This window comes from Panthera leo, chromosome A1, assembly GCF_018350215.1.
Source record: "Panthera leo isolate Ple1 chromosome A1, P.leo_Ple1_pat1.1, whole genome shotgun sequence".
NCBI lineage: Eukaryota > Metazoa > Chordata > Mammalia > Carnivora > Felidae > Panthera > Panthera leo.
This window is the reverse complement of record NC_056679.1, coordinates 20,579,847-20,724,025: the sequence shown is the minus strand read 5'-3', so window position 1 is coordinate 20,724,025 and position 144,179 is coordinate 20,579,847.

Sequence of the window (144,179 nt, the reverse complement as noted above, 5' to 3'; positions counted from 1 at the left end):
GGCAGATATGAAATTGACCAGCAAGGGCACAATCGACAATAAAGAGCCTAAAGAGAGAGTTCCTGGACCTGAGCTGGAAGTGGTGGTGCCCAGAAAGTACACGTGCCGATTGGACAATTAGACCAAGAGTAAGTAAGTAGCTCATCTCTACCTAGTACTCTCAGTCTTCACTGAGAAATCACTGTATCTCACATGCGACCTCTGATTTTGTAAATATTTTTTTGAAGTTAAATTCATGTAACATAAAATTAATCCTTTTCAAGGATACAGTTCAGGGGTGGGAGGATGGGCAATATGGGTGAAGGTGAGTGGGAGATACAGGCTTTCAGTTACAGAAGGAATAAGTCACAGGGATGAACGACACGGCACAGGGAACACAGTCAATGACAGAGCAATAGTGATGTATGGTGACAGACAGTAGTTGTACTTGTGGTGAGCACAACATCACATATAGAGTTGTTGGATCACTAGTTGTGCACCTGAAACTAATGTAATGTTGTGTGTCAACTATATTCAAATAAAAAATTAAGAGAATAAACTGCACAATTCAGCGGCACTTAGTACTTTCACAATGTTGTACAACCACCACCTCTATGTACTTACAAGATACTTTTATCACACTGAAAGGAAGCCCTGTATCCGCTAAGAAATGACTCCCGTTTCCTTTATTTTCCAGTTTCTAGCAACCATTAATCTTTCTCTATACGGATTCCCTATTCTTGATACTTTGTATAAATGGAATCATACAATATATGGTCTTTTGTGTTTGGCTTCTTTCGTTTAGCATGTTTTTGAGGTTCCACCATGTTGTATCATGGATCGGTGCTTCATTCCTTCATGTGGCTGAATAATACTTTGTGGTATTTGGTAATTGGTATTTGGTATTTGGTAAACCAATACATTTGGTTTACCCATTCATCAGTTGACATTTGGGTCGTTTGCACCTTTTGGCTGCTGTGAATAGTGCTGCTACAAACACTTGTGTATAGGTTTTCTTTTCAGCTCTTTTGGGTATATACCTAGGAGTGGAATTGCTGGCTCGTATAGTAACTGGATGTAGACTCACTTGAGGGGAGTTTTCCAAAGCAGCTGCATCATTTTATATTCATACCAGCAGAGTATGAGGGTTCGAACTTCTTTTATACCCTCACCAACGCTTGTTATTTTACATTAATTCTGATTATAGTCACCCTAATGGGTGTGAAGTGGTATCTCACTGTGGTTTCTGTTTGGTGTAATATATTTTTAATCAAATTATTTTTTTAGATATAGGCACAGTAAAAAATATTTGTCCCGGGTGCCACCTACCCTAATAACAGCTCCAATCATCTTCTCAGAGAACCAATTCAGGAATAGGCCTCCCTTTCTTCATGCCTTAAAATTCTTATCTTGAGAGTAATTCTTATGTTACATAACATAGATAGGACTACAACACATATATGTAATTCCACATATATATGGTAATCGCACACCTGTCACACATACATGTAATTACACATATATTACACATATATGGTTGTATTCTGGGAGCATATTTTGGGACACTTCAGAGCTTATTGGGAATGCAGAATCTTAGGCACCCACACCAGACCCCTGAATCAAAATTCACATTTGGACAAGATACCCAAGTGATTTAAAGTTCAGAGATCTTGAGAGCTTTCTGTCTTTCTGAAGAGGGAGAGGAGTCCATGCCGGGAAACCATTTGCAGGTGCAACAGATAGAATCCAAGCTTAATAAAACACAGGTGTAGTGTGAGACCTCAGGGTAGTGGTTCTCAAGCCTGGATGAATACTGGGAACCTCTGAAAGTTTTAAAATATTTGTGTCTCGGTTCCAACCCCTGAAAGATTATGGTGTAGTAGGTCCTGGGTGGATCCTGCTAAGAAGATTTTTGAAAATCCTCAGGTGATTCTATGCATGATCAGTTTTGAGAACTATCTGTGTGAATAGCATTAGCTGAGCTATTCTCAAAGCAGTGATTTGCAAGTGGGAAGGAGTGAGACTTTTCCATGAGGACAGAGACGCAGAGGAGTGGCCAATGTTGCTGGCGTAGGGCAGAGAGTAGAAGCCGGGGCTTATAGTGAGAAGAATTCATCCGTGGAAGGCATCAAAGCCCTTAACTAGAGTTTTAATATTGTGCAGAAGGCAATTGAGAGCTCTTGTAGAGCATTAGAAGAGGGGCAGGTGATTTTCATTACTGTTGGACGATGTGAATTCTGGAGACCAGCACGTTTCTATAATATAAGGTACGGACTTAGGGCTTTGCCCTTAAGATTGAAAACAAAGAGGCAGAAGACAAGAATATATAAGGTTCCCTCAGAGTTTAGTCATGTAACTATAACTCATTAGTAGTTCTCTAAGTAACTTAAAACTTCTCCAAATTCAAGAAATAGTTGAGTAGTTTAAGAATCCATAAAAAGACAGACAAACAAATATCATATGTGCATGGTTGCCTCAAGGAAACTTTCTATGCCTATAAAAAGAATTTGTTTACTGATAATTAAGTACTCTGCAGAGTTTTTCTATTCAACAGTTCCACACTTTCCTTCATTCATATTTTTATTCATTCAACAAGTATATTGAGTGTGTGCTTAGGATGTTATAGGGGAGGTTTAAGAACCAGAAGTGTGTGTTTGGACTAGACCATTGGTTCCCAAATGGGGCAGTACCCTCTGTGGTGGGTTTTGGAAATTTAGGGGATGTTTTTGGTTGTTGCAGCAGTTGGGGTGAACTAGTGGCTTGCGGTGGAGGCCAGCAATGTTAAGTGACCTGCTATTCCCTGAGATGTCCCGCACGATGAAGAATGATCTCATACCCACACAACTTGCTAATAGCTTGGACATTCATGTAGGTGGAAAACCCTGTTTATAGTTATCCAAGCTTAGAATCAAACTCAAATATGTTAAATTATCTAAACGTAGAACCTAAACTTGACTGTATGTACACAAACACACACAAATACTTCCTTGAGTTTTAGTAAATGTAAGACTTTACCAAAACTGGTCCTACTGTGCATACTGAGAGAAGATAGTGCCTTGTTTCATTCAGCCCTTTACCAAGAATTGTTCATTGTTTTGGAAAATGGCATCACCAATGGTAATAATGAACCTGGTGTTTAAGTCTTCATTAGTTTGATTTTGCAGTAATTCTGCATATAACATATTGAAAGCTAATTTTTGAAAGTGCTTGCAATTATGGCTTTCATTCAGCTGTAACGTGAGCCTGTGTGACGGTTAGTTTTATGTGTTAACTTGACTGGGCTAAAGGATGCCCGGATATCTGGTGAAACATTATTCCTGGATGCATTTGTAAGACATGTTTCTGGGAGAGATTAGCATTTGAGTTGAGTAACCTGAGTAAAGTTTACTGAGTAAACTGAGTAAAGAAAACCACTCTCACCAATGCTACTGAGCATCATCTTACCTTGAGGGCCTGAATAGACGGTGGAAGGAGGGCAAGTTCACTTTCTCTGCTGGAACTGAGACATCCATTTTCTCCTGCCCTGGGATGTTGGTGCAACTGGTTCTTAGGCTTTTGGACACAGGCTGTGACTTACACCCCGGTCCTGGATTCACAGGCCTTTGAATCGGGACTGAATTAACCCCAGCTTTTCTGATTCTCCACCTTGTGGTTGGCAGATTGTGGGATTTCTTGGCCTCCATGTGCATGTGACCAATTCCTACGTATGACTGTATATATGTATATATGACTCGGCCACCCAGGCACCCCATACATGTCTTTTTTAAATTATAAACTATTTTCTTTTAGTTTTACTCTATATTATAATTACAGAAGGGTGTTAATTATGTAACAATTATTTGTGCAGGTAAACTATATTGTCTATGGAGTTCATTTTAGAATACTAGATGAGATGTTAGAAAATATTTGTCATCAAAAAGAACACTGAGTTTGCTAGAGTTGAAAACCACTGGACTAAATCATCTTTAAGGCCCTTTCTCCCCTTGCAGTCCTGAGATCCTCCCTAATCTAGAGTGGGGTTTAAGAATTCAGGCTCTTAGAACCAAAGGTCATTGGTTTGAATCGAGGCTGTCCTACTTCCTAGCATTACAGTCTTAGGGAGGTTTTTATAACTTGTTCATGCCTCATTCCTCATCTGTAAAATGGTGTAATAATATCAGACACTTCATACAGTGGTTGTGAGGGTTTAATGATTTCTCTATACGTAGCTTTTAGAAGGTGCTCACAGTGAAGGCTCAAGAGAAGGGCTTATTCGCTTCCTTATCTCTTAGACAGCTATAAGCGGTAAACATGCCCCAGGCTCTCTGCCTATAGCTCAGCAAGCCCATGGATCAGACACAATCATCCTAGGTAGGGGTTGGTCCAGCTTCTCCTTGGTCCAGACTCACTCATCTGTGGACATTGGAGCCCTGGCCAAGCAGTCCTCTAACTGGTCAGGATTGGAAACATGGCTACCCATGTGGCTGGGGAGGGGAGTAGGTGTCCCACAAGAAGAGGTGTCCCACATGAGTAGGTGTCCCACAAGAAGTAGGGATTCTGTTTCTAGAAGGGGCAAGGGATGCTTAACTGTTCTTACCTCCCTGCATGAGCCTGAGGGGTTGAAGAATACCCAGTTCTCCGTGTAAAGGTCATGGCTGCTACACTTGCCGCTACCCCTGACCAGCTACCAGTCTCTTCACTGAGAAGCTCGAAGGATGCCTTCTAAAATGTAGGTCAGATTTGCTTCCTCTGCCTTAAGCACTCCCGAGACTTCCCATCTGCTAGGGTCTGAATACGTGTGTCCAACCCCCAAATCCTTATGTTGAAATCCTAACCCCCAAAGTGATAGTGTTAAGAGGGTGGGGTCTTTGGGAAATGATGAGGTCATGAGAGTGAAGCCCTCATGTATGGGATTAATTCCCTTATAAAAGAAGCTATCGAGGGGCGCATGGGTGTCTCATTCAGTTAAGTGTCTGACTTTGGCTCAGGTCATGAGCTCAGAGCCTGAAGCCTGCTTCAGATTCTGTGTCTCTGTCTCTCTCTGCTTCTCCTCCACTCATGCTCTGTCTCTCTCTCAGAAATTAGTAAACATTAAAAAAAAAAAAAGAAGCTATAGAGAGCTCCTCTCCCCTTCCATAATGTGAGGACACAATGAGCAGTTCTGTGACCCAGAAGAGGACCCTCACCTAGCCACAGTGACGCCCTGATCTCGGACATTACCCTTCCAGAACTGTGACAAATAAATTTCTGTTGTTTATAAGCCACCTACTCAGTGGCATTTCATGATGCCACCTTGAATGGACTCCGACACCGTAGAACTCAGTGTAGTAGCCAGGGGAAACTTACCATGGCTCTTTATCAGACCCTGTGTGCCATGCCCTCAGCCCCCATCCTATCCTGACCCCATTTCCTCTGGCCACTCTCCCCACTACCTTCTCTTCTGCCACACTAGCCTCCAGGCTATGTCCTGAGAAGCCAGGCATTGTTTCCTCAGGGCATTGAACCTCTTGTCCTTCTGCCTGGAGCTTTCTTCCTGATGTGTCCCCATAACTCATCCCTCACTTTTCAGGTTCTTGTTGGAGGTCAGCTTACCAGAGTGGTCTTTCCTGATCACAAATATAAAACAGCAACACCACACTCTCCATGATGCTCAGTCCCTCAGCATTGTTGATTCTTCTTCATGGCACCATTCATTACCTGACACTTTTTATATTTCTTATTTCCTCCAAGCAGAGTATAAACTCCATGAGAGCAGAAACACTTTTTTTTCCCCCATGGTTATGTTTGCAGTCCCTAGATGTCCTGGAATATACTAGATGCATGTTCTGGCTTAAATTGTGTCCCCCTATGGATGCTGGACTATTCACCCTCAGTACCTATGAACATGGCCTAATCTGGAGATAGGATCTTTTCAGATGATCACGTTAAGATGAGGTCACTAGGGTGGGCCCTAATCCAAGATGTGCCTGTACACGAAGGGGAAATTTAGACACAAAGAGACATGCACAGAGGGAAGATGTGAAGAGACACAGGAAAAAGACAGCTATCTGCAAGCCAAGGAGTGCTTGCAACTGACAGGAGCAGAGAGAAGGGCCTGGAACACATCCTTCCCTAGCATCTTCAACAGGGAGCATGGCCTTGTCTACATCTTGATTTCAGACTTTGGCTTCTTGACCGGTGGAACAATAAATTTATGTCATTCTAAACCACCTAGTTTGAGGTCCTTTGTTACAGCAGCCCTAGAAAATTAATATGGTGCATAATAAATGCCTGTTGAATAGTGGATATTGAACGAGCATGATCATTCTGCCAGTAGTGTGCACTTCTTCCAGTTCCTAGAAGTTTCTGGCTAACCATCTAGAAAGCAGAAAGTTGTCTCAAGATTAGTGGACAAATTCTCCGTAGAGGATAAACTTTTATTTTTGTTTAGACCCTTCAATAGTTAAACAGTAGGAGTATGGTCAGGAAGGTACCAGGTGAAATAAACGAAATGACAGCAACACTTATAGAAAATTAACCATATGCCAGACACTATTCTAGTACTTTACATGTATTTACCTGCTTAATCCTCACCACAGCCCTCTGAAATAGGTACTATTTTTATTCCCAATTTCCAAATGAGAAACGGAGGCATGAAGAGGTTAAGTGACGTGCCCAAGGTCAGACAGCTATTAAACAACAGTGCTGGAATTTCAGCCTAGGCAACCTGGTGTCTAATTTTAAATTGTTCTCTGTGCTGTTCTGCATATGTAATTGCTCACCTGACTTCACAAACCCCAGCCTTCGGTAGAAGTCTGCTGCTTTAAGGATAGATGGAATGGGGAGGATGCCCGGCATAGGGTCATGTATGCAGAAAAGGGGCAGCCACTCCAGAGGTGAGAAACAGCTGAGAAAGAGAGGGAGTTCAGGAGCAGAATTTAGAGCCAGAAGGGGTACTGAGCACCCAAGCTCCCCATGAAACTCCAGACAAATCACAGAGTACGCCGGGTCACCTGGAGGCCGGTATACTTACCAAAGAACAACGTACCCCTCGGGTGTTAGAGGACTTAGAACCCCAGAAGGATGGCAAGCACATCTGCCCAGTTGGAAGGAACAGAGCAGAACTTACTCTCTGATGGAGGGCACCCATTGGGCCTGCTAAACAGGTTGGGGAGGAATTACAGGAGACACGGACTCAAGAAAGAAGCAGTGAGTAAGGAACGCAGGTGAAGGAGGGTGGGGAGGCCAGCTGCGCCCTTTACGTGCTCCAGAGAACAAACCTTGTGTCAGCTTGTGGCTTTTGTAGGTGAATATTTTATGCTCTAAAAACTGGAATTCATTCTTTGGGTTTTATTATTTGTTAGGTGCTTCCTGAGTGTAGGGAGATAGGCTAGGTTCTTGGGGAGGAGTCACCAGCAGAGCCTCATGTGGTTTGCTTTCACGTGGTGGGACTCCTTCTCACTTGAAGGATTTGGTTCTCCTTTTAGCCACAGAGCATTTCATCCCGGCCAACGTTTTGAGTCTGCATCAGCTGTGTCGGCAGGGATCCCAAAGACCGGATTGCTCCCCTGGGACTCCGAGAAGGGCTTTTTCTTCTCGAAACCCCCCTTTTATTTAAGTGCTGGCAACAGGGTTATAACAAGGAACATATTTCAAGGCCATTTTCTCCATCCTTATCTATTTCTGCAATCTTTATTTTAGTAAATAAAAGCGAGGGGCCAAGTCCTGTTTTTCCCAGGACAGTTTTGCCTCTCACAGAGTGTATTTCTGAAATACTAACTCAGGGGCCGTTGGGGCGCCCTCACAGCATAAAGCGGCAGCCGTTGAAGCACACATTTTCTTTACCAGCCTTTCATCCATGTCCTTCCATAGACACACCAGATAAAAAGTCCAGAATGCTGCATTTCTCTTCACACAGACCTCAAGCTTTCTGACATCTGGAAAAAAGTGGTTTGCTGTTTGGACCTTCCAGCAAAATTCTCTTTCAATTGGATTCACATAAGACTATACTGCTCACTTATAGTTTGGACGATAGCGACACCTTTCCTTTGACTTGGCAACACTGGAGGCTATTTGGATAAAAATGAAAGCCCTTGAAAAAGCATTAGGGACATTGCCACACTCCTGCTGTAAAGGTGTGAGAGACTGTTGCTCAGTCTTCTGACCAGAGCTGAAAAAGTCTCTTAGCTCACCCAGACCATGTCAGCCGTTTGAACTGGGATCTGAACTCCTGATTTAAAAGTCGACATCTTTAAGGTCTATTCCTGGGGTACCAAACAGCAGAGGTGCAGACAACTCAGGTCTGCAGAAGAGGGTAACCTGAGATGAAAACCCCTTTGTTAGCTTTGAAGGGTCTGGGTTATGCAGACCATCTGCTGACCCTGCTCATAATCCCAAGCCATTGGTTAGCACACCCCCCGCCCCCGCTTCCCTTAGCCTAGAAAGTTTTCCATAGAAGAGGATTTCGCAGATCTGAGGGGGGCTTGGCAAGAGAATGGAAAAGAGAATGAGAGGAAACAGAAGAGAAAAATCGTCAAGATGAAAAATGAACAAGATTTATGAGGGCAACTCATCCCTCGCCTACTGCTCAGTACTGCTCCCTGAGATAGATTTTCCAGTTCCTCATACAGACTGGTTTCAAATGAGGCAAATTAGCAGGCTGCCATCACTTTCTTTGAGAAACTGTCAACAGATTAATAGATCTTCCCAATATAGTAATTCTACCCCCCCCCTCCCATAGTGAGCCTATATTTTCCATCACATCACTGAATTTATGTCTCCCATGGAGTAGTCTAAGCCTTTGTTTATGCCCTTTGGATGCTTGTTTCTTTATCCACCACTATCGTATTTCCTTATAGCGATGTGATCGCTTGGCCAGGTTATATACATTTAAGCCTTTGGAGTAAATCCTTCCAACCCATAATTATTTTCATGCTGCTCTTCAAATTTCCTCTGTGTATTATCATCTTCTTATGCTTTGGGGCTCTACCCTGTGCAGGGATAATGGTAACGGGGCTGTGCTTGGACCCCGATGCCTGGAGCAGGGATCAGTACCTGGGAGTCTGCAGTCTCCTTCTGGCTTCCACTCTTGCTTTAGGACAAGTTATTAAATCTTTTGAAATCTAAAATTTCTCACTGGTGGCAAAAGTAATTTTCGCCTCTTCTTTCAATTCTTGGCCATTGAGTTTCTTTTCATAGTCTGTAATCCCTACGCCCAAGTCTGGAGGTACCTCATTCTTATAGTAATCTGTCCCCACCATGTGGCCCTTTGGGCTGTGGGGACAAGATTAAGGGTACAGAGAAGAGAAGATAGGGTTTTGTGATTCTCACAGAAAGGGAAGGGGTGTGAAGAAATACAAGTTGCCTTATAGAATATGGATAGGGTTTAATGTAGGTAGAGGAAGACTGAATCTCTTGGAACAAAGTGTTGACTAAATACAGTGCTTGCATCATACATACAGTCTCAAGAGGCTATGCATGAGATCACCTCTCTGCCTTATGTTCATTCGGTGCCTCATTTGCTCTCATCAACACACAGACTTCTGTTCTGCTACTCTGTTCTTGATTTCCTTCTTTCACCAAACCTCAGGCTTTGGATCCTATTTTTCTCCCATATGTGCTTAAAAAAATTGTTTTTTAAATTCATCTGTGTCTTTTGGTTTTATAGAAAGGTCTTGAGAAAACCTGAAAACCATTAGGACTTCGAAAGGCGACTTGATTAAGACCCGCCCCCCTCCCCTCCATTTAAGAAGAAAAGCTCTTCAAAGTTCTACAGCTATGAAGAACATATTTTTAGGTTCCTTGTGGTTACTTTAATGTCTGACCTTTCTTTGACATCGCGTTTGTGAGAGACAGGGCATATCTCCAGAGATAAAAATTTGATCCACCATTTTCAGCCCATGCCAAGTCCCAAATAGTCGACCCTGATTCATCCTGTTAAAGTCAAATGTTTGTCTTCTTTCATTCACACCCCTTGAGCAAAGCATCACTCAGACCTTTTGGTGTCCTTTCCTCTCCTCTCTCTACCTCCCTCCAGCTCAGGGAAACACAAGTTGCCCCTGAATCTGAGAGCTCAGCAGTCCTGACCAGGCATCGCCCTCTTGTGCCCTTTGCTGGTGTTTTCTGTCTGTCTTCTCTTCAGTGCTGATTACCTGGGTTTGAGGCCAGATGTGGGTCCTGCTTTTTAGAGACTTCCTTTCAGCTCCCCTCTGCCTGCCCCTGCCCCTGTGACCACTCAGAACTTACACTGCCTCTTCTAGGTTGCTCTAGATAGTTGCGACCCAGGACCCTGGATGACTACTCAATAGCCCAAGCCCCCTTCCAGGGTCTGTGTGCAAACGTGTCTGGCATTGAGCAGTGGCCAATGGGGGGCTGTGTGGGCAGTGAGGACAGAGCTTAGAGGTGAGGGCTGGGATGTCAGCCCTCTGTGTTGTTGGACAGAACCAGGGGAGGAAAGGGCAGGAGGATGTGTCCACAGGCCAGGAGCTGGGTGATAGGGTCCAGCTTTCCCTAAGCCTCCAAGTTCCAGTGCTGAGCTCTGAGGAGTAAATTCTAAATGTGTGGGAAGCCTTCCAGGTTTATCTATTAAGATAGAGGAGTAGACCCGTTTAATCGTTTGTTAGCATGCTATATAACTGAAGTGTCTAGACCTATTACACTAGGCAGGCCTTCCTTTGCATTCTTTGTCCTCAGCTTACTAGGGCACATGCTAGGAGTAATTCTGCTTGGGATAGCAGCTTGGGGCAGTCTGATTTTATTGCTCAGGGTGAGAATGATCAGAGAGGAGTGCTTTCTGCTGAATGAAAGGGGAGGCTAGATGCTGAATCCCCCAGCCCAGCCTTCTAGAGATCCCTGGAGCTTCTCCATTGAAGCGTTTGCCCCCTCGATGGAATGTGGCTCTCTGGGGAAACAGCTGTTACAGTTCCAGAATCTTCCAGCCTTGGGATACTGGCCTTGGCACGTACTCTCCTAGTGGCACACGAGTGACCTTGCAAAGCTGACTGGGTAGGGGGCCTGCTCTATTTTATTACAATCATCACTCAAACCAAACCCAAGCAGTCACCTTACACCAGTACCGGTCTGTAGGGAACAAATCTTCCTTCTCTGTTTTGGCACAGACATTTGTGCTGTTTGATTCCCAAAGTACTGTTCATCTAAAGTCGGAGTCACTTGCATCGTTTAAGGAAAGGATTAAATATCCCTGTGTTCTTTTCCCTGAGTGAATAAAAAAGAAACATCTTCAAAATGATGATTTATTTTTTTAACCCCCCCCCAAATAATATTATTAAACATTTTCATGCTGATGAAATAAACTTTTCAAAGTAATATGGAAAAAATGATTTCATTTAAACACCTTTTAGCCAAAAAAACATATGCTGCTGGTTAAGCAGTGCAGGAGTGGAGACGTCTGCAAAGCTTGCCTGCACATCTTGAGGTCTGTGGTTCTGCCACCGGCCCCACCATTGACTCAGGACTCAGCTGGGGTGGAACCCAGCAGGCAGGCAGACCCACGTGTCCTGGCGGGTCTCCAGAATACAGACGGTTTTGCCCAGGCGGGCATGGAAGTGACTGAGTGTGTGCATGTGGACGACTGTGCAAACTTCTCTGCAGAAGCAGCCTGCCAAGCCGCGCCACAGGCTCTCAAGGCTTCAGGTGTCCGGAGCGCTGACCGATTTATGACTGATGCGTGCATTTCTGTGTTCAGGCTACCCACAGATCAGAACCGTAAATAACTGCCAAAGAAGAGGACCCTTCTCTCTTCTCTGCAGTTACTTCATTTTACAGTATCAGGAAATCTCATCATAGGTAAGCTGTATGCCCGAAACCTTAGCATTAGCTATACTCCTTTGCAAATAAGCAGGAGAAAGCAAAGATACAAACTCCTTGGAGCCACCCTGGATAGGCCTGTGTAAGAAACATTTACACCTTCATTTAGTATTTATCGTGAGCTGATTGTGTGGCCATCAGTTAGGGCAAGAGTTTTGAGCCAGCAAGGATCAGAAGGGTGGGCTGAGGTGGGACAAAAGAAATGCTGGTATCTCTCTCTCTCTCTCTCTCTCTCTCTCTCTCTATATATATATATATATATATATATATATCTCATTATATTGTACCCCTGAAACTAATGCAACACTGTTTGATATTTAACAGTGTTGCATTAGTTTCAGGGGTACAATATAATGATTCAACAATTCTATCTATTACTCAGAGCTCATCGTATAATCCCCTTCACCGGTCCCCTCCCCCATCTTTCCTCTAGCAACCACGAGTTTTTTCTCTGTATTTAGGAGTCTTACTTTTTTGCTTGTCTCTTTTTCTTCATTTGCTTGTTTGTTTCTTAAATTCTGCCTGTGACAGAAAACATGAATAGACACTTCTCTAAAGAAGACATCCGGATGGCCAACAGGCACATGAAAAGATGTTCAACGTCGCTCCTTATCAGGGAAATACAAATCAAAACCACACTCAGATACCACCTCACGCCAGTCAGAGTGGCCAAAATGAAGAAATCAGGAGACTATAGATGCTGGAGAGGATGTGGAGAAACAGGAACCCTCTTGCACTGTTGGTGGGAATGCAAATTGGTGCAGCCGCTCTGGAAAGCAGTGTGGAGGTTCCTCAGAAAATTAAAAATAGACCTACCCTATGACCCAGCAATAGCACTGCTAGGAATTTATCCAAGGGATACAGGAGTACTGATGCATAGGGGCACCTGTACCCCAATGTTTATAGCGGCACTCTCAACAATAGCCAAATTATGGAAAGAGCCTAAATGTCCATCAACTGATGAATGGATAAAGAAATTGTGGTTTATATACACAATGGAATACTACGTGGCAATGAGAAAAAATGAAATATGGCCTTTTGTAGCAACATGGATGGAACTGGAGAGTGTGATGCTAAGTGAAATAAGCCATACAGAGAAAGACAGATACCATATGGTTTCACTCTTATGTGGATCCTGAGAAACATAACAGAAACCCATGGGGGAGGGGAAGGAAAAAAAAAAAAAAAAAAGAGGTTAGAGTGGGAGAGAGCCAAAGCATAAGAGACTGTTAAAAACTGAGAACAAACTGAGGGTTGATGGGGGGTGGGAGGGAGGGCAGGATGGGAGGGAGGGCAGGGTGGGTGATGGGTATTGAGGAGGGCACCTTTTGGGATGAGCACTGGGTGTTGTATGGAAACCAATTTGACAGTAAATTTCATATATTAAAAAAATAAAATAAAATTAAAAAAAAAAAAAAAAAAAAAAAAAATTCTGCCTGTGAGTGAAATCACATGGTGTTTGTCTTTCTCTGTCTGGCTTATTTCACGTAGCATTATATCCTGTAGATACATCCATGTTGTTGCAAATGGCAAGATGTCATTCTCTCTTTTATGGCCAAGTAGTATTCCATTGTGTATATATATATTTATATATATATATATATATATATATATATATATATATATGTGTGTGTGTGTGTGTGTGTATACATATATATACACACACACACATATATACACACACACACACACACACACATATATATATATATATATATATATATATATATATATGCTACATCTTTACCTATTCATCTATTGATGGACACTTGGGTTGCTTTCATATCTGGGCTATTATAAATAATGCTGAAGTAAACATAGGGGTGCATATATCTTTTCGAATTAGCGTTTTTTATTTTCTTTGGGTAAATACCCAGCAGTGGGATTACTAGATCATAGGGTAATCCTATTTTTGAATTTTTGAGGAATCTCCATACTGTCTCTCACAGTCGTGGCACCAGCTTTGCCTCAACGACGTATGGGACACCACTTTACAGCTGTCAGAATGGCTAACATAAAAGACGGAGAAATGACAAGGGCGGGAGAGGATGTGGAGATAAAGGAAATGCTGGTCTCTTGCTTTGGTTTTGTAGCCTGTTGACTCACTGAATAGCTATCCCGGTGAAAGATACTTGTAGCCTCACCTTCCGTCTCCACCAGTGCAGTCATGCAGCTTAAGAGCACTCAATGCCCTGCTGCGCACGTTGGTTGCAAACAGCCACAATAAGACTCCACGAAGCTTAACGTAATTTCTTTTGTTTGACAAATACTCATACAGCTCTTACCAAGTACTGTTCCCAGCACTTATAAATACTCATCTAGCCTGTGGATCGGGTGCTATTATTCTCCCCGTCTTACACATGGAGAAACTCACAGAGTCGTTCAGATATTTGCTCAAGGTCTCACAGCTAAAAAGCGGTGGAACTGGGTTTGAAACCTAGGCAGGGTGACAAATCATCCTGATTCGTCCAGTCCTGATGGGTTGTGGAACTTTCAGTGCAAAAACAAGACAGTCCCAGGGCAAAAACACTGGCGGTTGGTCACTCTACAAGTTCAGCTTCAAAGTCCATGTCAGTTGTTAGAACCCACCACTTCTTTCTGAATTCTTCTGGAGTCTTTGGCTAAAGGTCAGCTTAATTCAGAGATTCCCCTCTAGCTCCTGTCCCTGGTAGGTGGGCACATAAGACTGGGACATGTGTAGCCTGTGGGGGTTCTGGGAAGGGAGAGACTCTGTATGTTTTGGAGCCAACCCCAAATCCATCAGTCTGTCCCACATCAGCGGGTTTGGTGTATTTGCTCCTGAGAACAGTCTGCACTGTCCTACTTTGTTTTTCTCAACAATGGAACAAAGGGACTAATGACTGAAAAGATAAATCTAATTAGTATTTGTCACTTTTGATGAATTTCAAACTGTACTTTCAAATATACAGTACTTGAGACCAAAAGGTGAGTCTTTCCAGAGCTAGAGATAGCTGAAGCTATCATAACAAATTACTGTAGACTGAGTGGCTTAACGAACACGTATTTATTTCTCCCAGTTCTGGAAGCTGGGACGTCCAAAACCAAGGTGCCCGGAGGACTGGTGTCTGGTGAGATCTGCTTCCTGGTTTTCAGAAGGCCATCTACTTACATCCTCACATGATGGAAAGCGGGGAGAGGAACCAGGCTTTCTCATGTCTTTTTTTTTTTTTAACGTTTATTTATTTTTGAGACAGAGAGAGAGAGAGCATGAACAGGGGAGGGTCAGAGAAAGAGGGAGACACAGAATCTGAAACAGGCTCCAGGCTCTGAGCTGTCAGCACAGAGCCCGACGCGGGGCTTGAACTCACGGACCACGAGATCATGACCTGAGCCAAAGTCGGACGCTCAACCGACTGAGCCACCCAGGCTCCCCTCTCATGTCTTTTCTTAAGAAGGCACTAATCACGTCATGAGGGGTTCACCCTCATGACCTAATCTAAACCTAATTACCTTTCAAAGACTCCCTCTCCATATATCATCACATTGGGGATTTGGATTCCAACATGTGAGTTTTGAGGAGACAAAAATACTCAGTCTATAACACTTTCCTGCCTCTCCCTCTCCAGCCAGTGCTCATGAGCAATCTAGGGAAGAAGACAAAGCATTCTTGGGCCAGACTGCTTGTCTGCTGTGGGCAGACATGTCCATAATGGGCCCCACAGGGCTTCAGCTCTTTATGATGGAAGAATTCACCTCCCCAGCCCTTAATCAGGGCACAGACTCCTTGTCTACAGGCTTTGTTGTTTTTATATCATGAGCAATGCTCAGAGGAATCAGAACAGAGAAGAATCTTAAATGTTCCAGGAATTGTGTTCAAGAAAAGAATCATCATCTGGTCATAACTTCCACACGTGTTCTCAGTAGGTAATCACCTAATTCTCATTTTCCAATGTTCTTTTGTGCTATAGAACTCAGGGTCATGCACCTTGGGTATGAATATAGATCTACCACTTACTACTGTGTGGTTTGACTTGAACCTTGGTTTCCTCATCTCTAAAATGGAGTTACTGGGGAGCCTGGGTGGCTCAGTCAGTTGAGCGTCCGACTTCGGCTCAGGTCATGATCTCGCAGTTTGTGGGTTCGAGACCTGCGTGGGGCTCTGTGCTGACAACTCAGAGCCTGGAGCCTGCTTCGGATTCTGTATCTCCCTCTCTCTCTGCATCCCCCGCCCCCACTCACACTCTGTCTCTCTCTCCTTCAAAAATAAATAAATATTAAAAAGAAATTTTAATGGGGATACTAATGCCTACCTCACATGACTAGCTATAATCTGAGCAGTGCACCCAGCTTAGCGCCTGGCCCGTAGATGGTATTCATTGCAAGGTGCTCTGAGTTTCTCAGAACTTACGTGTGAGGATAAAGCCTGATCAACGGCTGGTAATCCATACACACATTTTGTTTAGCAATTAAACCTGTAATTGTGCATTATTTTTTCTGAATAGGTAATATATTTACATAGGACAGCTATGCAAGCATATACAGTGGAAAGTCTGGCTCCTACCATAGTTCCTAGACTCCTCCTACTCCTCTCTCCAGAAGCAGATGTACTCTTTTCAGACCCATCTTTGGCCTACATGAGCATATGCATATATTCCTTAATATTTCCCCCCTTTTGTACCCAAAGGGTTATGTCTTTTTTTTAATTTAGTATATATTGGAGATTATTTAGCGCAGAAACTATATTTTAATTTATTTCTAGCTCTATGGTATTCTGTTGTATGGATAGACATGCCTACAACCTCTTATCTGTAAGTCCTAGCTTAAAAAAATCTCTGAAAACCAAAAATTTTCCTAAGTTTGCAGCAAACTCATTTGGTGGCGAAATATGACTTGGACTGAGGGGAGTTGTATTTCTCCCACTTGGTATGACTATTCATATTTTTTCCTGCAGAAATATTAATCTATTTGATTGCCGAGTATTGCTCCAGAACACTCTAGAGTGTTACATAATATATGGTACATCCACTGCATTAGCTTTCTAAATTTCACAAAGTTCTGACGTGCAAACCGCCTCAAACCCCAGGGTTTCAGATAAAGAACTGTGTAGCTGTACCATAATTTGTTTAACTAGTCCCCTGTTGACCACCATTTGGATTTTTAAAATACTTTTTGCTATTAGAGTGTTGTAGTAAATAACTTTGTACATATGTCATTTTGCATGTGTAAAATAACATATATAAGATATATTCCAGGAATTGTGATTGCTGGGTCAAAAGGCAAACGCATTTGCAGTTTTGATGTATTGAGGTTAAATTGTTCTCCATAAAGGTTGTTTCTCTTTTCATCCCCCTCAACCTATTTCCACATCTTCCCCCAATACAGAATTCTTTTTAATTTATTTTTATTTGAATGACAGTAAGCATCTTTTCATACTTTGAAGGACCATATTTAGTTCCCTCTCTGTGAATTGTTCATCTGTTTTGTTCCTTTTTAACATTGGCTTGTTGGAGGTTTTCTTAGTGATTTGTTGGAGCTCTTTATATATTAAAAAAAAAACCCAAGCCTTTTCTGATGTAATTTGCATTTTTTCCTCTAGATTGGTTTTGTCTTTTGACTTTACTTGTAGTGGCTTTGCTATGAGGTTTATTTACTTGTATATTCATTCATTTATTTATTCTCTCCCTCCACAAACAATTTTCCTTCAGCCTATGTGTTTTTATTCTGTGTCTTGCATAATGTATTCCAATTTTTTATAAAAAGGAAAAAGAGAAAAAGACATAGCTGAACAGCTATCCCTATGACTCACATCTTAGGAGAATCAGGAAATTGATAGAAAACCCTGAACATTTTCAATTCAGCACTTAAAGGATTTTGTTTTGAATTTTTGTGTCTATTATAACGGTGGCTACTTCCAACAGTACATAACGAACGGAATGATTTTAGTTTTGAACACCAATATTTGTTTGTCTCAGTCAAAACGCACAAGTGTGTGAGGACACAAAGCACATGTTGCTTGTGTTGTGTGCACGCGTGCCTGTGCTTTGTTTTATGAAAATGCTCTTGTCCTCATTTGCCTTCTGTGAAAGTCATTAAAGGGCAAACTATATTGGTTGTCCGTGCGTGTTACGTATATATCAGTCACTGAGGACCATTTATCGTATTTCAAAAAAAGGAAAAAAAAAAAGACAGGTATTTGAAATAAATGCTTCATGACCAGTGAGACTTGTACTGAAATAACTTCCAGCTATTGAAATGAACATAAAAAACAAAAGTGCGGTTAAGCACCCGACATTTTAGCAATATTGTTACATGCACTGCAGCAAGGACATAACGTTGATATTTAAGAGGGAGTAGATGTTAAAAGTAGCATACAGAGCTGCCTATTTTATTAGGACTCTGTCTCTCGTCTGTTCATCAGGTATTTCCACTTGCCTGTTTTGGGCTCCCATAGCCATCTTCTCTTTCTCTTTAAGCCTGTGGTTAATTTTCAAGTATGAGGGCCCACGGGGCAAGGCCTGAGGGGAAGGGCTGGGGGAGGTCAGGAAGGGGCCCCTGCAGAAGGCAGGCCTCTGTTTATTCACAGCGCAGGTGCAGGGAGCGCGGTGGGCAGGCGGGCCCCTGGGGCTTCCCGCAGTCAATCACCCCACCTGGGCCGCTGGACATCCCCTTGGGGCAGCTGCACAATGTGCAGCCTTTCTCTGTGACATCCCAAACAGGCAGAGGGGCCAGAGTTCACAGAGAGCAGGGCTTTTACTACTCGGCTGTTTTTAAAATTTAGTCCAGAAGTTAAATTGGGGAGAGGGTCCCAAGTGGTAAAAATCTAAATAGTCTCTCTTTCCTCTGCAGTCACCCCCTCTTTCTCCCTCGAGCTGTTCTGACAGTACCTTCGATTTCCTGCCTCGAGCCTCCCCACTCCATTTGACGAGGTCACTGTTGTTTTTTCCCTCCTGTGAAAGTCCTGCTTAGCCTCCAGCCTTTGCAGGAAGTGCTTAATATTCTCAGCAGCAGAAACCTGTCTTTGCAAGCTTTAGAAACACAACTTTCTTTAGGAAGGAGAGTGAGACCAGAACCTATTCAGAAGCTGACAGCTTCTACCCGGATAGATGTTAGGAGAGGAGGAGCTGAGGAACTATGTAATATACTTCGGGGAACCAATTAATCTCTGAAAAATAATTAATTATATTCTTCTTGAGGGCTAAACACTGTATTAAGAATAGAGCAAGGAGGGAAAGAATTAAAGACATAGTTCTTGCACTTTAGCTTACCAATCTAGTTAGAAAGATGAAATAATGTCTCATTAAAACAGGAAACAATTAAGTAGCTCATATTTAAATCCTAGCAGTGCCAGTTAACAGCGGTGTGACCTTGGCAAATTGCTTAACCTCTCTGAGCTTCCATTTCCTCATCAGTAAAATGAAGATAATAATAGCATCTCCCTCACAGGACTGCTCCGAGGATTAGATGGGAAAATGTATTTAAAATGCGTATGACTGGACTCGATCTTTAGGAAGACTCCAAGAATATTTGCTGGTACACACTCTGTGCCATAAGAGTAGGGTAGCCAATAGGGTTTCCAGAAAAGGGAGAGGACCCCATGGATGGGGTGATCAGAGAGTAGTTAGTCTTCATGAGGAAAGAAAGATTTGGCCTAGACCTTGATTGAGCAAAGTGAAGAACTTAAAATGTGGAGGGAAGTCGAATGAGTATTTTAGCTTGGGGGCATTTGGGGTGGGGGGGGGCGGGCAAGCAGGTGGCATTAAGGCTTTCTGAGGGCTCTCCATTTTATGTGAACAAGAAGATCTCCACTGTTATCATTTTATATCTTGGGGGGCTGGGGTCTTCCAAATAAGAATTTGTTTGAAGTAAGGATTATGTTCATTAAAAACAAATTGAAAACCAAGGACTCAACCAAAAGCAATTGGTTGGTGGGACAAAAACCATATCTGACAAGACAATTTATAGCCTCTAATATTTATTTGTTTGAGGAGTCATTCAATGAACATTTACCAAGCACGTGCTATGTGCTAGATCGGGGGCGGGGGGGGGGCACAAAGATAACCGATAACACTTACGGTTCCTGCTCCCAGTTTCTGCTCACAAGGCAGGCAGTGGGGCAGTCAGCCAGTGCACATGACTTAAGTGATAGCACCGTGAGCAAAGGGCTGCTGGGGCCATCAACGTTGCTGGAGTATAATGGGAAGGTGCAGATCGGTCTCTGAAAGTTTTCATAGTTAGGAGAAGTGAGAGGTGAGCTATGTGGCTGATCCACACAGGCTGCCTTTCTATGTTTGGGGTATCATGGGGTTCCTTGCACCCTAAAATAATATACTTGGGGGTGCTTCCCTCTATAGAAGCAATACAGCATGCAGCATGTAGGAAAGAGAAAGGCAAGGCTAAACTCAGACACTGGATGCGACATATGAGCAGGGCACCAATAGCTCTGCCCTTGTCAGAGCCTTGCTGAGAGAAGGCTCAAAGAGAAAATGTGTTTGGACCCCGGCTGAGCCTGGGGTAGGAAGGGGCAGAGTCCTTTGAGAAGACTTGAGCTAGTGACTGTTTTTCAGAGTTGTTCTGACTTAGCCCCTTCTGCTTCTGCCCTCCCCTCTCTGCTTTAACAATCGTTTCTTGAATACCTGTGATAGAAAGAGTCCTCTGCGGCCACAGAAACATGAGTGCAGGACCAGAGGGTCTGTGATCAGGTGAGGGAACTCAACAATGGGAATGAAATCAAACCCACTTAGTTCCTTTTAGGACCCCCCCCCCCAGCTTTTCGTTTTTATATAGCTACAGAAGGACATATCTAGTATATCTTTGGAGCCCAGGGTGCCTGTAGAGAATGGATGCATAACGGACATTTCTGCCATGGAATGAAATGAAGCCAAATGGGGCATAGCTTTGTGATTAAGTTTACAGATGAAACCTGATAGAGATAGGATCTGGGAACGCCAGTGACAATTGAGAAACTGCCCCAAAGGGATGGAGGGGAAAGGGACTAGCTGTATGGGCAGGAAATAACAACTTGAGGTTTGACCTTGAACAATGGAAGGGTAATTCACCTAGGGTGACATAATTGAAAACACAGATATTCAGCCTAGAAAAGGCACACTGAAATCTAAAATGTTGATAAGGGCTTGGGGAGACTAAGTAGCAAATTGGATTACAGATTAGATCAGGACAAAGCTGCAAAAACTGAACTCCAGTGAGGGGTCTGCCAGACTTGTAAACCCTGTTTAGATCGACCGTGAACTGGTGTGGCCATTAGAAGGGCTGGGTTGTCATAAGATAAGGGAAAGGGGACTCCAATGCTCAGAGTCACGGTTCACAAACACGCAGAGGAAGGTGGGCAAGAGCTAATACCTGGGAAGCCATTGGATGGTGAGGGTCTGAGTGTGGCAGGGCTGATGTCTCTCTTGGCTTGAATAGATTGGATAGCACGTCGTATTCTCACATCCTGGCTTGCTATTCAAGGTTTCCATCACACTTTCTCCAAGGATGTCTTTTCTCACACTTCCTTCTCCCTGGTAGATCTTCCCCATCCTGCACTTTCCCTCCCTTTCTCATCTATTCTGGTCTAACACCTATTAATGCATAGCTTCGAGGCACAAGCCTTTCCTAGATCTTCCAGCTTGAGTCTGTGCCCTCCTTCCTCTGAGCTCCGTGATGCTTACAATTCATCTGACCATCTCACGGGGGATAGATGGACCGGTCACAGTGTTGGTGTGTTAAGAGCACATGGTCTGGCATTTGAAACCTGGCTCTGTCACTTACTAAGTGTGTAACCTCTCTGAGCTTAGCTTCCCTGTGTATGAAATGTGTGTGGCCTGCTCCACAAAGTAACTGCAAAGGCCAGACACTTGAACTGTATTGCACGGCACAGGGTAAGGGATCAATCAATGATGACCACTATTATCACGTACTAACCGAAAAATACAATATCTTAGGTTATTATATCGATACACATTCATATCTTACCTTGAGCCTTATTTGGGGAGTTCTTTCCAGGCAGAGCTCTTGACTAAGTCATCTTTGTACTTTCTGTAGCACTCAGCTAGTCACTTCCTATCAACTAGGTCCTCAAAGAGTGCAGTCGATGGCACCAGATAAACAGAAGTGGAGTCAATGGCACCATGTGGAATGCCTTCTTGAGGTAATCAACAAGCCATTGGACTCAGCCTGACCTTCACAGCAAAACCAAAGTGATGGCAAATTCAGGCATTTCCAGGCATGCTGCTGGGAACACCAAGCCCATGGATGAGCAGGTCGTAACCTCAGCGGCTTGTCTGGTTGGTTTACAGTGAACTAATTCACTTCTATGCTTTATTTCCTGCCTTTATTTGACCAATCTGCATCCACCCAGCAGCCAATGCACGTAACAGAGCCCTGGAAATGCAGGCAGGTTTCCTTCTTTGGGTCTCCTGGGAGCTTCACTACCACAGCCATTATTAACTGGCTGGAAACAATTTAGCATCTGGCTCCCAAGAGGTAGAAATGTATAGAATAGGGAAAGGGGTGAGAGTACATCCCATCCTGTCGTTTAAACAATATTCTGGCTCTGAAAGGATAGAATCTAAACAAATTTTTCTGAGAAAATGTGAATGTAGTCATTTTTCTTGAAAGAGCCCAATGTTTCTAGCCTTTTGATAACAGAGATCATTTCAGAGAATAAGGTCTGTCCAGAAAAGTTTTGAGGGAGGCTTTCTTTCTGAAGTTGTTTTTTTCCCCCTTCTCATGCACCCTCATGCTCTGCTGGTCCCACCCTAGGAATTTAGTTCCTGTTTTCTCCCCTGGGCCATGAATTACCCTGGGTGACTGCTCTGGACCCATTCCTGAGGCTGGGTCCTGTAGTCTGACCGTGTCCCCTTCTCCTCTCTCCTCACTTTTACCTCCATCTGCTCCCAAACCAGTCTCAGGTGCCTGCCTGTCACTGGTTCATAAAGCATGCGTGCTTCAAAAAAAATTTTTTTTTAAACGTTTATTTATTTTTGAGACAGAGAGAGACAGAGCATGAACGGGGGAGGGGCAGAGAGAGAGGGAGACACAGAATCGGAAGCAGGCTCCAGGCTCGGAGCCATCAACCCAGAGCCCGACACGGGGCTCGAACTCACGGACCGCGAGATCATGACCTGAGCTGAAGTCGGATGCTTAACCGACTGAGCCACCCAGGCACCCCAAGCATGTGTGCTTTTAAATGGGGCCTTCTAGTGAGACACTTTTGTAATCCCAAAGAATGCTTCTTTTGGTATAAAGATTCAGGCCCCATCTGATCTACCTACTTTCATTGCCAGCTGTGGAAAACTAGAGATATTTTTTTGTGTCTATCATTTTCTTTCAAGTAATCTTTCCTTTACCTGCCAGGAGAGACTTACCACAAAAGCTAGACTGAAATACCCCCAAATTTATATTGGAGCATTTTCATCAACGTGATAGCACATTTTAATGGTATTTTAATGGTGGTGAAATGGAGAAATGTTCTGCTTTCAGGTAAAATATTTTCCTACTGGTTTGCAGGTACAATTGGAGGGTTTTAAATTTTGGAGAAAAGAATTAAGGCCCAAGGTCACTTCCCCCATCAGAGCATTTCTGGGCTCAAGCATGTCCCAAAGCTCGGCACAAAAGGCCTATCGTGGTACTGATGGGACCGGGAAAAGATAGTTGCCAGAAGTGCTTTTCCAGCTTTGCACAGAACAAAAGGCCTAGTGAGGGGCAAATGTTTTCATTGGTAGTATTCTGAAACTGTTTCAAAATAAGAAGAAAAGACAAAACATGGTTGGAGTGGGAGATAGTTTAAATAAAGAGAGCATAATGCTAACTAAACAAAGCAAAAAGTCATGAACCAAATTGAAGCAAGAATAGTCAAAACAATGAGACGGACTTACTGCAGTGGGGAAATCAAAGAACAGAAGAACAGTTGAACAGTATGGAAGCAAACCTTCCAGAGGAAAACTATTTGAAAGGAAACCCAGGCTATGCCACATTCTATCTACTTTCCTTACGTAAAAAATGAAACTCGTGTGCCAGAAAGATGCGCTCAATGACATCTGAAATGGCAGGAATTAGTCTCCCTGATAGTAAGAGTTCATTCTTTGCTCACTGGGAGCAAAATTGTGCCTGTCTTAGTTTCTTAGTCACCTGGGTCCATATCTACAATTGACCCCAAATCTTTGTTCTTAGAATTATTTTGGCAAGACCTTAGTGCCTATGGGTAAGGTCCTTGTGGCAGAGTCCAAGGAGGGAAGATGTATCTCCAAATTCATATTCAGATTCATTTTTAAAGAAATCATTTTGGGACCCTTCCCCCATTTTTCCCAACCCCCACCTTCCATCTCTGGGAACGTTCAGTATTGTTTACTTTTCTCTCATTGATGAAGAACCTGAGAGCGAGGGAGGTTATACTGTTTCCAAAGTCTTACTTGCACACCCTTCTGCGTACATCAATAAAATTGCTGCAGTAGATTTAAATATTGGTTTGCAACAATCAAGAGTGTTGTATTAATCAATGTTCCCAAGTGTCTGTGTGGTAACATAAGTGGAGGGAAAAAAAAAGCCGAATATAAAAGTGTATCCCAACTGAGTTAAACGTATGTTATATGCAGAGAAAAAAAGGCTGAAAGGAAATATACTTCTGTGGGAGGTGGGATTGTGGGAAACTAGTATTTTTCTTTATTCTCTTGTCTGTTTTCCAAATTTTCTACGGGAAATGTGTATTACTTTTTTTTTTAAAGCAGAAAAATAAGCATTAGCAACTTAGAAAATGAATTTTATAAAGGAACAAATTTGTACACAAATATTAACAATTCAAATTGTTGAAAGACAACCAAAGGAGACTGTGGAGGTTGCTTAAGAATAAGTAAAGCCGGGGCACCTGGGTGGCTCAGTCGGTTAAGTCTCCGCCTTCAGCTCAGTTCATGATCTCGCTGTTCCAGAGTTTGAGCCCCGCATGGAGCTCTGTGCTGACAGCTCAGAGCCTGGACCCTGTTTCAGATTCTGTGTCTCCCTCTCTCTCTCTGCTCCTCCCCTGCTCACATTCTTTCTGTCTCTCAAAAATAAGTAAACATTAAAAAAAAAAAAAAGAGTAAGTAAAGCCAACATCTCCCAGAGGAACAGATACAGACCATTTTAGGGGACCTGTCTGGAGGCGTCCAGGACCAGTAGTAGAAGGTTTCAACCAGGAGTTTGAACCATTCGAATATATTGCAAAGGCAGAGGCTTCAAGACCAAAGTAGGAAAGGCCAGGGAGGACAGAGCCTCTGAGGATAAGAATGTCATTGTAAGGTGACTTCATGTGAAAATGAAGGTGCCAAGACTCCCCTCCATCTACTCAGGTGCAGGGCTGGAACTACCAGACGTCAACGGTTGTTCACATCTGACTGAGCGTACGTAATGTGGTGTAACTGGATAAAGTCCACGTTCTGTGCTAGTCGCAGTTTCCATCATCTCTCCTTCCATCCCGGAGCCATTCTACCTGGGTTTCTTGCCCAGGGTCACACAGGTGGGAGACAATAGAGCGAGGGCCTGAAGAAGTCCCCCAACTTGTAGTCCCACCCCTTTCCATCACTGTGTGCTCAATCTCTTTTACATCATCCTATTTACTGTACATGGGTTGTGTGCCTAAAAGTAAATTCTGAATTCTTACGTGGCGAGTTTAGCCTTAAACATAGGTAGGGTAGGATTAGGTGGTTTTGCTAAAAGCCCAGAAAATTCGCTGGTGAAAAAATTTCTTTTTCACATGTGAACCCAAATGCCTGAAAATTTACCTTTGGAAACAGCCCATTCCTTTGGGCTAAAACTGTGGGTGTCATGGAGATCTTTGTATTAAGCCCATATCGCAGCATTACTGGGCTAGTAAGTAACAGAGTCGTGGATCTTATCCAGGCCATGATGCGCCATTGAGCAAGTAGTTCAAACCTTTTGGGCCTCTGTTTTGTCATCAGCAAGTCCTCATGAATAGTTCTTAGTCATCCTACTCAAGGGGGAATTAGTTCACCAGATTTTTCTTCTAGCATGACTGCTATAGGAGGAGGCAGCTTTGGAGGTTTTAATGGGAAAGAGGAGAGGGAGAGCTTTGGAGCATGGCCACTCTCCACTGAGTGCAGATTCGGGGAGGAAATTGAAGGGGGCAGCCCTGGGAGCCGGCAGTCCAGAAGAGAGGGAGGGCCCCGCACAGAAATTCGGGTCAGACCCCTTCTCACCATGAGGAGTGCACTTCTCACCTGTTTTTCTCGTCCTCTGCTTACCACCTAAGCATGGAGTGTGCACTCATCTAATGGCCATTCCTTTTGCCCAGAGCGACCCTCTCCATTAGAAAATGTCAACTCTATTAGACGTTCCCGCCGCCATTGTGTCAGGGTCTGACTACAGGAATGGAAGAACACGTGGCTCAAACCCACGCTACATACACCCCAGAAGTTAAGGGCACGTTGGTGAGATTCCTCTCCTCTCTTTTGGGACACCCTTGATCCCACTTTTTGGAAGTGCCTTTGTTTGTTAGTCCAGCACTTTCTGACCCGTCCTTTTCTAACATATCCCGTCAGGAGAGTCTGTACTCACCATCGCATGTAGACTGATTCGGGCCCTTGGCACCTGCTGTATGACATGGTCACTGGGCTTCGTTGGCTTCCCATTCTGTGCTGGACCCAAATCTGCCAGCAGCTTGAAAGGGAGGAAGAAGGGGCAGCCAGACCCGAGGTGACAGAGAAGCTGATAATTAGCATCCAAGTCGTTAAGGATTGACTATCTTAGCTGGAATCTCACACTCTGAAGTCAAGAAAGGTTTCCCCCAGAGAATCAGAACCTCCCCAGAAACACAAGATTATCAATTAATAGTTTAGGTTGGGGGTAGGACTCTTTCCTTCCTGCCGTAGATGTTTATATTTATAGAAAGTGTTCTAAAATGTGTGCCTTTTGAGGTCCCTGGGTGGCTCAGTCGGTTAAGTGTCCGACTCTTGATTGTGTCTCAGGTCATGACCTCGCGGTTCATGGGATTGAGCCCCATGTCAGGTTCTGTGCTGACTGCGCGTAGCCTGCTTCAGACTCTCTCTCTCCCTCTCTCTCTCTTTGCCCCTCCCCTGCTTGTGCACACACACTCTCTCTCTCAAAATAAATAAATAAAAAAAGTGTGCCTTTCTTAAAAGGTTTAATTCCCTGTGGTTTAATTTCTAAGAAGGGGAAAAATAAAGAAACACAAAACCCTCTGCCATTTAAAAAAGGAGGCCCGAGTACATGTCTGATGTGACTAGAATCAAGCTAATGGTGAAGGCGTCTATTTGTCATAATGGCAAATATTATGGTCATTTGTTAGTATTTCTCCTCTCATGGTAATTTTCTGACATTTTTTTTGGTGATAATCTTTATTAAAGAAAAAGTCCAGCTATGTGGTCAGTGTTCTAAAACTTGAAAGTTCAAACTTGGGATATGTTTTAAAATTTATCAAACTGTGGGGTAAAAAATTATGCATGTCACCTTTTACATATTCTAAGTGTTCATTACAGAATTTTGGGATAACTACAAAAATTTTGTTTAGTATAGTTATAATCATATATGCATATCACATTTTGGAATTTACATGTGGTTCTGTACCTACGTTTAAAAATATAGTATAATGAACATTTCCCTCTTTCAGTAGATACTATTCTAAGGCATGCATTTTATGGCTGTGCAATATTTTATCATATACAGGCTTGCCCGGCTGTCCGCAAAAGTAGAGCGTTCTATGAAAGCTCTCATAAGCTGAAATGGTGCAAAGCAAAGAAGCAATTGCCATTATTGTTTATGGAAATTTTTTAAGTGTATCTAGACCCCCCCCAAGAAACCAACCTCTCTTAGACATTTTTGAAACCTTAGGACATATGTTGCTAATAGAAGCACAACATGAATGGAGTTCAAGCACAGGTGCTCACGGGTGTTCACGGCTCTGGTGGCTGTCTGTGATGCTATGACATGGCCGTGACGCTGAGTGCAGTTCCTGGGGAGGGAGCTTGGTCGTGCCGCTCCGGCTGCTGAGAGCATGTGCTGGCTCTGTAAGGGCGACCTGCCGAACAAATGCAGAGCCCTGTTTTTGCTTTTTGCCTTTTTGGCATTGGAAGTGAAAGTTCTCTTTGGATTTCTTACCCTTAAGTGAAAACAAGTCCCAATGTAGATTTTTTTCTTTTAAGTTTTATCTAGTTAACATATAGTGTAATATTGGTTTCAGAAGTAGAATGTAGTGATTCATCACCTACATATAACACCCAGTGCCGATCACAAGTGTCCTCCTGGATGCACATCATCCATTTAGTCCATCCCCTGCCCCCCTCCCCTCCAGGAACCCTCAGTTTATTGTCTGTAGTTAAGAGTCTCCTCTGGTTTGCTTTCCTCCTCCTTTTTCCCCCTTCCCCTATGTTCATATGTTTTGTTTCTTAAACTGTACATATGAGTGAAATCATATGATACTTGTCTTTCTCTGACTTACTTCGCTTAGCATAATACACTCTAGCTACATCCATGTCATTGTAAATGGCAAGATTTCATTCTTTTTGATGGCTGAGTAATATTCCATTGTATAGATATACCACATCTTCTTTATCCATTCATCAGTGGATGGATGTTTGGGCTCGTTCTATAATTTGGCTATTATTAATAGTGCTGCTATAAACATTGGGGTGAATTGTGCTCCTTCAAATTAGTATTTTTGTATCCTTTGGGTAAATACCTAATAGTGCGATTACTGGGTCATAGGGTGGTTCTATTTTCAACTTTTTGAGGCTCCTCCATACTGTTTTCCAGAGTGGCTGCACCAGTTCGCGTTCCCAACAGTGTAAAAGGGTTCCCCTTTGCATCCTCACCAACGTTTGTTGTCTCCGTGTTGTTAATTTTAGCTATCCTACAGGTGTGAGGTGACATCTCATCATGATTTTGATTTGTAATTCCTTGATGATGAGTGACGTTGAGTATCTTTTCATGTGTCTGTCTTTTGTAGAGCAAAGTGACATAATGCAAGATTTCAAAAAGTGGGGGATGCCTGTAACTACCACATAAGGGATTTAATCATTTATTGAATCCAGCCCCATTGGATTGTCTCCTTCCCCCAAGGCCTTCCAGCTATTATAAAACAAAGCCACAATGATAATCTCTATGCGTATGTCTTTGCCACTGGTTCAAAAGAATAATCTGAAATTACCTCACACCATAGATTTTTACTAGGCAAATGTATAGGAAGAGATTTTCCAGCGCTATTTGCCGCTGCTATCTTCTTTAATATATTCCTAAAACGTCCACTGCTGCCAGGATGCTCCATCATAATCCTCTGTGGCCATCTCAGTACATCAGGGCTGGTGGCCAACTGGGGTGGTGTTGGGGCGGAAGAGGAAGGAGAGGGAGGCAGTAGCAGCTATTTAATGTCTCCCCATATGTGAGACTCTTACCCTATCAAAGAGCTAAGCCACCCATAACGAATGCAAGGCATTTTAAATGTTAGTATTGGGCCATATAAAAATGCCTCTGTGCTTCATTTCTTTTACCATCTTATCAGTCTCTACCATTTGCAACTGGTTGCAAGTAGTGTCTCCAAATCTCTGGCGTTTTTGAGTCTCATGGGTGGAATGGAAATGAAGATGATATCAGCAGTGATGGAATGGAATGAACTTTTCATCCAGCTGAAAAATCACCCCGAGCTACTGAAATATAACAGCATACATCATAGTCAAGTTGTCAAAGGGGGATATTTCACAGCTATGACCTCACAGCCATAAAATATAAGCCGTGTAATTTGTAAGGAAACCCAAGACAACTTTTCCAGATTTTTTTTTTACTAATAAGATTACCATATGGAAAATAACTTTAACAAGTTATAATAATCTCATTAAAAGGACGCTGGGAAATTGTATAGATTTTTCCATTTTTCAAGGGCTCAAATTTAGTATTTGTTACTTATGGCGGTGCAAAGTTATATTGTCTGTTGTCTCCACATCACATGCTCAGCCCCAGAGTGTCCAGGTAAGGGACTGAGCCTTTTCCACACTTTTGATGTTGGAAGTCCCATCCCAGCCCGTCTCACTGGCCATTACTAACAGGACCACAGCGGCAGGTGCGTTCTGGCAAGTTAGCTCCCAGCTGACAGCAGAGCTTTGCTAGCGGCTGTCAACGTCAGTCTGGGGCAGGCTTTAACAAAAACTATCCTTTCGACCTTTCCCCACGCAGAACTCCCATCCAACTGGAGTAATTCATCAAGGATTTTTGATGGCAGCTCTGAGAGTTTCCGAGGTTACTGTAGAAATCCTGTCGCTCCTTTTAATGTAAGTGTCTTTGCTTCCCTTCAGAGTAAAATTGATGACATGTGTCCTTCTTTGCATCTTGGCTTTCTTATTTATGATTAAGGAGGCTTATGGCAGAATCAACAGCGCTGGAATCATTTGATAATTTACATAAACCCTCTCTCTGATCGTTATCGGCATTCTCGCTATGCCTGGATGGGGACCCTCCTTAGGTTTTCTTCCATATTTGGAAAAACATAAGCTGATTTAGGTGACCACTAGGGAGAGTGGACTAGGATGAACATTGTCTTGAAATTGTCGTGCGAGAGATGTCAAAGCTTCGGAGCGCCTGAGTGGCTCAGTCGGTTAAGCGTCCGACTTCGGCTCAGGTCATGATCTCATAGTTTGTGGGTTTGAGCCCCGCGTCAGGCTCTGTGCTGATAGCTCGGAGCCCGGAACCTACTTGGATTCTGTGTCTCCCTCTCTCTCTGCCCCTCCCCTACTTGTGCTCTGTCTCTTTGCCTCTCTCAAAAATAAGTAAACATTAAAAAAAAATGTCAAAGCTTCTGTGAAATTCTCAATTTTCAGTGGGCAAGTTGTTTCCATCTATGGGGTTGCAGCTTAGATGTCTGCTGGTGATACACTGTCCTTAAGGGGAGACCATCCCCATCCCAAGTCTTGTGAAAAGCCCAACATCCGCACTGAGGTTTCTACAAATGTCTGAGGAGGGTACATCTCTCAATCATACTTGACTCCAATGTCCAGTCTTCACTGCATCTTGTTGTCCTGTTCTGCCTTTTGGCTGTTTGTCCTGTTCTCCTTTGCCACTGGCCGTAGCACAGACCGTATCCTTTTCCCTGATTTCCTTCAAAGACAAAAATCCCAGAAGAAAACTTATTCACGTAAGACTTTCCTGAAGGTTTGGGGGAACTGGAAGGGGCTTATATTGCAACAGTGACTGGCATTCCTGGTGTTAAAAGTCTCCTGGCTACTTTTCCTGTCCTCAGTCTTTCTCTTTGCTTTCTCATGCTTTCTCTCCCTCTCGGGAACACCCCCCACCACCACCACATTGTGACCAACTGCCCCTGTTTTCCTGTGCAGGGCCTTTGGCTTTTCCCCAATTTCTCCCCATATAGTACTGGGCTGGATGGATCTGTCAGCCCATTAAAGTGTTGCAATGAAGCTTTGACATTTCTTGTATGACAATGTCTACGTGATGTCCATCCTCGTCTCCAGACTCTTTGCGGAAAAAAGCGGGGGGAAGTATTGATTTCCGGGACAGAGCTCCATTCTCACTTAATCAGGAGGCATTTCATAAGAGTCAAAACTGAAGACCTACTACGCATTCACTCTACAAATTTTGTTTTGCTTTTTAGACTTTTTGTCTCTGTCCCCCCAATTTGTTTTTCCATTAGTGCAGTCCCTCATAGGTAATAATTCCTTAAATATTGAGCCAAAATCCCTTTCCAGATTAGTAGACACATGTATCCTCAGTAGATACATTGGAGACTAAGCTGGATATGGTGGTGAGGAGTAAATTACTGCCCAACTCCCCAGTGGGGGTCTCATCAGATCAGCAACAACGTGATTGATGGAGTCAGACAGGAAAATGTGCATATTTGCTGTCCAGCAAAATAATACATAAAAATATATCACTTTTTAATGGACATAGGGGAGGAGAACAATCTGATTAATATACGAAAGCAGCAGACTCTTAAGGCTCAATCATGAGGTTATTGCTTTTGAAAATGAGCTATTGGCTTGCTATTGCCACCAAATTGAAAAGGAATGAAGACAGGCTCGGTGAGCTGTAGCTGGGGTTTGGGAGGAGTGGAGGAGGAAAAGGAGGTGACTGGAGATGTCTCACCCACAGAAAAAGCCCAGCAGTGCTGTTTAGCATCCCTGTAATTATCGCTAACATCTACTGAGCGCTTACTATGGGCTCCACATGCAATGTTTCCTTTAATGTCCAATCAACCCACAAGGGAAGCTCTATATTTATCTACCAAGGAGAGGTTAAGTAACTGGTGCGGGAAGTCACCCAGCCCAGTAAGGGCAGAGTCTAACTCCAGGGTTTGTGTCCTTGACCTTCCCATTATATTGCTTCCCTGGAAGGTGGAGGAGGGGATTTTCTTTTCCTCAGGTAAATGGATTTAGGGATTCCAATGGCTGTAACCATAAGAATATTTTTTTATGGACCAGAGAACATCATCTTGTCTTATGTAGGATATACACAGAAGTGCTGTGGAAAGGGTGAAGTATTAGATAACCATTATTATTGCTGTTAGTACTCTTACCATGATGTATGTCATTTTATTGCCAAGAAAAGCTACTTTCATTATCTTGACGCATTATCTTGACTGCATTCCTGTTAGGTAAGCAAGGAAAGTATTATTCAACTCATTTTAAAGATTCTGAAAAGTAATGGTCCAGAGGCTTTTGCATCACAAAAAGAAAGGTGCTTTGGAATAATTCAGACTTTAATTAATAACCACCATTAAGTATCTGTGGCGCCTTAGGCAAGTCTCGGACCACTCACAGGCATCACTTTTTCATATGTAAAGGAGAAACCTTACTAACTCCCTCTTAGTTTATTAGAGGCATCAGAGATAATGAATGCAAAGCACCTGCCTCAGGGTCAGGCACACCTCTGGCTGGTTCTTCGTGTGTGTCCAGAAGGTGAGGTTGTCTTCCTCCTGGGTTTAGGGGAAAGCAGACTCCGTCACTTCCTATTCCAACCATTGAACGTAACTTCAAACCTTAGTCATGTAGCTGTAGGATGCCTACTCGAGGGAGAAGGTGGCACCTCGAACCATCACCAACATTAGGTTTCTAAGAAAACCCATATCAAGTGGGAGTCCAACTCCCCATAGCCCTGGATTCTGGGATACCAGCAGCACAAGCAGCTTGCCTTCATAGAGCACATTCTGTTTTGCAAAGCACTTTCAAATGCAGTATCCCACCTCACGGTCAGAGCAAGCCTGTGCAGTGTGCCTGCCTGACAGAGACAGAGGAGGATGAGTGTGAATGGAATAATATCCACAAATGCTAGACTCTTTGGTAAATACTGCTAAGTCATCCAGTCGGCTGAAACTTGGCACAGCTATCATAAAATATAAAATTGGCTCAGAGTTGGAAACCAGACTTGTAGGTTAAGATGCTCCATGCGGCAGATAAGTCATCAAGCCTTCACTTTGTGCCGCAGGGATGAGTTAAGTACAAACATAAATATATCAAGAGTACCTATTGACTGTTACTGTGAACTCAGTATTCAATACATTTTTTGAATTTCTGAAATTGATTTAACAAGATTTACTGGGCATTCCCTTTGTGAAGGTCACTGCCAGGTGTTCAAGAACACAACACTATCAATAAACTGCCTGTCTCGTGGGGGACAGCATACAGGACGGTCAAGGCTATGCTATCTTTATCATTAAGGGTGGGAGTGACCACGGCTGCCTGAAGTGTCCAGGGGAAGCCTCACTCAGGAGCTGACTCATGAACTTGACCTTGAGGGAATGGATAGGGTCAGGAAGGGGCATGTGTAGGTCTCTGGCTCTGGTTTTTCCAGTCCCACCTATACCTGACCAGCAGGCAAACACATGCTAACATCCATCACCATGATGAGAAACAGGACTTTCCACCACCCTTCCCCCTGCAGCCCAAGCCAGAGAAAGGACCGTTATCTCTGTGGTTATGCACTGATGCCTAGAGCACCCTTCATTTTTTTTCTGCCTGGAATGTTTTTCCCTGTTCCTAGCCATTCTTTGGAATGACCTTTTACTTCTCACTTCTTAAAAGCCAAACTGAAAGGTGAGGCATGAAGTGAATTCTTCCTGCACTGACTCTCCAGTGCAACTTTTAAGTCTCCTTCCTGTTCTTACTCAGTGGTGGGGCTCCAGACCTTGATTATGGCACCCTCCCACACGTGCCTCTTTGAGGACAAGATTCTATTCATATCTGTTTCCCCAGAACCTAGAATAGCGCCTGGCACAGAGCAGGTGCCCATCAGATGCTTGTAGGAAAGAATAAATGAATGCAGATCACAGAGATTCCCTGCTTGCTCCAAACAGACCCTGGCAACCTCAGCATGTGATCAGGATAGGATTTTCGTTGGTTTAAGGGCCTGTCACCACATTTGGGCCCTTGAACAAATTTGAAAACAAGGATGATTCGTTTGAAGTCTGCCTGTGGGCCTTTTTATTCTCCCAATTTGGCTTTCGGGAAGAATGTAAGGTTTAAAGACATGGTTTGACTTGCCCAAACTCACTCTGCATGAGGCTGGTTGCCAGGTGCTTGGGATCCTCTCCTAACGTAGAAGGTTGGAGCACAGTTAGCATTGGGACCCAGGTTTCCCAGCTGGCCAGGGGTTACCTTCCTGACTCAGCACGCCTCTTCCTAAAAGCTCGCTGCAAATGTAAAATACACCAGAGTTTGAAGATTAGTATATAGAATGAGTGTAATATGGCTCATCAATATTCTCCTATTCTCTGTATATCAAAATGACCATATTTTGGACATATTGGATTAAATAAAATATATTATTAAAATTCATTTTACATTTATGTAGTATTGGGGCTGGGGCCAACCATCATGGCTTCTAACAGGTCAGAACAGGAGCCCGGCATTTCTTCACATGTCCCAGGGAGACAGGATTATAAACCTCCAAATTCAGTGAACCACACCGCTCCCATCCATCATTCAGGAAGAGGAGAGGAGAAAAAATAGAAAGGGAGGAAGGAATATTCTTCTAACCAGGTTGGTAGGAACACTTAGACAATACATGTGAAGGCCCTGAGCACAGCGCCTAGAATAAAGTGCTTAATAAATATCTGTTCCTTTCCTTTCAGTTTTCCTCACTGAAATCTAAAATTTAGGGCCCTCTGTTAACTTCCGTAAACATTACATGTTTCAAATGCATTTTTTCTCAAATGCAAACAGACCGTTCATGCATAAACTGAGTTTAATTGCATCCCCCCCAAATCAGTTTAGGAGCAGTGCACTCTGACTTTCTGAGAACTTCTATGACTTTTCTCAATTACAATACTTATTTATTTATTGAAATATACTTGACACACGATGTTACATTAATTTCAGGCATCTAACATAGTGATTCAACCAGTCTATATGTTATGCTGTGCTCACAAGTGTACCTGCTATCTGTCACCATAGAGCGCTATTACAATACCTTTGACTGTGCTCCCTGTGCGGTATCTTTTATCCCAATGACTTTCGGATGCCATAACTGGAAGCTTGTGTCTTCCACTCCTCTTTACCCCTTCTGCCCATCCTCCACCCCCCTCCCCCCTGGCAACCAACAGTTTCTTTTCTGTATTTATGGGTCTGTTTCTGCTTTTTGTCTGTTTGCTTGTTTGTTTGTTTTGTTTTTTAGGTTCTACATAGAAGTGAAATCATATGGTATTTATCTTTCTCCGTCTGACTTATTTAACTTAGCCTAATACCCTTTAGGTCCATCCATATTGTCCCAAATAGCAAGATCTGATCTTTTTTTTATGACTGAGTAATATTCCATCACATGTATACTACATCTCCTTTATTCATTCATCTATTGCTGGATACTTAGATTACTTCCTTATTTTGGCTATTGTAACTGTACATAATGCTTCAGTAAACGTAGGGGTGCACATATCTTTTCAAATTACTGTTTTACTTTCTTCGGGTAAATAAATACCCAGGAGTAATTACTGAATCATATGGTATTCCCATTTTTAATTTTTTGGGGAACCTCTATACTCTTTTCGACAGTGGCTGAACCACTATGTTCCCACCAACAGTGCATGAAAGTTCCTTTTCCTCCACATCCTTGCCAATACTTGTTATTTCTTATCTTTTTATTTTAGCCATTCTGATAGGTATGTGGTGATATCTCATTGTATTTCCCTGATGATGAGTGATGTTGACCATCTTTTCATGTATCTATTTGGCATCTGGATGTCTTCTTTAGAGAAAGTCTGTTCAGGTTCTCCATCCATTTAAATCAGATTGTGTTTTTGGTGTTGAGTTGTATAAGTTCATTATAAATTTTGGATATTATACCCTTATCTGATATATCATTTGCAAATATCTTCTCCCATTCAGTAGGTTGCCTTTTTGTTTTGTTGATTTTTTTTTCTGTGTGAAAGCTTTTAATTTTGGTATCGTTCCAATAGTTTATTTTTGCTCTTGTTTTCCTTGTGTAAGCAGATGTATCCAGAAAACTGTTGCTCTAGCTGATATCAAAAAGATTGCTGCCTGTTTTCCCCTAGGTATTTTATGGTTTCAGATCTCACCTGTAGGTTTTTAATCCATTTTGAGTTTATTTTTGTGTATGATATAAGAAAGTGGTCCACTTTTATTCTTTTCAAATATATTATCGCTGTTAGAAGTAGTATTATCTTCAGTTTTTACATTAAAAAATTGCTTTTATGTTTTCTCTCCTAATTCCCATCTGCTATTTTTTTCTGGAGTTAATTGAAACAAATCACAGACACATATACGTTTCAGTTATAAATAGCTCATCATGTATTGCTAACTAAGGACTTAAAAAACAACCACAATACCATTATCTTACGTACAAAATTAATAATACTCCCTACTATAATCTAATTTCCATTTTCCAGGTTCCCCAATTGTCTCCAAAATGTCTTCTTAGAGTTGGCTTGCTTGAATTATGTTCTTTCCTTTTAAATCCCATTTTTCTTGTTCTCTATGTCCCTATAAAAAATATTTAAATAATCTTTCAAAGATAAGATGGGATAGTGATACAGTAATTCCAGTGTAATTGAGAAAATATGGCAAAGGGTGAGTACAAGTAAGAAAGGGAGGAGACAACCAAGGTTGGATGAGGGAACAGAATGCCAGCTGTGATGTGCATATGCCTTTTTCCCAAGAGCCATATCTTAACTTCAGTGTTTTCTAGTAGGCTCTACAAAGAGGACCCCAAGTTGATAACACACAATAAAATTGCTTGGAGATGCACGATCTGAGAGATAGTTTCCTGTGGATCCTGACAAAAGGAATACTGGGTAATCTGAAAAACCACATTCTCCGTAGTTCAAGTTCTCTTGAAACACAAGAGCAATGAGTTTCAAAAGGACTTAAAAGAATCACATCCTGAGTATTCTAACGCTACTTCCGTTAATCAGTTCCCTTATAGCGTGAACATATCTTGAGGTTTAGTCATGACCATGCCCAGATCCCTGTAACAGCTGCCAGGCTGATCTTTCCTAAAGCTCTCCCACCTCCCCCAGCTCAGCCTGACCGGCCTGAAGAACCCTGCCAGGTTGATCTTCCTAAGGGACCACTTTAAGCCAGATGTGGAAATGGCACTGGTTTGAACACACTGGATATTCTCAAACTTTATTGTCTGAAACTCCATTTGCATTCAGCCATGACCCATCTTTCCATGATATCATCTTTCATCAGATCATATTATTTATGAAATCCAATTGTAGAAGAAATAGATCCAGTATCATTCCTCGCTACATCAAGGTCATCAGTGAGATGGCAGAGTCAAGGCATCTGGCCTCACTCTGCTTTTTGAAATCTATTGAAAACAACTAAAATCGTTTTTGGAAATTGGAAAAGAAAATATACATAAAACTTGAAAACGGCCCAAATCCTGATTAACACAGTCAGGTTGGGCTTGATTAAAAGAGGAGGCTGAAAGCAAAAGCACGACTCTCAGCACTCAGGTAACACAGAGCCTGCCTGAAATGGGCTGAGCATACCAAGGAAAGAAACCATTGGCTTCAGTGAACAGCAAGGTCTCGGTGGGAAGGCAAACTCAGGCGGGGGCATCCCTGAGCCATGTGAGAGGACGCAGAGCTCAAGGAGGAAAGGAGGAGACATGCCATCTTTACTCAAAAGGAGAGTAAAAGAGTGGGCGTGGCCTTGAAGCTGAAGGGAGGTAAATGCTGAATGCCGCCATGTTGACCATCACAGCTGGCCAACCCTACTTCCTGCGGAAATGGGAGACGAAGCCGCAGGGCAGAGAGAAATCCAAGCTGATGGTGCACCCAGTTCACTTCTCTGTACTCTCTGCCAATCATCCTTTAGAAAATAGTTCACCTATAAAGAACAGTCCACATAAATCAGTGAGTAATCTCATAAAAGTATGACTAATAATGTGAAAGGAGTTTGTGTGGAACATAATGCAAATACACTGCAAGAAAAATAAATGAAAGGGACGTGACAAAAGGCGGACTAACATTCCAGAAAATTATGCCATAATGTAGATAAAAATCGTAGAAATACTTTCTCATTACAAACTTTTTAGAATGGGCTTTCTGAAGCAATAATTCAAAGAAGAACCATATTGGCTCAAGCAAGACATAGTTAAACAATGGAAAGTAATTAAAATAGAAAAAAGAATCTGTAAGGCTCTGGAAAGAGATAAAAGAACTAAGGAGTACTTACAAAAGTGAAAACTAACATTAGCAACAGAAAAAGAGATGCTGCTTGATTATAGGGCAGGGATAAAGAGAAAAGAGCTGGAAAAAGTAAAGGAAAATAAATAGGAATGAACCAACTATTTAAAATGATTGGTGAGAAAATGATAGATATGGACAGGAGGAAAAGAAATTTCAACTCCCCCATGGATGGTGTCTCTATTAAAGGAAACAGAACAAATACTCAGATATTTAAGTATAAATACGACCTAATCCATAGTTTGAAATAGGCCCAACTATTCCAGGGCGGGGGTGGGGAGGAAGAAAGAAAGAAAAAAAAAAAAGAATCAGCAAAATTAGCCTGAGACATGGTTTAGTGAAGTTACTCAACTTCAGAAACAGAGAAAGACTCTAGGCCTATAAATAAATAATTAATTAAGATAAAACGTAAACTTCCAGAAGATGGTGAAAAAGGTTTGCCATGTCCTCAGAAAATGTGTGACCCGAGAATTGGTTTCTTAGTCAAATTGTCATTTGATGTTTCCAAGCATGCAGGCACGCCAGGCAAAGAGAACTTCTGTGTCCTTTCTTAAGAAAAAAATTTCTGAAGGTGCCAATCAAGAGATTAAGGGAGTAGCCATGCTGGTGAGGAGAGTAAGCGCTCAATTCGTAGAATCCGTAGAATAAAGGCTAAGCAACTGTAGGAATTTCAGTAACAGAATACAAAATAACAAAGAAATGATAATACTAGTACAAGAAGCCAAAAGTGAGCGGTAGGGAGAGGGAAAAGAAGCAGTATAAGTATGGGTTCTTTATCACTGTTTGCACGATTTCCAGGCATTTTAAAATGATAAACTAAGTGATCGAGGGGTCAGTGTATAAAGTATAAAGGTAACAACAGAAGCATTAGTGGTAATATATTAGGCCAAAATTGGGCAGTGTAGGATAACAAGATGGAATACGTGTGTGTGGTAATTTTCTCATCGTTTGTAGTGATGAGTCATAAAATACCATATAAGAATTTTAAACTGTGATAACACTACATAAAGCTACAAAGGTAACCACTAACAGATCCCAGAATAGACTATAAACCTTTGGAATGATCAGAATGAAAACACACATTCAATAAAGAAACCAAAGACCATATAGGAAAATAAATATATGTGTGTATGTGTGTGTGTCTTTAATTTGTGTTTGTATAACATTATAAAGGAAAAATGCAACTAAGGATGATCAAACTGTGGCCAAATATTTTTCTCATGGCAAGAAATGTAAAATCTATTGAAAGAAAAAAATTCTAAGCACAGAACACAAAGCACAATCCAAATATATGTTATACTCAGACACAGATAGCTAAAAGCATGCCCAGTAAATGCAGCAAGAAAAGTAGTGATATTGTTATTAGTTCAGGGTGAATTAAGACAAAATTATTAAATATAAAGAAGGACATCTTGATAAGCACTGATGAATCACTATATTGTACACCTGAAACTAATATAACACTGTTTGTGAATTATATTTGAATTTAAAAAATTAAAGAAGGACATCTCGCAATGAAAAGGGTAAAATCCTTAACGAGGCTCTAATTTTTCTGAATCTATTTATGCATCAAATATCAAAGCATCAAAGTACATGAGGCAAAATCTACTGGAAATATAAAGAGAGCTAAGAAGGAACTTACTGATAGAGGAGTTTTTGATTCCCATCTCTCATGGTAATAAGAAAAAAGAGGTAAGAATAAGCCAGGTCTAAATAACATAGTTAATAAGATAGATCTAAGTGGCACGCACACACACACACACACACACACACACACACACACATGTGCACACGTGTGTCTATTTTTCTAATTATATCAACAAAATGAAAAATATATCTTGTTTTTAACTATTCAACATTGAAAACAACTGAAATGAAAGAGTCTTCAATAAATTCTGCCAAGTTGAAAAGGTGCCGAGCAGAATGCATTCTCTTACTTTAAAAAGCAAAACAAAACAAAACCTTATACATTAATGACAAAAACAGACAACAAAAAACTCTACCAACCAGAAATTAAAAAGCCCAACATAGGGGCACCTGGGTGGCTCAGTCAGTTAAGTGTCTGACTCTTGGTTTCAGCTCAGGTCATGATCTCACGGTTTGTGAGTTCGAGCCTCGCATCAGGCTCTGCACTGGTAGTGCAGAACCTGCTTGGGATTCTCTCTCTCCCTCTCTCTTTTCCCTTCCCTGACTTGTGCGCGTGCTCTCTCTCTCTCTCAAAATAAATAAATAAACTTAAAAAAAAGCCAAACACAAAGAGTAGGATCTGCCATACAAAAATCCTGGGTGAAGTCATTATTCATCTTATGCCAGTGAATTGTCATATCACTTGCTGGGCTCACTATTTCACTTACTAGGCTTCCCCCCACCAACCCCCCAAAAAGGGAAGAATGAAATTACTATTGTCAATATGCTTTATCTAAACTAGAAATTTCCTAATAAGCATGTACAACTGTGCTACTGAGTTCATTCTGATTCCTTATATAGATGTGCTAAATTTACTTGGGAAATTTTTTTAAGTTTTTATTTATTTTGGAGAGAGAGAGAATGAGAGAGAGAGAGAGAGAGAGAGAGGGAGTGGGGAGAGACAGAGGTGGGGGGACAGAGGATCCAAAGTGGGCTTTGTGTGGACAGCAGAGAGCCTGATGCAGGGCTCCGACCCACTAACCATGAGAACATGATCTGAGCCTAAGGCAGACGCTTAACCGACCGAGTTACCCAGGCACCCCAAATACATTAAGGATTTAATTGCATTTGCCATGTAAGAGAATAAACTATTTAAAGTTTTTTTTTTTTTTTGAATTTCTTCCTTGGTTTGAAATAAACAGACTTATTTCCTTGTGTATTGACAATATGAATAGCCCATTGGAGCAGTGTGACTCAAGCAGGTAAGTCGAGGCTGTCATCACCAAGATGGCACTGCCTTTGTATTAACGTTGGAATCTGAGAACGGAACTCCTGAGTGAGCCTGCCCACCTTGTTGTCTACTTGGCCTGCCTTGGCTGTGTGCTGATGAAATCCCTCTCTCTCCTCCACATCCTGCAGCTAGACAGACATTCTCTTCATATATAGAGTACATTCTGCTTTGCCCACTCTACGATCTGGAAGCCTTAGGGGCATAGAAACTACAGAATAGTCCATTCTCCTTTTCCTGCTGGATGTCTAGCACCTGGCCCACACTAAGCCTTCCAGATGACTGTGTTGTCCTGAGTCTGGGCTCTCCTGACTCATTCAGGGCCTGGCCCACTCACTTCCCAGGAAGGGACTCTTGGGTGTTGTTGGCAGAGCCAAAGCCTGACTGAGTCAGAGACCTTGTTCCGATCATCTTCTCCAGGGACTTTCATCTAACATTTAATAATTATCCTCTCCTTGTACGGCCTGGTTTATGCACGCATTACTCAGCTTTTGTATTAATTGCCTTTCATCTTTGTTTATATGTAAGTAATTGCTAGGAAAATCATGTTTTATTGAGGAAAAAACAAGGAAGCATGTGGCCAATGAAAATCCACTTCATTTCTATATAGAGTGCCTGTTCTCATTCCTTCGTCAAAACCTGGAGTTGAGGAGGAGTTGGCGTACAACCTCTGATAAAATGTCTTTGATTCACCACGATGTTTAAACCAGCTTTTGCTATTTGGGGGATGTGCTTTGCAGCAAAAGCGTCCCGATGCAATATTATGTGTGATAATGATAAGAGGGTCTACTTCCTTTACAAAGGCAATGGATCTTGAATTTATCTTACTGGTTCAGGGGTACTATCGACACAAATTGATTCCCATATGTCAAGCATTAACATATGCTTTCAAAAAGCAGGCACTGACAGGACTGAACTCATCAATTCCTTTGTAGTTGTTTGCAATGATTCACAGAACAAGGCTTCTTTGATCTGTTTCTCCTTTATGCACATCACAAACACAGGGACTCACTACGGCTGTCAATGTCAGCGGACGCAGATGAATACCTACTTTGAGAAGGCTAATGTGGCTATCTGCTATAGCTTGTTCTTTAATGAATTCTAGAAGAGATCACATCATTTTCTCAGGGACCTACTGAGGCTTCTTTTCTACATCTGCTTCCAATACTATTTTTTAGGAATCTCCTTTAATGCACACGATTTTGCTAATTTTTCAACTATTGTACGAGATTTCTTTCCCTTGCCACACAAATATGCAATAGGACAGGGAACTTATAATAAACACGGGCTTCTCAGGTGTCAAACCCAAACATTTCAAAACATTTCTCAAAGCAGTCTCATGTCCAGCTGTATAGCCTTGTTTTGTTGAAATGTTGGACAGCTCTGATGGCTGGAATTTGAAAAATATAAATTGCACAGAACACATTGCAAATATAGCCATTGTACAGTGACTCTCTATCCCTGCTGCCATTAGTGCTTCTTTAACATGGCTCACTGCTAAATATGTGGATATTTCCCTGAGATGATGTGGAGTTTTGCTGAACGAATAGACCTTGCCACTGCCCATATTACCTGTATGAGTGCTGTGATGGCAGCTAGTCTTTAGCAAGAAGTTTCTATGTCCCAGCCCCTGTAGTAAGTGCTTTGCAAGCATTATTGCATATAAACCTCACGACAACTCAAGAGTTATTATCATCATCATCATTTCATACGAGCAGAAATTGATGCTTAGGTATAGTTGGAAGAATGGGTTCTTGAAATCCCTTTTGTCACAGAAAGAAACCAGGTATTCTTGGAGAAATGGCTGAATTCCACATCTGGAGCAGGAAATGTACATGATCAGCCTAGAATGTCTTGTCTTAAAGTTTTTTTTTTTTTGTTTTAATTTAAATCCAAGTTAGTTAGCATATAGTGCAATAATGATTTCAGGAGTAGAATCCAGTGATTCATCCCCTACATATAACACCCAGTGCTCATCCCAAGTGTCTTCCTTAATGCCCCTTGCCCATTTGGACCATCCTCCCACCCACAACCCCTCCAACAACCCTCAGTTTGTTCTGTATATTTAAGAGTCTCTTTTGTTTTGTCCCCCTCCCTGTTTTTATATTATTTTTGCTTCAGTTCCCTTCTGTTCATTTGTTTTGTATCTTAAATCCCACATACAAGTGAAGTCATATGATATTTGTCTAATTTCACCTAGCATAATACACTCTAATTCCATCCACGTTGTTGCAAATGGCAAGATTTCTAGAATGCTTTGTCTTACCAGACAGCAATGGAGCTAGTGAAGACTTGTAAGGTTAGGATGAACAACCTATCCCAATTTGCCCAGCACTTTCCTCACTTTAAAACCCAAAGTCTTGTGTCACAGGAACCCCCTTGGTCCCAGGCAAAATGGGATAGTGGTCATGTCAAATAATAATACAATCATGTCAAAGGACATGGGAGGCAACTTCAATAGGCCCCCGTAGGACAAAGAAGGATAATTTGAGTATAAACAAAGATAATAACTACAGTGTATTGAAATACATCAAATAAATATAAATCTGTGAGCTCATAGTGATACAAAAACCCAGCCAGTTGGTTATTATTGGAGGGAACCAACTCATTATTTTGAAAATCAAGTCTTTATCTGGCCTTTCTTAAATAAATAGTACTCTTCAGTATCCTGGTTGTAGATCAGGGGGAGTTTCTTCCTACAGAAGTATTCCAGCTAGTATATGAAGAAGGAAGATAAAAATTAGAATAATACCATTTTTCAACCTCTAATGAATCCAGACATTGTGCATAATCAGCTTCTAATTTCACGAAAAGAGAGACAACCAAATATTATGTGCCACCTGTTGGAAGAACTAACACCACCTATGAAGAATTCGTCTAGATTTAATTACAGGAAACCCAGAGGACACAGGGCCATGTTAAACAACACCCAGGAATGCAATCAGCAAAATACAGACTGTGGGAAATTCTACAGGACAAACGACCAGTTTTCTTCAGCCAGTAATTGCATGGAAAAAAAGATGAAAGCAGAATGTACAGATTAGAAGAGACTTAGATATATCCAACCAGTTACAATGTGCCTTGGAAAGTGATTCAAACCAACACGCTATATAAATGATAAATTTTGAGAGAATTATAAATTTAAACACTGGTTGCTTAGTTGATGATGCGAAAGAATTATTTAAACAGTTTTAAGTGATCATGGTAGCCTGGTTTTATCTGTTTTACAAGAATCCCTTTGTTTTAAAGATACATACTGAAATGTTATGCGTTAAATCATATGATAATTTAATTATCTGGGATGTGCTTCAAAATAATATGAGGAGGTGGGGGAGTGGGTTACAATACAAATGAAACAAGACTGGCTGCATTAATAATTGTTGAAGGTGGGTGAGAGTTCCATGGGTATCATATACTGCTTATACATTTAAAAAATTCTTTATAATAAGAAGGATGGGGTTTGGATTAAGTTCTTAATATCATATGGCTAGAAAGTAGATGAGCCAGGATTTGGACAGACAATTTTAGTCTAGAATTGATTTTCTAAGTGCTATACTACCTCAAAACATATCTTGAAATGTGGATATTAAACAGTGGCAGAAGATCTGGACAGAAGTAACTTGCCACTTCTCATCTCCCCAGTGATAGTCATTTCAGAGTCTAAAATGTGGGATGAGTATAGTGCATTGAATTTTAGGAAACTGAGCTCTTCCTAAATGTTCTGGTTCAGCTGTAATAATGCTTCTATATTTATTTTTCTGCCCTTTCTCTCTGAGGGAGAGCATCTCATTTCCCTAGGGGATGCATACATCTCTTATAAAGAATCTCTCCCAAGACAATAATTAAGTTTCTTCAAAGAAAAGTCTGCTCCAAGTCTTTACTTTTCCTGAAAGGTGACACTTAATCTCAGTCATTTTATGTCTGTATTTCACTTAAGGGTTTTCTAAATCAATTCGGGGTTGACTTGTTGACTTTATTCCTGCTTCTCAATAGAATTATATCAAAATTCTGGTTGCCTGAAGCCATCAGGGCATGGGGAGGGAATGGGAAGGGTATCTAGTCTTGGCATATCCTACCTTATCATCAGCCATATTGGTCCCTAGGCACTGGTAGATATGCTCATAGAGCTCTGTTCCCCCATATAGTCTCTGATGTAAAGTCTAACCAGATCATTCTGTATCTCTCTTGCCCCATGGTGAGGACCTTCAGGTCCACTGCCTTCTGAGAGAGCACAGTTATCTTGAATGCTCTTCTTCACCACGGAAGCTTTCTCAGGACCTTTTGCTCAGGTCCGCTGGACTTCCCATTTAGCCTAGTGCTGTTCTATCTACCCAGGTTAGGTAAGAGATCTGCACATGTACTGCTCCTCCAGACTCCACCTAGGAAACAAAACACTGGTCTCTTGCACCCTCAGAACCTCAAATTGCCAAGCGTTCCATCATGGAACCACCATTGTGGATTTTCACCTCAAGAGAAGAGAGAGTGCAATATCCCTTATGAGACTCCCTTAGTACTTCCATATACACACACACACACACACACACACACACACATATATGTATATATGTGTGTGTGTGTGTGTATATATATATATATACACATACTTATACACACACATACACACACACACACACACACACACACACACACACATTTGGTTCCTCTTTTAACCCAAGGACTTTTTATCTAGTGTCCAATGGGCAGAAAATTCACTGTGCTCACGCAATCTTCCAACTCTTGTCTCACATCTGGACCTCACGTTTTAAAGCTCAAAAGCAAAGAATTAACATGTTATTTTTGTTCTCCACAGTGAGCTGTGACTTTCCTACAGGCAACAGATCCTCCATATCTAGCTGGCTAAATAGGGGAGGGTCATGGGTTAACGTTAAAACACCATCTTGCCACACGGGGATTGTAATTGTACTGAATGGGCTGCCACGAAGTCCATGAAACCTGGAGTTTTTTCTCTTACATAGCTACTTTTGAAGGAAAGTAGATTCAACTGATTTTTTTTCCAGCAAAAGCCGCTATGACTTATGCCATTTTCTTTTTTAAGTGGGACTAAACCCTCTTGCTCTTGCTACAGCTAATTAGACTGAAAAGCAATTTATCAGACACAGACTACTACTTATGAATTGCACATGAGGAAAACTGACAATCTCTGAGGTGGCTGCGCAAGATATTTGACCAAGGAGGTTAAACATTCAACCAATACTGAGTTGGTACAAACTACCTCACCCACATCCTCCCATTTATGGTTAATAGGTGGGTAGATGAACAAAGAGAAGATAGATAGTTCCTTTGCGCTAAGGTGGCCATTGCAAAGAATGCTGAGCAACTTGTTGGCAACTGTAATTTGCACTGTGTACTGCATGGTGGGGAATTTTGGGTACCGAGATGATCGTGTGGTTGGTGGGGTTAACTTCCACACTACCTCATGTTTTGTATATATTTGCATTGAATCTGCATCACTTGGGTAATCTAGCATGTATCTTTCCTGGGTCTGATAAGTACCATGATACCTACTGTCTTAGTCAGCTTGGGCTGCTATAACATGAATACCATAGACTGGGTGACTTGAACAACAGAAATTTATTTCTCACAGTTCTGGAGGCTGGAAGTCAGAGCTCAGGGTGCCAGAATGGTGAGAGCCCTCTTGCTGGTTTGCAGACTGCCTTCTTAGGCTCTCTTTATTTCTGTTTATAAGAGCACTAATCCCATCATGAGGGTTCCATCCTCAGGATCTAATTATCTCCCAAAGGCCCTACCTCCTGATGCCATCCCATTGTGGGCTAGGGTTTCAACATATGAATTTTGCAGTGGGGACACACACGCATAGTCCCTAACACCTACTTCATGGGATGTGAGGATTTAATGAAATAAAGTATATAAACTTCCTACCGCAGTGCCTGGCACATACTAAGTAGAAGCCTAATATGTTTAAAATTTCTTACTGATTGATTATTATTGATTGACTCATTAACCTGTTGCTACTGTAGATTTTTGGTTGAACCAGTGGCACTAAAATATTTTCACTCTATTCAGGAATCCTCAAGAGGCTGAACAATCATTATTTAGTGATCATTATTACTTATTAAAGAGTCACTGTTTATTTGTGACAGTACTAGGAAACTCAGTGGCAAAAGGTTTTGCATTTCTTTTTTCTCGAAGTTAGGAACTCTCTTAGGATAGAGAAGATAAGAAAGAGCCTGTTCTCCTCCTCCCAAGATTTCCTAATTTCCTGAAACAGGTAATTATTTTTGCTTTTTGAATCAAGAGGAGAAAAGGATTTGTTAAAAATTATCACAAGCAGGGGACCACCTGGATCTCCTGACCATGTCCGTAATGCTTTTTCCAGAAGGTCGTACAGTTTCTGATAACAAATGCATTAGTAATCTATGGCTGCGTAACAAATCACCCCCACATTTAGCAGTTTAAAGCAACTGCATTTATTGACTCATAGTCTCTGAGAGCCAGGAATGCAGGGAGAGTGCACCTGGGTGTTTCTGGCTCAGTTTCTCCCAGGAGGTTGCTTTTGAAGTTGCTGGTCAGGGCCTAAGTCACATCAAAGCTCACCTGAGATGGAAGGATCTGCCTTCAAGTCCATTGCCTCAAGTTCCTTGTGGGCTAGTGGACTGAGGGCCCCAGTTCCACATTAGCTGTTGGCCACAGGTATCTATCATTTCCTCAGCACATGAACCTGTCAATGGGGCATTCAACATGGTAGCTGGCTTTCCCCAGAATAAATGATCCAAGAGGGAATAAGAAATAGAGTGACCCAAGAGAGAGAAATGTGGTCATTGAAGTGTCATATTCTTTTTCTTAGAATTGAGTCATAAAATCCAGCTCTCCTCAAAGGGAATTGCACAAAGGTATGAATGCCAGGAGACAGGGGTCATTTGGGGCCATCATGGAGACTGTCTATCACACAAAGATACATCTGACACAGTCCTGGGCAAAGAAACGGCTGGACCTAAAACCTCAATTCCATAGTTGGTTGCTTGGAGACTTTCTGTCTGCATGGAGAGTTCTAGTGTGAATATATAAGAATTCAAAAGGAATTTGCAACAGATATAAAAGCAGATCTAACACCACATTATATTCATTATATATATGACGTTATTCACTTGAATGGATAATGAGACTGGAATGTTGGAAAGAGGGCTATACTTATACTTACATTCTTTGAGTCTTAGGCCTGCTTACACTCACTGACCATTCACCAAGTGTCACTAAGTTTTCAGGCATTTTTGTTCAGACAACAGCTCTACGCCAAAGACAATGTAGGAAGTATACTTAGAGACCATCCAAGTTTCTACATGATGGATTTCCCACAGGAGGCATCTATCACAGAAAATGTTAGAACTTATGTCATACTGTGGTTGGATGGCTCTGCATTCACCGGGAGCTTCTTAGTAAATACATGAAAATGATTCTGTCTTTTAAACTTTATAGTCTTCTTGAAATATCTCTGCATTAGTAGCTATATTCATTATAAGACTATCAACAGAAGATATTTTGACAGGGACACTTCTTCTGCCTTCCAAAGTCTTTGAATCCATGATCAAGACCAGCAACGCACAGAAAAGAAATAAATATGGCTGGTACTGCATAGGGTCGATGGGCAGAAGGACTCCAATTTCTGCAAAGGCCATGGGAAGGAAAGGAGGAAGAAAGGTTTCACTTGGGAAAGAACATCAGAAGCCACAGGAGAATAGGCACTCCCACACATTGCCAGTAGGAAGGTACATTTTTATAACCTCTGTGGAGGTCAATTTGGCAATATACATCAAAATTACAACATACTTAGATCTTTTGACCCAGAAATTCCACTTGAAGGAATTTATCTTAAGAATACACTTGCATGCATGTGATGTGATGTTTGTAGAAGATTACTCACTGCAACACTGTTCATAGCAGCAAAAGACTGGAGTAATATAAATGTTCATCACTAGAGGAATGGTACAAAAAAAATGGCATGTGCTCATAATGTAAAATTACCTAGCTGTAAAAATGTGTGAGGTGATCCACATAAAAACCTGTACGTGGATATTTATAGCAGCTTTATTTATAACTGCTAACGCTGAAGAACTAAGATATCCTTCAGTAGGTGAATGCCTAACTATGGTAACATCCACACAATGGAATATTATTCAGCACTAAAAAAAATTCAAGACATGTGAGAACCTTAAATGCATATTACTAAGTGAAAGAAGTCAATCTGAGAAAGCTTATACTGTATGATTCCAACCATATGATGTTAACGGAAAAAGCAAAACTATAGAGACAGTAAAAAGACCAATGGTTGGCCGGAATTAGGGATGAGAAAAGGGTGAGAAGGCAGAATATAGAGAATTTTTAGGCAGTGAAACCATTCTGTGCAATACGATAATGGTGGTTGCATGTCATTACATATTTGTCCAAAGCCACAGAATGTACACCACCAAGAACGAACCCTAACTTAAACTGTGGATTTTGGGTGATGATGGTGTGCCCGTCATGTAGGTATTTCAGTTGTAACAAATGCACCACTCTGGTGGGGGATGTTGATAGTGCAGGAGGCTGTGTGTGTGTGGGGACAAGGGGTATATGGGAAACCTCTATGGTTTCAGCTGAATTTTGCTGTGAATCTAAAACTGCTCTAAAATACAAAGTCTATTTTTTAAATAGTGTGAAGAAGCTCTTTGTGTAGTAACACATAGCATCTTTAAGATACACTGTTAAGGAACGAAAGCGGGGTCTCTCCTATGAGATCGCCTGGTAGGAAAAGAACTCGTTAAGAGGTGCACCACCTTCCGAATGTAGCTCAATGGCGTGAGGCGGTGTTCGTGTAATTTACCACTTGTACTTATTTGCCTTTCTTAATATACTAAAATGTTAAGCATACTAAAATGGCGGGTGGTGCTCTATTCAAAACATACCTTGTCTTATTTTTTTTTTTTGAGCTTTATTTTATTATGGTAAGAACACTTAACATGAAATCTACCCTCTTAACGTATTTTTAAGTGTATGATACCTTATTGTTGACTATAAAGTAATTTTTTAGAGCAGATCCCTGGAGCTTAATCACTTTGATTAACTGAAACTTTATGCCCCTTGACTAGTAATTCCTCATTTTCCTTCTCCCCAGTCCCTTGACAATCACTACCCCCTTCTTCGATTCCATGAGTTTGACAATTTAGGTACCTCATCTAAGTGGATCGCACTATTTATCTTTCTGTGACTGGCCTATTTCATTTAGCGTAATGTCCGCGCGGTGCATCCATGTTGTCCCACGTGAGGGATTTCCTTCTTTTCTAAGGCTGAATAATATCCCATTGTGTGCATACAGCACATTTTCTTTATCCATTCGTCGGTCAATTGGCATTTACCCTTTTTCCACATCTTGGCTATTGTGAATATTGCTGCAGTGAACACAGGAGTGCTAATATCTCTTTGAGGTCCTGATTTCAGTTCTTCTGCATAAATGCCGTGAGTGGAATACCCAGATCAAATGGAAGTCCTATTTTTAGTTTTTTGAGGAAGCTGAGTAGTGTTCTGTAGAGAGGTTGCACCATTTTGTGTTACTACCAACAGTGTGCAAGGGTTTCAATTCCTCCACGTCCCCACCGGTGCTTGTTTTAAAACATGCCTTGTCTTACTTTTCAAGTCATGCTTCGCTCCCAAGAATATCAGCAGCAGCATCTGGTGAGAAGGGCAGTTATATGAACTCCCAAGTGCTTCTATGGGTTGCTCCACCTCGGGGTGCAGATTCATAGTACATCCAGATTAGCCAGTTTATCTTGACTGAAAAGCAAACAGTTCATTAATCATAGCATAACCTCCTCTCACCCTGTGTCCCTATTGCCTGCCTATAAGGGAAGCGACATATTTATTTATTGAACAAAACAAAACTCCTGCTTCCAACTAGTGGGAGAAAAGGTCAAATTGCCAAGCCATGATGTAATCAAAGAGCAAATGGTAAATAACTCTGAGGTCACATCTATGGTATAGAACTATTTGGAAGAACAGTGGAGTCTTAGGCAGTTAGAACGCCTTTAATGACACTGAAATGGAAAGAATGTGAGCATGTTGGCAAAGTTAACTGGACGGGGACTGCTTTTGGCCACCTCAGAGGGTCCAAACAGGACTGAAATTGGTGGGAACTCAGAGCTGGTGCTCTTTAAGAGAAAAGAAGAAAGAAAGGGAGGTAGAAGAATGGATCTGTTGTTTCTGGAAGATAGGAGCAGAGATTGTCACACTCTGAACCTTTGGTTTAGGGGAGAAATTATAAGGAATGGGAGTGACCTAACCCAGAAGGCAAAGAGCATGTTCCCACTGGCTCTGATGCCCCTAAAATTCTTTCCAGATGCCTGACTTCATGGAAGGGGAGAAGAAGTGCCAGAGAGAAAACAGGAGGCAAGAGGAGGTGGTGAACCAACAACAGAAAACAAGGGGAGGAAAGTACTTCACGTCTCTTCTGAAGAGATCATTTTATTTTCAGTTCTCCCAGAAATTACATCAGAACAACTTTTTTCCTGAAATAATATATACAGCTATTAATAGCATAGTATTCCCTATTAGCTTCCACTCTTACCAGCATAGGGAAGGCAATTCCCTCAATATTGACTGAGAGCCCCAGTGTTAGGTGCTGAGGTACAAAATGAAACCAAGGAGTCCTGAGGACCCGGTGGCAGAACCGTGTAAAATATGGTTTCTCTGAACATGACCCCTCTGGTCAGAGGTGGGTCGGCCAGGGCTTTGTCTGTTCAAAGCCAAGCCCAGCCACATGGGATAGAGATCGGATGTGCTGGGGCGGACCAGGGGCCAAGATAGCCAGGGATCTGGCTTTGAATCACTCTGGTATTCGAGCTTTTTTCCCCTGAAGAAAAATGAGAAAATACTGGTCATGTGGCTGTTGAGTATTTTTCAATAAGCAAGCCTTATTTTTATCATGTTATGAAATGCTTGTCCCCGAGAGCTCTCTTTAGGTGCACGGGAAGTGCTGTGATACCAATCGGATGCCCTCATGCCGAGAGGCTGGCATTTTGATTTTTGTGGGCCCTAAGCACTTTTACCTCTGTCGACCTCTTCCCCTCAAAAAAAAAAAAAACACAGATTAAAAGTTATATTTTCAAATTTTATTTTTTAAATTATATTTTATAACTGCATTTGTGTAGAGATGCATATTATATGTACATTTTACATTAATATTATATATAAAACATTTTTCAGCCTAAAAGTGGATATTTTTGCCTCCTGAGTTGAAAAGAACTTATAACATTTCTGTGGGCCCCTAAAGTCTCGTGGTCCTAGCGATGACCTGCTATGTCTCATGTGGAAGTTGGTCCCAGATGCCACCCTAAGCCTCCCCGCCACATTAACGCCTCCACTGGAGATGGCAGTAGACGTAGATGGCATAGTTCTGAACTCACTGTGGCCTCATGCCCCAACCAGCTGGCATGTAGAGACGCCACATTAGTTCTTCTTCCTACGCATGTATTCAGGTCAGTGTTGTTTCATATTTCCTGTAGCAGCTCAAGGCATTTCACATGTCTTTTCACTCTTGCTGCCTGCTGTATGTCCCGCAACGGTATTCACAGAGACGAATAGGATGAGTTGTACGACAGAATAATTCAAGCGGTAGGACAATTCTGAAACGCAAGTGGGGAGGAATTGCTTGCACTTCTCTCATGGATTAGCTGAAAATCCAGTGCAAGTAGTCAGTGATTATTCAATTCATAACAAACACTGCTGATGGAAAGAACCAACAGAGAATAAAATCGACAAAGGCTAAAGCTGCACATCGTGAGACTTACTATTGCCAAGCATGGACAGGAAAACTAAAATCCTGGCAAATTTTGGATCTGCAAAATTGGACACAGGAAAATTGGATTTCATAAAAATAAAAGATACAGAACACATTGCACATTGTCAAAACTCTATGAAATATGATAAATCAAAAGCAACCAATGAACAAACCCTTGAGAAGGTGAAAAGGCAAATGGAGAATAATTAATCCTGATTCAAATAACTTTTCTAACGCGAATGCACGATATACAAGTATCACTGCATTGTAAAGAAAATTTTTCATAAATTAAAGCATGGGTAATAGAATTCACTTTGGAAAATTAATTAATGTGAATAAAATTCTAATTAAAATTCTAGGAAAAGCAGGACTGGAAATATGCAGGGCAACAAGAGATGAATTGATTGATTTTTAAATATTTATTTATTTTGAGAGAAAGAGAGAGGAGAGAGAGAGAGAGTGAGAGAAAAAGAATCTTAAGCAGGCTGTACACTGTCAGTGCAGAGCCCCACACAGGGCTTGATCCCATGACTGTGAGATCATGACCCAAACCTAAATTAAGAGCCAGACACTCATCTGACTGAGCCACCCAGGTGCCCCAACAAGAGATTTTTTTAAATGGCAGAATTTGCCTCTAGCTGGCTGGTGGGGCAAGTGCAACCTCATAGAGAATAAAAGCAAAAAAATCTCCCTTTGTAAACGTTGTCTCCTTTGATCCCACATCCCTCACATTCACTGGTATCTGGAACTGTCCTTTTAGAACATTCCAATGCAGTTATAGTAGAATCTGTACACGTATAACTAAATTAACATTTTAAAACTTTATTGCAGGAAAAGAAACTTCTAAAATAAGATGTTCTTGGGGAACCTGAATGTCTCAGTCAGTTAAGCATCCAACTCTTAATTCTGGTTCAGGTCATGATCTCATGATTTGTGGGATTAAGCCCCGTGTCGGGCTCTGTGCTGACAGCATGGAGCCTGCTTGGGATTCTCTCTCTACCTCTCTTTGCCCCTCCCCCACTTGCACATGCGCTCTCTCTCTCTCTCTCTCTCTCTCTCAAAATAAACAAACTTAAAAAAAGTGCTTTAATAACTTAAAAGTGTATTAAGACTTTGGGACCCTATATCTCTTTACACCATTTTAACTCTGAATTTTGGTTAATTCCATCATTTTAATTATTATTAGAATTATTATTAAAGCTTCTCTAAGACTGAAGTTTGCAAAACCTGTCTGGATAGAGCAAAGTTGTCACATCAGAGATCTGTGTACATTCAAGAGAGAAAGAGAGTCTTCTGGGTTTAGAATAAATTGACTCACTAACAGGAATGTAGAGGTGGGCATTGCACTTTGGAGAGCATTGTTTCTATTCCAAATTATAAAATTATACATCCCAGTTAATATTACTAGAAGCAATTTCAATGGTTCGCTTTAGTACAGTAGGTTGTGAGCCTCTCAGGATGTAATTGGTTGCTAAGGAAAACCATGAGAAAATAGACAGAGATATAAGATAGGCTCCAATTTCTCAGAAGTACCTTCTGATCCAATCATACCAACTGTTCCCAGAGCTTATGGCCTCATCATCTTTTAAAAATCACATTGCCTTGAAACACCTGTATCCTAGCCCAAACTGCTATATTTTTGCAGTATGTCATCTGTGATTACACTTCCTAGTTTTTGGCATGTCTGTAAGTAGAGAGCATCAGGCTAATACTGACTATTCAGGAGCTCCCCCAGAAACATCTGGAAACTTCTAAAATCAGGACAAAGAAATTCCAGTTCCCTTTTGTACTCTCCCTAGAGCTGTCCTTCTGAATTTAGTTTTTCACCCAAAAGACTCTTCTCTGGGTGTCATTTCGTTCAGAACCCGCACTGTAGAATAGGCCAATATTTAACAATAATACAGTACAATCAGCTAATGTTGATACAGAAGGCGTTCAGCTCAGAAAATAAAAGGTTGACCTGGAAAGTTCGTTAGAATCTAGCAGTTTCAATCTATTCACTTTACAGACAAAGAAATAGTATAGATATATAGAGATGAGAGAAAATGAGATGAAGAATCCATACTCTTTTTTACCATTAGAACAAGGCATTCGAGAAAACATAGGGAAATGAACAGAAAATTGTAGACCCACCCAGTGTCTAGGAAGAAAACTTCATGAACCATCTGTCTTACTAACTACTATATCTCTAGTTCCTCACTCATGCTTGAAACTCAAAAAACTTTGTGTTATGAATAAATGGCAAACTTTAAGTAAATCACCTAAGTACATACCTAATTGTGGAGACGAGCAGAATGGTCATGTGAATGGACCTGGAATGCCTCTCTGGATGCTCAGCAACAAGGGAGTGGAGATTGATATTTCTACCTCTTCCAGGTCCTAAATTCCTTTAGGACCAGAGACATCTCTTGTTCCAGAGGGAAAGGTTGTTTCCAAACTCAACTTCCCACAAATTTAGGACCCCCAAGGCCTCCAGGTTCTAGGCCTTTGGCATTTCCTAGCAATCCCTTAAACAGCTTAGAGTCTAAGGTTAGGCAAGTTGGTAGCTGAGCTCAAAATATTTATTCCACAGAGAGCAGGACTGCGCTCTCACTGAGGATCCTGATCTGGAAAGACACTCCACTCCCATAGACATGAAGACCAGCAAGTGGGATATCCCCTTGGATCACTGTCCCTGCTGAATGTCTGTCTCTGCTCTGGCCACAGTGTGCCTTTCTGGGGATGCCAATACAAGAGAGCACATATCTGTGGAGGCATCTTTGAGTTTTATCTTTCTCACAGCTGGTCACCTGACCCCAACTCACAACACCAGAGATAGCATAGAATCGTAGTCATTTTCAGAACCGGAAGCTATTCCCATTTTACAAATGTGAGAACTAAAGTCCAAATAAATGTGTGTCTGGTCATAAGTCACATGGTGAGTAATGGCAGGGTTGGAAGAGCCCCTGCCTTGTCAGATTGGTTATGTAGTCACTTAGGTTGATGAAAGATGGTTGATGCCAATTTTGGGGCCCATGGAGTGGAAGGGCCTTGACATTAGGTTTGGAACTACAGCATCCCTCCCATGAATCATGGAAAGTCTAATGTCTTCCCAGGATTTCTGCAAATTCCTTATGGGTTTATATTCTCAGAATAATCTTTGGCACCCATTTCTGCTGATTAGTTGAATTTAGAGAATTTAGTCTTCAAATTTCCAGTGGCATCATAAGTTTGATTTGCTTAAATCAGGATTCAAATAAGGTCCACACGTTGTGATTAGTGGATATGTTTCTTAAGTCTTTTTTAATATATAAGTTCCACTTCCATTTCTTCTTATGTATCCCTTTCAGTTTGTCTATCAAATAAATTGGGCTGTTTATCTCATAAAGTTTTCCATGGTTTGAACTTGGCTGATCGTGTCCTTGTAGCATCAATTAACATGTTTCTCCACTAATTCATTCGTAGTTTTAAAATGGTGATATTTTAACTCTGTCATTACTTTTTCTTTTGTTAACCAGAATATTTTTATAAATAGAAACCTCCCCTTATCAACTGTTTCATTATTTAGAGCTATATTTATTGTAGGAGAGACAGAATAGGTGCTTGATTCTCTTCCTTCATTTATCACTTTTCAGAAATAATAAATCTCTGAAGATAACTACTGAATTAAAAAAAAACAGTATGGAGTTGTAAAATTAAATATATTTAGTAACTTTTAACTACTTGCATTCTTTATTATTTTGGATGCCTACATTTTCACACCTTTTAAATGTAGGAGTCTATTTGAGTCAGCTCTCAAGTCATCAGATTCATCTCGTACATTTCAGATCTAGAATCATCATTTCTGTAGAGACTTTTGGTTTCTTTTACTGAAAAGTAGTATCTGGAGACCACATTCTTAGAACTAGGGGGGCTCATTGTTACTAGGTTGTTCGTTGTTTCTTTGGCTTTTTTTTTTTTTAACATAAAATATATCAGGAGTTCTTACTAATATTTCCAAATCAAATTTAGTTCTGCAGAGTCTTAATCTCTTTGATCTTACATCTGGGTCTCCTTTCTCTATGCTAAGAATCCAGGTTCTGCATGACCGTGGGATTTACAAAATTAGAACATCACATACCTATCCATTTGCTCCATCCTGCCATATGCCCACAGCAGCTTTAGGACAACAAATCCAAAACTACGGCTAACACCATAATTACTGAAAACAATTTAAGACTTGTTTTTGCAATTCTTTTTGGCTGTAGGGTATATCCCAAATACTGAATTTTTAAGTTACTTGGAATAGTTCTTTTCTTTGTGGTCTAGCCACCAACTGGATACACATTTAAATTTAGGCTCACTGGCTTCATTTTGTAGTTTCAGGGATTACTTTTTTTTTTTTTTTTTAATTTTCCCTGATAGTACCAGATATGAAAGGGTAAAATATTTACATCTAGAAATACCAAGTGACTTCTTTGATATCCAATGTCTGAGCATATCTGAAAGGAGGATTGCATGCTAGAAAATTCTCATCATTCTGAGAACACATGTGAAACATCGATGGGTGCAAAGATCCAGTTGATTGTTTCTCTTTGTGGACACAGTTGCCCTGATTGGTCCCAACTGTTTTACACAAGAGAGGTTTATTTTCTGTCACCTGACATGCCAGATTCCTTGAAGGATGAAGGAACAGGGGTCAAAAGACAGATCACTAATGGGGAAGAGGGTGAATGAATGTTCACAGTGGTTAGAGCCTATTATATGTATTAGATAGCATTAAACACTCATGTTTTAATCTAAACTGAATACAGTGTTCTGCTCCATAATAACATAAGTATTATATACTTATAGAAATTATTTTTAAGATAATTGACCATCCTAAAAATTGGCCCTTTAGGAAGCTGCATCGTGTTTTTATGTGTGTTTTTCAACCCTTTAGGACACAATGCTTGAGTTCCTTATATTAGGACATTGATGCAAGTGGGCTATCAGGACTGTTTCATCGCACTGTGGTCTAGAATATTTCTGGGACAAATTGGAAATAGAGTGCCAGTTAACTTGAGTTTCCACACATTATTCTCGCTTTAAAAAGCATTCTAATTAATTATATCTTTGTAAAAGCAAAAGGGCTTTTGTAATAGAAATAAAGCTAACCTTTCCAGAGTGCATACTGTGTTCCACGCATTGTTCTAAATGCTTTGCATGCATTAGCTTATTTAATTAGCTTAAACAACAAACCTATAAGCTTGTTACTATTGTCTTCCTGATCTCGATGATGAAGAAACTGAAGCATAAAGGGAATTGATAGACAGCTTGCCTGACTGAGTGTATCAGCCAGGATAAGGTAGGTAACACATTGGTAACCAATAAGCCCCGTCTTGGTGGCTCAACACAATCAAGTTTATTTCTCGCTCACACTGAATGTTCTCCAGGAGTCAGCAGGGCAGCTCTGCTCATTGTAGGGACAGTCATGGTGTAGACTCATTGAAGCTACTGAGTAATCCAGGCTGCTAGAAGCCCCATCCTCGTGCTTCCACAGTTGGTAATGCAGACAACATGAAACAACATGGAAAACCGCACGTTTTCCTTAAAGCTCCTGTCCAGAAGTGCTGCACAGCACTTCTGCTCATATTACATGGGCCAAAGCAGGTCAGATGGTCTAACTACAAAGAAAAGCAAGGAGTGCAGTTCTCCCATTGTCTCAGAGAGCTAGAAATACTGAGTAGCACTGATGGTCTCCGAAATCAAGAAATGGAGGGTTGAGAATATGGGTTCAGGTTGAGGGTCTTTTTTTTTTTTTTTTAACGTTTATTTATTTTTGAGACAGAGAGAGACAGAGCATGAACGGGGGAGGGTCAGAGAGAGAGGGAGACAAAGAATCTGAAACAGGCTCCAGGCTCTGAGCAGTCAGCACAGAGCCCGACGCAGGGCTCGAACTCACATACCGCAAGATCGTGACCTGAGCCGAAGTCGGACGCTCAACTGACTGAGCCACCCAGGCGCCCCTAGGTCGAGGGTCTTATATGCTGTGATCTTAACCTTGCTCATATTTTAAAAGTAGTGCTTCTTTTCCCTCATTTAATCATTTAAGATTGAAAATTGCGCCCATGTTTTGTAATGCACATACTACATGTGTATAACTTATAGCAGTATATGTATGTAACTTATTATACACATATACTGGGGATGCATGTCTATCAGAAATGCCTCTGAGAGGGATGTATAGGTATTGAAGTTCGGAAGATTGCTGCCTCAGGCAATGAAAAATTACAAAGGTTTTTAAGTGGGAGAAAATTATGATCAAATTTAGGTTCTTAAAAAGAGAATTCTGTAAAAGTGGATTGCCCAAACCATAAATTTACATTGCAGGACCCTGTTGATGTAACTGTGCCATATTTGGAGATTCTTTCCTCTAAATACTTAATACTTTCATTTTTAAAATATACTTTCAATATAAAAAAAAAGTTTGAGGATTATTGATTCTAGACCAATTACCTAACGTTCAGACAAGAAACACGAAGCCGAAGTGGTTTAGTAAGTTGTTCAAGGTCATATAGTTTGTCAGTTCCAGAACCCACACTTACGCAGATCTCTTGATTTCCCCACTCATTACAAACTCGATCCCTCCTCTTTCTGCAAGATAAAAGACACTAACATCAAAATTGAGAAGTTATTTTTGAATGATTGCTACTAATCCTTTGTCAGAAAATCTGGAGGGATATTTTAAAAGGTCCAAAGGGCCAGAGTATGAGGGAGAGAGACAGAGAGAGGGAGAGCGCCTGGGCTGGGTATGGTTGATATGAGTGTTTGGAGGAGCATCTGTGGGGTAGGATGAGAGATGGTAGCATCATTTTTTCATTCTATAAAACAATCACCTGGGACCCAAGACTCCCCTTCCTCTAAGGAGTTCAACTTCCTTTGTAAGCTGAGCTTTCTCAGTTAGGAAGGGAAGGGCTCTGAGCTGGTGAATTGCATATGAAGCTGTCCACATCCTTGAATTCTACTCTGAAAAGTCGTGTTGAGACAACATCCCATGAAAGGACAGCCCTGGTGGGCAGGTAGTCCCATATGCTGGGCTGCCACAAGTATAGAAACATGGATCCCAGGAAGAGTGGTTCTGGGCAGCTGGCTATACCTTGGAAACTAAGACAAAGTGAGGGGAAGCAGAGATGAGCATTAGCTGGCAGTGGGAAGTTTGAGCGTCCGTGCAGACCCCAAAGGAAGGTGGCAGAGATGTCATTAGAGGTAAGTTCTTTATTTATATATATATATTATATATATATATATATATATATATATATATATATATATGTATATATATGTATATATACATATACAAATATATATATTATATATGTATATATACACATATGTATATATTACATATGTATATATACATTATATATTATATATGTATATATATATATTATATGTTATATATAATATATAACATATAATATATATATAGATATATAAAAAGATATATTAAATATAATTTATATTTAATATAATGCCATTATATATTTATATATATATAATTATACATATATTTTTATACATATATAAATATATATGAAGATATATATATTAAATATAATTTATATTTAATATAATGAGTTTAAATATAATTTAATATAATGAGTTTAAATATAATTTTATATAATGAGTTCTTTATATATATAAAGATATATATAAAGATATATATTAAATATAATTTATTGTAAAATTGGTTTCCATACAACACCCAGTGCTCATCCCAACAGGTGCCCTCCTCAATGCCCATCACCCACTTTCCCCTTTCCCCCACCCCCCATCAACCCTCAGTTTGTTCTCAGTATTTAAGAGTCTCTTATGGTTTGCCTCCTTCCTTCTCTGTAACTTTTTCCCCCCTTCCCCTTCCCCATGGTCTTCTGTTAAGTTTCTTAGGATCCACATATGAGTGAAAACATGGTTTCTGTCTTTCTCTGCCTGACTTATTTCACTTAGCCTATTACTCTCCAGTTCTGTCCACGTTGCTACAAATGGCCAGATTTCATTCTTTCTCATTGCCAAGTAGTATTCCATTGTATATATAAACCACATCTTCTTTATCCGTTCATCAGTTAATGGACATTTAGGCTCTTTCCATCATTTTGCTATTGTTGAAAGTGCTGCTGTAAACATTGGGGTACAAGTGTCCCTATGCATCAGCACTCCTGTATCCCTTGGGTAAATTCCTAGCAGTGCTATTGCTGGGTCATAGGGTAGTCTGTGATGAGAAAATGCAGGTGGTGGTTCTTGGGTTAAAGAACTCACCTCTAAAAAAAATTAAAAATATAGAGGTGAGTTCTTTAACCCAAGAACCACCACCTGCATTTTCTCATCACAGACCTTACCAGGGTTTAATGGAGTAGTTGCCTGGTTATCTGTCTCCCACCCTACTGTTTTTCCATGAGGGCAGACACCACATCTGTCTTAGTCTCCATGGCATTTCCATTGCTTAACATACCTTTGTTAAGTGAAGAGTATAAAAGGCACACACACATACACACACCCCAAATGAATTATAACTTACTGAAACCTTACCCTCTTTGTATTTCCCCTCAAAGATCTTTGGGAAGAGGGCTGTAGAGAGCCCTCTGGTGAGACCTGGACCAGGCTGGTGACTTGACAGACCCTGAAGACAAAGGCTTCCTACCTGTCTGAGCTGCATACGCACAGTTGCCTTCCTGCTTTGAGCCTTCTGCAGTCCCTGCAACCTTGGGTGGGAGTGCTAGCGGCACCCTGATGAGTCCAGTGTTCTGGAGGAAATGGAGAAAAGGGAGGGAGGAGGGGACCCATGTCTTTCCCAATGTCTGAGTTTCCCTGTGTGCTCATTTGCTGATTTTGCTATGCACCCAGCCTACCTCTCTTCAAGACAATTTGTCTCTGTCTCTTTGGTCTCTGGTGTCTCCCCTATTTCCACCCTCAATCGTTTTTCACTCCTGGACATTTTCATTCCCAGAGAGAACTCAAAAAATAACCATGCTTTTCAAGTTTTGGTCGGTCTTTTTTCCCACTCTCTGAAATGACTTTCATGCCTCTCCTGTCTGCTCAGACCTACAACATCCCCTCACCAATCCTCATTTTCACATTTTACTGAAAAACAAAACAAGAACAAAAGAGAATGATCTCATCTTCTTCCAGTGCCTCTCCCAACTCACATGCCTTTCTTCTTGCTGCCAGTGGATGAATTGACCTGCTCCCATCTCAAGACCACTCCACTCTGCTCTGGGTCCCCTTGCCATGGTCTTATGCAAGGCTTTCGCTCCTGCAATTCTCCCTTTTTCTTTGCATCATAATTTTTTCCTTTATACTGAATTATTTTCATCAGTATCCAAATCCTGATATAATATCTTTCATCTTAAAAACATAAAATAAAACTCTCTTAGATATTCTGCACCGCCCCACCAACAACTGCCCCATTGCTATGCTCTTCTTAGCAGCCAAAATCTTTAAGAGTTGTCTGTACATACTGTCTTCGTCTCACATTCTTCCCTCCCCTATTAGGCTTCTGAAACTGTGTTATGGGCTGAAGTGTGTCCCCCAAGAAATATGTTGGACCTTATTTAGGAATGGAGTTGTTGCTGGTGTGGTTAAGATGAAGTCATACTGAGGTACTGTGGGTCTTTCATCTGGTATGAGTGGTGTCCTTATAAGAAGGGAGAGAGAGAGAGAGAGAGACAAGAGGGGAGAATACCAGGTGACGACAGAGGCAGAAATTAGAGTGGTATGTCTATAAGTCAAGGAACACCAAGGATGGACAGCCACCACCAGAGTCTAGGAAAAAACAAGGAGAGATTCTTCCCTAGATCCTTCAGACAGAGCGTGGCCCTCCTGGCACCCTGATTTTGGCCCTGTGGCCTCCAGCACTGTAAGAGAATGGATTTTGTTGTTCTAGGTCATCCTAATTTGTGGCAGTTTGTTGTGTCAGTCCCAGGAAACCAATGTACTGTATGGATCAAGGTTGCCAAGTCAAGCAATCCCTTCTAATTCCTATCTTACTGGACCTGTTAGCATCCTTGATAGCATGGATCATTCCCTCCTGGAATTCAGGCAATTCCCCGTCTCCTGGAATTCAACATCATCCTGTTTTCCTGCCACATCACAGTTTCTTCCATCTCAGTCTGCACTGCAAGCTCCCTCTCCCTTTCTTAGCTTCTAAAAGTTTGAGTGCCCAAGACTCAGTCCTCAGACTTCTCTTCCCTATTCTCACTCTATTTCTTGCAGTTCTGTGGATTTATATGTTACCTAATACCCATGGCCCCACAGTTTACATCTCTAGTCTGGGCCTCCCCACCGAGCTCCGGGCTCATGTATGTCTGCCTGCTTACTTTCTCCTCTCAAATATCCTAAGGACATGTTAAGTACAAACTTAACCTGTCTAAACCAGAACTCCTGAATCTTGGCCCCCAAAACCTGCTCTCCCATCATCAGTAAATCGCTCTGGCCAAATGGTCTGGCCAAAACCTACAACACACCCCTCTTTTCATATTGTTAAACTGCAATTGTGTACTTATTAAAAAATAACGCCTCATTCTTTCCCCACTTAAATCCCCAGCAACCATCATTCTGATTCTTTTTTTTTTTTTAATTTTTAAATGTTTATTTATTTTTTGAGAAAGAGAGAGAGAGAGCATGAGTGGGGTAGGGGCAGAGACAGAGGGAGACACAGAATCTGAAGCAGTTTCTAGGCTCTGAGCTGTCAGCAGAGAGCCTGACTCAGGGCTCGAACTCATGAACCGTGCGGTCATGACCCGAGCTGAAGTTGGACGCTTAACTGACTGAGCCACACAGGCGCCCCTGTGCTTTCTGTTTCTATGAGTTTGACTCCTCTAAGTATCTCATATAAGTGGAATCATATAGTACCTGTATTTTTGTGACTGGCTTATTTCACTGAGCATAATAAGGTCCTCAAAGTTCATCCATGTGGCAGCAAATGTCAGAATTTCCTTCCTTTCTACGGGCAAATAATATTCCATTGTATGTGTGGAGCCAATTTTACACATCCACTCACCTGTCGTGGACACTTGGGTTGCCTCCATGTTTTAGCGATTGTGAATAATGCTGCGGTAAATATGGGTACACATGGATGTGCAGACTCTGCTCTCAGTTATTTTGGGCATATAATCTGAAGTAGAATTGTTGGATCCTGTGGTATTCCTATTTCTAATTTTTGAGGAATTGCCATGTTTTCCATGGCGGCCGTACCATTTTACCTTCCACCAATAGTGCACAGTTCTCTGAATTCTCACCAACATTTGTTATTTTCTGTGTTTCCTTTCATTTTAGTTGCAATTCGAATGAGTGTAAGGTGGTATCTCACTCTAGTTTTGATTTGCATTTCCTTCATGATTAGTGACACTAAACATCTTTTCAAATGCTTATTGGTCATTTGCGTATTTTCTTTGGAAAAATATCTATTCAAGTACTTTGCCCACTTTTCAATGGGGTTGTTTGCTTTTTGTTGTTCATTTTTAGGGATCTCTATATATTCTGGATGTTAATTAAGTATTTGGTCTATTTTGGATTACTTTTTGTATATGGTGTTAGATGAAGGTCTAACTTCATTTTTTTTTTTTTTTTTTGGTATGTGGATATGCAGTTTTCCCAGCATCATTTGTCGAATAGTCTGTCTTTTTGTCATTAAATGGTCTTAGCACCCTTATCAGGCATTGTTTGGCCATACATGTGGGTATTTATTTCTGAACTCCCTGTTCTATTTCATTGGTTCATATGTCTGTATTTATGCAAATACTACATTGTTTTGATTACTGCAGCTTTGTAGTAAGTTTTGAAAACAGTAAGTGTGAGTCTTCCAGCTTTGTTGTTCTTTTCAAAATTGTTTTGGCTATTTAGGGTCTCTTGATATTCCATCTGAATTTCAGGATGAGTTGTTCTATTTCTGCGAAGAAAGTCATTGGGATTTTGATAGAGACTATTTTGAATCTATAGATTATTTTGGGTAACATTGACACCTTAATAATATTAGGTCTTCTAATCCATGAACATGGGATCTGTTTCCTTTTATTTGTATCTTCTGCAAGTCGTTTTACCAATGCATTGTAGTTCCCTTGTACAAGTCTTCTATTTCCTTAGTGAATTCCTAAGTATTTTATTCTTTTTGATGCTATTATTAGTGGAATTATATTTGTAATTTCCTTTTCAGATTGTTCATTGTTAGTGTATAGAAATGCAACTGATTTTTGTATGTTAACTTTGTATCCTGCTACTTTGTTGAATTTATTATATTAGTTCTATCAGTTTATGTGTTCTGTGTGTCTGCATGTGTGATCTTAAGTTTTAATCCATACAAAATCATATCATCTGTGGACAGAGATAATTTTACTTCTTCCTTTACTATTTGGATACCTTTTATTTTTCTTTCTTGCCTAATTGCTTTGGCTAGAACTTCCAGTACTATGTTGAGCAGAATGGCAAGTCTTGGAAAAAACTGTCTTTCATCATTGAGTATGTTGTTTTCTGTAAGTTTTTCCTTTTTTAAAAATAATATAATTTATTGTCAAATTGGCTACTATACAACGTGTAAAGTGTGTTCTTGGTTAGATGCCTATGGTTAATCGCTTACATACAACACCCAGTGTTCATCCCAACAAGTGCCCTTCTCAATGCTCATAATCCATTTTCCCCTCTCCTCCACACCCCCCAACCCCCGCATCAACCTTCAGTTTGTTCTCTGTATGTAAGAGTCTCTTATGGTTCGCCTCCCTCCCTCTCTGTTTGTAACTCTTTTTTCCCCTCCCTTCCCCCATGGTCTTCCGTTAAGTTTCTCAAGATCCACATATGAGTGAAAACATATGATATTTGTCTTTCTCTAACTGACTCATTTCACTCAGCATAATACCTTCCAGTTCCATCCACATTGCTGCAAATGGCATGATTTCATTCTTTCTCATTGCCACGTAGTATTCCATTGTATATATAAACCACATCTTCTTTATCCATTCATCAGTTGATGGACATTTAGGCTCTTTGCATAATTTGGCTATTGTTGAAAGCTCTGCTATAAACATTGGGGTACATGTGCGCCTATGAATCATCGCTCCTGTGTCCTAGTAGTGCTATTGCTGGGTCATAGGTAGTTCTATTTTCAATTTTGGGGGGAACCTCCACACTGTCTTCCAGAGCGGCTGCACCAGTTTGCATTCCCATCAACAGTGCAAGAGGGTTCCCGTTTCTCCACATCCTCGCCAGCATCTGTTGTTTCCTGAATTGTTAATTTCAGCCACTCTGACTGGTGTGAGGTGGTATCTCAGTGTGGTTTTGATTTGTATTTCCCTGAGGATGAGTGATGTTGAGGATCTTTTCATGTGTCTGTTGGCCATCTGGATGTCTTCTTCAGAAAAGTGTCTATTCATGTCATAGAGAGCTTTAATTATATTGAGGTAGTTTCCTTCTGTTCATACTTTGTTGAGTATTTTTTTATTATTTTGCAAAATGCTTTTTCTGCATCAGTTGAGATTGTGGTGTTTCTTCCTTGCTTTCTTTCTGTTAATGTGATATATTACACTGATTGATTTTTGTCTGTTGAACCATCCTTGCATTGCATCCTATCCCCTTGGTCATGTTGTATAATCCTTTAGATTTGCTGCTGAATTCAGTTTGCTAATATTTTGTTGAAGATTTTTGTGTCATTGTAGATGGAGATATTAGTCCGTAGTTTTCTCTTCTTGTAGTATCTTTGTCTGACTTTGGAATCAGGATAATGCTAGCCTCATAGAATGAGTGTAGAAGTGTACCCTCCTCTTGAATTTTTTAAAAAGTTTGACAGGAATTGGTATAGTTCTTCCTTAAATATTTGATAAGATTCACCAGTGAAGTTATCAGGTTGGGGCTTTTCTATGTAGGGAGAATTTTGATGACTGATTCAATCTCCTTACCGGTTGCAGGTCTATTCTTTTTCTATTTCTTTGTGATTTAGTCTTGTTAGGTTTTAGTCTTATTAGATTTTGTCCATTTCATCTGTGTTATCCAGCTTTTTGGTATACAATTATTTGTAATATTCTGCTACTCCTTTTCATTTTGTAGAATTGGTAATGATGTCCCACTTTCATTTCTGATTGTAGTAATTTGAATCTTTTCTCCTGTTGTCTTTGTCCATCTAACTAAAGATTTGTCAATTTTATTCATATTTTCAAAGAACCAACTTTTGGTTACATTGATGTTCTCTATTATTTCTCTATTCTCTATTTCTTTTTTTTTTAAGTTTATTTATTTTTTGAAAGAGGGAGAGAGAGAGAGAGCATGATCAGGGAAGGTACAGAGAGAGAGAGGGATAGGACAGAGGATCTGAAGCAGGCTCGATGCTGACAGCAGGGTGCCTTATGTGAAGCTTGAACTCACAAACCATGAGATCATAACCTAAGCCAAAGTTGGATGCTTTGCTGACTGAGCCACCCAGCACCCTTCGACTCCATTTCTTATATTATCTTCCTTGTGCTAGCTTTGGGTTTTGTTTGTTATTATTTTTCTGGTTCCTTAAGCTATAAATTTAGATTACTGATTTGAGATCTGTCTTGTTTTTTACTGTAAAATTTTTAAATAAAAAAAAATTCCCCCCTTTAACGCTGCTTTTGCTATGCCCCATACATTTTGGTATGTTGTGTTTTCATTTTTCTTGTAATTTCCTCCTTGATCTGTTGTTTTTTTAATGTTTTTAATTTCCACAAATCTATAAATCTTCCAACTTACTTCTGTTGTTTACTTCAAACTCCATGTCAATATGCTTAGAGAAGATACTTTGTATAATATCTGTCTTTTTAAATCTATCGAGACTTAATGTGTGGCTTAATATATGGCCTATCCAAGAAAATGTCCCACGTGCACTTGCGAAGCATGTTTAATTGTTTTTGTTGGGTAGCATTCTATATATATTTGTAGATCTACTTGGTTTATTATATTAAGTCCTCTGTTTCCTTACTTCTATCAGTTTGTTTTGTCCAATATTGAAGATAGGGTATGGAAGTTTCCAAGTATTTTTGTGCTATTTCTCCCTTCAATTCTTTCATATATTTTGCTGGTCTGTTAGGTGCATAAATGTTTGTTAATTGTTATATTTTCCTGTATTGAACCTTTTGTTAATTTATCATGTTCTTCTTTGCCTCTTGAAAAAAAGGCAATGGCATCATTGCAATTTTTTGGTGATGGCATCATTTATTGCTCACCAGATACTGTGCTTAGGGAGGCATATCTTAGTTCATGCTCATGAATCCCCTTCCCCGACCCTCCTTGCCTCTCTCACCTGTGTTGTTGCCTTTGCTGCACAATCACACAGGTTAGGTGCAGGAGTTTCCTCTTCATATGTTTGGGTTTTGTCCTAGCGCCTCCACTTACTGTGACTGTAAGTCTCAGTTTGCCCATCTGTAAAGTGGGGGTGACCATCATAGCTACCTGACAGGGTTGTGAGGATAAAACGCATTGACAGTGTAAAGTGTTCAATACACAGGATCAATCCTTGTTTCTAAGACCTGTAGTGGCACCGAGCTTCTGTTCTAAAACATTCGGTGTCTGTAAAAATTGGCACATTTGTTACCCCACTGTTTGGAAAAGGAAGAAAGTCGCAAACACTTAAATATTCTCCAATTCTTGAAATCTGTTTTGATTTAAAGTCTATTTTGTGTGACATTAGTATAGTCACCCCTACTCTCTTTTGGTTACTATTTGCATGGAATATCCATGCTCTCACTTTCTATCTATTTGTGGGTTTGGAGCTAAAGTGAGTTCTTTGTAGACAACATATAGTGGGATCATATATTTTTGGAGAGTTTAATCTATTTACATTTAAAGTAATTACTGACAAAGAGGGCCTTACTTCTGTCATTTTCCTATTTGGTTTCTATATGCCTCATCACTTTTTTTCCCCTCGTTTCCTGCACTATTATATTCTTTTGCATTTATTTGATTTTTATTTTTAAATTTAAATTTAAATTTTTTAAATTTCTTAAATTTATTTTTTTTATTTCAAATTAAAATTTAATTTAAAAATTTTTAAATTTTAATTTTTCACAATTTAAATTGTGAAACATTTGAATTCTTTTCTCATTTCTTTTTGTGCATATTCATAGCTATTTTCTTTTTGGCTGTTATAGGGATTACATTTAACATCCTAAAGCTATTACACTCCAATTTGAATTATGCCAGCTTAACTTCAATAATAGTTTTCAATATAGTAATAGTTTGAAAGTTTTTAACATACAAAACCTGTTCCTTTATAGCTCTGTCCCCACCTTTCAGTTGGTAATGTCACAAGATTACATCTTTATACATTGTATGTTCAACAGCATAGTTAATAACTCTTTTAATTTAATTAGTGTCCAAAATTATGTAGGAAACAACAAATCACACCAAAGCTACAATGATACTGTTTTGAATAACATTAAAAAAAATATTTTAGTCTCTTAAATCATGTAGAAAACAAAAAAAAAATGGAGTTATAAACCATTGTTACAATAATAGTATCTTTTATAACTGCCCATGTATTTGACATTATTGAGATCTTTATTTCTTATATTCCTTCTAGTTACTATATAGTGCCTTTTCATTTCACCATGCAGGATTCCCTCGAGCATTTCTTTCAGGGCAGGTCTGGGAGTAATTACTCCCTCAGCTTGTGTTTATCTGGGAATATCTTAATTTCTCCCTCACTCCTGAAGGACAGTTTTGCTAGATAAAGGATTTTTGGTTGACAGCTTTTTTCACTGAGTACCTTGAATGTATCAGCCCACTGCCTTCTGGCCTCCAAAATTTCAGATGAGAAATTTGCTAATGATTTTATTCCTTCATGAGGAATTGTCCCTTCTATGTGACAAATTGTTTCTCTCTCACTGCTTTTAAGATTCTCTTTTTATTTTTGTCTATTGAAAGTTTGATTATCGGGGCGCCTGGGTGGCTCAGTCGGTTAAGCGTCCGACTTCGGCTCAGGTCAAGATCTCGCGGTCCGTGAGTTCGAGCCCCGCGTCGGGCTCTGGGCTGATGGCTCGGAGCCTGGAGCCTGCTTCCGATTCTGTGTCTCCCTCTCTCTCTGCCCCTCCTCCGTTCATGCTCTGTCTCTCCCTGTCTCAAAAATAAATAAACGTTAAAAAATTTAAAAAAAAAAAAAAAAAAAAAAAAAAAAAAAGAAAGTTTGATTATCATATGTCTCAGTGTGGATTTCTTTGAGTTCATTTTACTTGGAGTTCATTAGGCTTCTTGAGTGTTTATATTCATGTCTTTTGTCAAATTTAGAAAGTGTTGAGCCTTAGTTTATTCAAATACTTTTTCTGCCTTTATCTTCTTCCGGGACTCCCGTAATGCATATGTTGGTCCACATGATGGTGTTCCACACACCTCTAGGCTCAGCTCACTTTACTTCAATCTGTTTTCTTTCTGTTCCTCAGACTTAACAATGTCCATTGTTCTATCTTCACGCCCATTCTTTCTTCTGCCTCCTTACATCTGCCTTTGAATCACTTTTCATAACACTTAGTGTACTTTTAAGCACCAGAATTTCTTTTTGAAAATTTCGTTTTTTGGTTTTCTCTTTAGTGATATTCCCATTTTGTTTACACATCATTTTCTTGACTTTCTCCGTATCTTTCTTTAGTCCTTTGAGCATGGTTAAGAGGATTATTTTAAAGTCTTTGTCAAGTACAACTGTCGTCAGGTCCTTTTCAGTGACAGTTTCTGTTGACTTATTTTTTTCCTTTAAATGGATCATATTTTCCTGTTTCATTCTATGGCTTTTGATTTTTTGGTTGAAAATTAGACAGTTGAGTCTAATTGTATGGTAACTATGGAAATCAGAGCATCTCCCTTCCCAGAATTTGCTGTGTTTTGCTACTGTTCCTGTTTGTTTCTTTATTTACTTCTGTATTTACTTCTTTATTTGTTTTGTTTCTTTATTGTTTGTTTCTTTATTTACTTCTTTATTTATCTGTCTCTGTGTCAAGGATCATCCTGGGGTGTAAACTTAAGGTCTTCTCAGATCTTTTCTGAGCCTTTCCCTGGACATATGTGGTAACTTTCTACTTTTCTTCATGTATGCAATTGTTTTTGAGTGTACTAGTCTTTAATGTCTAGCTCTCAAAGAGGAGAAAAAAGAGAAATGAAGTGGGGATAAGGGTGCCAGTCCTTTAAATCCCCTGTAAGTCACTTCGGCCAGAGGGAGAGGGGCTTTGAACAATAGGAAAAGGTGCAACGATACTGGCTGTTCTCCTCTTTGTCTGAACCTCTGTGATCAGAAGCAGCAATCAGCTAACAGAGCACAGACCCCTGGTGTTTGGAGGACAGGGTCCTTTTTCCTCTGCCTGGCTCCTGCAAGCTGTATGCAGGCTGTTCCAGGAATACATGCACAGCTGCCTGTTATGAGGTTGGGAGTGGGGGGTGGGTAGCTGTTACTGTAGTATAAACTGAAGTTGACCAAAGTTAACCACAATTTGCTGTCCTAGCCTTCCCCTGGAAGTTGTGAGACTCCAGAATAGTTACTTTGGGCGGATTCTGCTAGTGCAATTGTTCTGTAGAAGAGGAGGCAGATTCCTGGTGCTTCCTACTCCACCATTTTCCCCCCAATCCTTTATCATTGATGAGGTTCTGAACAGAGCTCCTCTGTATCTATGGGTCACTCTGGATGCTGCACTGAGAACTAGCCCCATGGAGGCAGGGTAGGTTCAGGGAAAACTGATGGGAGGCTACTCCAATAATCCAGGTGAGATGTAATCATGCTCGATCACCATAGTGTTGTAGTGGTGATAAATATTGGAATCTGAGTACATTTTGAAGGCAGAGTTGCCAGGATGTGCTGTTGAATGGGAGACAAAAGTTTATGGGGGAAAAAAGTGAATATAGAACATGTCTATTTTTGTAATGAACAAAACAGTCACTGAATTGTTTTAAGAAGCCGCAAGGAACATTAGCTGTTGACCATTAGCTCTGACATTCCTGTCCTCTTTATGAAAATTCTTACCACCGCTTTTGGTCATGGCCACTGGGATTGGGGATTCAGCCCTTTCTCTCCTCTGAGCTACATGGTCATGACTTGGTTTTACCATGTTTCCTCATGGCTGATGCCTATCACTACCCTTTTCAGTAGGCCTGAAAACTTCCATTTTGGCTTCAAAGATGAAAGTCATTTGTCACTTCTCAACTGAAGGCCTCCCAGAGATGATAGCTGATGTTTTGCAGAGATAGCTCTATTTGGACACACACAAAACTACCAGGAAAAATAAGTATAATCTGTTGGTAGCTCTCCTGAGCTACCCTGCTAACATCAGTCCCTCTGAAGTTTTAGCAAGTGTTCTAAATTGTATTACTCTGAAATTAGTATGTTTTTCCAAAAAGGTTTTGGCCTGCACTCTTAAAGTCTGTAATATGTGACAGTAAACACATCACCCATCTGCTTTTCCAATCTCTGGTACTCTCAGAGTACCACCACTGGTGCTGGTGACGAAGGGGAATGTTCATCCTTGAGAACCAGAAAATATCTCTGAGATCCTTCAAATCACTGAAAAACATTAGGAGGTGAGGGTGGGGTGGGGGTGGGGGGAGATTAAAATCTCTCATATGCAGCAGATATTTTAAGGGATGTAGTCATAATTAATCTTGTCTTCAGACTCCTAAAAATGAAGCTCAGTCAACAATATGAATCATGGAACCCTCTCATTGGTAAGCCCCCTTTCAAGGGTGTTAAATGTCTTGCTTGGCACTTTGTTTTATTTAGCTAACTTTTCAGCCTATTTTAACACGTGGAACCTCCTGAAACATGAGCCAGAGAGCCTACAAACCTAGCTCCATTTCGTTCTGGTCTGTCACTTTGGTGTTAGCATTTTCCTCACTCTTGTTTCCAGTTTGAGTTATGAAACCATTTCAGTTGAGTTTTAATAACCTCCCTGGCATGGCAAGCTCTACGAGAGCTGCCAAACTTAATACATTGACTCCCTGTGAAGAGGGCAGCAGTTTTGGCCGTGGGGGACGGGAGGTGGATTTTCTATAAACGCATCCGTTTTCCATTACAGCCCTTTCTGATTTGGTAGCAGACTGCCAGGTGCAGCTGGTTTCCTCTTCTATACACAATCACTTTTGACTTTGGTTTCTGAATTTCCTTGTCTCCTGACTCACCCGTGATCCTCTGACTAAATAAACTACCTCGTGATCGATCTTCCTGCCTGAGGAGTAGGTCCTGGGACTCAGCAGCTATGAGAGGGCTCACTTCGCCCTGCAGGACAGAACTCTGGCCAGTGACCTCCATGTGTGTTTGCGGAGGCTTTCGTGACCACCCTAGGGAAACGGCTGCTCTGGTGCAGAGAGAGGGCTATGTCTGTGGAATGAAAGCCGGATTCCATTCTACGTGTAGATTACCACCCGAGCTTCAGGCATGCTGCCGAAGGTGGCAAACTCTCTAAACCTGCACCGGTGAGAACTGCCTCACCCCCACCCCCTAGCCACTCCTATACCACAAAACAGCGGAGTCCCCACTGTTCAGTCTCTGAACAGGACCCCACTCTCAGTCTCATCCTTTCCTCAGAATCTGTGTTATTTACTTAAGACACAGACACTTTCATCTCATTGAACAAAGGGCATGAAAATTTTCATTTTTAGTCAAGTGTTCGTTCAATGAACCATAGATTTCATCGGCCTGCTTACAACCTAGAGATGCCCTGCTTTGAGCCAACAAAATGCATACAATTCCACATTCATAAGCAAATAGAAAAGTTAAGGCAGTATACAATGACTTGCTTTACAAGAAGAGTGGCCAGAATAAATTGTAAATAGCTCTGCTCTATTAGGGCAATAAGACACCATCGTGTTTTATTCATGCAAGGTGAGCTGTTCTTAAGAAGAGTTAGTAGAAAAACAGATCAGGATAGAGGCAAACGGCTGCCCCAAACAGGTGTATAAATTGCTATTTGCAAATGTGGTCACCTATAATTGCCTTGGGAACCTCAGCTTAATTTCATTAAAGTTCCACTAGAGTCCTCTAGGGGAATTAAATGGTGGGGATTGGCAGGTAAAGTTTCCTTGGGTCGTAGCTATTTCCTGCCACTCGTGTGTGTTCGCGGCCTCTGGAAGCAGAGGCCTCAGAGCAAAAGTCTCAGAGATTGCAAACTTGGCTGTGGGGAGAGAAGGCAGACATCTAGTTATCTCATCACCTGGAGGTTCTCAGTCTTTATTTCTGCCATCGAATGTGGCGGATGATGCCTTCTGAGTGACTTAGTCCCATGGGCGTAGACTGCAGGCTGCTGCATCCTTAAAATAGACCATGAGTGAGGTGCATTTCTGCAGGTGCTGGCTGAAACCCTACAGCTCTCTCCCCTGCTCAAGAAAGTGCCCGAGAACACAAGTGAACAAAAGAGGTATTACTGTAGGGGTAACTTGGAATGAACTCTTCATGTTTTTAAGTTTATTACCTCAAACCTTTGGTAGCCTCTTGGGGCGTCTGGGTGGCTCAGTCAATTAAGTATCCAACTCTTGGTTTCAGCTTAGGTCATGATCTCACAGTTCATGAGTTTGAGCCCCGAATCAGACTCCACACGGACAGTGTGGAGCCTGCTTGGGATTCCCTCTCTCCCTCTCTCACCTTCCTTCCCCTGCTCACACATGGGCATGCTCTCTCTCTCTCTCAAAATAAATAAACTTAAAGTAAATAAAAATAAAAGTTTGGTATCCTCTTGCTCTTTTCATTAACAGTTTGCTGGTTATAAACCTCCCCCCGAGATATGCTTGTAAGGCTAAGGAGTAGAGGCCACGGAAGGCTTTTTCTGCCCTCTGACCATGCAGAGTTCCAATAGGCAGGGGCAACCTTCTGGACATTCCAGGTGCTTGCCAACTTCCTAAGGGCTGGAGCTATACAAGGGAGCCTGAGGGCAAGGCTCTAGCAGTACTGGGAAACACCCCTCTCATGCTTTTGAGCCCAGAGCCTTTTAGCTCAGTTTCCCCGCATGCAAATGGATGCCCATCACTCTGACCTTGCCAGTTTTTGTTTTGTTTTATCTTTTTTGTTGTTGTTGTTGCCGCCAATGGTTTTCAAAGCACAGGATTTTTCATATTTTTGAAAATATCACAGGACCTTCTAATTAGCAATCTCTGGCCACGAGGATTTGCAGCTCGTTGTGTATATCCGGAAATAGCTAGGCTTTTTCAAGTTTTTAAAACCCAAAGTTTGGTTCAGAGACACAGGCTAAATTTATTTGTACCAAGTTAAATGAGCGCGAATTCTTTTGTAATTTTGAGAATTATTTCTAAATTTACTAAAAATATTTACCAAAACGATTTTGTTTTTCCTTATGGGAAAAAGAAAATATTATAGCAACAAAAAGGGGCCTTACAGAATGAAGAATTTGCTGCTATTACAACTTTCTTCCCTCCCATCCCCCTTCCCCTGAGGCCACCTTCAGAATTCCAGTTATTTGAAGGAGAACTATTGTGGGGGGGGGGGGGGGTTCTGCAAGGCTGTTTGTCAGCTGAAACAAAGGGAAAAGGAGAATGCCTTTGTTTTGCAGGGAGTATTCCCTGGAAGAAGAGTCCATGTGAGAACAGGAGTTTCCAAATCTGGCTCTGCAGAGTCCGTTGGAAGGGCAGTAAAAAGTAGGGAGCAAGAGGGGAGGTATTATAGACTGAATGTTTATGCTCACCCTCCCCCAAATTCATATGTTGAAGCCCTAACCCCCATTGTGATGGTATTTGGGGTGGAGCCTTTGGGAGTTAATTAGGATTTGCGGCAGTCATGAGGGTGGAGCCCCCACGATGGGATTAATGTCCTTAAAAGAAGAGACCAGAGCCCTTTCTTTCTCTCCACCAGATCCAGCAAGCAGGCAGATGGGTCAAAACCAGGCGGTGAGTTCTCACTAGAAGCTGAGTCTGCTGGCACCTTGATCTTGGACTTCCTAGCCTCCAGAACAGTGAGAAATGAATGTTTATCGTTTAAACCACCTATGGTAATGTGTTGTAGTAGCCCGAGCTAAGACGGGAGGGAAGGCTGAGTGGGTTCCAAATTCAGGTTCCTCCTTTCAACTAGAGAAGATCTACTTTCAGGAAATGAGAAGTTATGTCCTTTGATTCGAACTGTGTGTTGTGTCTGTGTAGATATTCCCCAGGTATATTATTTGATATCAATGCTCTGCTGTCATTTAGTGCCAAGTATAATTTAAAATTTGGGGGTAAAGGATTGTATTCTAAGAAATTGCCAAAATGTCCCATCTCCTAATATTACTGTTACTGCAGAGAAAGGAGCAAAGGCTGGATTAAAAAAAAAAATTACACGTAATAGAAAAAGATAATTCTGCCTTCTCCTCCTCCTTCTCTTTCCTCCTTCTTCTCTTCTTTCTCTCTCTCTTTTTTGTTTTTTTTGTATGGGCAACTGCACTTGCTATTGTGAAATCAAATGATATATAGCTCCAGGAACTCTTCCAGAAAGAGCTACTCAGTAAGAGGAAATTCATCATGAGTGCATTCAGAAATGACAGCTCTGGTATGTTTTTTTGGATGATCTGATGCAAAGGATCATCCATAGCCATGAAAACTCAAGAACAGAGAACTCAATCAGCGTATTTAGAAATGTGTAGTCCTCTCCTGCCAAAGAATCTCCCTGGACATGAATGGCATCTGTGTCCTCCTTGACGTGAGCAACTACTTCATTTGATCAAACAAAACCCAAACTAACAGACCTGGGTGTCTGATTAGTACAGGCCATCCTATAATAGAACGGAAAGAGGTGTTTCTGTCAGTGATACCCATTAGTGTCTTTCGAGTCTATAAATAGTATAGCATGTAATCATAAACACAGATTATAATGGTATGCAGTATTATCATTTTGAAAAGAGGGAATCAGACTAGGGAACCCCCTTTTATACATTAGACATTGTTCAAAGCAAAATCTATCATGGTCTGGTTGCCTCAAAGTGCCCATAGTCTACTAACTGAGGAGATCTGGCTTTTATAATAAAAAGGTACCTTGTAATATAAATCCTGTGCCCAGTAGTTTGTTGTTTCTGGTGATTATGAGAGACACCAGCAGTAAGAGGCTCAGAGATGGGGTGGTGGAAAGAACATGGGCATCAGGATTTGACATGCCCAGGTTGAAATTCCAACTCTTAACAGTCCCCTGGGCAAGTTGTGAAGCCACTTTGAGTCTTATTTTCTCCCTTCGTAAAATGAGAACAAAACTACCCATTTCACAAAGCCGGATGGGATGTGGAAGGCATCTTACATAAACATCCCTTGCCTAACAGCAGACACTCACATATATTGAGTTTCTTCTTGCCTTCTTTTCTCACAGACTGTTCAAGAAAGGATGTGCTAACCAGTGGTTAAGGAGGGAATCTTGAGGGATTCAGTTAGGTCTTCTTTTTGATGTTTTTCTGCATGGTCCCAAATGCAAGGCCAATACCTGGAGAAACGCTGCAGGTAGGCCTCCCATCTTCAGATTCGGTTGAAGTGCATATGGCACCTGGGTGTCAACCTGCTTGGTGATAGCACTGCCCATGAGCAGTGATGAGACCCTTAGCTTAAGAAGCCTTTAGAAGGCTTTTGAGCTCCATTTCTTTGGGAGATGAAGTAGGGAAAAAAAATCGGTTTTCTTGCAAATTCTTGCAATCTGGCAAGCATCTTGAAAATTGATGGAAGCACTGAAATCGGCTTGGAATTATCAAGCCAAGTTACTCCGTTTTAAATATTAGGCTTCCTGATGAGATTTTGTTGGAGATTCCCATGGCCCCAAAGAGTTTGTAAACCACTGGCCTAGTACAAGAAAGCCATAGTCCGAGAATGAAGACCCCTGTACTAGACTGAGTTCTGTCACTCATTGGCTGTGGGACCCACTACTGTTGCACGTCCCTTTGCTCAGAGTTAGAATGGGGAGAAGATAATGTATTCAGGGCATGATAGGAGATTTTTTAAAGCATAAAGCAGTACATACGTCGTAGAGATCGTCTTACCGCCCCAAGTTCACTTCATCCTCAGTAGAAGTTCTGCTGTTTAAATGATCCCAATATCATCATTGGCTTGATGAGGTCTCAAAACACAGCTGAAACTAATTAGTTCCGTGTGGAAGAAACAGAACATCTTTTCGTTTGCTTATGCTTTTTGAACATTAGGCGTGAAGAAGTCTCCAGTTCTTGAAGTCGAAGAAGACATTTATTTTTGCATCAATTTATTTCCCAGTCAATTCCAAAAGCTTTTTTCATGGACCAAATCCCAAGAATAACTAGAAAAAAATGTCCCCCGAATCCAACTAATCAGTGTTTCCCGTGAGTTCATCAGTCCAATCCAATTGAAGGGGAAAACCACCTCTGTTTAATTAGAGAATGTGGGACACTATTTACACCCGCTTTTCTAACACACACAGTGTGTAAACATTAACCAAGACAGTCATTGCAAACTTAAACTGTAAAACACAGATCTCAGTATCTTCACAAGAAATATTGGCCAGAGCAGTGTTTTATAACTAATCAGGATGCTTGTGAGCATTTATATGAGCATTGTGCAGTACCCATAAATATTTGACTACTTAATAAATGTAAATGTAGTATGAAATTAAGGAACACTGATTCAAAAGCGGACATTAATTGCCAATGGAAACTTAAGCGTAAGCTATTAACTTACCACAACGTCTGGGAGTCCTATTTAAATCCCAATAATCCAAAGAATTGTAACCTATTACACTCAATTTGGAAAAAGTAAATAGTGACCAACTTAATTTTATGCTTTTGTCTCACCAGATGCAATCGTAGCATGAGCTACCTTTCCTATTTTCGAAAACTGATGAGTAGAATACAGTTTCCAGCAGATTTCTATAGAAGCTGGATTTGGAGCTGAAAGAAGTCTGGGAAGTTTCAGTTATGTGTTTGTTATAAAGATGCAATTTGTGACATTTATAGTTTTATTGAAAGGAGGATTTGGTTCAGGAAAAAAATTTTCCACCTGTTAGGCTGAAGAATCCTAGTCGTGGGGGACTCTATAATGTGTTTCGGTCTTTGTTGGCAAGGGGAGGTACAGAGGAAAGAAAATCACTTTTCCCTCTGTCCTTCAGTCCCTATTTTCCCGCTCCAGCTCCTAGAGTATGAGAAAGGGGCACTCTGCCCACCTGGGGGCCTCCTTAATGTTCTCATTCCAGAAGCAGTCGTTAATTTGATTGGCCAGGGTTTGAGATTTATCCGACCGCATTCGCAGGGAGCAGGGCTGCAGACGCGCCATTCTTCTGCTGTTCCACCTGTGATCGGGGTGGCTGGGTCATTAGCCTCCAAGTCCGCCCCGCAGGAGCAGGCCAAGTTCCTCTCTCCCTCTCCCTGTAGGACGCCTCACCACGTAGAATCCAAGATTCAGATTCAAGGTAGGAAACCTCACATTTGCCTTTAGCTTCAAGTCACATTTTCCTATTCAGTCTACCTGAAACCTTGCCTTTTTTAGTTTTCAGCTCCTTACCGAGATGAGCAAGTCGCTGTTTCATGTTCCATGTGTCTAGTTATCACTGTTGGCTCTGTCAGAACCTGAGTGGGGAAGAGGCAGGTAATAGGGAGTGTTCTGGGGAGAAGGGACATAGAGGTACTTAGACGTCTTCTTTAGTTCAGAGGAAAGAACGTAGACAGACAACAAGACCAAAGCATGCCAAGGGACGTCCTGGAAGGATGTTTTGTCTTCCTGCATCCCATCTCTCCTGCTCTAGCCACCTGCTGTTGTGTGTATGAACACTTTCTGGAGGTGACGATGGACAGACTCAGAGCTGCCTCTAGTGCCTGAACTATCACATGCTCAGAGACCAAAACAAGTGACCAGGGAATGACTAGCTGGGGAAGATTAATTGAATGCAGTGTGTTGTTTTTTAAGTTAGCATTTCGGATTTGATGTGTAACTGTACATTCATATGTGGGAAACAGAGAAAAGCCTAAAACGGGAAACCGATGTCTGCCTCCTACCAACCAGGCACGGTGGTTTCCACTTCTGTTTCTGAGCCCCCTTTGGCCACCTCCAAGCCATTGGCTGCCCCACCTGGTTCTGCTTAGACTCAGGGGCTGGTTGCAGTACAGGTGTTAAAGACCTCATTAGCACAGTTTTGCTACTCACTTGGAGAACTAAATACTCTCCAGTGACTCTTAAGTTTTCCCAGCACAAGCCCCGTCTCCAGCTGGTGAGTTCAGAGTTTTAGAAGTTAGTGCGTCTCCGGTGCTTTCCTCTCGAGCCATTCCGATTTGTCTTTCAAAAAAGGCGTATATGAGTGCACTGTGCTAGGCCCAGCTGTTCCTGATTTCCTCGCTCCAGCTGACTTCCACACAGCATATTACCTCTTTTGTTGTTTTTGTGGAGCAGGGAGTTACTATCATTCTTTACTCTTTCTCCCACTGAAGGTAGAAAGAGAACAAGAAGCAATGGGTTAAGCCCATTCCTTCATAACTTACCCTAAATTGTCCAAGATCAGGTGCCCACAGGATAGAGAGTTGTTCAATTTCATGCGTCCTATTGCTGGCTGAAATGTTAGTAGAGGACACTTGCTTTCTAATTGTTGAATAGCAGGACCTAGAAAAGCCAGAATCCCAGGCATGGCTTTGGGCCCAACGAGTTCCAACCTGTATGTGCCCACAGGTGTGGCAACAATGTTTCAAAAACTCAGGACAAGGTCTGAATAGCTCAGTTAAAGTAACAGAGGAAAGGAGTAATTTCCCCCCCTCCCCAATGTGTTTTCTTCCAACATTTTCAGCAATAAGTCACATTAAGTTACATAGTTTCTTTCTGACCATTCCTTTTCTGTTTCTTCTCTGCCTCCTCCTTGTCCTCCTGAAGGGTCGGCATCTCCAAGGTTCTATTTTTGGTTCTTTGGCTTTCTCTTTTTCACACTCCCTTTCAGGCAGGGCCTTTCTGGCTTCCCTAGGCTTTAGTTGCTCTGCTAAAGATTCCTAGACCGTCCCTGAACTTGCCCAAAATGTAATCTAGCAAGTCTAGTAAGAGTGTATTTCACCTCCCAGAGCTACATTGCTGTGTGCCTCTGGGAAAGGTTTTCAGTCTCTGAGCCTCCACTCCCTTATACAGAAAGTAGGAGTGATGCACGAGACAGTACCTGAAGGCATTTAAGTATAAGCAAAGGTGTGCTGGCCAAATAGTATCTTAGGAATGTTTTTTTTTATTAGAAAATGCTTTATTTTGTTTTGATTAAAATCAATTTAAGTGTCCTTTATCTTTTGAAAAAATATGCACATGTAAAAATTTTAAATGTACAGTGAGGTCTCTCTTAACTTTTATCCTTTGGCCACCCTTCGAGAAGCAACCACTTTTTCGTTCCTCAAGTTTTCTAGCTGCCAAGATATTTCCTTGTATGGATATACAACAATTTATTATTCATTAACTTCTGAATTTCAGGTTAATTTCAATTTTATGATTAAAATTAATGGTGAACATGTTTGAATATAACTGCCGATAAATTCCTAGAATTGATCTTGATGCGTCAAAGGATATACAGTATACATATTTTGTGGGGTTTTTTTTTTTGAACTAGAAATCACATATGGTGAAATTAACAAAGTTCCCTCCTGCCTAGTGCTATGTTGGAGCCAGTTTGTAGCAGTTTGTGAAAGCGGATTGTTAGGTTGTTAAACTTTAAGGGATTTTCTAATGCAGTTGTTAAAAGCAGTCATCATTTAAATTACATAAACCTAGAATTCCATACAATATATTTTAAAAAAGGTAATAAGTGCTAACTCCCTGCTTTCTAATTACTTTAAGCTGCTCTATTATCTATGGTTGTAAAATCGTTTCTCTCTGTTGTATCTGTGTAGTAGGAATGCTGTGTGATATTGAGCTATTGCCTATCTCCTCCCAACATTATGTTCAGTATCCTCTCATCCGTAGTTTAAAATTGGCCATGGAAGGGGGGCACTTGGGGGACTCAGTCGGTTAAGCGTCGGACTCTTGGTTTCGATTCAGGTCATGATCTCACGATTCGGTTCACAAGTTTGAGCCTCATATCAGGCTCCCCGCTGACAGTGCAGAGCCTGCTTGGAATTCTATCTCCCTCTCTCTCTGTCCCTCCCCTGCTTTCTCTTTCTCTCTCAAAATAAATAAATAAGCTTAAAAAAATTGGCCATGGTGGGAATATTTATACTAGGGTTAATGAAAAGTGCTACAAATCAGAAAGTTTTTATTAAGAGAGTTTGTTGTTAAACATTTACCAGGGTACTGTTATTATACTTCTTCAGAGTCCGTCCTTTCTGTTACCCCCAACACCTGGCAATGATGGATCTGTTTTCTGCTCCTATGGTATTGCCCACCCCATCCCCCCCCCCCCCCCCCCCCGCTTTTTATAAAAGAAATACAAAATGTAGCCTTTTGAGTTTAGCTGCTTTTAACATACGGATTTGAGGTTCATCTGTGACGTCAAATTTCCATAGTTTTTCCTTTTTATTGCTTAATAACATTCTATTCTATGGATGGATATACCACAGTTTATTCATTTACCTGTTGTTTGACATTTGAGTTGTTTCCAGTTCAGGGTGATTATGAATAAATATTAATAAATTATAATAAATCTTATAAATATTAACATGCAATTTTTTATGTGAAGATTAGTTTTGTTTGGGTAAATGGAAGTAGGCTTGAGATTATTGGTTCATACGATAAGTGTATGCTTTACTTTATATATATATATAAACGTATATGTACATATATATACGTATATATGCGTATATATGTACATATACGTACATATACATATATATACTTAAATATATATATACGTATATATATACGTACATATATATATAAAAGTGTCCAACTGTTTTCCAAAGTGGCTGTACCGTTTTGCAATCTGACGGTAATGTATAAGATTTCTAGTTGCTTTGTATAATTACTAACTTTCACTTTGGTCAGTTCCTAAGTGTTAGACATTCTAATAGGTGCCTAGCAGCATCTCATTTTTGCCACAGGAGTGTTGGTCTGCTATAACCTATTACCTGGTTCTTAAAGGTGGAATTTTCTTCCTTAGTTTTTGAAGAATATTTTCACAAAAAGCATAATTAATAAATTGGCTGTTTATTTTCATTAAGAACTTTGATGATATTCTTTTGGATTTTGCTTTCAATTTTTCCACTGACAAGTCAACAGTCTTATGATTGCTCCTTTGAGGATAATATGTCATTGTTTCTGTATCTATTTAAGAGTTTGTTTTTGCCATCAGTTTTCAGAAGTTTTACTATGATGTGCTTATGTGTGATTTTTGTATATTTATACCGTTTCGGGTTCGTTGAACTTTTTGCATCAAAAAAAAAAAAATTCACAGCCGCTATCTCTTCCATTATCACTTCTTCCAAAATCTTTTTTTCCACTTATCAGATTCTAATTACCTGAATTTTAGAAAGGTTAACCTCATATTAGGTTCCTTCATCTATTTTATTACTACTGTCTCTCGACTCCTGCATCTAGATATTTTGTTGTGTTTTTCACTGTTTTGACTCTACTGTTAAACCTATCTACTGATGTCTTAATTACAGTTATTTTTAATTATCTCTATTTTCATATTTGTTGTAATCACCATTCCTTCTGAAATTCTCCCCCTTGTTATTTAATTTCTCAAATATATTAACCATGGTTATTAAAAGTCTGACAATTCCAGACCTGGACTTTATAATAACTACTGTATGCATGGATCTATTTATCTAGTCTGATATTTTTCTCGGTTTTCAGTCAAGATTCGTATTTTCTGTAGGTTTTGTTAGTTTCGGTTGAGTGTCGAACCTTGTGTATGGGAAACTGTGGAGCTAACTTAAGTCTCTTGTAATATAATGTTCTCTATCACCAGGGAGAATTTACTTTTGCTTTTGAAAGGCAACTAGACTAGAATAAGACCACCTTAATCCAACCAGGGAATGAGATAATCAAATCTAGGCTTCAATTTTTATGAAGTCTGGTTTGCTTCCAGGCCACACTTACTCCTAGTGTATAAATTTTGGGGGTCCCAAATGAAATCCAGGTCCACTACACCTTGGTGGGCTTTGAACTCCAATTTTCACCACCCTCTGTCCCCAGTCCTCTGAAACGACTGGGAATGATCCTGCTTCTCAATCTCTCAGGCACTGATCTTGAAACTGGCAGTCAGTTGTCCCACATGCCGATCACCCCTCTTGGCTTTCCCCTTCTTGATCTTAGCCCTCCAAATTCTGACACTTTCAGTAGCTCTCAGATGCTGAAACAAATTTTTTAAATGTATTTTGTCTAATTTTCTGTTTTCTCAGCAGAAGGGTGGGCCCCAAAGAGCTCAGATATTTTTGGCTACAGCACTCCATTAACAGACCTAAAAACTTGCCAGGTGATTCTAACGGGTAGCTGCAGGAACAAACCCCATACATATGGCATAAAGGGCATGCAGGAGTCTTCATGTGTGGATTCCTTCAAATCGTGTAGCCCAGTGTCCTACCACAGTCCTTTCTGCACCCGTTGGTCCCCGTGCCCTTATGCCTTCCAGCTCAATGGAGCTACTTACGGTCTCGAATGTGCCAGACCACTGTGCTCTCTCTAATCTTCAACGCTTTGCTTCCGCCACACTTCTCTGCCTGGCCCACTCCTTTATTCACACTTTATAGGACTTTTTAAATGTTACCTCTTCATTTACTACCCTTAACTTTCCATCAGTTTGTGAGGCAGCGTTCCCAGCTTACCAGGAGCTGTGTGCGGGGTAAGACTAGGTCCTCTGAGCTATTCTGTCGGTCTGGAGTCCCATTTATTTCCTTCAAGATGCCTCTCATTTCCCCCTCTTCTGTTCTGCCACCACCCAATACCCAGTCGTTAAGGCTGTGAGCTCCTTGAAGGAAAGAACTGACACAGGTGCTTGAATCGTAATTATTGAGTTGAATCAAATAAAACCCATTTTTCAAACCTCATAAAAGTTCATGAAAATATGACTGCCTCAGAAATCTGTAGGCTGGGGATGCCTGGATGGCTCAGTAGGTTAAGCATCCAACTTCGGCTCAGGTCATGGTCTCACAGTTGGGGGGTTTGAGCCCCCGCACGGGGCTCTGTGTGGACAGCTCAGAGCCTGGAGCCTGCTTTGGATTCTGTGTCTCCTTTTCTCTCTGTCCCTCCCTTGCTCACGCTCTGTCTCTCTCTCTCAAAAATAAATTAATGTTTAAAATAAAAAAAAAAAAATCTGTAGGCTGTATCTAACCAGTCTTGGTTAAATTCAGTTCACATCTACCTGAACTATTACAGAGAAAAATTATATCTTTTTCCACTATATATAAAAATGGTGTTCAATTCTTAGTCTTTTGATTGTTTACTCTGTGTTAGCTTTCTTGGAGATATCCTAACATTCCAACTTTATTTTGTGCTTGCTCTGTGCCAGACATTATGCTATCTTTTTTCATGCGTTTTCCCATTTAATCCTCACAATAATTCTATGTGGTAGATGCTGTTATTATTAAGGCCAGGAGGTTAAGAAATCTTACCGAGATCATGTATCTGGTGAGTGGCTGGGCCAGGACACAAATCAAGATATATCTGACCATAAAACCCATGCTTGTACAACATTATACTAAACACTGGTAGGGAAAGCACAGTTCCATGGTCCCTACTTGGGCTCAGACCTCAGTTCCATCACTAATTAACAGTGTATCATAGGACAAACCACTTAAGTTTCAGATCCTTGATTTTCTTATCTAAAATAACTAAGTTCACTACCCCCCTGGAAAATTCTAGGGAAAGGGTGTGGCATGATGTCAGGTGTGCTATAGATACTCAATAAATTGGACACACACACACACACACACACACACACACACACGTTTTGTCCACGTTTTTTCTTTTATTGTTGACTTTCTTATACCATTATCTGACTATATCTACTTCAGTTATTTGTCCATTCTTTTCCTATACTCTAGGTTAACCTGGCATGGTTTTAACTAACTTCATATGAATTAATTGCTTACCAGTAGTGACATATTTATTATCAATTGCACAATTGCTTTATGTAGTTCTAGTAAAACATTACTTCAAGTGTAAAATATGTCTAGTTAAGAACAAATTACCCAGGATAATAAACAAACTTGACACAAGCTATTATTTACGGAGCTTAAAGCTGTATTTGTTGAAAAGCCTTAAGTCATTTCATTTTTGCCGAAAACTCATATTTAAGTAATTGTGTAATATGGTCGTTCATTACTGTCAAGCTATACTTTCCTCTGCCTTTGCAACAAAGAACACAGCCCAGCATTTAGTGCATATTCTATAGAATTATTTCTCATTGGGGAAAAAAAGCCAGATTTCTAAGAATCCTGGATGAAAGGAAAAAGTAATGGATTAGCACTGCTAATATATTAAGCATGAACTGGTTATAAAGCGGTCATATTTCAGCACATTTGCTTTTAGTCTGTCCATCTAGGTTTATCTCATCACCTTGATTTAAAAGCAAACAAAAAAAGAGAACACACTGCTGTTAGTTCCCTTGGGTAGTTTGAATATCGCTTTGTTTAACAACTACTTTCTGTGCATTCAATTGATTCACCCATACAGGGGGCCCATCTGTGATACCGAAGTATGTAAGGACACCTGTAGCTCATTTGTGAGACTGGCCAGAGAGGGCTATGGCAAAGGGCTTGGTTTCCTAAGCTTTTCTGATAAGAATCCTCTTAGGCACTGGTTAAATGCACAGTTTCCCGGGCCTTGCTTCTAGAGATTCTGATTCGATGTGCCTCGGCGTTCAGAGATCTAACAAAAAGACCGGGTAACTTTTCAAACTTCTCCTCAGGTACATTTGGAAAATACTGTTAAAAAGATTGTATGCCTTTTAAAAATACTACCTTTTTAAGAAAATGAATGCAGTTTATCCTCTTGTGTTCCCATGTGTACACAAGACTCTGCAGGCTCTAACTTCAAATGAGTGCGTCTCCATAAATCGGCTTCTCTACAAAGCATGCTAAGTTAAGTTTATCCTAGGCCACTGGAGAAAAGAGGTAGATTTATACAAAGGACTTTGGAAAAGGGAAGGGAAGTAGGAGCTCACCTTGGGCCCAAACCCTCATAAACCATTTTCTGGGAGGCTTTAGCACTGGAATGGCTCAGCGTTAGGTCTAAACAAAACCCACTTATCTGCCCAACAACAGTTGCTACATTTTAAAGCAGAAGAGCCTTCTGTTTTCTCTATGTTATGATGACTCTTGCTACCCTGACTCCAACTGGCTGAACCAGAGATCAATGGGGAAGCCAAGAGTTAACACTTGAAAAGCCAGCTGCCTTTGCAAAGTCTTGGTTAGAAATTTTGTCCAATGATAACAGTTCCTCTTGGATGGAGGTATACCACCAGTCCAGTGCAAACCCCCTCTGGGCAAGAGTAAATGCTAAGGTACCAAGATAAGGCAATATTTTCAAGTTTAGACAGCATATTGAATGACACTGGCCAACTGTCATTGTTTCCTATAGCACTGAGGCCTCCTGAGTGACTGTGGCCAAGGAGATGCCTTGCTTATTACATCATAATTTTATGAAATCTTGAAATAGAGGCTTTTCCCCAAAGAAATCTGTCCAAGTAATATAAGCACACACTCTCTAAAACTGGGCACTGACCCCATGTCAATCAACAATCATGAGAGAGCTGTGGGTCCTGGGAAGTACAGCATATAACATAAATTAGCAACTTTGCCATTAATCCAGAAGCCTGACTCTATAGGTGAAGGTTTATGTAATTTTCAATTTATATAATGATCATGGCTGGCATCACGGCACCATCTAATCTGAACAGTGGCTGGCCATGAAATAGCAACTTTGTCCAGTGTTCTTAGTTGAGACAACAGAATCTACTCTCACTAGTTGAAGTGGGAAAGGGTTTGTTTGTTTGTTTGTTTTAGTGGTGCTGAAAATTCACCTGATCATTGTGAGGGCTAAGAAGAAAATGGACGCTGATGTCTGTTTTCAGAATCTATCTCAAAACAATGCTGCAGAGCTGGATAATCAAAGGAGCTGCCACTTCTGACATGATCAAAACCAAAGAGTCCGGAAACAGTTGCTATAGCCCCTGGCTCCACAATGTCATGCCCTCACCATGGTCCATGCAAGCAAAATAGATGCTTTGTGATTTAATCTCTGTCCTCACATGTAGTGAATACTGTAGTGTGTTGCTCAAACTCCTCTCAGGTCCAAGGCACCATCCTGAAGCAATGTCTCCCAGATGCCAGGAGTGGTGGCTACAACTCACTCCTGGGAATTTCCCTTGGCCACAGGAAGATGCCTAGCTCAAAGTATCCATTTCACACCTTTGACTTCTTGCTGCTGGGTTACAAAGACATGGCCTGCTTGCCTTTCTGAGGGACAACTCTGGAGAGTCATCCTAGCTACAGAACCTCTCATGGAATTAGCTGAAACCTTTGTTGCTTTTGTATCTCAGTTTAGCTGCTCCTTCTCATCAGAAGCAAGGAGGTGCAATTATTTTAATGATCAACGAGGTCAGAGTGGCAGCCAGGGGACCTGACATTCAAAAGCTATGGAGATGATGGATAGAATATGGCATTCATAGGAGCAAGAGAGAAGAGGAGCCAAAAAAGGGTATTGCCCAATCTATACAATAAAAAGAAATCAAGAGTGGATGGTTAGGGGACCAAGGGCAGCAATTTCAATAGGTAGACATGACCCCTTGGTCAGTTCCTAGACTTTAACTGATTCTTAGATATGGAACCCATTGGCTGAAGGAGAAGCTGGGTTACCAGAAAGGATTCCACAACACCATCATAAGCATATATAGTAATGATTCCCCCCATCCCACCCCTCCCTCAAAAAGGCCTACAGCCACTTACTTGGGTAACTGTATCCTGGAGAAAGGCAGACACTGAGACATTTTGAGGACTAGTGAACATGGACTCCAAGTTGACTTTGGCAGCTGGGGACCTGAAGCTATATGGCCCCTCTGTTAGATACAGGAACTAGGGAGTAAATGAAGTTCTGACCCAGGTCTGGGTCACAGTGGATCACTGGGTCCACAGACCCACCCACAGTTGACTTCAATGGTCCCTGAGGGGATATTTTGAATGGACATACCTAATAATTGACAAATCTTCCACACTGGTTTCTTGGCCTATGAGGTTAGAGTTATCACAGGGGAAAATGGCAAATGGAAGCCTATGAAACTGCTTTCCTCTTCCTGCCAAGATTGTAAACAAAAAATTTCACATCCTGGGGCCAGCACCAGAGATAAATGCCAAGACAAATACATTGGAGGCTTTGGTGAGTTTGTAAGTTCCAGAGGATCAGAGATAAGTTATAAAATTCAGAGACTCCCGTATCAGTACAGTTTTTAGGGGTCTGGGGCATGCCAGGGCATCTATCCCAAGAGAAAGGATAAGTTAGTACATTGTGTACTTCCCACTGCTAAGAAGGAAGCACACCTCTTTGGGTTTTGGGTGCAGCAAATTCCACACTTGGGAATACTTCTCAAATCCGTTTGTTAGATGACAATGAAGCCTGCCTGCTGGGGGAGGTAAACGTGGAGTGGAAAAGGCAGAACAGTAAGTCTGTGCAGCAAGACCAGGCTTCTATACAAACAGCCTAGCTACATGGGCAATACCAGGGTGCTAGTGGAGGAAACAGATGCCCAAACAGTTTAGGGCAGTTTTATCCCTATAGGGGAATCATAACATAGCACCTAGCAAGGTAGTAAATATCTGCATCTGAAAACTATATTCCATTTGAAACATAGTCCCTAGTATGTCACTGGACCATGACCATGGGACATCAAGTGGCCATTTGGTCACAGCTGCCTATCAGAACCCCCAAGTCATATGGTTGGTGGCCAGCATCAATCTGTTGTAAGATGGCAGTGATACGTCTGGAATTGGCACAGATTAGCTTCTTGGCAGGTGACGCCAATTCCCGTGTCATCCACCACTCTTGCACTGGTGTCTCTCGGTGCACACGTATGGTCACATGGTGAGTCCTTTATTGCCAGCTGATGGAGGGAAAAGGCTAAGCCTCATTCACAGATGAGACGCTGTCGTCTAGGACACAACTCCACCAGTATTATATGGTGCTGTGACCCCAACAGGTAGAATGCATCGCGTAGGAACTATGGGGTAGAAGTAGGGGTGACCAGATTACCGCACTCCCGGAGAGCCACTTGGGGGAATTTGGACATTCTATCCCTGACCAGTAGTCTCTTGGGCTCATCATGCCAGAAGACCAGCATTCAAGGATATGAGTCATCGTATGGGAATAATTGGCCTTGATCACCAGATGGAGATAGAAAGCTATTAAAGCAAAAAAAAAAAAAACAAAAAAAACAACAAACTACATTTCTGGCATTCTGATAATTGACCAAACTTGGCATCTTTTGGTATGACCCTGTGCAATATTGATGATAAATTGATAAGTGTGATAGCTCTAGCCTGAAAAAAGTATGCTGACCAAGGATTCAGACTTTCTTGGGTGAGGCTTTGGTCACCCTGCCAGTGAATCACCTAGACTAGAAGAGGTAGTAGCTAAGAGTGAAAGGAATCTAGAGTGAGCAGTAGAGAAGGGAGACTGCATCTGTTATGGCCTTAAAATGAACCACATCAAGAGGGACCATAGTTCGTGTGATCAACCTCTTTTATAAATTTGCTCAGGAAATGAGGGCCACTAGAATCCTGGAGACGCTGATGGGGTAAATATGGGATAAGCAAGTGGGTCTGAGCAGCAGAGGGGGTGCTCCACAGTGGGCCTTGGGGATCTTTGGCAGGCTATCTACATTGCACCTTCAAGATCCAGGCACTCATTCTCCCAGCTTCCAGGAGAGTTGACGGCTGGTGGTTCTGCCCATCTTTGTCCAAGGTATGGCTTGTCCCAGGGTGCAGCCCGCATACAGTGACCCATAGATGCACGATAAAATATACTGGTCCCATCTGCCTCCACTGGGCACACCTCTGAATAGCCTTCCCAGCACAGAGCACGCTGTGGTGTTGGTTGAAGTCTCTTTTGCAACTACATCGCAGTTCAACTTTTTCCAACTCTGTCATCCTGCTTCCTTCTTTTCCTTCCAGGTGTTGTACTTGTTGTACTTGAAACACTCCCTAATAAATCTACTGTATGCAAATCTTTGCCTAAGAATGTGTTTTCAGGGAACCCAATGTGAGATGCCATGTAACTTGACTTTAAGTCTCATATGATGCATCTGATTATTGCAATTTATATCATGCATAAAATGCCAACTTTAAGGGATCTGGGAAATGTGGTGGTTAGCCTTGCAAACTGAATTAGAGGAAGGCATGTGTGAGGGGGTTAGACTGTGTGCAAAGGGAGCGTATCCCCAGTATCCACCATGCCAACCCATAAAGATACATCTAAGAAACCCATCTGGCCTGCCAATCTGTTTTCAAAATTAGGAAGTGGTGGCTGATAATTAGTATTTTTTGGAACAGGGAGATTCTACCTCAAAGTCTTTGTTCCCCTAATTGTCAGCACAGAGTGGTTTCTCTTTTGGACCTAATAGCTGCCAACAGGCCAAGTAGCAAATTGCTTAAATATGCGTCTGGAATGGATCTCTATCATGTGCACTTGAGGGCTTTATGAAGGACGCTGATGTTCATTGATGATTTACTTTGTGCCAGACATGGCGTGGGGTGATTTCCTGATGGATTCAGGAATGGTGACTTAATGTTTTGGGGTATTACCATCTAGAAAACTGGAAGCAGAAACTCGGGAGTTATTTTGGTGTTTTGTTTTGGCCCATGTTTGCACTTTGAACTTCCCTCTGACTCCTAAGCACATTACCTTTCCATAATACTGTGATGTCTGTTGAAAAGTAGAAAGCAAGTCCTCCTTTTCAACCAGAGTCTAACTGAGTTCCTTTCTCCATGAAACTGATGAAACTAAAGGTCCCAGTTTGGGAGGGTGATGAAACATCTCCCCAAAAGATGTTTCCGTAACGTGTGGTCTCACCGTCATGGAGTGTATCCTGGACAGCAGTCCATCCCTTGTGCCACTGGCCACGATGGGAATCAGTCCAGATGTCCTGGGAGGCCGGACACAGCTCCAACACCATCCCCATGAGAACAGCTTGGATGTCGGGCGTGCTGACAGCAGGGCAGAGGGGGTGTATTTGTGTCTTAGAAGCAGTGCAGAGTCCTTTCAGTTTTCTATGGGAGAGATGAACTTAAAGCCAACACACGCAGCTGCACTGTCTCAAGCAACTTCATCATGCCAAAGGAAAAGAGGTCAAAACCTCCGTTGGCAAATTAGAAAGCAATTTGAACCTTGTCAATTACTTACCTGAACACATGGTAAGAATTTTTCCCATCTCTTCTTGATCTGGTCTGAGAATTGCATTTATAGGACAGGAACCAACATTTACTGGGTACCTACTATGTACTGGGCACTGAGCGAGGCCGCTCTATGAATTCTGTCAGTAACATTGGGAGTTGGGGGACTGATATCCAGCAATTATGGGTAAGGGGTTTGGGACGTGGGGAAGTGTAGTAAATTACCCAACATCTGCGCTCTGAGGAATATCAGGCTGGAATTTGAATCCCATCTAGTTGTCCTGAAGCCCACGCTTTGTCTAATACACTAGAAGGAAAGACAACACAAGGTGAGTATTGCTGAGCTAGTGGCATCTATGCACCTGGAACTTCCTCAGAACTGAAATGGCATTTGCTGTGTCTACGTTAGGAATCAGAGCTGGTTTTGCAACTTCTCTCTGGAAGGGATGTGTTCACAGATGGTCTATAGATTTCTCAGCCAAGAGTTCTTAAATGTTACGTGAACATACTCTCCTGAGAAAACCACCGAGCACACTGGGTCTCGTGCCTTAGATGACACGGACACCTGCGCGCACACACACACACACACACACACACACACACACTCACACTCCGCCCTCCTCGCACTCACACAGATGCACGTTTTCTCCCATTCTCTCTCACACGCTCCCTCTCACAACACACCTGTTACTGCCTCTCAACAAAGGCAGTTTTGTACTGTGAAAGCACCGATTCAGAAGGAAAACATAAACCATATGGAGGGAATGGCAGAAGGGAAGTTCTTAAGCAAATAAATAACATAACTTGTCTCATGAATTTTCCCATTTTCCCTTGGGGTGAAAATGAAGTAAAGGGAACCAGTGCCCACCTGCCCCGGTATTCTTGCCAATTGCAGTTTGTTTCCAGTTTTAATGCAGAAAAGGAGCCCCTTTCCTAGGACTATCCCCTCAGTGGCAGAGGCAGGCTGAGCCTAGAAATGTCGGTTGCTAGAGAAACGGAAAATGATGCAACAGATTCCAGAATATTGAAGCAAATGAGGCTATCCCGATGCTGAGATTAACTCCAAGTCCCAGATAACAGAGAGAAGCGATAAATTTGGTACCAGTTCACATAATTTTCCAATTATAGTCCTAGCTGAACCATAGGGATCTGTAAATGTACAACAGATCAATAGACTATCTTTTAGAAATTGTTCTACGGAGTAGAAAACAACATGATAAGTCCTACAGCAAGTTTTCTAATTGTCTTTCACAAAAAAGTCCTCAAAAATCCACGAGCTTGATGTGAGACACTCAACTCAAAATTGAAGAGTTACAGGGTTTTACTTCCATTGTCTTCTGTCCATCCTTCTCCTAGACAGGGGAGAAACCTTAACATAATAAATACAGGAAGAGAAAGTGGCCAATGAAAAATTGAGAACCATGGAGTTGCTGGAAGTGAGTTTTTTAACAGTTCATTTTCCAAGCTCTCTTCTTCTACAAAAAAGATACAAGTAGCCCAAAAGGCCTGCCCAAGGTGGCTCTGCAGGATCAACAGCCGGCAAAGGAGGAGCAGAGGGTTCTGTCCCCACGTCCAGTATATCTTTCACCATATTACCCTGCCCAGAGGGAAATGTTAAAGAGGTTGGGTAAAAGGGAAGACTGGAACTTTCCCCACAGGAGTATTCTATCCATATAAGACAACACTAAAAACAATTGTCAAGTTGACACCACCTGCATTTCCCGGGATTCATGTAGTTGTGACTGTTTTGGAACACATTTGGAAAAATATTAATTCATTCCCACCAGTGCTCCATAACTGATTAGATGGTGCAGAATTTTGCATTGCATGGCTCCTGACCCATTTCCAGGGAGTGTCCTGGGCACCGAGAGGGCTGGAAGCCAACGCTTAGTATTTCTGTCTCCAATTACATTTGTAAGGTCCATGAACATCTCATTTTCTAATTGCATTTCTCACAAAACAAGCCAACATCTGCCTTTTGTTATTTCTAATCCTCATTGTCTTTGAAATACTCATAGTATATTTTGGGTAAAACCGCCTTTACAAAAACTGCCTGGCAGAGGCCGGGCATAGTCATGCTGTTGGCAGAAGGCTCACCCCGTCCCTCTCCCCTTGTCACCAAGATACCCACGGGTTTATAAGCACCCAAGAGGCAGGATGCTTCCTGAGGCTACGTGTAAGGTTTGCCCAAAAGACCTTTGGGAATGATGAAAAAGAAAGCGTGAACCAGGCAGTTTATGGTGAGGAGATCTTAAAGGGTTAGGTGGGGACCAAGGCGAGAGCCTCTTCCCCTTTCCTTTTCACACACGGCCAACGTTGTGACTCTCTCTCTGCCTTTTGTGTATCATAGGGGGACTCTAAGAAGAGAGAAAAGATAAGCTATGTTTTGGTGTAGGGCAGAAACAGAAAAGTAAATCTCAAGTCTCTCAAAGGTGATTTGGAATAAGTTCTCCCCCATCCCACTGCTCCAAGAGAGACAGAAGAGGATGCTTGGGCAAGTAGGGAGGGTTCATTCCGCTTTGGTCTCACAGAGAAGGAAGAGAGACTTAGTAGATGAGAGGAGGGCTTCATGTTATGATCCTTCACCAAGAGTTTGGTGACCCTAAGATAGAACATGAAGGTCTTTGGGTTGTGTTTTTAATCTATTTACTCAAATGAATCCACATTCCTTTGAAACCAGTGAGTCACTGGGAAACTGAAGCTTGGGGTACAGCTGACATAAGCAATGAAACCCCATGCACGAGGAGTTGTATAAAGTTCCTTCTTAGAAGCTTTTATTTTATTATTGTTATTTATTTGAGAGAGAGTACATGTGCATGTGGAGGAGCAGAGAGGGGGAGGAGAGAGAGAGAGAGAATATGAGAATCTTAATCAGGCCTCACATTCCGCATGGAGCATGATGCGGGGCTCAATCATGACCTGAGCTGAAATTAAGAGTCAGATGCTCAATTGACTGAAACACTCAGGAGACCTCCTTCTTAAAAGTTTTATTGCTACTGCACAAATCCAGTCTAACTCCAGGCACTTGGGGATATGGAACACCCATAATAGGACATGAAATCAAATTGCAAGTTCAAATATTAGAATTAAAACTCTCTGTTGATATCTAACTGGATGAACTTCAAGGGATCTGAGCTCTCTGAGCCTCAGTTTCCTCAACCATAAATTAGAATTCATGAGATTTTAGTTTGGGATCAAATAATGTTAGATGAAGTGTGCTTAATAACTGAAAGGCAGTTCTGGGGAGAGGAGTTCAGCATCAATGCTACTCCTCAGAGATGTGCTCTCTCCCAGGAAAAAAAAACAAGGAGTCCTTGCATTGATTTGTAAAATTTTATGAAACATGACCTCATTGTGAAATCTTGAACAAACAGAAGCTTTTCCACTCTTTTAATTGAAAACATTGCTAAAATGTTCACTTGGCTCACTTTCTTGCCTTATTAAGTAGCACATAAAGGAAGAACAAAGTCTGGCTTTCAGCACCTTCAGAAGCCCCAGCATCACCAACCAGAAGTAGAAACGGGAATGTGCAATGGGGATTTCACTGGGAAGGAAGCAGAAAAGAAACTGAGGCCCAGGGAGGTCAGGGCATATCCTCCAGTTCACCAGAGTGTCCACAATGTAACCCATGGGATGGCGATTCCAGATTTGCTCTGGTCTGAGCCTCTGGAGTGTTTCTTGACTCCTCTCCCTCCACCCTCCACCCTCCACAATGAGCTCCATCAGCAAATCCTGTGGGCTTCACCGTCCTATTATCCAAGAAACCCCTGCTCTTCACACGTCATTGCGACCACTCCAGTCCAAGCTGCCATCGTTTCTCCACAGATCATTTCAGAAGCCTTCTTGCTTCTGCACCCATCTCAACATGGCGTCCAGAAGAATCCTCTTAAAGTATGTCAGACCATGTTGTTCCTCTGTGCCAACTCACCAGTGGCTTTCCACTTTACCTGGAATAGAAGCCAAAGTCCTTATGGTCCATAGGCTCCTACATATTGTGGCTCCCCATTTTCTCTATCTCATCACAATCTTCTTTTACTTTTTCCTGACCTTGTCATTGTTCCTTAAACACACCAGGTACTCTATTGCCTCAGGGCCTTTGCGCTTGCTGTTATAATTCTTAGAATGCTCTTCCCTCAGACATCTGCAAGGCTGGCTCCCTCATCTCCTTTTGGTCTATATTTAAATGTCACTTTCTCAATGAAACCCTTCCTGGCCATCCTGTCTAAAATGGAAACTTCCTTTCTAGGCCCCCTCCAACCTTTATATAATTCTTTTTTGCTTTGTTTTTCTATTAGCATTTGTGATTATCTACTATATTACATACATATTGTTTTATTTTCATTCCCTAATGGAATGTAAGCTTCCTGAGGGTAGGGAGGTTACATTTTGTCTAGAGTGCTGTCTAGCACCAAGTAAGAACCCAGTAAGTAATTGAATAGGTGAATGAAGTATCCTCAAACTCTGACCACGGTAGTTTAAACAGAGAATAGAAACTTTTGCAATTGGATGCTTTGGTTAGGCAGGCTAGGGTTTTATAACAATGCCATCAGGACCCAGGTTCATTCCACTCTTTTTCCCATTTCATCATCCTTAACCCATAGATCTTCATCTGCAAACTTTTTGCCTCATGGTTGCAAAACAGTTGCTGCCCCACCAGACAACACATTATATTTACAAAGCGGAAAGAAAATGGAGTGGAAAATAGGAAATGGCAGCATTAGGAAGGCAAAATCTCTCCCAGAAACCCTAACCTCATGTATCATTAACTAGAATGTTGTTACATGGTCATCCCTAGCTATAATATCAAACAAAAATTGGAATTTTGTTAGTAAGGAAGAAAGGGGCAGTTAGCGAGGAAGGATACAGGGCAGGAAGCTCACAGCATCATAGAGCTTAAGTCTTTGTCACCCTTCAATACCAGCTCATGCTTCTCTGCTTGGAAAGCTTGGAAAGGGACTAATGAGACTCCAAGGAAAGCATAAGGGTGTGGGGGAAGCCTTAGATCAGAATGTTGATGGAGAAAAAAAATTTCATTCCTAATCTGGGAGAGAAGTGATGGAATAGAACACTTAAAACTCTTCAGCAGCCATGTTCCCAGTTTGGAGATGAAGTTGACCAAAAAGGATAATGGAAATGTACAGAAAGAAAGAGGTGGATGCAGTTGAGGGAGAAAGTCCCATTAGCCTTCAAATCTTTGTTTTCAGTGTTATGGGACCTCACTTTAAGGTTTTCTGGCTATGGTCATAGTGATACCTTTATTGCATGCCTTGGCATAAATGAGAGACCTGTGAGTTTCGACTTGGCTCACTGTCTCATCTAGACCAGTGGTTCTCAACCAGGCAAAGTCATCTGGGGAGGTCTGGCAACTTTAACTGTGTGTGCCTCTCCACTCACCTCCACTACAATTGCACAGAGAGGGCACATGGAATCTCTGGGCAAACCCTCTTTCTTCCTCTCAAGCCATGAATATTTTTCAACATCTCTCCAGGTGATTCTGATACCCAACCCTCCTTGAACAATGAGGTCCCTCTGTTCTAAACCTGGACAGAAGATTGTTGAAGAGGAGCAAGTAATCTGTGTGAATAGTTGGATGGGGTCACCGCCCCTTGAGGAATGCAGATGCCTCTGCAATGAGCTAAACAGAAAACAGGTGCCATTCTGTCTGAGCTTTCCCATATCCTCACATTCAAACATGCCCAACCCTGCATAGTGGCAGGGGGCGAGGAAAGAGAGGAGAGCGAGGTCTGTTCTGTTCCTTTTTCACAGAAAGCCTGTGCCAGAAACCTGGGCTGTGGCACACTTACAGCATAAGGATTCGCCCCTACTTTACCCCCAGTCACCTTCCTACCCCAGCCCCTGCCCTGCAGCTGTGTTCTGCTTGCAATCCTGAGGGTCCACAGGGAATGGGCTGTGTGCAGATGAAGAACGTTACTACTGGAGGGCCCCAAACGCTAATGCTCTCTACAGAACCTCTACAGAACTGGGGTAGGAAAGCGGTCATTACACTTATTTACTCAGCTCCTTTTTATTTTCTGAATGGCCAGAATCCAAGACTGAGAAATGGGTCTGATCTCTTTAGCACTGTGGTAAGAAAGGCCACAGGCCTTCTGCAGAGAAAGGGAGGTCTGTGCTGTATGTCTGCTGCCATTATGACAACAGGAAGCACAGAGAACCCCAGACGCCTTCCCCACAGTGTTCTGACAATGCTGTGTATGGAGAATGGGACCCCAGTTCCTCCACCACCTCAGAGGCCACTGCCTGGGCCGTCCTGGCAGTGTCACAGTTGGCTTTGCAACTGTGAACCGGTTATGGCCAAGAGGAACCCTATGCGTGTTGGTTGGCAAGAAGTAGGGAGAGTGGGGACCTATGTGTTGTGATAAAAAACAAACAAACAAACAAAAAAAACAACACTCTAACATCTAGAAACCTTGAGAAGGTTCTCAAAACCTGTCACAAAAGGGGCGGTAGAAAGTTCTAGAAGTTTGACTTGAGAGAAAAGATTTTGGGCCTCTGATAGGGGATTTGAAATATTTGAAGGAAAAATTAGGCATGTTCCTCAAGTATCAGCAAGAAGATCAATGGAGAAGTTGCAAAAAGTTAACATGTTTTTCCTGGTGTGTGTGTGTGTGTGTGTGTGTGTGTGTGTGTGTGCGTTTAAATCTGCAAGAACTAAAACATAATGGAACAGGCTTCTGCTGTATGTAGTGAGCTCCCTGTCTGGATGTTTTCACACAAAGAACCGAATGGTCATCTAGCAGGCATGTTGTTGAGTAGACTTCTCAATGGGTGGATTTATAAACTAGATGACTTCTTCCAACTTTGGGAGTCCTTGAATGCATTATGTTCCCTTCCACCATATGACTCTACCTGAATGTTGACCAGTGCAGATGACTCACTCTCTCTCAAATGACTTAAAGGAGAAAACACTAACAATTCCTACTGAAGTGTTAATTCCTCAAAAGGTTTTCTATTCTGACAGTGGCCATGACTTGGCTGGGCTTCAGCTCACTCCCAAAGCAGTCAACTCTTACAGATTAGCTAGCAGTCTCAGTAAAGCCAGTGCGGTTACTATGCAGGCCGGCCTCAAGACAAATTTGCTAGCTCTTAAAAAATAGATTCCCAAAGCTTCTGATGTGATACTGAGTCAGCATGTCAGGAGTAGGGTTATAAAACTGTTTCCAGGAGATTCTGATGGTTAGTCAGATTTCAGAACACTTTCCTAAGATTTGTCTCAACCAATCTCCAAGAATAAACTACAGAGGATTATTCTGACCTTAATCTAGCAAGCTTATAGATTACTGTAGGATGCTCTTATTCTGATCCACATATTTGCCTGTCTCCAGAGAGCTGCCTCTGTCTTCTTCTCCAATGAGTCCTAAATCCACTGGCTTTTCTTACCTTTGTTGTGGTCTCTGACAGCCAACGCTCTTCCATCCCAGCCACACTCCCCACCCCCCCCCCCAAATTCCCCAACCAGGCTTCGTCTTTTTAGACTACTCATTCCCAGAGGTATTACGACCCCCATAAAGATGGCTACAGTTTTTCAATTATTTACATAAATAACGTTTTTCTGGGATTTAACCTGATATATATTCCACTGTGCGGTTTTCCTGGTTTGTTTGAGTACCCTCCCCTCCGACTCTGTCCTCCCCTACTTCTTCAAGGGCCGGGGCTGTATCTTCATCTTGGGATTTCCTGCATTAGCACATACTAGACACAAACCTTGTATTCCATATTTGGGGAGGGAAGGAAGGAAGGAAGGAAGGAAGGAAGGAAGGAAGGGAAGGAAAGATATGGTTTTCCCAAAGATTATGTCTAGTTTCAGCAAGCATTTCTTGAGTCTTATGGGAAAATGCAAGCGACAGACACAGTTGGGAACGGGGCTGTACATGTGTGTATGAAATGTGCAGGTAGTGGGGACTCTGAGTGTTACTAATTTTTTTCTATGTCTCATCAAAGTTGTAAGGCATCGTGCTGAGAGCATAGCTCACCACTCTCGCCTGCCCTCAGCCTCTCCTAACATAAGTTTTTGAATTTTTATACTGTTCCTTATGAAGATAGCCAGCTCTCCTGACTGTGGAGTTTGCTAAAGTCACTCACTGACATACATATATATCTATATCTATATCTATATCTATATCTATATCTATATCTATATCTATATCTATATCTATATATAGATATAGATATATACACACACACATATATATAAAAAACTGTTTTATATATATATATATATATATATATATATATATATATATATATATATATATTTTATTTTTTTGCAAAACCATGAGTACCTTGAGATGAATACATTATGGAGACAACTGTCATCACCACCACATGTGGTATTATTTACTCACGTCAGGTTGAATGATTAATGTGGAAAAGTGGCTGCGCAGCTAATAAGATTGAGGGCCGTATAGGACAATTTCTGTGTGATCTTAAACAATGCCCACACTGTCCGTGGCAAGTCACAGAAACATGAATAGCTGGCCCTGCTGCCTCCTCTGTTTGCCGACTCCCTTTCTCAGCTGGGTCCTCCTGTCCCCCGCCCCCAACTCCCATCTCCAGAGACTCCAGGTTTTCCATCTGGAGCCAAGGAAGAGAAAGCAGGGACCCTTTCAATTGCAGCAGCCTGGGGGTTGTAAGCGGTGGCAGCCATCTTCCTGACATCACCGGTGACTCCTCAGACAGCCAGAGGACAGATGAGACTCATGGGGCCCCATGAGAGAGTCCACGATTATAGGCCGGTCGCTGCCCCTTTTGACGAGTGGCTGTGCAGACAGTGTTAAAAACCATGCTTCAGAGAAACAGCACTGAAATGGAAAATTTTGAAAGACAGCAAGGTGCTCCAAATAAGTCAGGGATTTGTTCTGCAGGCCTGTTAGCTTTATAAATACCTAAAATCCTGGTTACCACGGCTTAGTTTGATGTACGTCTCCAGGTGCTAAGAATTTTCTATGTTCTTTTATTTGTGGAAGGCATGGAAGACCACAAGATCAAACGGTTTATCAGGATCCATCTTGACTACTAGTCCTGATTATCATTATCTCCACTTACTGAAAGCTTAGCATCGAGAGCATGCTAGAACTGTACTAAAAGCCTTGAATGCATTTTCTTCTTTAAGTCTCGAAGTCGATGAAGAAACTGAGGCCTGGGATGTTGACATAAGCTGCTCAAAGTCATGCCGTGGTAGGCGACCAGTTGGGACTAGAATCTAGGGCTGACTCCAGAATCTGAGTTCATTACACATCCGCCTTGTGTGTCATCTGTTTTTATCCCATTCCTTTGGTTTTGTGGTGTGTGTGTGGGAGGACGGGACTCAGGGTTACAAGAGGAAAGTAGAGGAAGTGGCACAGGGGTGGGGTGTGACGGTGGTGGGGTGCGGAGTGTAGCGATAGGCAAGCTTGGCTTTCTGTTTCTGGATTATAAAGCATGGCGCCAGTCTCAGCAACTGTGGTGACGAGTTTTCTTTTCCGTGACATCATCTCAGCTTTGAGGCAAGAATTGTCTAGCACATAAGATACAAGGTAGATCCAGCAAAAACAGAACACTGAATGTCTCTTAGGGACATCTTGTTAGTGGCTCTGACCCTTGTTGAGAAGTTTCCTAACACTTTTAAAGGGATCTCAGTGTAAACTCAAGGCATACAATGCATACATTTCCCCATGGCTGTTCTTTTGGGGTCCTTAGTCCTGATGTGGCATTTAGATGGCCGTCAAGCTTCTTGTCACCCTAAGGATAATCTATGTGAACGATGCTCAGGGACATGACGAGAGGCTGTCTGAGGAGTGTGGACACCAGCAGCCCTTGTGTGTGGTTTGGGATACTAATGTCAGACAAGACCTGAAATCATATTTAGAAGCTTATTTCCTGTTATATTAAAAAGCTACATTTTTCATCCCAGCATACAGCAGGAAACAAAGGGACTATCATTCAGCCCAAGAACTGCATAAAAATATTCAAAAAGAGAAACAAAAGAAAGCCAGAATGGAGTGACAATGTTGAATCTAAACATTTGATCTCTTTATCATGTGAGACATGAATTCCTTTTATTAATTTGTTTTATTTTGGAGTTGTTCTTTTTTTTACTCCTATTTTCTTCCTGTTTTGACTTTTCATCCAGCATTAGTCATGTTCAACCCTGAATAATCTCATCCTACCATTGTATCAACGTTTTCCTGTCTTTATCCTGCTTTGGAGGACAGATACAGGACTAAATATACCTTTACAAAAAGAAAATATTATTTTTTAATTCTTCCTTTTCACTAAACGTCTGGCTTGAGCTACCTGATTCGGCCTATTGATGTCACCTGACTTAAAGCCAGTCCCAGTGACAGGACCTAGATGGTAAGTGACAGAAACATAAACATCCCTGGAACCTTCAGAGGACCAGTCATACATCAGTAGAGCCAGCTTCCCAGACAGACTCTTTGCTCTTGGCAAAACTTTTGACAAAATTTTAATTGTGACCGCATCTATTAATAAAAATGATCCATTTTGATTGATAGATTTCCTTTCAAATTAACTGTACCACAGTATCTTGTACCTACCCATGATTTGAGTGCAGTATTTCTCAAAAGACGTTCCCAGGAGAAAATTGTCCAGAATGCTGATCAAACTGCAGGTTCCTGGTCCCCACTCTAAATCTACTCAGTAAGACCCTCTGGAGGTGGACCCAGGGATATGCATTTAAGAAATAAGCCTTGTAATTTGGGGGCATATTATCATGGCACCAGTCTCAGCAACTGTGGTGAGGAGTTTTCTTTTTCATGAGATCATCTCAGCTTTGAGGCAAGAGGTGTCTAGGACATAAGATACAAAGTAGATCCAGCAAAAACAGAATGCTGAATGTCTCTTAGGGGCATCTTGTTAGTGGCTCTGACCCTTGTTGAGAAGTTTCCTAACACTTTTAAAGGGATCTCAATGTAAACTCAAGGCTCATGATTTGTGATAACCACTGGCGCAGAGTTAAATAACATGAGCAGTACTTGCACAGTTCTTCATGGTCAACATCAATGACTAGGGAAGGTGTACAAGTCCTGAGAATTGGCGTTCATCCATTCATTCAGTGAGCCTTTATTGAGTACCTCTGACACTCAGTTTTGGGCTGAGAAGACAAGTATGGATTCTACCCAGGCCTCATTTCCCTTATTTTTGGGATAGAAATGAAGGCCCAAGGTAGTGATTTTCAAACCTGCATGTACATCAATATCATGAGGAGCCTGATAAGAACACATAGCATCTCCCTATATACACACATGTACACACATATTCTACAGAAACCTGTGTTTCCTCTCTCCTCCCACTGGTCACACTTTATATCCTTTCTGGAATAACATAAAATGTAGGTAGATAACCCATATCTTAATTATCCCACTAATGTTCTAGTTGAGCGAGTTTAATACTTAGTTTCATAAAGAATACCATGTTGAATTTTTATTCGTTTCAGCATTCCCTTAAGACAGGCATCTAGAAGTGAATACTTTATGTGGTAGCTTCTCTGAAAGTTGGCTAACTTCTGCTTTGTCCACTCTCAATGCCAAAGACAAAGAGTGGGTTTATGTCACTCGGTCAGCATATGTGGGTCTTTAGGTCCATCTCTGACCCAAACAGTAGATTTGTTAGTTAGGGTACATGTAAGCTTCTGTAACAAAGAGACCCCACAATACCGTGGTTTAAATCAGATGGACATTTATTTCATTCTCACTTTACTGCGCAGATAGGAATGGTTTAGGGCTAGTGGGGAGACTCTGACATTCTTATCACGTGGCTTCCATTTCTGGGTTCAAAGTGACTACTCTGTTCTTACTGTTTTTATAGACAACGGGAGGGAGAAATGACCCGGGAGACTACACCCACTGTTTTGAAGACAGGATCCAAAAGTGGCACATGTCATTTTGGATGACATCCCATTGGTAGTTACCAGTTTCACCTAGCAGCAAGAAGGGATAGGAAATGATGTAGTTACCTGGACAGCCAAATGCTCAGCCATTATTCTATGACTCCCAGCTTGCTCAACTTTGAGCCTTTGAGATAGAAGCATTAGAAACATTAGAGTCAGGTAGTGAAACCTTTGCTAATCTGACAAGGAATCAAGGTTCATTAAACTCCTAAATGTGGCAGTTTTATAGAGTATGGCCAAACTGGAGTTGGCTAAGTGCAGACATCATTAGCTATAGGTTCATTTGAGCTCCACAGTGGGTTTTTCCTCTCTCCCTCCCTCCCCCTCTCTTCCTTTTTCCTTCTCTCTCCCTCTCATTATCTACATTTCCTTTCTGTTTTTAAAACTCTCCTTGTTTTGGTTTTGTTTTGTTTGCTATTGATAGGTACACAAGGAAAAAATTTAAAATTTCTGGGTTTTAGTGAAAAAATAAGTTTTAAAGTAGAATTTTCAACAAGACATCTAATGAACAATGGTCTATTCGCACAGCTGAAAGCTCTACTCATAAATCTCTTTCTCTTTTAGATTTGTGAGGAACAAGGGGTTATATTCTCTGCATGGGATTTTGCTTCTGGGCTAGGGTTGACTGCAAGTTTATTGGAACGAGCACTACGTTTTGTTTTGTTTTTACCATAAGGGACTTCTGCAAAGAGCCCGGTGCTCATCATGTGCTGCGAAGAAAATGAAGAGAGTTTGCAGACCAGTTCTTTCCCTTCATTCAAAATTAGGTACAAGCCGAGAACCACTGGTGATTTTTTAAGTCCTGTTTTGGATGAAATAAGCAGACATATTTGAATTAATTAACATTGGAAGGAGACTCTTAGCACTGAGACTGAGTTAGTACCTGATAAAAGGAACGCTGAGCCAGGAATGACAAAAACCCCTGTCCTACCCTTGGCCTTGCCACAAATTCTTTTTAGGACTATGGGCAACTCACTGACATTTGTGCCTTGGTTTCCCAATTATATAAATTCAGAGATTCTTATACTTCTAGGAGAAGAATGATTTTATAGACTCTCTAGTCTGACTTCCTTGGGGTAATCACAGGAAGACTGAGGTGCAGCAAGTCCCAGCTGATCATCCCCCACTCTGTGAACCAGGTAGAATAAACCATTCCCTTCTAGCACTCCACATGCTAGCACTCTGTACTATAAATTCTACAACATTTAGTGACTTGTATTTTATTTATGGGTCTGCTTTCCCGTGGGCTTCTCAAAAGCAGAGCCCATTTCCTATCTATGTTGTCCCTGCATTGTAGCTTAGTGTTATGGTTGGCTCATAGTAGATACTTGACATTGGATAAATGAATGAAATAAAGTACACACAGAGTCTGATGGTTGGTCGGGAGCTGGTTAATAGCTGGGTAGGGCCTGGTCAAGTCTCACACTCCCAGACCAGTCTTTTTCATCTACAACCTCCCTGCCCTCATGAGTAAGGGGACATCAAATGTAAGAAGTGCTTGAGAACTAGAGATTTTGGTAGAGGAGGTGAATGGTTTCCTCTGCTCGGGCTTGTTCTGCTCTTTCAATCTTGTGGTCCTCAGTGACCCTTTCTTTTCATAACATCCTTCTCTCTTCCTTTTTCCCCAAGAACCTCTGCTTGGAGTGCTCAGGTGGTGGTGCCTCAGGCCAAGCCAGAGAGAAGGATATTGTTCCGGGGCCCAGAGCACTTCACAGGCTATTTTTATGTCAAAATCTGAAGCCCCAAATATCTGCTAAGTTGAGGGCAACCTCTCCAAAATAAGGCTTGCAGGAGCGGCCATAAGGAAGGGAGAATGGTTCACGCTCTCAGAAGTAGATACAAGACCTAGAGGCCCACGCCTGGGGCTGCCACTCAGGTGTCCACCTGACATGGCTGCCAGTTTAAGAATGGAGTCTACACTCTGGTAGTCACACTAACTACTCAGGGTGGAGAAAGACATGGGCCAGAGTCTTGGGAAGTCCTGAAAGGGCTGCTCTTAGTACATGGAGGAGACCAAGACAACTGAAGCCACAGTAACAAGCCTAGGAGGAAGGAAGGCTACTGTGGAGTCACTGGGAGAAACGCTTCCTGCCATTGTCTGGCCACATGGCGTGGGTTGAAGATAAAAATAGGTGGAACTTGAAGGCTGCTTCTGGCTCCAGATCCACCCAGAGAATCCGTTTCTGCTGTGTTTGGGATGTGGAGAAATGACCCACGGCATCTCAGCCCTGTGACTGTAGGAGGTGGAGGTCAGAGACCTAAGGAGAAAGGCTAATAAATCCTAACCATGCTCCCACTGTTTATAGAAGAGTTTCTCAACCCAGGGGTCCTACCCAGCAATGTTTGGTAGAACAGAGGACCATACCATACAAAACTCTCAGGACAAAGCACAGGGCACTCAAAGGACTGTTTCATAACTGCTGAACAGAGGTTGAAAGCCAGGTTCTAAAGGCTTCTTGGACTACCACCCTGTTTCCCTAAAGTTTGTCCAAAGAGGACTACTTGGGGATCTTGTATTCTTCTCTGGCACTTTTTTTTCTTTAGTTTTTGTTTGTTTGTTTGGTTTTAGTTTATGTTATGGAGAATGTCAACTATATGTCCAAAAATAAAGATGATCTAACGAACCCGTATGTACCTATCACAACTGCCTTTAACAATTATCAACCCATGGCCAATCTTGTTTCATCTGTATCTCTGTCTACTTTCTCACTCCGTGTTATTTGGAAACAAATTACAGATATGTAATTTCATCTAAAATATTATATGTTGTATTTCTAAAATCTAAGGATTCTTTATAAAAACATAACTATTCCATTATGCTATCTAAAAAAGGTCGAATTCTATCATGTCACCAAATATCCAGTAGGTGTTCAAATTTCCAACACCTGACCTCTAACCACGTCTTCCTCGTGGTTCCCCTAGGACTTACTCTATCCCAATCCAGACAGAAAACCATGGCAAACTTATCATATAGGGAAAAAAGCTGTGATGCCCTGGCCCTTTTATTTCCACCCTATAGTAATTTAACAAACACATGGTGTGCCAGGAACAGAGAGGAAGACCCCCAAATTGGAGGCAAGCACATTGGCAACATAAAGAGAAAATAACTGACAAATCCCTAATTCTGGAAGATGCCCAGAGAGGCTGGGCCTGGAGCCAGGAGCTTAACAAGTTCCCATTGTTATTGGCAGCCGACAAATTTAGAAGCAGACAGGGGACCTTCTTATCATGGGGAATTTTGTTAGCTGAGGCTGTATGCATTTAAAAAGCACAATCAACCTGTAGTGAGCTAAGGGATTAAACATGATTTTTCTCTACTTGAATGACCCCTCTCCCTAAATTAAGCTGCCTATTTAGCGCCCTTAATAAATACATAGATAATTTAAACCATGTGGTGGCAAATTGAAAACATGGGCTTTTTGAACTATGTATTTTCTTTCTCATGTTGGAACATTTCCCTCGAGAAAAATCTCAGGTCTCATGATTATGGAAAAGAAAGATCTGTATATCTTTCTGATTAAGTGTTTCATGATACACACATACACATTGATCAAGTTTTTTCTTTTTTCTTGGCTTAAGTGAAGCATATGCTTCTGAGAAAAGTGTTCCATCGACACTTCTCTGGCAAGTGCCTGGTCTATTTGTCAACAAAACAAAATGTGAAAGAATTATATTTCTATAAAAGTAATTACATTTTCAAAGCAGCTTGTTATTATATACCATGTGGCATTACATTGAACCAAGATGCTATTTTCTGCCTGATTGTTAGAAGGAATGATCTACATTCACAAGTCAGTAAAAAATTCAAATATCTGTCTTCTCTGTTGCTTGATTGGGGAAAAGAATACTCCCTGCTGGAACACCTGCAGGTTTGAACTGAATTATTTGATGTGCCAGTTTTCAGATATTTGTACCCATCTACTGATTTAAACTGTAGCCTACACATACACAACACATTTACACAAACATATTTAGCGTACTATTAGGAATCTTGATTTGGATCAAAAGATGTCCATAATGTGACCAAGACTTTTTAAAAAAATTTTTTTCTGTATTTTCTCCTTTCCTTGAATTAATGAGTCACATCAAAGAGTGTCTCAACTTTTAGAAGCTTTGTTAAAATTTTCTTTGGTCTCTTTCATGTGTGTCCAAAAAAAGGTCCATAAACAGTTTTCTGGGCTCGTGGGCCCATGGGACTCATTTGGTCTCCTAATCTTCTCTGTGGTCAGAGTACTTTCTGAAAGAGTGTTCACCACAAATTCTCTAGAGACAAAGTCTGCAGCTTTCCTTCTGATTCCCCGCCTGTGACCCTCCCCATTATCAAGCAGAGTCTTCGACAAAATTAGATAATAGGAAAACCCTTGAAATTCCAGTTTCGAGCTGCACTGACTTTCTCCTGCTACAAATGTGGCAAACAGAGTCTCCTAGTAGTAGACTGTTCTTGGCTTCTGCAGACACTAAAGATATTTTAAGAAGAGGAGATTCAGCCACCCCGAAGAGAGAGAATATTCATATAGGCAAATTTTATCTGGTTAAAACTTTGTTTTCTCTTGGAAGATGGACATTGAAAAACAAGTCTTCAAGGCCAGACTCTGCCAGGACAAGAAAGCCTAACTGTCTGGTAATGTATGTGAAGATACACGAACATTGGCCTTTTGAGTCCATTCAGTATTAACATGCCATGGAACTAGCACCCTCCTTTGAATTAGTTCTCTGAGTGTCCACTGCCTGACTTCTCTGTGGCCAACTGTCTGAAGTTGGGATCAATGGGATCATTTGAAGGAGCCAGTCTTTCAGAAGGAAGCATGAAAGCTTCTTAGGAAGCCTTTATACTGTATTAGTTTGTAAATCTAAATATTGCATGCAGCTCTTGGTTCAACAATGCTTCTCTTTTTTCTAATAATTTACTGAAACTAATTGGATACAGGACACAGCTAGCTGGTGGGCAAGTCGAGATGTTTCGGTTCGCTTCTGAGGCAATACATGGCAGAAGAAAGCAAAACTCCCTGGCCTATTTTTTTTTTTTTTTTTTTTTGTGAAATGATGTGATTAGTATGTGTCTCTTCAAAGAGTTATTTAGCTGGAAATGGGCTAGGATATTGGCCTTTATAAAATATTTAGAGGTTATACTTATAAATAATCTGTATTCATTTTGGGGATCGTCTGAACAGTTAAAAAATAAAAGGATGCAGGAAAGTTATATATAGCTACTGCACATTCTCATGTCTTTATTTCCTTTCCAAGATTACAGAGAAGATCGATTTATTAGAAGCAAAATGACTATTTGTGATGACGTTTGTGTTGGATCTGGTGTTACTTGTATAATCACAAATGCAGATGGTTTTTCTCTTCATTTTCTCACATTGATTTTTCCCAGATTTAGAAAACATATATAATGCAGCACTATAACAAGTGGCACATTTTGGTAGTTTGGGCATGACCAAATCCTGATAAAGTGTGGTACACCAAGCCCAGTGAATGGAATACATCTAGACTAGCCCTCTAGAGCTGCGCTCTCCAATATGGTAGCCACTAGCGACCTGTGCTGATTTAAATTAGAATTAAAAAGGAAAACTCAGTTCTTCAGTTGCACTGGCCACATTTCAAGCGCTTAATAGCTACTGTATTAGACTTTTCCATCACCGCAGAAAGTTCTTTTAGAAAGTCTTGCTCCAAAGAATCCTGAATTCACTGGGTAGTGATCCCAGCTGTCCACACTTGATCTATACATTTCCTTACCCTGAAAATAAGGAGATGGGATTATACAGTCTCTAGGATTCTCCTATTTCTGAGGTTCTCATCCCCAGCACTTTTCCGATACCCGGGAGCCACGAGTGCATGACGACTCCCAAGAAGGCCGTATGGGGAGAAAGGCAGCAATGTTGTGGAGAAAACATGTTGGAGCCTACAGAACTCAGTCTTTATCCCAATACCATCAGCTCAAGCTACACCCTCGGGGAAGTCACTTAGTTACTCTGAGTCTCTACCCATTCATCAAATGAAGGCACTGAGCTGAATGATCTCGAAGGCCTGCTTTGCTCGAAAATTCTAAAATGTTACTGACTTTTAAAAATAGCCCTCGCTAATGAGCCTGTGTAAACCTGATTTCGGTATTGTGTAGTCTATGCTATTTTCTTTGAAAACATTCTGAATTCTCACAACACCCATTCAAGGAAGGGGAAACTTATTGCCATTTTCCTTTCCGTGAAAGGTTTGCAGCCGTGGAGCTCTCCCTGCACCCTACATTTGGAAGATGTGTGAAGAATGGCCAGTCAAGCAGCTGTTTTCAATATAAAGATTCTTGGCGTCTGCGCGCAGAGTATCAGAATGATCAAAGTTTTCACTTTTCTTCCAAAAATTTGGGTGTCTTGTAGACTTACAATGTGAAAAATACTTACTTTAGCATTTGAGTTTGATCTGTAGAGAGTGCACTATGGCCTTTCCTTTTCAATATTGTATGTAATGTAGAAAACGATGTTTTCAGCCATTTCATTGGAGGTTTTGGCATAAATGTGTCTATCAGTGTGGAAATAAACTCTTTCGATCACTGAACACTTTTCTCCCATGGAAAGCTTTAAGAAAATGATTACAATTTTGTTGAAAAGGAACAATTTGATAGAAGAAAAAAAAACTTTACTGATGGTTGATGGACCAAATCGTTGAGACAGAGACCTATTACATGACTTAGGGTCTAACCCATACTTTCAATTCACTAGTCTCCTCAGGGTGAAGTTTAGCCCTAGACAACATTCCGGGCATAGGAATCAGTTGAGCAGTCCACTAAATGCACAGCTGGTTCTCGGACATCCTCAACAACCAAAAAATACCTGAGAAGAATCCTAGGAGATGATGGGATGTTTAATTGTTAAATCAGAGCTGTAGCGATGCCCTGCCAGCCAACAGTGCCGAGTACCCCAGGTTACTGAGAAGTAATTCCGAAGGCCTGGTTTGGAATCCGAACTCTTCTTTGCTGTGCGCCCTCGGAGAAGTTGCTTACTTCTCTAAGCCTGTTGCCCCGTCTGTGAGAAAGGGGAGGTGATAGCCACTCAGGAGGTTCATGATGAGCCTCAAATGACGTCACCTGTGTGAGCACACGTCCTCGTCTCGGTTCTGACTACAGAGTAAGCCACAGTGGCATGAGCCACATGACCGTGGTCCTTATCCAAATAGGTATTTTGACAATGCTGGAGACTGAGAGCCACGCTGTCTTATTAGACCTCAATGGCAGAACATGACCCTTCCCCTTATTCATAAAGGGTTCTTGCTCCAGCCCAAGACAAAAGATTCAAGCCTCAGTAACAGGTACTATTTGAATGCGAATTTATGTAATTTGAGTGTAAAAAGTACGGTTACATTTCTCATGTGCTGCCAAGAATGACACTGCCTGTACGTCCCTCTCGTCGAAAAAGGCAACACGCTTATTTTTGTATTAATTATGCTAGCAAGCTGATTTTTCTCAAACAGACCGGTGCAACCCCCCCAGAAAGATTACAGAAATATTTTCACCGAGGTTGTCATTTGCTTATTGGACAAACCGTACTTTGCTTGGATTATTCTATGGAACTTACCATCTTCCAGCTGCTATTACAATTCTTTGTTGAGCAGCCTGTCTTCCCAGAAGAGAGGCCAAGAAGAAACTGTTGAGTAAAGTCTTCTTATCAGCCCCAAGTGGTCAGAGCTGACATGCAGGGTCCTCTGCTAAAGAAACAGTTCTCCCCCATCAGCAGCTTTGAGAAATAAAATGACAAAAGTGTACTCTTCCCAAAAAAGGCAATTAGTGATGGTTAGAAGGCCGAAGGGGAGAGGTTTGCTGACTTGACAAACCATGATTACTTTTTACAGCTCATGAAACTGTCTTCTCAAGAGTCATGCTCTATGGCCTTAAGTTTATTGCACTTACGATTTTGGAAATGTCATCTTTCGGAAAGATAAGAAGCCTCAATGAGAAAAGAGGAGATTAATAGCGTATCTTTGCCCAGTGCTAAGCATCTAAGCATTTGTTGCCCAACAGAGAAGAGAACGGGGAACAAGTTTCCAGAGGCCCGTGGGCTGGGGAGCTGTGCCCTCCCTCAGCACAGATAACCCCCAACCCCACTTCATCCTTGACAACAAAGTCTGCTGGTCTGTTTTATTTTATAAACTGATAGATCACAGCCTGGATTGAATCATGGCTTTACTCCTTAATAGTTGGTGACCTGGAGCACGTCACTTACTAACCTCTGTGAGTCTTGATTCCTTCTGGTATAAAAAGGGGACGGCAACAGGCTTCTCTTTGAGTGTGGGGGATAATTGGCAGTTAGAGTCCCTGTTGAAATGTAAGTCACATAACGTCTCTCTTATACTCAAAACCCTCCAAAGGCTACCCATGTCACTTTGAGTAAAAGCTGAAATCTTAACAGTGGCCTTAACAGTCTTAACAGTGGCCCACAAGAAAGACCCTGAAGGATCCGTTGCCCCGTCCTCCTCTCTGACCTCCTTCCCTATTGAGTACCCCTCTAGCTCTGCCGGTCACCTTGTTATTGCTTAAACAGGACATGGCTCATGCCTACCTCAGGACCTTTGCACATGCTCTTCCTTCTGCCTAGGATGCTCTTCCTCAGATGTTGGAGTGGCTTAGATCTTTATTCAAATATCACCCTCTCGGGGATCCTACTGATCCTATTCAAAACGGCAAACTCTCTTCCTTCCCTGCCCCAACCCCTCTCTTCCTTTCCTTTTTTATTCTTCTCCATGGCACCTAACAGCACCTAGCATAGACGTTTTCTTCATTTATGTTTGTTATCTGCCTTTCTCCTCCTGAATGAAGCTGATGAGGTAGGGATTTTTATCTGTTCACTGCTGTATCCCAAGCCCCTGGAACAGTATCTGGCACATAGTAGACACTAAATATCTGTTAGATGAATGAACATTAAATTATAACACCATTAAAGCACCTGGCACTGTGCCTTTGGTTTTAAAAAGGGTAGAAGAAGTAGGGGGAGAGACTGACTTAAATGTATAGCGTGTTAAAAATTTTATTCCACTGGCTGTGGCAAATGTCAAAAAATCAGCCCACAGGTAACTTGTTCATCACAAAGAGAACACATGTTAAAAATAAATTCGAAAAAGGATTTTTTTTTTTTACAGAAGAAAACTATGTAATTAACATCAAAGGAATGATAGGGTTAAAGATTCACCATTCTTTTTTTATTTTTTAATCTTTTAAAAAAATGTTTATTATTAGAGAGAGAGAGAGCAAGCAGGGGAGGGGCAGAGAGAGAGGGAGACACAGAAGCGGAAGCAGGCTCCAGGCTCTGAGGTGTCAGCCAGAGCCCCACACGGGGCTCGAACCCACAGACCGCGAAATCATGACCTGAGATGAAGTCGGCCGCCCAACGACTGAGCCACCCAGGCGCCCCAAGAATCACCATAACTGATTCCAGTCCGGATCATCAGTGGATATTAAAACCATGGGATGAGAGATAGATGGGGAAGGAGATGGCTGAGTGGTGCTAAAATATCAACCCACAGATTTCTTGCTAGTCATATAGGTGGAAATATTTTTTAAAAACAAATTACCTCACTCCCTTCATTTGCCAAGTCAGGAGCCTCAGAAGGGGAGAGGAACACAGGGCAAGATGAGTGTTCTTGCATCAACTCCACTCACACTGGAGCCCCAAACCCAGGGCCCCGTGGCTTCTTCAGGACAGGGCCTGTGACACAGGGCTCAGAGCCCAGAATGTTCTCTCACTGGTGTGGGTAGAAGCCTGCCATCTTTAACCTTACCAGCAGACTTATAAGTGAGTCATACTCGCTAATGAAAACAGCTTTGTACAGAGCTCTATTTTCCTCCATGAAGCCTCTTTTTACTTTTACTTCTCCTTTCACTCCTAGACAATTCAATTCAAATTCTATTTATGTTTTAAAAAGAGACAAAAGGCAAGGATCTCTTCTCCTCCCTGCTGTTCCTTGTCACTTTCATCATAGGGTGGATCCATAGTCCTGGCTGTGCAGAATGCACTGCTTGAGGAGAGCTTCCCAAGCCTGACCTGTCTACCCATCTTCTCTTCTCATCTGGCCCAAGGCGAGCCTGGGGAATGGCTTACCGTCGCTATCGGTTGTGAAACCTTCCAGTACCTAGATTTCTGCAAAGGGGAAGAAGACAGAATTCAGTTGTAAAATGACTCCCAAGGAAAGGAGGAATTGGGGCTCTATGCATCCGAATGATTAAGCAATCTGCAAGGAGGGCCCTCCAAGCCAGTCTTTCTTTTCTTCTCCTTTGTTCTGTTCATATTTTTTTAAGGCAAAGCGAAAATACTCTTCCATCCTCAGTGGAGAGTTTATCATGGGAAATAAGATGTCAGCAAGTCTTGAGAGTAGCTGGGCACTAGACTGCATGGGGACTTGCTTATAAGCGATACCATTTAAAAAACCAATATGAAACTTCACGGGAAAGCAATATAACATCCAAGAGCACAGCAGAGAGAGGGAAGGGCCTTACAAACCACATTCCTTCTTCCTCAGGCCAGCTTTGGAATCCTTCCTCCTCGGTTTGGCAGCCTGACTTTTGATTAGGAAGTTTATATAGAACTTAAAGAAGAACACAATTACTTTATGGATGCAAGTTTTCTGTTGTTACAGAAAATGGAACAAGGCTGGATTTGGTGTTTCTAATTATGTCACAACCAGAGGACAATTCTGTGGTGGTCCCAATAGATTCCCAGCCCCTAGCTCATTTTTTTTCTTTTGCTCTCAGCGAGTTAGTTTCCAGTTTTTATCTCCACAGACTCCATACTTTAGAAGTTGATTTTTTTTAAATTTTTTAGTGTTTATTTATTTATTTATTTTTTGAGACAGAGACAGAGCACAAGCCGAGGAGGGGCAGAGAGAGAGGGAGACACAGAATCCGAAGCGGGCTCCAGGCTCTGAGCTGTCCGCACAGAGGCCAATGGGGGGCTCAAACCCACTGAGTGAGATCATGACCTGAGCAGAAATTGGACGCTTAACTGACTAAGCCACCTAGAGGTTGAATTTTAAACATACATCGTATCTTAAGTAATAGTTGAGATGGCAGGGCTTCCATTTAGCCTTATAAAATAGCCCTATCTCATACTCCTCCTGGATGGAGGGATGGCTTGGAAAGTCCAGTTGGTGAGGTCCTGGAGGGCTAACATAGTTAGAAGTCGGGTGGAAGTGTTTCCTGAGATTCCACTGTCAGAATCAAAGCCCAGAATTAGGAGGTGAGGTTTCCAACCTCAATAAGGCAGTCGAAGAGGATCAGTCCCAAATGTGGAGCCAAGAAGTCAAAGCATGAAGTATAGTCAGAATGGAGGATCAAGCTGAGACTTGAAGAAACTTCTTGGGCCAAGTTGTGTCTTCCAGGGGCTTTTAATGTGGTACCTATTGCCTCAAGCACAAATGGGTGAATGATGAAAGGAACTAAAGGAATTGGACATTGCCAGGCACCCAGCACCAATTTTGGAGACCTGCCCCAACGTAGAGGAATATGTAGATGGACAATGGCCAACCCATACATGTAGACAGAGCTCTGACTCATGAGCTCTGCAGCAGTTGGCCCAGGATGGTCAGGACCTGGTCAATGCTTTCAAGCTTCCCTATTTTTTTATCCTGTGTACAACTCAGGACCAATAGGCTCCCCGAACAGGCTCCCCAAATCAACCACATAAGATGCATCACTTCCAGGTTCCCCAACAACCTCTGGAGCATACCTGAAAACTTCTCTTTTCTCACTCTGAAGCATCCCTACTCCTCTGCCTGCCTATGCGTTTCTGCCAAACACAAAGGATGACTCCTGTGCTACAACAAGCTGAACAAATAGCTTGTGGGTTTCCATTTGGGTCATCTTTGTTTATTTCCACGCATCTGTAATAGACATATGAAGAGTCAGTATTTAAGTAAACATCCCAGAACCTACACATCTAACTGGTATTATCCTCTTTAAATGGTCTTTTGGAGAATTAAGATCTGTGTCAATGATACTATCATTAATCAAATCTTTGGCACTCCTCTTTTTAGCATTGAATTTACAGCCAAGATGATGGGGTCATAGGATTGTGTAGTAGGCTCACTCCCCCTCCGTCTCATCATGCTTTCATGGTTTCTCTCTCTCCCTCTCTCTCTCTCTCTCTCATATACATACATACATACATACATACATACATACACACCTCATCTAATTATTTCCAGCCTAGAATATGCCCTCTGCTAGTGCTAGTGTTAATAATTTTATTCACCAACCCTGTCCCCAAAATGATTTTTAATTATTTTCCTAATTGGCCCACTCCCACACAAGAGTTTGTTATTTACCAACATGCTATTTTAAAGAGTGACTCAAGATTTTGCCATTGACTTGAGAGATTTGTCACATATTTCCTGTCTTTGCATTTTGCGGTTCTAAAGGACAAGGGTAAGTATTTAATTTTGCTTTGCCTCAGCCCATCCTAAACTTATCCTCTACCATGTCCCTCCTCAGCTGGAAGGCACCACCAATGTACAGACCAGAGTTGGGAGGGTAGACCCTCTCTCGCTGCAAAGCAGATGGTATGTTCTCCTTCCCTCAACACACACAGGACAGGCTCTTTTGTGTTTGCTTTCATCTGACCCCGGAAACAGTACCTCAGTGTCTGCACAGAGGTCAGTTTTGGCAATTATAAAATATGTGAACAAATGTAGATTGCAAGAAATCGTTTTGGCTTTCATTCTCGTTGTGAATACCTATGACAAAATGATACTTAGACCCTGTACATCCCTACTTTTGTTCACAAGGTTCAAACATCAGAATTCTGCCAAGTGGCTCTTTCAGTCTGTGTGAGCTTAAAATGATTAAAATTCTGGTAAAGGCTCTGGACAAAGCCCTGGGTCAGCAATATTCCTTTCACTGAAGTCTGGAGTGTACAGATACAAACATTAGGGACGTGCTGGAGTGTTTACGATGTTCTCAGTTCTGAGAGCCACTGAAGGACAATTGCTGGAAAAGGTCTATAAACAATTCATAATAAACATATTCAAAATGAGCACTTTACTTTAAAATGATAAAGTCACTGAATTGTTTGGAGTGCCCACACTGATCCTCTGAAATTCTTCAGACATTCCCCTAGTGTGGCATGCTGTGAGGCTGGGTATAACTGGAGGGATATTTCAGCAGTTTGATTCCAGTTTTTTACCCTGGGCCAGCTGTTGGGAGCGAGTGGGCGGGTGGAGAGGAAACCTCCCCAGTCCTTCTCTTCTTGTAGCCCAAGAAATTTCCTGTCTTGTTGGCCCTTCCATAACATTAACTATCACTCAGGGACACGCATATTGGCATTTCCTTCCAGGCTGCACAGATGACCTTGGGGGCTAAAAAGAAAATCAAAGGGACTCACAGTCTGGTGGTTGTTCCTCTGCACACCATTCTCTTCATTGGGACCCGAAGGTAATGCGGAAAGGACACTTCACCCGTGTCTCCTAACTCAGGAATGGTAGCCATTTTTCAGGAACCCTTGGGAAGAGTCCACCTTCTCACTCTGTTGCCCTTTGGGCCTCCCTCCCCCCTCACCTAGAAGGAGACACGTCTGTTCTCTTCTCCTACAGCGCTCTGTGCTGGTCTGCATCACGACCTATTAGTCTAACATACTACAAACTACAACATACTAATTGTTCGCTTCGTGTTGGTCTACCAAGAGACTGTACACGCCTTAGGGCGGGGACTTTATCTCCGCATCCTTGCATTATCTGTTGAATAAGATGGGCAATAGTGAGAATGACCAAAGTCAAAACCAGGTGCTGGGCGCTTCGGGGAATCAGGGAATAAAATCTATAAGTACACATATGTATGTATATGTTTGAATGACATGGTTTCAGCCCTCTGGGAATTGTGTATAGAAGGAAGAAATAAGCTTATGTAAAATAAATCACAGTGAAAGTCTGTCATAAGTCTATACAGCCATTTCCAGTTGGCTTCTTGTGAGACCCAAAGCACTTAACAGATGTGAAATCACTTTAAAAACTTAACATTTTTAGGCTGTCGATAATATTTTATAAATCCAATAATATAACTTTTAAAATCTCATCCTGTTTCTCTCAGAGACAGGAGATTTCAGTACCTGGAAATCCTGGGGACTCTAGTAGTAGAATTTTCTATCCCTTCAGAAGACCTAATATTTGGGGAAAAAATGTAACTTGACCAACCATACTAAGGCTGTCTTGCTTCTCTGTGGGTTTAATCTTGTCCACTTCAACCTGTAACTCACTTGATTTCTCTGCATGGCATTTCAACTAAACCTCTAAGTTTCCTTGCAGCTTTGAAATATGACTTATTTATTTGTATTTGCTGTATTTCTCTTGAGAGACAGATATACAGATATATAGATATAGATATATAGCCATAGTCATAACATATCACCCATAAATACTTTAGCAGACATTTCTGAGGAATAAGGCCATTCTGCTACATGATGACACTTTCTTCATCATAACCAAGAAACATTGCCATATATTGTATAATATACAGGCCTTATTTAAGTTTCCCCTTTTTCCCAAAATTGACATACTGATCCAGGATCCAATCAAGATTCACACATTGTATTTTGTTGTTATATCATTTGGGTCTCTTTTACTATAGTACAGTTCTCAGTTCTCTTGCCTTTGCTTTTTTTAAAAATGACATTTATCTTTCTGAAGAGGTCAGGGAGGTTGTCTTCCAGGATATCCCACGGTCTTGCTTAGTATGATTGTTTATTCATGACTGGACTCAGGTTAAACTTTTAGTAAGAATACCATCTAAGAATACTGTATAAGTGATATCATTCATAAGTGAAATAATTTTCAGGCGTTTTAATTATAAACATAGTTTAATACTAAAGCAGAAAATGGGTATAATAGAAAAGAAGGGAAGTTACCAATAATCCCATTGTCCTAACTCACACAAGAACTTTCAATGTATTTCCAACCTTTCCCTATTATTCTTTTTAGCATACTTGCAATTATACTGCAGATAAAACTTTGTATTCTGGTTGTTTTTGACATAGCATCACATCAAAGCACTTTCACTAGAAATAATGGCAATGATAGTGACGATACTAACTACTCTTTATTGAGTACGTATCCAGTTGAAGACAGTATCAGTCACTCTCTGTATACGATTTCTTTTAAGGTTTATGACAATGTGTTGAAGTAAGTTCTTTTATTGTTGCCATTTTAGAAGAGAGGAAACTGAGACTCCATCCCACAGCTGGTAAAAGGGGTAAAGGAGAGATTTGAACCCAAGGGTATGTGACTCCATCACATCATCTCTCTCCTATCGCTTTTATTGAAAGTGCTTTGACTTATTCATTTCATGTAAACACACTTGTAGACACTATCTTCTTAGGCCTGCCTTGCTTTTCAGAATATTTCATAAGACCTGACTTTTTTGACCACCCCCTTTAAATTATGTGCATAGCCCCAGACTGACTTCAGAGACTTGTGCTTTCTATTTTTCCCCTAAGAATTTAAGCTAAACCAAATTTGGTTTCTCCAAAGTCTATTTTCATCCATCAAGAAGGCAATGTAATATATAGGTAAATGACAAAGTCATCAGGAGGCTGAGTGAGCAAAATAAACCAAACGAGTCAAGTGCCAAGAGCCAAAGTCTCATGGGCTCCAGGGCACCTTGAGCTTTCCTGAAGATGGACAGGCTGTAGTAGGGTTCTGGGCCCCAGAGGCCCTTCTTCCACGGGTATTGCTCTTGACTGAAGCATGGCTGTGGGGCATCTGTCTTCTCTTTGGCTCCATTAGGAGACTCTGGAATTTAAGCTGTGTAAAAATCATCCTGTTGTTAAGGGCCTCTGATCTAAACATACCCCACTGATTAGAAATGTGTCTGATGTCAAAGCCCTGAGAAACACAAATTCTAGTACTTCCAAATGCACTTTAATGTGGGTTAAATGTCTAGATTTGTCTCATAGCCCGCAGTGCCAGCTGGGGAAGGGGCAGCAGTAGCAGGACCCTTTGCCAGCCCAGCCTTGGGGACGGCTCTGAGCACAGCAGGGAGGAGCTGAATGCATTTCAACTGCAGCCAAGTTAGTGGTTTAAACTTCATAAACATGTCTTAAATGTTATGATTCTTATCTTTATGCTGTGGCTTTCATACCTCAAAGGATAGCTATTAAAGAAAAAACGCAATTCAGCAAATAGTTCTAAGAACTTTGATCAAAAAAAAAAAAAAAGTTGATTAATCATTTTTGGTTACTTGTCTTTCTTTTGACCTTTTCCTTTAGACCCATCCCCATAACACAGTCAGGACGCTCAATCATTTACCCAAAGGGTTAAGAAAATATAACCTTTTTGTGATTAAAAATAAAAATGAAGTGGAGTTCTCCATAGTTTTATAGTTTTATTTGATTCTGAGATTGAAAGTGGGGGTCAAGACTTAGCAGGGTTTCTCTTATGATAATTTTCTTACTTGAATACTGAGTGTGGAGAATGAAGGAAAAAATCAAGAGATATGATTAACCAATGAAATTAGCTATATTTGGTCAAAGAATGTCCCAACTCTAGTAAGTTATTGTGTCACAGTGTTTGTAAAGAGTTTAAAGAGCCAGAGTATTAGGATCGATTATCTATTTGCCACAGTGATGCCACATAACAAACACAAAATTTCAACGGCCTACAATAAATAATAAGCATTTATAGCTCCTGAATTTGGGATGATTGGCTAGACAGTAATGTTGATCTTGACTGTGCATGTTCACATATCTGGGGGTCAGTTGTCTATCTTGGCTGTCCTCGGCTGAGATGACTGGGGCAGTCTGGTTTTGCCTCACACGCCTCTTGTTCTCTAGCAGACATATTCTCAAGAAAATGGCAAAGGTGCCAGAAAACAAGCCCCAATGTACAAGTTCATTTCAAGTCTTTGTGTCGCATCTGCTAAATGCCATGAGATAAAGGTATCCACATGGTTTAGCCTAGTCTCAGGAAATGGAGATTACCCCCTATCCACAGTAGGAGGGAGCCTCAGAGTTATGTGGCAACGATATGGTTAAAGGAAGAGGTAAAAACATAGGCCCACAATTTCAATATATCATAGAAGTGATTCTATGCCCTGTAGGGTTTAGAGTCAATCTGAATTTTCTGCCAATAGCTATGTTTGTGCAGATCCAATCATGAGGCCAGGTGGTATAAGAAAAGCAGTCACTTGGATGACTGGTTTCATAATCCAGGGTAGAAGAAATAACCTGGCATCGAAAGGTGGCCAGAAAGACTCAATATTATGAAGATGTCAGTCCTTCCCAAATTGATATGTGGATTCAAAGTAATCCCAATCAAAATACCAGTGATCTGGGGGTTTTTTGTTTGCCTTTGTTTTTTTTTAGAAATCACCAAGCTGGTTCTAAAACTTGTATGGGAAAGCAAAAACAACAAAGAAATAAAAAACTACACTCACAGACACACACAAAAAAACAAAAAACAAAACAAAACAAAAAAACCAGAGGTAAAAACAATTTTGAAAAAGAACAAAGTTGACTTCAGAATTTGCTATAAAGCTACAGTAATCAGGAGTGTGTCTATCTATAAAAGGATAAAATACAAACCAAACCAGTGGGATAGAATAATAGAATCCAAAAGAAATGCACAAATATGTAGCAACTTCATTCAAAATCTCCAAACGCTAAGAAACCAAGGAAATTCAATAAAGGACAGATGGTTTTTTTAACAGATTGTGTTGAAATTTGGATACCTATGTAAAATCACAGGCCTCGATCCATATTTTGCAACATAATACAAAAACCAATTCAAAATGAAACTTAGACTCATATAAGACCTAACATTATGAAATTCTAGAGGAAAATATAGGAAAAATGTCTTTGCAACTATGAGTAAGGCAAAAATTTCTTAACTGGGACACAAAAATGATTATTAAAACAATGGTAAGCAGGACTTCATCAACATTAAAAAATTCTGCTCTTTGAAAGACACAATTAAGAAAGAAAAACAAATAAGCAAGTCACAGACTGGGGGAAAATATTTCCAAAACACATTTATTATAAAATACTTGTATCCAGAATATATAAAGAGTTCTGACAAATAATAATCAAAATAACCCAGTAAAAATGGGCAAAGGAATTGGACACTTCACCAAAGAAGATATATGGATGGCTAATGAACAAAGGAAAAGATGCTTAACATTATTACTCATTAAGGAAATGCGAATTAAAGTCACAACAAAATACTAATACACATCTATTTGCTGACTAAAATTTAAACACTAAGATCAAGAATTGATTAAGGATGTAGGGCCATCAAAACTCTCATGCATGCCTTGTAGTAATGCAAAATGGTACAGAAGTATGGAGAATATTTAACATTTCCTGATGGAGTTAAATGTCACTTACACAACTGAACATTTGAGTACTTACTCAAGAGAAATGAAAACATGCTCCCCAAACCAGAAACAACCCAAATAACCACGACCTAGTGATTGGATAAATAAACTCTGTACATTGATACAATAGACTGTGACTCAGAAATAAGGAGAAATGAACTAGTGATTAAGGTAACAACACAGATTGGGGCGCCTGGGTGGCTCAGTTGGCTAAGTGTTGGACTTCCTCTCAGGTCATGATCTCATAGTCCGTGAGTTCAAGAGGTCAAGCCATTAGCCCAGAGCCTGCTTTGGATCCTCAGTCTCCCTCTGTCTCTCTGTCCCTCCCCGGCTTGTGTGTGTGTGCGCGTGCACGTGTGCTTCCACACTCTCTCTCTCTCAAATAAACGTTCTCTTAAAAAAAAATAACATCATAGATGAACTCAAATGCATTGTGTGAAGTGAAAAAAAGTCAGACTTGAAAATCTACCTGTTCGGGGGCCCTGGGGGTGCTCAGTCGGTTGAGCATCTGACTTCGGCTCGGGTCATGATCTCACAGTTGCTGAGTTCGAGCCCCGCATCGGGCTCTGTGCTGACAGCTCAGAGCCTGGAGCCTGTTTCGGATTGTGTGTCTCCCTCTCTCTCTCCCCACCCCCCCCCCCCCAACTTTCACTCTGTCTCTATCTGTCTCTCTCTCAAAAATAAACATTTAAAAAAACTTAAGAAAAAAATCAACCTGCTCTATTACTCTACTTAAATAACATGCTGTATGTAAAAGGAAAACCTGAGGGAGGAGTGGCTGCCAGGATCTGCAGTGGGATGAGAGAACTTTCTGGGGCTGGAAATGTTCTGTATCTTGATCATGGTGGTGCTTACACAACTGTATGTGTTTTTCCGAATTTATAGAACTGTATACCAAAAGAGGGTGAGTTTTACGGTATGCAAATTACACCTCAATAAACCTGACTTAAGAAGGGGGAGTTAGAGCCATCATACATGAGCAGGTGCACAGTTGCAGACTCAAATCCAGCCACCGAGAGAAGCCAGTATCTGCTCATCTTCCCTTAGCCTTTTCAGTCAATGACTATTGTCAGAAGACACATCTTGAACCATAAGCCTTAAGATTTTTAGTCCTCTTTGGCCCAGCTTCCATTTCTAGGAATTTATTCTAAGGAAAGAATCTTAAGTGATTTTTCTAGAAAGGAGTTATTGGCCACAAAGTTTACAATTCTAAAAAATTGGAAATAACCATAATGTTCACCAGTCCTGCTGGTGATAGAGGAACTGAGGGTAGAAATATTAAATAAGCTTTGATGTATCCATGTAATGAAATGCTATCTTGCTGTAAAAGAATATTTGATGATATGAAAATGTGATCATTATATAGTAAGAATGTCAGATAACAAGGGTATTTATTTCCTTTTTGGAGATGATGAGAGAGAGGTATGAAGACCAGAAGAGTCAATATGCCAAGATGCAAATGATTATTATTATCCAGTGGCAGTGAGATTGTGGACAATTTTTTTCCCTAGGTTTTCTAAATCTCCTGTGATGAATATGTATTTCTTTGATACTAAGGGGAAAAATAACCTCATGAGTTATTTTTTAGAGGCATTCATAGATTAATTTTTAAAGTTTATTTATTTTGAGAGAGAGAGAATGAGTGGGAGAGGGGAAGAGAAAGAGAGAGAGGATCCTAAGCAGGATCTACACTGTCAGCTCAGAGCCTGACACGGGGCTCCATCTCATGAACTGTAAGATCATGACCTGAGCCGAGATCAAGAGTCAGACGCTTACCCAAACTGAGCCACCCGGTAAAAATGGGCAAAAAGAATTGGACACTTCATACTTCATAGATATTTTTTAAGCCAAGAATCAATCTCATTACACTTGGTCTTCAAGACTGTTTTAAAATCTGTGTAGCCTTTTTTGGGTCCAAACAGTTAACAAAGCTGGGCACCTGGGTGGCTCAGTTGGTTGAGTGTCTGACTTCAGCTCAGGTCATGATTTACGGTTCATGAGATGGAACTTTGGGTTCCATCTTTGGATGGATTTGGATTTGTGCTTTGGATTCTGTGTCTCCCTCTCTCTCTGCCCCTCCTCCACTCACTCTCTGTCTGTCTCTCTCTCTCTCTTAAAAATAAACATTAAAAAAATAATAACAGTTACAAAGCTGAACCCCTTATTGTGGTAACCATTTCACAATACATGCAGGTCAAGTAATTATGGGGTACACCTAAACTTACATAGTGCTGTTCATCAATTATAGCTCAATAAAACTGAAGGAAAAAAAATAGGCTAAGTATTTATTACCCAAACAAAACCTTGAATTCTAATGGCCAGCTGAGCTTCCAAGAAGCAGGAGGCATTTGCCCTTTAAGAATCTTTGAGCTCTGCCAGGGGTACCTGGGTGGCTCAGTCAGTTAAGCATCCAACTTCTGCTCAGGTCATGATCTTGTGGTCTGTGGGTTTGAGCCCTGTGTCAGGCTCTGTGCTGACAGCTCAGAGCCTGGAGCCTGCTTCAGATTCTGTGTCTCCCTCTCACTCTGCTCCTCCCCTGCCATGCGCACGCTCTCTCTCTCTCTCTCTCAAAACTAAATAAACATTAAAAAAAAAAAAAAGAATCTTTGAGTTCTGCCATATGTCTGCTTCTGTCCAGGGAGAATATGAAGCCCTACTGAGAAAACCAGGCGCAAGAAGTTGGACTCATGAACCAAAAAGACTTCCATTGTGGTAGGCAGCTGAAAAAGTAGCTTTTTAAAACCTAATACTGAGCTGTTATAGAAGTGTTATATTAGTGAGCATTAAACAAGGCTTCAAGAGACCCAGGAAAGACCTGTGAGACGATAGGCAAGATTCTCACCTCTCTGGGTTTTATCTCAAACGTTAAAGAGTTGAACCAACAAGTCTCTAAGAATCCGCTGTCTTCCAATCTTCTGGGACTTTCTGGGATTTTGGGGGGTGAGTGAAACCCAGACCAGGGTGAATATCACTATTGCTTATAGAAGGGAATCTTGTCCACTTACAGGGGTTAATGAATATCAAAGATTCCGTGTTGACTGAAGGAGGAGGGAGATTATTCTTGTGTTTTATTTTCTGTGATGAAAGGAGAAATTGAGAGAATGGAAAGAGCAAGTTATCTATTTTTCCTGGGTTTTCTAAAAAACAATTTTATTGTTTTATTTTTAAATGTTTACTTTTGAGAGAGAAAGTGTGTGTGCGCGCATGTGCGCGCGAGTGGTGTAGAGACAAAGAGAGGGAGACACAGAATCCAAAGCAGGCTCCAGGTTCCAAGATGTCAAGCATAGAGTCCCACACAGAGCTCGAACTCACGAACCGCAAGATCATGGTCTAAGCTGAAGTCAGACGCTTAACCGAGTGAGCTATCTAGGTGTCCCTTTCCTGGGATTTATTACATATAACTAGTGACTCTGTTGAGAGACAGGTTAAGGCCAGAAAATCACTGAGCTTGCCTCATGAGAGACTTTGAGACCACCTACCCTTTGTGCACACGTGGCCCTACTGTGGGATCCATGTGACCAAGAGCAATGCTGGGCAGAGAGGTACTATCCCCATTCTTCAGGGAGCTCAGCGCTCCTCTGACTCCTTGAGGACCAGTGGCTTTGGGGCCTTTGAGAGACAGCAGCCTGGTGTGCACATTAGCATTTTCTTGATGGTCCCATCAGCAAAGCCAACAGTTTCACGGCATTTGAGGCTATCTAAGCTATGGACTTGAGCAAGGGGCTGCTGGAGAGGAAGAGGAAGATAATGGCAGAAGGTACGTGGAAAACGTAATTGCCAGGCACACGAGAACACATAAGGCACTCTTTGAGGTCTTCTGGAGGTAGGGAAGATTTTGTCTTATCCATGGATGGTAAGCGCCCATGATGCCTCTGGTGCAGCTCTTCATATCAGTAAGTGGAACAAGTGCTCCCTCGCTGAGCTTCCCCGGCTCGCGTATCTTACCTTTTCCTCCGTCTCCCATTAGAAAAGCTATTCTCATGAAGCAGTTTCTCTGAAACTGGGTTTGGCCCATGTTGGCCCACGCTGATCATTCCACACCCCATCTGGAGTCAGAATCTCTGAGTTGATAGAGGACTTACTTACAGAGATTATTATGAGATGCTCCACACCAGACTGTATCTACCATTTGTAGTTCAGGCTTTATCCACAGAAGACTGACAGCAGCTCAGAGGGCTGCCTTTCCAGAACTTTTGCTCAAATAAAGTTGCATACTAAAGAGAAGAGACTAGTTAACTTTTTGAAATTACTAAAATACATCTTTCTCATTGACTAGGATCCACCTAATGTGGTCGCTAATTCGCCATACAAGAAGGGCCTGGAAGAAACCACGACCCCTCCCAGATTCCTATGGAGAGAGTTTGGGGTGTCTAGTCTATGTGACTCCCATGCCACTGTAACCACCAACAATTTACCCTTAGTTGAAACTTGGCTTTGTGGCAGGTAATTGGTGACAGTACTAGGTGTGTATGGGGGAGGGGTGCCTTATTTCGTAAGCTTTCAGTTCCATTGGAAGCTGTGGTTATCCCCATGATGAATGCCCCCTCTCTCTAATGGAAAGTCAAGGTTGTAGGTTTTGTTTTCGGAGGACACCTTAGAAATTTGGGATGGAACACTATACCGTCTAGGGAAAAAAGAAAATGAGAGGGTGATTGGTCCAACCACCTCCTTTCATTGATGAGTAAATGAGCCCTCAAGAGCTGGCATTTCTCAAAGCCAAACTGCCGCTTTAGTCACAAGTGGTGCTGCTAATTAAGCCTCCCGATACTCAGTTTGGTGCCCCATTTTCTCTAGCTAGCTCCGGACCAAACTGAGTCTTTTGCATAACACACATAATACAACACACACACACACACTCCAGAAAGGAAAATACAACACACCCACTGAATGGCTGTGACTGGTGGGGTAGAGACTCTGGAGACCAATCCTGGTCCTTTGGGTTTACATCTGACCCCACCGGTTTTATTCAAGTTGTTGGCCTGGTCTTAGAAGGAAGCATTTGCATTTGTGACCTCTAGATAGGCTAAAAGCTACAGGAGCCTGGAACTCAGGTTGAGCAAAGGGGAAAAATATGATCTGTTTATGGCTTCACTCTGGCAGTGCCTGTCCACTGAAGTGTGGCAAATTCTGGAAGGTGCTGGAAGTTGAACTAGCCAGGGCTGAGGGGAGATGAATGAGGCATTGACAGTATCCGTAATAGTTCACCCTGGCTCCTCTCAAATCCACTCACACCCCATTTAAGTTCAATCTGTTTTGTCACTGATTCTTAAGGGAGTGGTTGTTTACATTTTAAAAAGGAAGAAAATTACAACAGAAGGATTGGGACCTAGGCTATGATCCCTACACAGAACTTGTCCCTAGGTCGTAATTGATATTGACGATACCAGACCTTCGTGTCTGAGGGGTCTGAGGTTCCCAAGTAACTTTGCCTCAAGGACCCATAGAGACAAGCTGAATCTCATTCCAGAACAACCACCACATGGTTTCTGTAACTGTTCATTCAATCAGTACCACATATGGAAGCACCTGGAGACATTCCAGTAAACGTCTCTGAGATCTAGGAAGGCTTCTCTAGGATGTAGGGAGAAGTCTACCTCTTTGTGATAATAGTGTAACTTCTTTGCCTGCTACTCTACTGGCTTGATGAACCCCAAATGATGAGATAGCAGCCATCGCTTTAGGACTTGTGTAATGCCCTCCTCCCAAAAAAGTGGCTGGGCCCCAGGCAGATCTCTCCATGCCCCAACTAGAAACCAGAACATTTAGTCTAACAGACCTTGGCACTGTGGGACAGAAAACAAATTTCCCCAAGTGGATCACAGCAAATGTCAGTATCAGGAAACACATTTACACCCACCCCTTGGTTCTTGACCCCATGAATTCTTCCTATTGAGGGTATTGTGATTTCTTTTTTTTTTTTTTAATTTTTTTTAATGTTTATTTTATTTTTGAGGCAGGGGGAGACAGCATGAACGGGGGAGGGTCAGAGAGAGAGGGAGACACAGAATCTGAAACAGGCTCCAGGCTGTGAGCTGTCAGCACAGAGCCCGACGCGGGGCTCAAACTCACGGACCGCAAGATCGTGACCTGAGCCGAAGTCGGATGCTTAAGCGACTGAGCCACCCAGGCACCCCAAGGGTATTGTGATTTCAATGGCTGTTGATTCAGATGGTTTATTACATTTTGAATGGCAGCGCTGAAACCCTGCAGACGTCATCTTCAGGCTGGCACCTTAGTTGCACCTTTTAAACACCATTCTAGTTGTCTATCAGACTGGCAGCTTTGGGGTAGGAGCAAAGGATACCATGGCCATGTGCCAATTGTTATACCTTCTTCCCTGGGAACTGAGTCCACTGGGTTAAGAATTAACATTTTGGTGTGAGTTCCCCAAAAAAGAGATACTACGTGTGTGCTCAAATATCTTTCAAAAATGCTGGTGATACTACATAACTCAGTCTACCCATATCCCATCCAAATCCATAACTGATGCTTCTCCCAGAAGCAGATGCTGAGATACGTTTTTGAGTGCAAGTCCTTTATTGTGGAGTCGACCCCAGGAAATACTGGTAAGGGCGTGGAGAAATGAAATGGGGACAAGTGTGTTAATAAAGGGAACACCGTCAAACAAGTTACGATAGTTATAAGCAGCTGGAGCTAAATACACTGAAGGAACCCTGTAGATCATTCAGGGCACACTTCTAAGAATTCTCCCTTCCTGAGGGTGAGGCTGCTAGGGTACTGATCCACCAACTCGTATCTGTCATTGGTAGAGAGAAGGGTTGTTAACAACCCAGCACTTCCAGCTTCCCATGACTGTAAAGGGACAGAAAAAAAAAATGGGTTTCCGAGAAACCCCCCAGGCAAGAATCACAAGTTCTGGAAATTGGAAGTTGATCCAGAATGCACAGATATGGAAGAGGCTATGGATATGGGCACAGATATGGAAGTGCCCTGAAAGCTGACCGCTACATTGTAGAGGAATGATATCTGAGTAATAATGAATAGTCTACAGTGAGTGACTAATATAAACCAGTGGCTACACTGTACCCCTTATGGACATGATCTCATGTGTTTCTCACAACACCTATGATGTAGGAGCTACCTATTTCTAGCCTTGTTTTTTGAACGGAGAAACTGAGATTCTGAGATATTCAGTAACTTTCCCAAGGTCACTCAGCTAGTCAGTGGAGGTTCTGGGATTCAAAATCAGGCACTGGCCCCTCGTTCAGCACATGGAAGATGATGATGCAATTAACAGTAAGACACCGAAAGACACCGCGGATGTAACTTTTCTTTAATAGAAAGAAATTGGACATCATGGAGGCAACTACAGAAAGCAGAAGACCACACAGCGTGTTCTTGGTTGTGGGTACTGTTTTCCCACATGCTCTAGTCCTTGTGAGAACTCAGAGCTAGCTACAAGTAAGAGCAACTTTCTGGAATCAGGCCTTCGGCAGGCATGAAAAGCTATACTTTGCGTTTTCTCATGTTGTTCATAACCTCCTCCATCCACACCCCACCCTTCCCCATCTGAGTGACTCAAAAGTCTCTAGCAACATGTTTACCCCAGCACATCACTGAGGATTGATGGTGAGATTGAATAAGTCTAATGTCAGTTTCCCACCTGTAGCATTGCTCGGCAGGTCTTGATTTCAGGCATACTGAAGGTTCATCCTGCAAAGGGGAAAAAGAAGGAACTGGAGATAAATCCCTGAAACAAAAAAAAGCCTTAAGACGACACGGTAGGAACTACAAATACAAACATCTCAGAGGCCAGTCGAGTATCAGTAAAAGAAGCAACAATGCAGTAGGGAGTGGTGAGGACTGTGGTAGGTAAGCAAGCACATTCCTTGTCTAAAAGCAGCCTTTGCTGCTCAACTTAGCAAATTATTACCATTCAGGAATGTAGGCTCATTGCTCCTAGAGTTTCCAAAGTTTGAAGACAGTTGAAAATATGGATTTTTATTGGTAATTTCCCATTTTCAAATGTCAGCACCTAACTTATAATTATTTAAAATTACTACATACGCTAATTTGTGACCCTTGCCTCTACGGTTGTTGTTGTCATTGTTGTTATTATTATCTTTAAGTAAACTCTACCCCTAATGTGGGGCTCGAACTCACAACCCCGAGATCAAGCGTTGCATGCTGTACTGCCTGAGCCAGCCAGGTGCCCCTGTGACCCTTGCCTTAATGTATGGAAGTCTTACTGCCACAGAAAGTGGTGTTCTGCCTGGGTATGACCCTGAATAGCAGAAAGAGGACCAACAAGTAGAAATTATAGAAAAAAAAAAGGCCTTGGTGCAGAATAAGAAAGCCTTTTTTAATAATATTATTCAAAGATAGGATAGCCTGCTTTAAAGGGGGTGATCGCTCATTTCAAGTGTCAATTGGGTGATCTCTCTGCCCGAACAGTATAAGGGAAATCTAGGCATCAGATTCATGGGGTTGGTCTTGACATTTTCCTTCCAATCCCGAGCTTCTCTGAATCGAAACCAGCTTCCTTCATTAAGGTTTCAATTCAAGCTGGATTAGTCATTCCGAGAGAGCCCCTTGGTTTTCTCACTGTGTCATACCCAAAATCCATGTGTCTCTTCTTATCTATTCATGTAAGATGTTAGTGGGGTGTCTCCTCCAAAGGAGAATGTTTTTAAGGCTATTTATTACTATTTTTATACTTCCTATCTCATGGGCTTGCCTTGCCCCGAGTTGGCCTAAGTTTTCCACAACCCACCCAGAAAGGCTCAACTTGGCTTAGCTGAGGCTCTGCTGGCATTATTTTTGTGTGGAAATAAATGAACACAGACTCTGATAATTTACACATGTTCAGAAGTAACCGTAAGGAGAAACCAACACTTTCCTATATATATAAAAACTGCTATAAATCTGGGGTCTGGGAATAAACAGTTTCTTTTTCTATGAGCACATATATTTACCACCATTGGTATTTTTTCCTACTCTTAGAAACATTGACTATACTATCACAACACTGAGACATGTGAACATTTAAGCAAAAGTCATTTGACCAGTTACACCAGATATATCAATTTATTCAATGACACAAATAAATCAAACATTTGGCTCTGGCCTCATATCTTCACGTTTGGCTTCCCAAGTATTCACAACACCAACGTCTGTTTTATTTTTGAGAGCAGCGTCTGGTCCTCATATATCCATCACTTTCAGTAGATCTTGACTTCAGTATGAAACCTGCCCATGTTCTCAGATCTACAAAGGACAGATTTTATCCATTATTCTGAAAATGCTTTCCCTTCCATAAGAAAACGCTTTCCCTTCCATGAAGAAGCAAAAAGCGGGGAAAAGAGAAAGAAAGAAAAGAAAAAGGAAAGACTGCTTTACATTAAAATTGCTTATTTTAGCCATGAAGATAAGGCCTAGCCATTCTCGGATCCTGAAATATTCTGGTTTGGAACATCTTTACTGCTTGGTTCTTGGCCCGGAGCCTCATCACGTTAAAGAATTGACTTGAACGTTCTGTTTTTCAAATTGTTTGTTTGCAAAGTCTCATCTGGGAGTGGAACTAATATTATTATTAAGGACCTTTTATGTTCAGGGCTTGTGCCAGACATTTAACGTGTATTATCTCATGTAACCTTCACAACAATCCACTGGGGTGAGCCTTGTTGCTCCCATGAGATAGGAGACTCAGGGGTATAAGGATCAGACCAGGGCCTAGAGCTCAGGTCAGCTAACTTCGGATTCACAGGTTTTCTTCAGCATCCCAGAAAAATGGGAAATCCATGACAAAATTATGCAATTCAAAGCTAAACTTCAAATCATTTGTGAAACTATCCCCTTGACCCATAAATCTAGTTGCACATTAAACTAAACTCCTGAGAGACCTGAGTACAAACATCTGTTGATCAGCGTCAAAGTACTCTGTGAAATAGAAAGTGACCAAATCCTGGTATTACGGATTGCACTAGCTACTGACTTTGACTTTCAACTGTTAGATTGATCACTAGCAAATAATTTCTGGACCATGTGCACCCATTGGTTCTGAGTAAACTTTGGGATTTTTCCTTTCCCTGATTTACACAAGCCTGTGTATGCTCTCTCTGGTAACCTATACAAGGGCTCCAAGTAGGCCCACCCTAAGGCTTATATCCCAAATTCTGCGTTTATTTTCTCCTTGACGTCTAAGTGGTATGTTGAATCAGCATTTCCTTGGGAGCTTTTTCAGTGCTTTCAACGAAAAAGTTCTTAGAGTCGTGTTCAGTTCACCTTCCCCTGTTCCTTTCCCTTCCCTGGTTTAGTGCGTTGAAAAATCCATTCGCATCAGCATTTATGCTGCATATAATATTTTTTTACTCTCATCCAACACGCACATTTGGATTTACTATTTTACTTGAACAGTTGGTGTTTACTGGCAGCAACAAGAACAAAATTTATAGCAGCAAATGGAAGCTGAACTTGCATGCTGGCTTTGCACTGGAGAACTGTGTGTTTGCCATCTCCTAATTGTGAAAACAATATGTCCAAGATTTTCCAGTCATCAGCATTCTAATGTAACGATTTCCATCTGCTCAAAGGAAGAAATTCAGATCCTCTATCTCCTTAAATGTATTTCTAGTCAAATGCAAAGGTAACTGGCTCAGGAGAGTGTTGGAAGGCAGGAGAAATTCAGACTAAATACATTCTGAAAAGTGTCTGTAACATCCACTTAACTCGAGGATAATTTTCCTGAAGAGCAAACGGGGGTAGGGAGAGACTTTGCCACGATCCTCTTAATAGAAACAACTCTAACTGGAGCAAGATGACAGGATTACTTTGAGGTGAGAGAGGATAAAGAAAGCAGGATGATTTGTGGGGCGTTCCAATTGGAGGTAATAAGGAGTCAGAGATCCATAGAGACGAAGCAATTGGAGAATCATACCAAGGCAATCGAGGCCAACGACGTGGTAATAAGAAGCGGTTTAACATCCCATCTTTTCCCATCTGGCATTAAGGATTTGGCACTGGTTGCTGAAATTTGAAACCCACGATGGCCCTCACACTCTTCCAGTGACCTCCCTCACTCATTAGCGTGGAGTCAGAGCTGAAAGAAACATAGCATAATATTTCAAATGCTTGGTTTCATTTTTCCATATTCATTGATTCAACAAATATTTATTAGGCACTACACTGTATGTCAGGAATGGCGTTAGGCGCTGGGAGTATGGATCATAAGCATCTCTTGGCTGTCTGTTACAAATAATTAAATGTGAAGCAGAAAATGCATAGAATGTTCCTACTTGGGGATGTTTCAGCTCAAGCAACCCACAAGCAAAACTTTTCTACCTAAGAGGGAAACAAACCACAAAAGACTCCATGATAGAGAACAAACTGAGAGTTGATGGAGGGAGATGGGCACTAAGGGGGGCACTTGTGATGAGCACTGGGTGTTGTGTGTAAGGGGTGAATCACTGAATTCTACTCCTGAAACCAATATCGCGCTGTATGTTAACTAAAATTTAAATTTAAATAATGACTATTCTATCTATTAATCCTTTATCCTTTGTATTCTTCTTTTTCTTTCTGAAATGAGTGCAGAAAGGAAACAGAATTCCAGCAATTACCATACAGCTGCATTTCACTGTTTGGAATAAGTGAGTCCTTGGAAGGAGGACGAGTCATGGTAGACATTCAGTGAGTAGGTAGCAACCGGCCAAACAGAGGGAGCTAGTTTCTTAGAGGCTTTGAAATCATAGCTCTAAAATGTTCTTTAAGGGCAGAAACATGGGGTGGAAACTGTAAGGAAGTTCCCTCCCCCCTACCCCCCTCCTCAGAAACACATCAATCTGCAGGTGTGAAAAAGATCCACTCTACCCGGGCAGTAGGGTCTCACCGGTCTGCCCCCTGCCCTTACACAGACTGTGGGTTCTGTCACAAATCTGCCTCTCTGTCCATTGTTTCCCTCACCCCTGTGCTCTGTTGGAAATCCAAGAAATTTAAAATCATAAAACCCAGAGATGAAAGGGTCAACTGTTGTACTTACTCAAGCTCCATAGTTCCAATTTATTCCATTCTTGCAGAGACTCTTCCAGAAGACATGAGAATTACAGTTACCTGTGAGCCATTCATCACTCAGAACTGTCACACACTAACTGTTCCTCATGCTGATGCCTCGAATCTGGGTCTTACCAAACCCAAAATCTAGGGCTAAAAGCATTGTTCCTTCTACACTAACTCATGTCTTGGGCAACTTTGCTTTTTTCTGACTTGTCTCTCTTCCCATCCTGGCAGTGAATTCTGCCTCTGGGATCTCATCTCTCTCTCCTGTGACCCTTCTTTATCAGAGCAACCCCAGTCTATCCAACATATTTTAAGGATGCTAACCTAAAAGGGAAAACAACTCTGTTGGTATCTACATGTTACAGGAAGCTAAAATAAGCCCTTCCTGTTGTCTCGGTGTTCACTGAGGCCCCAGTGCTGAGAACAAATAAATGCCCAGCTATTCTAAAGAGATGTAACTTGTCAAGAGGTGACCAAACAATGGTCCAGGAACACTTAGTCTTTTCCTCAATCTCAGATATATAAGGGGTGACCTATGAATTGAAGAGGAAAGCAAGGATTTCAGCAGAGGCAATTTTTTTAGGCAGTTGAAATGTTTGCTCTCCTCCCCTTCCCATGTTTCCCCCTCATCCTAAGCAAGTGAGAGGAAGCTTCAGAGACCCACTTGAAAAGATGACCTGTGTAGAGTGTATTAGTTTCCTATTGCTGCCATAGAAAACTACCACAAATTTAATGACGTAAAACAACAAATTTATTGTCTCAATGCTCTGTGGGTCAGAAAGCCAGTGTGCTCAGCTGATTTCTCTGTTCGAGCCTCACAAGGCTGAAATCAAGGTGTTGCTGGGCTGACTTCCCTTCAGGAGGCTCTAAGGGAGAATCCATTTTCAGGCTCAGAATTCAGTTCCTTTGGCTGCTGCACTGAGGTCCCTGTTTCCTTGCTGCTTTTCAGCTGGGGACTGCCTTGGCTCCCAGTGGCCTCTCTCTGGTTCTTGCACACACCCCTCCACCACCCCACCCCCCTGCCACACACACACACACACACGTATCTCGGAGCCAGCCAGAGCATGTGGAATCCTTCTCATGTTGCCACATCTTTATGATTTAGCCAAGAGATCCCCTCTGTTTTTATTTTTTATTTTTTTAAATATGAAATTTATTGTCACATTGGTTTCCATACAACACCCAGTGCTCATCCCAACAGGTGCCCTCAATACCCATCACCCACCTTCCCCTCCCTCCCACCCCCCATCAACCCTCAGTTTGTTCTCAGTTTTTAAGAGTCTCTTATATTTTGGTTCCCTCCCTCTCTAACCTCTTTTTTTCCCCCTTTCCCCTCCCCCATGGTCTTCTGTTAAGTTTCTCAGGATCCACTTAAGAGTGAAAACATACAGTCTCTGTCTTTCTCTGTATGACTTATTTCACTTAGCATAACATTCTCCAGTTCCATCCACATTGCTACAAAAGGCCATATTTCATTCTTTCTCATTGCCAAGTAGTATTCCATTGTGTATATAAACCACAATTTCTTTATCCATTCATCTGTTGATGGACATTTAGGCTCTTTCCATAATTTGGCTATTGTTGAAAGTGCTGCTATAAACATTGGGGTACAAGTGCCCCTATGCATCAGCACTCCTGTATCCCTTGGGTAAATTCCTAGCAGTACTATTGCTGGGTCTTAGGGTAGATCTATTTTTAATGTTTTGAGGAACCTCCACACTGTTTTCCAGAGCGGCTACACCAGTTTGCATTCCCATCAACAGTGCAAGAGGGTTCCCGTCTCTCCACATCCTCTCCAGCATCTATAGTCTCCCGATTTGTTCATTTTGGCCACTCTGACTGGTGTGAGGTGATATCTGAGTGTGGTTTTGATTTGTATTTCCCCGATGAGGAGCGATGTTGAGCATCTTTTCATGTGCCTGTTGGCCATGTGGATGTCTTCTTTAGAGAAGTGTCTATTCATGTTTTCTGCCCATTTCTTCACTGGATTATTTGTTTTTCGGGTGTGGAGTTTGGTGAGCTCTTTATAGATTTTGGGTACTAGCCCTTTGTCCGATATGTCATTTGCAAATATCTTTTCCCATTCCGTTGGTTGTCTTTTAGTTTTGTTGATTCCCTTGTTTGGGGATGTGTCAAGTAAGAAATTGCTGTGGCTGAGGTCCAAGAGGTTTTTTCCTGCTTTCTCCTCTAGGGTTTTGATGGTTTCCTGTCTCACATTCAGGTCCTTTATCCATTTTGAGTTTGCTTTTGTGAATGGTGTAAGAAAGTGGTCTAGTTTCATCCTTCTGCATGTTGCTGTCCAGTTGTCCCAGCACCATTTGTTAAAGAGACTGTCTTTTTTCCATTGGATATTCTTTCCTGCTTTGTCAAAGATTAGTTGGCCATACTTTTGTGGGTCTAGTTCTGGGGTTTCTATTCTATTCCATTGGTCTATGTGTCTGTTTTTGTGCCAATACCATGCTGTCTTGATGATTACAGCTTTGTAGTAGAGGCTAAAGTCTGGGATTGTGATGCCTCCAGCTTTGGTCTTCTTCTTCAAAATTACTTTGGCTATTCGGGGTCTTTTGTGGTTCCATACAAATTTGAGGATTGCTTGTTCTAGCTTCGAGAAGATTGCTGGCGCAATTTTGATTGGGATTGCATTGAATGTGTAGATAGCTTTGGGTAGTGTTGACATTTTAACAATATTTATTCTTCCAATCCATGAACATGGAATGTCTTTCCATTTCTTTATATCTTCTTCAATTTCCTTCATAAGCTTTCTATAGTTTTCAGCATACAGATCTTTTACATCCTTGGTTAGATTTATTCCTAGGTATTTTATGCTTCTTGGTGCCATTGTGAATGGGATCAGTTTCTTTATTTGTCTTTCTGTTACTTCATTATTAGTGTATAAGAATGCAACTGATTTCTGTACATTGATTTTGTATCCTGCGACTTTGCTGAATTCATGTGTCAGTTGTAGCAGACTTTTGGTGGAGTCCATTGGGTTTTCCACGTATAATATCATGTCATCTGAAAAAGTGAAAGCTTGACTTCATCTTTGCCAATCTTGATGACTTTGGTTTTCTTTTGTTGTCTGATTTCTGATGCTAGCACTTCCAACACTATGTTGAACAACAGTGGTGAGAGTGGACATCCCTGTCGTGTTCCTGATCTCAGGGGGAAAGCTCTCAGTTTTTCCCCATTAAGGATGATATTAGCTGTGGGCTTTTCATAAATGGTTTATGATGTTTAAGTATGTTCCTTCTATCCTGACTTTCTCCAGGGTTTTTATTAAAAAAATGATGCTGGGGCGCCTGGGTGGCGCAGTCGGTTAAGCGTCCGACTTCAGCCAGGTCACGATCTCGCGGTCCGTGAGTTCGAGCCCCGCGTCAGGCTCTGGGCTGATGGCTCGGAGCCTGGAGCCTGTTTCCGATTCTGTGTCTCCCTCTCTCTCTGCCCCTCCCCCGTTCATGCTCTGTCTCTCTCTGTCCCAAAAATAAAAAAAAATAATAATAAAAAAAAAAAATAAAAAAAAAAAGTTGATAAAAAAATGATGCTGAATTTGGTCAAATGCTTTCTCTGCATCGATTGACAGGATCATATGGTTCTTTTCTTTCTTTTATTAATGTGATGTATCACATTGATTGATTTGTGAATGTTAACCAGCCTTGCAGCCCAGGAATGAATCCCACTTGATCATGGTGTATAATTCTTTTTATATGCTGTTGAATTCGATTTGCTAGTATCTAATTGAGAATTTTTGCATCCATATTCATCAGGGAAATTGGCCTGTAGTTCTCTTTTTGCTGGGTCTCTGTCTGGTTTAGGAATCAAAGTAATGCTGGCTTCATAGAATGAGTCTGGAAGTTTTCCTTCCCTTTTTATTTTTTGGAACAGCTTGAGAAGGATAGGTATTATCTCTGCTTTAAATGTCTGGTAGAATTCCCCTGGGAAGCCATCTGGTTCTGGACTCTTATTTGTTGGGAGATTTTTGATAACTGATTCAATTTCTTTGCTGGTTATGGGTCTGTTCAAGTTTTCTATTTCTTCCTGTTTGAGTTTTGGAAGTGTGTGGGTACTTAGGAATTTGTCTATTTCTTCCAGGTTGTCCAGTTTGTTGGCATATAATTTTTCATAGTATTCCCTGATAATTGCTTGTATTTCTGAGGGATTGGTTGTAATAATTCCATTTTCATTCATGATTTTTTCTATTTGGGTCATCTCCCTTTTCTTTTTGAGAAGCCTGGCTAGAGGTTTATCAATTTTGATTAGTTTTTCAAAAAACCAACTCTTGGTTTCATTGATCTGCTCTACAGTTTTTTTTTTTAGATTCTATATTGTTTATTTCTGCTCTGATCTTTATTATTTCTCTTCTTCTGCTGGGTTTGGGGTGTCCTTGCTGTTCTGCTTCTATTTCCTTTAGATGTGCTGTCAGATTTTGTATTTGGGATTTTTCTTGTTTCTCGGGTTAGGCCTGGATTGCAATGCATTTTCCTCTCAGGACTGCCTTCACTGCATCCCAAAGCGTTTGGATTGTTGTATTTTCATTTTCATTTGTTTCCATATATTTTTTAATTTCTTCTCTAATTGCCTGGTTGATCCATTCATTCTTTAGTAGGGTGTTCTTTAACCTCCATGCTTTTGGAGGTTTTCCAGGCTTTTTCCTGTGGTTGATTTCAAGTTTCATAGCATTATTGTCTGAAAGTATGCATGGTATGATCTCAATTCTTGAATACTTATGAAGGGCTGTTTTGTGACCCAGTATGTGATCTATCTTGGAGAACGTTCCATGTGCACTCGAGAAGAAAGTATATTCTGTTGCTTTGGGATGCAGAGTTCTAAATATATCTGTCAAGTCCATCTGATCCAATGTATCATTCAGGGTCCTTGTTTCTTTATTGACCCTGTGTCTAGATGATCTATCAATTGTTGTAAGTGGAGTATTAAAGTTCCCTGCAATTACCACATTCTTATCCATAAGGTTGCTTATGTTTGTGATTAATTGTTTTATATATTTGGGGACTCCTGTATTTGGCGCATAGACATTTATAATTGTTAGCTCTTCCTGATGGATAGACCCTGTAATTATTATATAATGCCCTTCTTCATCTCTTGTTACAGCCTTTAATTGAAAGTGTAGTTTGTCTGGTATAAGTATGGCTACTCCAGCTTTCTTTTGACTTCCAGTAGCATGATAGATAGTTCTCCATCTCCTCACTTTCAATCTGAAGGTGTCCTCAGGTCTAAAATGAGTCTCTTGTAGACAGCAAATAGATAGGTCTTGTTTTTTTATCCATTCTGATACCCTGTGTCTTTTGGTTGGAGCATTTAGTCCATTTACATTCAGTGTTATTATAGAAAGATACGGGTTTAGAGTCAATGTGATGTCTGTAGGTTTCATGCTTGTAGTGATGTCTCTGGTACTTTGTGGTCCTTGCAACCTTTCACTCACAGAGTCCCCCTTAGGATCTCTTGTAGGGCTGGTTTAGTGGTGATGAATTCCTTCAGTTTTTGTTTGTTTGGGAAGACATTTATCTCTCCTTCCTTCCTGAATGACAGACTTGCTGGATAAAGGATTCTCGGCTGCATATTTTTTCTCTTCATCACATTGAAGATTTCCTGCCCTTCCTTTCTGGCCTGCCAAGTTTCAGTAGATATATCTGTCACTAGTCTTATCGGTCTCCCTTTATATGTTAGAGCGTGTTTATCCCTAGCTGCTTTCAGAATTTTCTCTTTTCCTTGTATTTTGCCAGTTTCACTATGATACATCATGCAGAAGATTGATTCAAGTTATGTCTGAAGGGAGTTCTCTATGCCTTTTGGATTTCAATGCCTTTTTTCTTCCCCAGATCAGGGAACTTCTCAGCTATGATTTGTTCAAGTACACCTTCAGCCCCTTTCTCTCTCTCTTCCTCTTCAGAATTCCTATTATACGGATAATGTTCTGTTTCATTGCATTACTTAGTTCTCTAATTCTCCCCTCATACTCCTGTATTTTTTTTATCTCTCTTTTTCTCAGCCTCCCCTTTTGCCATAATTTTATCTTCTAATTCACCTATTCTCTCCTCTGCCTCTTCAGTCCGAGCTGTGGTCACCTCCATTTTATTTTGCACCTCATTTATAGCATTTTTAGCTCCTCATGACTGTTTCTTAGTCCCTTGATCTCCGTAGCAATAGATTCTCTGCTGTCCTCTATACTTTTTTTTAGCCCAGCAATTAATTTTATGACTATTATTTTAAATTCACGTTCTGTTATATTGCTTAAATCGTTTTTGATCAATTCGTTAGCTGACGCTACTTCCTGGGGTTTCTTTTGAGGAGAATTCTTCCGTTTCATCATTTTGGATAGTCCCTGGAGTGGCAGGGAACTGCAGGCCTCTTCCTCTGTGCTGTGTGGAGTAACTTGCGTTGGTGGGTGGGGCCGCAGTCAGACCTGATATCTGCCCCCAGCCCACCACTGGGGCCACTGTCAGACTGGTGTGTACCTTATCTTCCCCTCTCCCAGGGGCAGGACTCACTGTGGAGTGGTGTGGCCTCTGTCTGGGCTACTTGCACACTGCCAGTCTTGTGGCACTGCTTCAATGGGATCTGGCGTATTAGCCGGGGTGGATCTGCAAGGTGCACAGGGGCTGGAGGGGCAGGCTCAGCTTGCTTTACCTTTGGTGGTCCACTTCGGGAGGGGCCCTGTGGCACCGGGAGGAAGGCAGAGCTGTTGGAGGGATGGATCTGCAGAAGCACAGTGTTGGGTGTTTGCGTGGTGCAAGCAAGTTCAGTGACGGGAACTGATTCCCTTTGGGATTTTGGCTGGGGGATGGGAGAGGGAGCTGGCGCTGGCCAGGGCCTTTGTTCCCTGCCAAGCTGAGCTCTGTCCTCCGGGGCTCAACAACTCTCCCTCCCGGTGTCCTCTCGCCCTCCCACTCTCGGAGCAGAGCTGTTGACTTATAACATTGCAGATGTTAAGTCCGGCTGGCTGTCAGAACACACTCCGTCTGGCCCCTCTGCTTTTGCAAGCCAGACTCAGGGGCTCTGCTTGGCCCGCGGGCTGCCCCTCTGCCCTAGCTCCCTCCCGCCAGTCCGTGTAGCGCGCACCGCCTCTCCGCCCTTCCTACCTTCTTCCGTGGGCCTCTTCTCTATGCTTGGCTCTGGAGACTCTGTTCTGCTAGTCTTCTGGCAAAGAGGTTATTTAGGCAGTCTTTAACCAGTCTTCTGGTTATTTAGGCAGATGTGGGTGGAATCTAAGCGATCAGCAGAACACAGTGAGCCCAGTGTCCTCCTACACCGCTGTCTTCTCCTGGATCCTGATCCCCTCTGTTTTTAAAGGCTCATGTCATTATACTGAGCTCACCCTAATAATCCAGGATAATCTCCTCATCTCAAAATCTATAACTTTAATCACATCTGCAAAGCCCTTTTGCCATATAATATCAACTACTCATAGGTCCTAGGGATTAGAGTGTGGACATCTCTGGGAAGGCCATTATTCAGCCTACCACACAGAGATTGGTGCCTGAAAAAGCCAGAGGATGAGAAGCTAGACAGAGCTGTCCGTGGCAGCTGAGTGACAAAGGGGACGAGAGCTAGAGCAAGTTGCATTTCCACTGATGATACAGCTTGCTTCCTGTGAGGACACCAGGGAAGCAATCTGGACTTGGTTAGCTTTGAATGGGGTTCCACCCAAGAGGAGCACCAGGAGCCACAGGTAGCGCCCTGGCAGAACAAGGCTAGAAGTGGACGACCGGAAGCCAGGGGCTCAGAGGAAGTGGTTGTCGCCACCTGCAGGAGACGCCTGTGCTGGGAAACCACAGTGGGAATTCCCCAGTGCCCAGTGGAGGTATTTCTGAGAAACTCTGAGGGCACTTCATGTGAGAAAGCATCAGCCTTCAGACAACTCCACGCCCAGAAAACTCTCTCAGATTCCAACCGTGCCTTTCCTCCCTAGTGCTGTTCCGATGCTGTGGGATGCAAAGGCAGCAAGAGAAACCAAGGAGAGTAGTAGCAAAGCAAGGTGGGGAGACATGAGCCTACACAGATTCTGTTTCCTCCCTGCAGGTCTGTGTCTGAGGCCGGTCCAAGCTGGGGGATAGAGGAAACTTTGACTTGAGTGAGCAATTGAAATTTCTGTATTAGAATGAACTGGACTTTTAAGAGCTCAAACCCAAAGTATTTGTTACTACATGAGAGTGGCATTAAAGTTGTGGATCTGCCTAGGATTTCCAAAGTTCATCAGTCAGTTATAATAAAGAATTATATCGCTTTTGGCTTGCTCTTTTTTGTTTAGTAGACCAGACTTCATAAATTACCCAGCCCTTCCTAATTCTAAATTCTGATCACCAACAGATATCGCAGCGGAAAGTCTATGCATCTCCATTAATAGGAACTTAGACACTTGTTGAGTTAAAATGTTTGGTTACAGCTTAATGATTGCAACCACAAAGCCAGAATATTAAATTTTTATATGATAAATTATTTATGTGAAATAATGCCACGTTTCTGCCATTTTAAACAGTAAATTCTCTGAGAACTCACATGATAAAGAGTATTTTGACTGGTCAAGAAGGGCCACTATTTTTTGACCTATGATCCTTGAATTACCCTCTCCATGATCTCACAGAGCATTAGACTAATTGTTCTAGAAGTGGGTCTTCTGCTAACTATATATACACGGAGAGATCATTTCACCTCTGTGAGCCTAGGTTTCTTCATGTGTAAAATGTTAACAGGAATGTCTGTCCTGCCCGTCTCATAGTGTTGTCAGGAAAATCAAATGTCACAAAGGTCATGAGAACATATTTCTAAGTTGTAAACTGTATATATAATAAGGTATTATTAGTAATTAGACACATATTTCAAAACAGGTTATAAGTTTTTAAAGAAATCTGAGATTGCTTAATGGACTATTACCAGCTCATTGCTTAACAGTCCATGCTTGATAGACTACTTCTGAAAGGACACAAAACTGCCTTTAGGTAGAGATTCGATGAAAGTGATGGGGAGGAGAAAGACTCATTTTTCACTCTGTCCCTTTTTATATCTTTTGAATTAATACCATATGTATGCATTATGTTAAACAAAATTCAACAATAATTTGAAAAATTGAAGAAAGAAGATATATTTATTCTTAATGGTAATACACTGAATATAATATAATCTTTCTGCAAAAAGGACTTTTTAGGATCTTTGATGCTTCAGGATTAAAGGAGATGGTTTAGTTTATGCAACTAGAGCAGAACTTGGCACATAGTAGGTGTTCAGCTAGTGGTAGTGTCCTTTCCCTTGAGGTCATTGTTATGGCTATCAAGTCCCGGTGGATACAAATACAAGGATATAGCTAATGGGGGATGTGGGATATTAGAGAACTTATTAGATTTTGCTGGGATGTTGGACACAGATGGTAACTGGGAACGCCAGCAAGTTGATGAATCATCTGGTAAACGGTGGAAAAGGTGAGTGGAACCAGAAACAGGCCAGAGAGGGCAAGGAAACAAACAGGTCCAGAGAAAGGCAACTACACTCATTATATCATGTAACCTGCTTTTCAGTTGCTGATGTGTCCAGAACGTTAAGTGCATTTTGCAAATTGCAGTTATTCTGATTTTCATGGTAGTAAATGCTCATTAAATAACAAATAGCTTGAAATCTCATTAGACTGCAGAACATTTTTTTTTCAAATTTATGATTTTTCCTC